The sequence below is a fragment of the Sarcophilus harrisii genome, chromosome 2 (assembly GCF_902635505.1).
Source record: "Sarcophilus harrisii chromosome 2, mSarHar1.11, whole genome shotgun sequence".
NCBI lineage: Eukaryota > Metazoa > Chordata > Mammalia > Dasyuromorphia > Dasyuridae > Sarcophilus > Sarcophilus harrisii.
Window position 1 is genome coordinate 531,226,349 of NC_045427.1, and position 121,896 is coordinate 531,348,244.

Sequence of the window (121,896 nt, forward strand, 5' to 3'; positions counted from 1 at the left end):
AAACTGAGTATTCTTTAAGCTGGGCATATTAGAAGTTTTTTGCAAAAGTTTCCTTGAGGTATTGGTACACCAAACCCAGAATATCCCATGATATGCCAGATAACCAACTCAAACTGACTTACATCAATTCCTAATTTGAAAAACAAGTCAGTCCAGAGATGAATGATAAGACCACTATGTAATTACACCTCCCCCCACCTTTGTGATGTTTCTCTTTAAAATGCTTGCTTCCTATGTCTACCCTGACCTCATTTCTAACTGTATTTCCATGTAAACATGTCTGCCAACTTAGAAGGATGAAGAAAAGCAAAAACAAAGACAAGGAGAACAAGAAAAAAATAGCATTCCTTCTGCTCTAATTGGCAAGTTGAGTTCTATCAACTTTTTTCTCCAGAGCTGGTCTAAGAAAGAAAAGAATTATTGTATCAAAAAGGTTGTATCAAAATTCTGAAGTTTCTATTTAATTTTTTTCTTTTTCAAAAAGCTAAAACAATTTATTTTTTGTTCCATACAGTTTTCAGTTATGATTTCTTGAAATAAAATTCTGGAAAAACAGGCTTTAAAATACCCATAGTGTTACAAATGCTGCTACTTGACCACACCTTTAAACCTGAATCACTCTGGCTTGTGGTGAATGGGCAACAATAGCCTCCAATGCAAGACTTTGTGGCTCATTGTTTACGTTTTGATGGTTTAGAATGAGTGTAAAAAGCACTTGTTTTCTGTGTTGGCCAAAACCACTAAGGTTTTGTGAAGGTAAGTTAGGCATTTTTTTTTTCTCAATTCTTAGTCATTGAATGAGCAAACTGAGACCTGAGAAGGACCTTAATTTAGAAAGGCCTGCTTACCCTCTGTATCCTGGATCATTTCCAGTTGTTTTGGCTTTTATTTTTACCACTTCATTTCAATAATTCTGGAGGGGAGAGTGAAGCTGATGACTTTGTGTAGCTCTGCCTCACTTAAATTCAATTTATACATGTTAGTACATCACCCTCATAATATTATTCCTCTTCAAGAACATAGAGTGAATGGCAATGACAACTATGTGTCAGACACTTGGTGAGGTTTAGATTTAGGGAACCAAAATGAAATTAGGGTTTCTGGTGGTCAGGGAGTTAAATAAGGTCTAGTGGCAGGTTCGGGGTTCAGGGTACCAAATGGAGAGGTTTGGCTCCCCTACAACTCCTTGGGATTTGGCGTAAGGGTAGGGAGTTTTAGGGACTCCCTTCTGGCTGTGCAGAGGTTCTCTGTAAAGGAATTTACAGACCCAAACACCTAGATTGATAAAAGTGGTTTATTATGAGGTTTGGAAGTAAGGTTAAAATCTGATTAGGGAAATAGGTGAGAGTAAAGAGAGGATGGCACTGGAAAAGAATATTATTCCAGTGGTCTGGAAAATGGAGTTTTGCACTGGGAATGCAGTTCTCAGTGGACAGAAGGTCCTGGCAGTAAAGGGAACTGCCAAGGTCCATCTGCAAAGGCCTTAGTTGATGGAAATTCATTATATTGCCTGTCTTGGTGGGGGTTGGGAAACTCGAACAGATCATCAGAATGGGGGCTGGGACAACTGGAGCAGATCAGAACCAGTGGGGGCTGGGAGAGCCCAAGTTGGCTCAGATCCAGTGGAGGCTGGGACAAGCCTGAATCTCCTATTGGAATTCAAAGGGGTACTTTTGCTCAGGATTTGTGAATCAAAGGCCCTGAAGTCCTGAACTGAAATGCCTCAGCCAGGAGGGGGCTGTGAATCTGAAAGGAATCACAGATCAATAGGAAATACAGTTTTTTAAAGGGACCACAACCTGCTTCAACACCATTATTTGTTTTGGGGATTTAAAGACTAGGAACAAGAATCTCTGCTCTTAATTAGAAAAAAGGGTACATATGTAGATAAGTAAATCTAAAATATATACAAAATTAAATGTTAAGTTTGGAAAACCGGAGAAAATTAAAAAAAAAATCTTCCTTAAATAAATGCCACTTAGCTTTGAAAAACATAGTCCCAAAAAACATATGTGAAGAGGAAGAGTCATTTTGGGGGACAGCCTGTGCAAAAGTATGAGGATGGAATATGTTACACATGGGAAGCAACAAATAAGCTAGTTTGATAAGAACTTTAGATTTTTAGGGGAATAATGTGTAATCATCTTAGAAAGATAAATTAGAGCCAGATTATAGACCTTAATCGCCAGAGGAGTTTGTACTTTGGCCAAGAGGCAATAAAGAGTCACAGAGTCTCCTTGAGCAAGGGTGTAGAATACCAATTTGTCAGTTTTTAGAATACTGGAAGACTAATGAGAAATATATTGTAAGTGCTCAGAAGAGAGATGGTAAAGCCTGAAAACAGGGCAATTAGAGTGTGAGGAGAGATAAGTACTTGGATTTGAGAAAGATAGAATCAACAAGACTTAGCAACTTATTACATATGTGGAGGTAGTGCAAGGAAAAGACAGGATGGTTCTTACATAGATTGGAAACCTAGGTGTCTAGAAGAGTGATGGTGTTCTCCACATAAATAAGGAAGTTAAAAAGGATGGTTTGGTTCAGGTGGAAAAATAATAAATTCTGTTTTGGACCTATTATATTTGAGATTAATGAGGACCTGAGTAACTAGTTGGGATTGGCAGAGAAAGACTGAAGTATTGCTGGAATTACTCCCTCAGGCAAGCAGGGAAGGGCACTGATGGAAATCAGTTTAACCTTATAGTCCCCCCCTCTGTGAAAGTTGTCCAGTTAGAAATCCAAGTTATGTCAAACTCCTTAGGTTAAATTTCCCCCTAAATCTGTCCATGGCTCACGCCATCTTTGATGTGGTGTCTCCCCTCTCATCCTTCCCTCAACCGTGTTTCATGGTGTCTTTCTCCTTCTTATAGCTAAGTAACTTTTTCAGAGTGCTAAACTACTCTATAGATCTAGCCTGTCAGCTAAGGGCATACTCCAAACTCTTGGTTGTGAGTTCCATTATGGAACTTGTCTTTTCTATCATTAATTGTTCAAATCCTTTCCTGGGTAACTATATGCTCTCCCAACTCTATTTCTCTTCATTCCTGGTGTCCATTATATCTCTTCATTTTTTCTGGAAGCTTTTCCCCTAAATAAACTTATCTTTTACCAAAGAGAATGACCATTGTGAATTCTTCACATAACTGAATCCCAGTATTTGGTGCCTCAACATTTGGTGCCTGAACCTCAATCTTATCATTTTGTTCTCCTAAATTACATCATTTGGTGCCTATGTCAACCACAGCAAGATGACCACGGGATATGGGACCAGATTTCAAGAAAAAAGATGAAGATGGATAAGAATTAATAATTCCTGTGACTTCCCTTTTAGCTGCCATGGAGTTTTGAGGTATTATCTAACTCCCTTTCTACTCTTCATGCCAATATTTTCTCTACCCCATATTAGTATTTTGAAAGATACAGTATCTGATGGCTAAATAACTTTCATTTGTGCTATGATGACAGCACCCTAATAGGCAGCCAAGGCACATGCTGTTTTGCGCAAACAGAACTATCTGCCTTCCACCCTAAACAGACTAGTACTGTCACTATGAATAATTAACAGGCATATTATTATTATTTATGGGCTGCTAAACTAGAAAAGGGAGCAATAACAGCAGGGTAACAGAACTACAGACAACTGGTTTTGACTATGGCCATTTTAAATTAAATACTCATGATAGTTAATTAAAGATGGATATACTTAGGAACAAAAACTGCTTATAATCTGAAGATAGATCTATATTTCTTTTAATATGTCATATTCAGCATTATATGAGATGATTACTTATGATACAATAATAGTTATAGCTTATATTTATATAGTACTTTGAGTTTTACAAAATGCTTAATATACATATCTCATTTAATCCTCACAACAATCCTGAGAAATGGGTACAATAATTATCTCCACTTTATAGATAAGAAAAATGGAAGAAAAAATTATTTTTTCCTGGTTTCACTTTTATGTAGACAAAATATTCCTTTTATCATGGAGCCTGAGAACTGGAAAGAATCCTTGAGACAGTCATCTAGTCAAACTATCTGAAGCATTATTCTCCTCTATTATATGTTTCATGATTGTCCAGTCTTTTTGTTTGAATGTCTCTAATGACAAGGAAATCATTACCTTCCACATTAACCCAATGCATTTTTTAGGAGTTTCTTCTTTATACTGAGTATAAATATATGTTCTTCTTGTAACTATTTCTCATAGGTCTCAGTTCTGTTCTCTGGCACAATTAAATGATATAGTGAATAGAAATCTGGGTCTGATATCCAGAAGACTTGACTTCAAGTCTAGCCTCAGATGCTTATTGGCTATATGAACTTGGCCAAGTCACTTACCTTCTTTCTGTTTCAGTTTCCTCAACTATAAAATAAATATCATAATAGTACCTGTTTCTCAGGGTTGTTGTGAGGGTCAAATGAGAAATTTATAAAGCATTTAGCACAGTGCAATGAGGTAGATGTTTATTAAATGGTTTTTGCTTTCCTTTTTTTCTTTTCCTTTGGAGTCAAGTAAAAGAAGCAAAATTTCCCTTGAACATGATATTCCTTCAAATACTTGAAGATTACAACTAAATTTTCAAAAACTTTCTCTTGTCTCAGTTAAACATTCCCAGACCTGACACAAAATTCCTCATATGACAAAGTTTTGAGAACCCTATCATTTTATTGATAAACTTACTTTGATGATATTTTAGAATGTCAATGTCTCTCTTAAAATGTGGTACCCACAATAGATCTACCAAGAATTGAACTTTTGCTTCTATTATTTTGGGTTCTGTGCTGTTATTTATGTATCCTAACTATTACTCATCTTGTCAATTAAAAGCCCATATTTTAGTCATACTAATAAACTACTTGTGGATCTATAAACTAACTATTCCAAAAAAAAAATTTAGAATTATGTGAAAAAAATGTTCATATTAACCCAGAAGTACCACCATTTAATGCATACTTCCAGAAAGTCAAAGACAAGAAAGGTAGAAAGATCCCATGGATACCAAAATATTCAGTTCAGCACTCTTTATGCTAACAAAGAATTGGAAACAGAGTGTCTATCATTTAATGAATGACCAAGCAAATTATGGCACATTAATGTAGCAGAGTATTCTTGAGATATGTCATTTCTTAGATATGACTAGATATGAACAATTCATAGAAATAACAATATGAACTGATGCAGAATGATGTAAATAGAATTAAAAAAATAACAAAGTAAATAGAAAGAACAATTAAATAAAATTAAATATATGCATTTATAATAACTAAACTTAGCTCAGAGGACAGAAGATAAAAGTATCCTTCATTCCTTTCATTATGAAGTGGAGGATTATGGATATTGATTATTGAATGCGATATTGTTAGACAAAGTTGATGTTAGTTGTTTTTTCTGAATTTATTATTTTTTTTTACAGAAGGGTAAAGGGATACATTAGGAAATAAACCTGGTGCCAAAAAGGTATCAATAGAACTAATAAGTAAATTAATAAATAAATGAAATCCTCTACCGTTTTTACAGGAATTGTGCTTAAGCTAGATCTCCCCTTTACTTATACAATTGATTTTCTGAACTAACTAATTTTAGGACTTCACATTCATTCCTATTGAATTTAAATTGGTAGATTTGCTTTATTTTTATGGTCCAAACTCTTTCAACATCTTGATCCATTCACCCCAGCCAGTATTAGTGATCTTGATTAACTAAATTCCCTCATTTTCAGTCTATTAGTCATGTAATCAATAGTTCCATTTAAGTCACAGATAAAAATTTTGAACCAAATAGGGTTGAGGACAAAGTCCTACAGCACAAGCCTCTGTTTAGATTGAAATCAACCTATTTAATTAACATTCTTTAGATGTAGTAGTCCAGTTCAACTAGTTTTCAATACTTTTTTTTATCATCTGGCTGAAAAAAATTGTTTTAGGTTTATTCTCTTCCATACATATATATTTCCCTTCTACTTTCCCTTTCACTCTCCCAAACACCAGAAATGATCCCTGTCCCTATGCCCAATACATATGCAAAGCATATAGCATGATAATTCAAACTTTTAGGGACCCAGTGTGTAGATTTCAGATTTTGTAGTCAGAGTGACTTTTTCATTGTTTTTTTCCTATATTTATTTTTCCTATGACTATCTACTGCCATTATCTATGGATCTTCCTGTCTTATTCATATTAGCTATTCATATTCACTACTTTTTAAATTTTCTCACAACAGTTTAATTTTTGGAAATCATTTTATATAGATTTGAACCATTTGCTAAATTCAAATCATTTACTGTACCTGCTGACTGGCTGCTGGCTTTTAGTTTGTAAGATTGGCTGTTTAAAAAAGAAAGACTGCAATTGATCCAAGCTTTTTTGAAAATCAAACAGATTTCAATTTAATATAAATATTTATTGAAGGAATTGAGTAGATGAATGAAGAATGAAAAGAATCAAGATTTGGTGCTAATATAGAAAGAGTAAACAAAAATGTTTTTAAGATTTCTATGTTTTGCCTTACTCTTTGGAAATTTTCTCAGATATTTATGAGTCAAATTGTTGTAGAGTTCCCTTTAGCACTTCTGCATACTTAGACTATAAACTTGCCTTACTGAAGTTTGAACATATCTGAGAATTTGGAAGTATAGTATCCAGTCCTATTAGTTTAATGTAATTCTGATGTAATCTCCCTAATGTTAACTGTTAGTAATTAGAACCTCAACTTTCATTTAATCAATTAGTTATTACAAAAAAAAAAGATGTTTTCTGAGAGGATATAAAAAGAACAGACATATAAATATTCTCTCCATACGTAAAGGCATATTCTTCTCTCTATTTTTCTTTATGTTACTTTGGTTTTATAGAGAATGGACTGGAACATAAAGCAGTTTCCTCACAGGATTCACTCCACCAAATTTACTTCCAAATATAGCATCACTGGATAGATGGATGGATGGACCTTTGCTGCCACTACTCTGGGTTAAATAGCTTGACTTCAGGTCTTCAGGTGCTGTTTTGTCAATCTGCTTTCTTTACATTTGGATATGAACTCCAGCTCTTGGATTTCTTGCTTTTCTAACCTTTTGAGTCACATGGTGGCTACTGGGATCCTTGCCTTTTCTCTTGAACACAACTGGAATAAGAGTAAGAGATAGTGGTTCACTTTTGCCAGTTAGTTCCTTTTGATACCCAATTTCAGCTCAATAGACCATCTACAATCCATGTCTTTATCACATATGTGGTGGTAAGCAGACAGGAATCAGGAATAGAATATCTGCACATGCTACAAATCAGGGAGCAATAACTTTCCTTTACTCGCCTATAGATAGTTTTTTTTTTAAATTCCTTTTAATTCTAACATCTTTCCTCTGTTTATTATTTCTTTTCTTTTTTTTTTCTTTCTTTCTTTCTTCCTTTCTTCCTTTCTTCCTTTCTTCCTTTCTTCCTTTCTTCCTTTCTTCCTTTCTTCCTTTCTTCCTTTCTTCCTTTCTTCCTTTCTTTCTTTCTTTCTTTCTTTCTTTCTTTCTTTCTTTCTTTCTTTCTTTCTTTCTTTCTTTCTTTCTTTCTTTCTTTCTTTCTTTCTTTCTTTCTTTCTTTCCTGAAGCAATTGGGGTCAAATGATTTGCCCAGGATCACACAGCTAGGAAGTGTTATGTGTCTGAGGCCAAATTTGAACTCAGGTCCTCCTGACTTCAGGGTGCTATCCACTGTGCCACGTAGCTGCCCCTGTTTATTATTTCTTTATCTTTCATATAGAGTGTACATAGTGTTTGAATGTTATTCCCGCCATCAGACTGTAAGTTCTTTGAGAACAGAGAGTCTTTTACCTTTCTTTGCATAGTTAGCAGTTAGCACAGTTCCTGACACACAATAGATGCTTTAATCAATGCTTATTGACTGATATTATCATGCTTTTTCAGAAGCAGGTTCCCAAGCCTCTTCCACATGACCTGACAGCAGGCAAAGCTTGTTGTGTATGCTTTGAGGATAGAGTTCCACAGGCCAGGCCCCATTCTTCTTTTCCCACTTTTCCACCAAATTTTTACTCCCCTCTGGCAATCATTCTCATAAAGTGAGGTTAACATTGAGTAACACAAAAAAGGAAAACAAAATAAAACTTCTCTTCTCGGAAGTTACACTAGCACAAACTCATTTGTTCTTAGACAAATTAGTCCTCAGAGAAATTATAGAGCAAATGGCATCCACCATAGAAATTTAGGACTAGTATACTTTCTAGTCTGCTTGGTTTTAGTTTCTAGATACTTTAGCTACTTCAAGGACCAAACAGCTAAATTTTAAACAGAGAACTAACTGTAGGAAGACATCCATACAAGTAAGAATCAAAGCATTTTTGGTCATCAATTTTGTAATGACTGTGTTGCTGCAGGCACATTACTGACCTCTCTGTGCTTGATCCATCCTAAGGACTCTGGAGATGGTAGCTCCTAATTTCACCTTCTTGTTCAAAGAAATAGTCTAAGGACAAATGAGCTCATACTAAAAAATGCTTTGAAAAGCTGTAGCTAATGTGTCTATTTGGTATATTATTAATAATATTTCATGCTTGAGGAGCATTAATCAGTTAGCATCTATAAAGTACCCACTATATGCAGGCAATATATTAGGCACTGGGGATTAGAAATGAAAGAATGAAAATGTTAATCTATTATGTAGAAAAATATTTTGATCTAGACTGGGGTCTAAACAATGACATAGTTCAATTACTTTACAATACTTCTATTGGAGGCACATGTCTAACATAACATCTTTTGGGTATTCAATAATAATTTCTATTTTATGTAGTCTCCAGGGAGAAATGTAGACCATGACTTCTTGAACTTTTTCCATTCATAATCTTTTTTTACCCAAGAAATTTTTATGTTACCCTTAGTATATAGATATACAAAATAGGTATACAGATGAAACATTTACTAATAAATCATAATTTTGCAACTCCACATTCAGTTATGGGAACCCATATGGGGATGAGAACCATAGTTTAAGTTGAGGTGTAGAGAATATATAATTTCACTATATCTATTTTTTATTGATTTTTAAAAGGTATTTAACTCAATCAGGTAATGGCTGAATAAGTTATAGTATATGAATAAAGTGGAATATTACTGTTCTATAAGAAATGATCAGCAGGATAATTTCAGAAAGGCTTGGAGAGACTTGTATGAATTGATACTAAGTGAAGTGATTAGAACCAAGAGAACATTGTATATAGCAGCAACAAGAGTATGTGATGATCAACTCCAATAGACATGGCTTTTTTAAAAAATGAAGTGATTCAAGCCAATTTCAATAGACTTATGCTGGAGAGAGCCATGCGCATCCAGAAAAAGGACTATAGGGACTGAATATGGATCAAAACACAGTATTTTCACCTTTTTGTTGTTTGCTTGCTTTTTTTCTTTTTCATTTGTTTTTCCTTTTTGATCTGATTGTGTAGCATGACAAATGTGGAAATATATTTAGAAGAACTGCACATTGAATTACTTGCTGTCTAAGAGAGAGGATGGGGGAAGGAAGAAATGAAAATTTGGAACATAAGGTTTTGCAAGGATGTATCTTTACATTTATTTAGAAAATAAAAAACTATTATTACATTTTAAAGGTATTTAACTCAGAAGTACAATATGTCTTAAAGAAACATTACACAAAATATTAAAACTATACAATTTCTCAACAGATGTACTTAGAGAAATGATACTAGTTACCCACTGAATGATAATAATAATACCTAACAGTTATAAAACACCTTAAAGATTGCAAAAGACTTTGTATGTATTTTATATCTTGAGTATAGACATTGACAAAGATCTAAAACAGAGATACACACTTACCTAAAGTGCTTGCCAGTTTGATGAAAGATGTTTTGTGGAATATCAAAAAAAAAAAAAGATTCTCAATTGATCATGTTTCCTAAATACATTTATTTACAGGTGATGTACTAACTTTCTTAGATCCTGAAACACTGAAAATTCTCTCCAGTGATAGCCATAGGAATATGAAAGACATTGGTCTAACTACTGGCTTCGGGGAGAAAAGCAGCTGAAAAATACATATTGCTCAGATATATAATTGGGTAGGCAATCTATCAAGTTATTTTATGTATGTATATAATGTTATATGTTTAATTATATATACAATTTGTAATATAATATACACACATATATGGACCTATTTAACTTTATTGGACATATAGTACATTTGCATAAACTTGACCCAGAATAGAATAAGAGTAAGAGATGGGCTGGGCTACATTTGGAAGCTTGTACTATAATGCTTTCAATGACTCAAAACTGTTCATTCCATTAAACAATATCTTTTGAAAACCAATAGCAAACAAAATGGAAAGTCACCCATAGGGCAACAAAAAGGCACATTGCAAACAGGTATATATAAATAGCATTTTATTAATGAATTAAAAGCAATATAAAAAAAAAAATTCTCACTTCTGAGATCCAAAAAGGAAGTGAGTCTGCCATCTAGAGAGAATGAGAAGCAACAAATAATCAATAGACTTCTAAAATTTTAAAAGAACTGGAAGAAAGCCTCTAGCACATTTGGGTAGATCCTCTGCAAATGATTTGTGAAAACTCAGGAACAAATACCATATGGGATGAGAAGTTGCAGAAATGATGTAACCAGTAGTGTTGATGTGAGCACTTACACCAAAGAAAGCAAGGAGGTTACAATTTGAGACATGGAAGTATATCTGAATCTATGCAATAAATAAACCTGTATTATATTGTGGTTCTACTAAATGGATGCTTTATTCATTCCCATTAAAACCTGATTTTAATAGCTTTTTCCTAAAAAAATAGAACAAGAAAATAATGGTGCTATCAATTCATCTCAAGAGTCCTAATAACTTCAAGCATCTCAGGAAGCTAACCAATGTTGTCTAATTATAGACTATTCAGCAAGTGCTTAAACTGAATCATCAAAGAAGGTATTCTATAATGCTGCCTTGTGACCAGGACCTTTTTATAACAGAAGGCTTAGATGCATTAAACAGAACCTCATATATCTAAGCAGCCTTTTATCTTAATGCAAAGAGGTGCTAAGAATGGGAGGCAAAGGAGAATTAAAAGCTTAAAGGGAGACAGCTTGGCTCAGTGGATGAGGCAACAATTCACAGAGTTACAGCATCAGAACTCTGGGGTCTAACATCAGTTGTGTTGCAGACTTGTTATGAAATCCTAAACAAATCACCACTCTTAGTTTAAATCATTATCCATTTAGACATGAAATTAGAAAAATAAGTAAATAAATATAATTATACGAAGCAATTCAATGGCTTACTTGTCATCTCTGAAAGCCTGTCAGCAACATCTTTGACTTCCATGTTATTGCTCTTCTATGACTCTCTTGCTACCCTTCTGCTTGTTCTTTCTTCTATTTTGCTAGATCTTAACTTATTAGTCCTCCTTCAGTCCTCCCACTTTTCTCTCTTCCCCTTTTCCCCCTCTCCATCCCTCTGCCACATCCCCAAAGACATTAGTATTCCCTAAGACTTTTCCTTTACTTTCTTCATTTTTTTCTCTTCCTCTCAGTGATATTTTCTATTGTCCTGGTTTCTATGATCACCTCTATGCAAATAACTTAGATTTCCAAATTTCTAATCCCAAGTTATCCCAAGAATATGATAGGATACAAGATTTCTTAAAGTTTTCCCACTTGTGACCCATTTTTGCCTAAGAAATTTTTATGTGTATATAAATCAATCATTTGATGCTAAGAAATCACAATTTCATGACCTCCACATTTAGTTACAAGACCTCAAAAGGGGTCTTGATCCATAGTTTAAGAAGCTGAAAGATACAGCATTGAGAGGGACCATAAAAATCATATAGTTTAATCTCTTTAAAGATGAGGAAAAGGAGGTTTATATAAATAAATTAGCCAAGATTACATAGGTAATGAATGGCAGCATTAAAATGTGAATTTGGGTCCTCTCATTTCAAATGTACTGTTTTGTTTACTATATCTTATTCTTTCACTTTGATTGTAGTATATCGCCACCTGAGTATTCCTCTTTTTCTGGTTTTCTTAATAGTAACTACTATCCTTCCAGTTAATGCAGCCTTAAAAAATTGCATTAACTTTTTTATTCTTTCTTGTCCTCTAATTTCTACTAATCCTATTTGAATTAGCCTTCCAAAAAAGTCCCCTCTGTAACCATTACCTCTATCTTTTAAAAATGACTTTATTAAAGCTTTCATTATTTCTAAATATATTTCATCTACCTATAAGGTATATCTAATGGATGTAATGAAGGCTCTAAGTCTTGAAATTAAAAAAAAATGTTTAGCCAAACTGATATTTTCCCCTTGTCTAACAGCACATACACCATTCCTTTTTAAATAATTTATTTACAGTCTTCTTTTTTGCAAACAAAAGAAAACTCAACCAATTGGTCATATCTGAAAAAAAAAGTATGCTTTATTTTATTGTCTACCAGCTCTGCTGAAGTTTCATACTGTGAAGTCCTCTGAAGTCATCACTGGAAATCGCATAGATCAGTCAGAGTTCTGAGTTCTTTGCTTAATTTTACTGTGCTCACTGAGCAAATTGCTATTGTGGTTTTGCTTATGTCATTCTCTTATGCAACATTCTACATGTATAGTCTCCTATATCTTAATGTATTGGCTTTTAATTTTTTTTTTTACTTGCATAGCCACTTAATTGTCCTATTCTTTCTCTGTTTTGCTGATGAAAGTTTAGAGATAGAAAATTTACCCTAAAAATTTAATGGGCTCCATCCCACAAATTTTGGTATGTTGTCACATTGTTGTCATTTTATCTGATGAAATTATCTCTTGTTTTTATGACATTTTTTCTCACTGATTCCTTAGGATTGTTAGTCTCCAATTAGTTTTTAATATTTTCCTCAATAGCATTTTTTAAAATGTAATTTTTATTGCATTGTGGTCAGTAAAAATGTGCTTAATATCACTGCTTTTCTGTATTTACTTATAAAGTTTTTATGTGCTAGGATATGTTTAACTTTTAGAAAGGCACTATTCAATGCTAAGAAATATGTGTAGTCTTTTCTCTTCCCATTTAGTAGATACCAGAGATCTGTCATGTCTAACTTTTCTAAAATTCTCTTCATGCATCTACTCCCACCCTGGGAATAGAGTCTAACTAACATAAAGTTCAAAGTCAAGGAAAAAAATGGGAAAATGAGCAGAAAAAAAGAACCTGATCATAAAATACTACCTATAGTAGCAAAAATAAAGACACAAATTCAGAGGAATACAGCAATGTCAAAAGAGCCACAAGCAAGGCCTCAAAAGAAAAAAAAACTGAACACAAACTCAACAAGAATTTCTGGAAAAGCTAAAAAAATAAAAAAGATTTTAAACTTACAGTGGTAGAGGGGAAAAATGAGGAAAGGAAAGAGCAATGCAAGAAAATTAGGAAAAAACCCAACAGATTGATAAGAGACACAAAAACACTGAAGAAAATAATACCTTAAAAATGGGCAAATAGGACAACATGGTATAAATGCTCAATGAAGAAAATAACTATTTAAAAATTAAAATTGATCAAGTAGAAGCTAATGACTCTATGAGACATTAAAAAACAAAAATAAAATTAAAAAATGAAGAGAATTAAAAGACAATTCTAAAAAGAGGATAAACAGAAGAAAATAGGATGGAGGAAAATGCACAGTTAGTAATCATAATTAAGTATGAATTGGATGAACTCACCTACAAAACAGAAGCAGATAGCAAAATGAATTAAAAATTAGAATCCAACTTTTATGTTATTTATAAGAAATTCTCTTCAAAAAGAGAGACACAACATTAAAAAAAAAGGCAGGGATAACAATCCCAAAAACAGACTTAATTAAAAGAGATAGACAGGGAAATGACATCTTGCTAAAAGGTATCATAGACAATGAAATAATTATTAATACTAAACTTATATATGTCAAATGGCATTTAATGCAAATTCTTAAAGGAAAAATTAAATAAAGGAAAGTTAAATGAATAAGAGGAAACAGATGGTAAAACTATACTATTGGGACATCAACTTTCCCCTTTTGGAACTAGATAAATCTAACCATAAAATAAACAAGAAAAAAATTAAGGAGATGAATAATAGAAAAGAACTCTAGAGAAAATTGAATGGGAATAGAAAGAAGTATACCTTTTTTCCTCAGCTGTATGTGATACCTTCACAAAAATTGACTGTGCATTAGGGCATAAAAACCTTATAACCAAATGCAGAAAAACAGAAATGCATCCTTTTAAGATCAGAAGTGGCATGGAAAAGGGCATGGAAAAATATATTAACAATAAACTAAATATTCTAATCTTAAATAATGAATGGGTTGAAAAATAAATCATGAAAACAATCAATTTTATTCAAGAGAATGATAAGATAACAGGTGATCTTGGACAAGCTAAACCAGTGCAATGGGAAAACCACAATGTAACAGAAAGCCAGTTATAGAATTCTATTCCCCTGCAAAAGTAGCTTGGGACAATCTCCCCTGTACCCTAGAAACAAAACTCAACTTTTAAAAAAATGAGCAAAAAAGCAAAAAAAGCTTCTATGGAAACAGGGAAGATCAGTACACAAACCCAGAAGACAACAGGAATGGCAAAATGCCAAGTGGCAAAAATCAGGGATTTGAAGTGGTCTCAAACTCAAAAGATTCTTTTGGAAGAGTTCAAAAAGGATTTTAAAAAGAGAGATAGAAGGAAAATGGGGAAAATAAATGAAAACAATGCAAGAGACTTGCGAAAGTTTTGGAAAAAAAGCCAAGAATTTGGAAAAGGAAGTACCAAAATTGACTGAAGAAAACAACTCCTTAAAAAATAAATTTGGTGAAATGGGAAAAAAAAAACATGCAGAAGAAAACAACTCCTTAAAAATTAAATTTATCAAAATGGGGGAGATATTTCCACTGAACAAAACAACTCTTTAAAAAGTACAATTGTTTAAATGCAAAAGAAAGTTTAAAAATATGCCCAAAGAAAATAATTCATTATAATTTAGAACTGGACAAATGGAAGTTAATGACTCAATGAGATATCAAGAATAAGTCAAAGAAAATTTAAGAAAATGAAAAAATAGAGGAAAATATAAAATATTTCTGTGGAAAAGCAATTGGCCTGGAAAATAGATCCAGGAGAGATAATCTAATAATTATTGGACTACCTGAAAGACATAAAAAAAGAAACTGAACAAGATTTTTCAAGAAATTGTTAAGGAAAACTCTACTGATATCCTAGAAACAGAGGATGAAATAGCAATTGACAGAATCCACTACTCATCTCCTGAAAAAGACCCTAAAACAAAAACTTCAAGCATACTATAGCTAAATTCCAAAATTATCAAAATAAGGGGAAAATACTGCAAACAGCCAGAATAAACAATTCAAATACTGAAGAGTCACAGTCAGGAATACCCAGAATGAAGCAACTTCCACATAAAAGATGAGAAGGCCTAGTATATGATATTCTAGATTGCAAAATAAACAAGAATCAACTATCCAGTAAAATTGAGTATTATCTTTCAGGGGAAAAGATGGACATTCAATGAAATAGGGGATTTTCAATGATTTCTGATAAAAAGACCACAGCTGAACAAAAAAACTGATCTTCAACTACAAGTCTTAAGAAAAGTATAAAAAGGAAAACAGGAAAGAATAAAAAAAAACTATTTTTTAAAGGTTAAAATATTTACATACCTACATGAGAAGATGATACTTTTAACTCTTGAGAACTGTATTTTTGGGTTTGTTTGTTTTTTTTATTAAATAACTTTTTATTGATAGAACCCATGCCAGGGTAATTTTTTACAACATTATCCCTTGCACTCACTTCTGTTCCGATTTTTCCCCTCCCTCCCTCCACCCTCTCCCCAAGATGGCAAGCAGTCCTATACATGTTAAATAGATTACAGTAGATCTTGGATACAATATATGTGTGCAGAACTGAATAGTTTTCTTGTTGCTCAGGGAGAATTGGATTTAGAAGGTATAAATAACCTGGGAGGAAGAACAAAAATGCAAGCAGTTTACATTCATTTCCCAGTGTTCTTTCTTTGGGTGTAGCTGCTTCTGTCCATCCTTGATCAATTGAAACTAAGTTAGATCTTGTCTTTGTTGAAGAAATCCACTTCCATCAGAATACATCCTCATACAGTATTGTTGTTGAGGTATATAATGATTTCCTGGTTCTGCTCATTTCGCTCAGCATCAGTTCATGTAGGTCTCGCCAATCCTCTCTGTATTCGTCCTGTTGGTCATTTCTTACAGAACGATAATATTCCATAACATTCATATACCACAATTTACTCAACCATTCTCCAGTTGATGGGCATCCATTCATTTTCCAGCTTCTGGCCACTACAAACAGGGCTGCCACAAACATTTTGGCACATACAGGTCCCTTTCCCTTTTTTAGTATCTCTTTGGGGTATAAGCCCAGTAGAGACACTGCTGGATCAAAGGGTATGCACAGTTTGATAACTTTTTGGGCATAGCTCCAAATTGCTCTCCAGAATGGCTGGATGTGTTCACAATTCCACCAACAATGTATCAGTGTCCCTGTTTTCCCACATCCCCTCCAACATTCTGCATTATCTTTCCCTGTCATTCTGGCCAATCTGACAGGTATATAGTGGTATCTCAGAGTTGTCTTAATTTGCATTTCTCTGATCAATAGTGATTTGGAACACTCTTTCATATGAGTAGTAATAGTTTAATGAGAACTGTATTTTTGTCAGGGCAGTTAGAAGTGGTATATATAGACAGAGAGGTGTGGGTGTAAATTGACTTTAATGTGATGATATAAAAAATAAACTAAGTAGTGGAAAAAGTATTGTACTGGGAGAAAGAAAAAAGGGAATTTAAAATAGGGTAAAATATATCACATAAAAGATACAAAAGACCTATTCCAGTAGAGGGAAAGAAGGAAAGGGAATGATCATTGTTTGCACATTAATCTCATCAGATTTGGCTCAAAGAGGGAACAATATATATCTTTAGTTTGGTATAGAAATTTGTCTCACCATGTTGGGAAGTAGGAAGGGAAAGGGGAAGGTAATAGAAGGAAGGGCAGAAATAGAAGGGGAAAAGAATAAGAAAGGAGATGGGATATAAGGAAGGTAGGGTCAGAAGCAAAATGCTCATGAGGAGGGAAAGGGTGAAAAGAGAGAGAAAAGTATAAATGGGGAGAAATAGGATGGTGGGGAATACAGATTTAGTAACATAATTGTGAATGTGAATGGGATGAACTCTCCATAAAACAGAAGCAGATAGCAGAGTGGATTAAAAGCCCAAAACCTATAATATGTTGCTTACAATAAAAACACATTTGAAGCAGAGAGATACATGAAGAATAAAGTAAAAACCTGGAGAAAAATATATTAAACTTCAGATTAAGTAAAAAAAATAAAAAAAAAAGCAGGGGTAGCAATCTTGATCTCAGATCAAGCAAAATCAAAAATAGATCTAATCAAAAGAGATAAGGAAAGAAAGTCCATGTTGCTAAAGGAATTAAGTAATATTAATACTAAATGTCTAAGCTCCAAGGAGTATAGAATTTTCTAAATTCTTAGAGAAATTAAATAAGTTGCAAAAAGAAAGAAACAGCAAAGGATCTCAACTTCCCTCTTTCAGAATTAGATAAATCTAACCAAAAATAAACCAAGAAAGAAATTAAAAAGGTGAATAGGATTTTTTTTTAAGTTAGATGTGATAGACGTTTGGAGAAAAGTGAATGGGGATAGGAATATACTTCTTTTTAAATGGTACATGACATCTACACAAAAAATGACCATACATTAGAGCATTAAAAACCTCAAAATCAAATGCAGAAAGGAAGAAATATTAAATCCACCATTTTCTGATTATGATGCCATAAAAACTTTTTGTAATAAACGGCCATGGAAAAATAGACCAAAAATTAATTGAAAACAAAATAATCTAATCCTAAAAAATGAATGAGTCAAGCACCAAATCATAGAAACAATCAATAATTTCATCTAAGAGAATGACAATAATGAGACAACATATCAAAACACTAGAGAACAAAGGAATAAATGGAATTTCCCTTCAAATGATAAGTAGCATTTATCTAAAACCATCAGCAAACATTTTTTTTTGTAATGAGGACAAGCTAGAAGCATTCCCAATAAAATCATGGGTGAAAAAATATTTCCTATTATTACTACTATTATTCAACATTGTACTAGAAACATTAGCTTAGCAAAAAAGAAAAGAAAATGATATTTTTTTTATTAAAGATTTTTATTTACAAAAACAAGCACATTTTTCAGCATTGGCCCTTGCAAAGCCTTCTATTCCAAATTATCCCCTCCTTCCACCCACCCCCTCCCCAGATGACAGGTAGTCCAATACATGTTAAATATGTTAATATATGTTAAATCCAATATATGTATCCAATATAGTTATCTTGCTGCACAAGAAAAATTGGATCAAGAAGGAAAAAAAAACTGGGAAAGAAAACAAATAAAGACAGAAAGAGAATGCTATGCTGTGGTCCACACTAAGCTCCCATGGGGTGTGTAGATGGCTCTCTTCATCACTGAACAATTGGAATTGGTTTGAATCATTTCATTGTTGGCGAGAGTCATGGCCATCAGAATTCATCATTGTATAGTCTTACTGTTGCTGTGAATAATAATCTCCTGGTTCTGCTTATTTCACTTAGCATCAGTTCATGTAAGTCTCTCCAGGCCTCTCAGAAATCCTGGTGGTCATTTCTTATAGAACAATAATATTCCATAACATTCATATACCACAATTTATTCAGTCATTCTCCAATTGATGGCCATCTAGTTTCTTGCCACTACAAAAAGGGCCATCACAAACATTTTTGCACATGTGGGTCCCTTTCCCTCCTTTAAGATCTCTTTGAGATATAAGCCCAGGAAATATTTCTGGGTCAAAGGGCATGCACAGGTTGATAATTTTTTGAGCATAGTACTAAATTGCTCTCCGGAATGATTGGATCCATTCACAATTACACCAACAATGTATCAGTGTCCCAGTTTTCCTGTATCTCCTCCAACATTCATCATTATCTTTTCTTGTCATTTTAGCCAATCTGAGAGGCATGTAGTGGTATCTCAGAATTGTCTTAATTTGCATTTCTCTGATCAATAGTGATTTGGAGCACCTTTTCATATGACTACAAATAGTAAGAAAATGATATTGAAGGAATTAGAGTAGATAATGAGGAAACAAAACAATCACTCTCTGCATATGATATGATGGTATATTTAGAGAATCCTAGAGCACTAACTAAAAATTACTAAGAACAATTAACAACTTTAGCAAAGTTGCAGGATATAAAATAAACCCACATATAAATCATCAGCATTTCTATATATTTTACCAACAAAACTTAGCATCAAGAGATAGAAAGAGAGATCTCATTTTAAAATAACTAGACAATATAATATATTTAGGAGTCTACTTGTCAAGACAAACCAGGAATTATAACAACACAATAACAGAATACTTTTTACACAAATAAAGTTAGATCTAAAAAACTGGAAAAATATCAGTTATTCATGTGCAGGCCAAGCTAATAAAATAAAAATGACAATTCCTCCTAAATTAATCTACTTATTCAATGCCAAATCAATCAAACTGCCAAGAAATTACTTTGTAGAGCTAGGAAAAAATGACAAAATTCACCTTAAAGATCAAAAGGTTAAGAATTTCAAGGGTATTAATAAAAAATATACAGAGAAAGGTGGCCTAGCCATACCAGATCTAAAATTATATTACAAAGTGGTAAATAGTAGGGATAGTCTACTTGTCATATCTGTGGTGAAGGAAAGAATTTATGGACAATACTAATAGATTGTTGATGAAGTTCTGAAATGAACCAAACTGCTCTTCAGAGCAATTTGGAACTATTCCAAAAGGGCTGTAAGATGTGTATGTATACCTGTAATATTCTTCTCTAAAATATAATCTTCTCTGGGGCAGGTTTCTTGGTGGGCTTCTGGGAGCAGCCTTAGTTTTAGTTTAAAGTAATAATCACTTCAAATGCAGCCATGAGTTAAAGTCCAAATCCTTTATTGTCTTCTTCAAAATCTTATCTCCTTCACTTGGGGTTTCTGAAAACTATGAGTCCATTCTCTACATATTTTAGAAGAAGAACTAGAAAACATTATGAAATGCAAAATGATGAATATTTTAAAAATATACAAATTGACCATATTAACAAATAATGAAATGGAATAAATAATCCTATCTCAGGCAAGAAAATTGAACAAGCCTTTAATGAAATCCTTAGAAAAAAAAATTTCCAGGATCAGATGGATTTACAGTTGAATTCAGGAAACAATCCTAATACTATTCTTTGAAAAAACTAGGTAAAAGAGAGAGAGGACCATGGGAACTGAGTGTGGACCACAACATAGCATTCTTACTCTTTCTGTTGTTATTTACTTGCATTGTGTTTTCTTTCTCAGTTTTTTTTCTTCCTTCTTGATCTGATTTTTCTTGTGTAACAAGATAAGTGTATAAATATATATACCTATATTGGATTTAACATATATTTGAGCATTTAACATGTATTGAACTACCTGCCTTCTAGGGGAGGAGGTGGGGGAAAAGGAGGGGATAATTTGGAACAGAAGGCTTTGCAAAGGTCAATGTTGAAAAATCACCCATGCATATGTTTTGTACATAAAAGGCTTTAATGAAAAAAGAAAGAAAGAAAAGACTAGGTAAAGAATGAGTCCTACTAAAATCGTTTTATGACAAAAAGGTGAGTAAAAACAGAGAAAGAAAAGCATAGGTCAATTTACCTAATGAATATCAATGCAAAAATTTTAAATAAAATATTATCAAAGAAGTTTTTGGCAAAATACAGCACCCATTCCTATTAAAAAACACTAAAGAACATAAGAGTAAAGGGAGCATTCCTTAAAATGATAAACAGTATCTATTTAAAACCACCAACAAGCATTATGTATAATGGGAATAAGTTTAGAATCCTTCCCAATAAGATCAGGGGTGAAGCAAGGATGCACATTATCACCACTGTACACTGTTATACACTCTAATATACTGTGTTAGAAGTAATAGTTTTAGCAAAAAGACAAGAAAAAATGAAGGAATAAAAAAAGCAACAAAGAAATAAAACTATCATTCTTTGATGATAATATGATGTTATAAGAGAGAAGCCTAGAGTATCAACTTAAAAACTACTTAAAACAATAATTTCAGCAAAGTTGTAGGATATAAAATATAGGCAGACAAATCATCAATGTTCCTGTATATTACCAACAAAAATCAAGCACCAAGAGGTAGAAAGAGAAATTTCACTTAAAATCACTGCAGAAAATATAAATACTTTGGTATTTACTTGCTAAAATAAACTCAGGGACTATATAAAAATAATTACAGAACACTTTTCACACAAATAAAGACAGATCTAAACAACTGGAGCAATATTAATGTCTCATGGGTAGGCCAAGCCAATATATTTTCAAAGATAATTTTATTTAAATTGATGTACTTTCCAATCAAGCTACCAAATAATTGTTTTACAGAGCTAGAAAATATATAACAAAATTTATCTACAAGATCAAAAGGCCAAGAACATCAAGGGAAATGAAAAAAAAATGTGAAGGAAATGACCATAGTAATCTAATATTTGATAAACCATTTTGAAACAAGGACTCACCATTTGATAAACATTACTGGGAAAGCTGGAAAGCAGTTTGGCAGAAACTAGACATAGATTAATATTTCATAACTTATGCCAAAATAAATTCAAAATGTTTGCAGGATTTAGACATAAAGAGTTATGTCATTAGTAAAATAGAGGAGCATGGAAATTTTTAACTTTCAGGTCTATAGATAAGGGAATAATTTATGATCAAACAAGAGATAGAGAGGATAACAGGAAGTAAAATGGATAATTTTGACTACATGAATTAAAAAAGTCCTTGTACAAACAAAACCTATGCAGCCAAAATTAGAAGAAAAGCAGGAAACTGGGTGAAAGTTTTTACAGAAAATTTCTCTGATAAAAGCCTCATTTTTTAAATACATAGGCAGCTGGATCAAATTTACAAAATTGAGAGCCATTCTCAATTGATAAATGTTTAAAAGATATGAACAGGTAGTTTTCAGCAGAAGAAATAAAAACTATCAATACGCATATGAAAAAAATGCTCTTAAAAACTATTGCTTAAAGAAATGCAAATTAAAGCAAATGAGGTACTAATTCCCTAGTATGGCTAATATGATGGAAAAGGGAAATGATAAATGCTGGAGGGGATGTGGAAAAAACAGGTACATTAATATACTGCTAGTGGAACTGTGTACTAGTCCTTTTAGAGAACTATTATGGAACTATGCCCAAAGGGCTCTAAAACTGTGCATATCATTTGGTCCATCAATACCACTACAAAGAAAAAAGGATCTACATGCACAAAAGTATTTACAACAGATCTTTTTTGTGTGGCAAAGAATTTTAAATTGAGGGGAGGCCCAGTATTTGAGTTATGGCTGAACAAACCATATTGTATAACTGGTGGAATACTACTATGCTATAAGAAATTACAGCAGGATAGTTTCAGAAAAACCTAGGAATTTTTTTGAACTGCTACAAAATGAATTGAGGAGTACCAAGAGAAAGTTGTACATAGTAATAGCAGTATTGTGATGATCACCTTAGAAGACTTAGCTACTCTAATGAAAACAATTATCCAAGGTAATTCCAAAGGATATATGATTAAAAAAAATTCACCTCCAGAGAGAAATTCAAGAACTCTGGATATAAATCAAAGCATATTCCCCCACTCTATATTTCTTGCTTTTTTGTTTATTTATTTATTTATACAACATGACTAATAAAGAAATTTGCAGATTTTCACATGTATAATTGATATCTTATGCTTGCTTTCTCAATGAGTAAGAGGGAAGGAGAAAATTTAAAACGCAAAAAGTATTAAAATCATCTAGATCTGAAAAGGGTATCCAAGTACTATAGTTTTGCTGCCTTATTTGTCCTATCTTCCTTCGAATATTTAAATTTAGTGAATATATATTAAGTATTCACGTTAAGTCATTGTCTATGGTACTTTTCAAAATGACATAGTTTCCTTGCTACCTTTTTTAGCTAATTCGCACTAGTTTCTCCTTAATAGATATTGAGATCATTCTTGAGATTTCATTGTCATAGGGGATTCGAAGATTAGGCTTTTGACATCAGTTCCTGGTCTCCTGAATACAAAATGCCCAAGGAGTTCTAGATGCTCGCTAATGTTTTCCTAGTGGATCATGAAAGGCTATTCAGATAGGGAAATCTTCAGTTAAAATAATGCAAGTGTTTCTTTATGCCTCTTTTTGTTGAATTAACTTTCCCTTGCTTATTGTTCAATCATTCAGTCATGGCTGACTGTGAATCCATGGACCACAGTACACCATTCCCTTACGTCCTCTATTATTTCCTGAAGTTTGCTTAAGTTGATGTCCATGTCTCTATGATTCTATCTATCCACCTCATCCTCTGCTATCCTCTTTTCCTTTTGTCTTCAATCTTTCCCAGCATCAGAGGTTATTTTTTTTTTTTAATGAATCCTGTCTTCTTATTATGTGGCCAAAATATTTAAGCTTCATCTTCAGTATTTGGCCTTCCAATGAAAAGATCTGAAGTAATTTCATTATGTATTGACTGATTTGATCTCCTTGCTATCCAAGAGACTCTCAAAAGTTTTCTCCAGCACTACCATAAGAAAACATCAATAGTTCAACTCTCAGTCATACACTCTGATTGGAAAAATCTTGATTTTAACATATAGACCTTTGTTAGCAAAGTGATGTCTCTGTTTTTTAATGTGTTGTCCAGATTTGCCATAGCTTTCTCTCTAAGGGCTTACCTGTTATTGTTTTTATAATTCAGGTTAAGTAGAATAGGTTTTGCTTCAGCTCATTATTTTATTCTTGGGCTCAAAAAACACTGCAAATTGTGACTACAGTCATGAAATTAAAAGATGGTAATCTCAATATCTATTAAGGAGAAACTAGCTTAATATAATTGAGGATAGGAATTACTGCCACATGAAACAATAAGGAAAATAAACCTAGCTAAAAAAAGTAATCAAGGAAATACTTAATATATATTCATTAAATTAAATACTCAAAGGAAGATAGGACAAATAAGGCAGCAAAACTATAGTAGTGGATACCCTTTTCAAATCTAGATGATTTTAATATTTTATTTTATTTTTGCTGAGGCAATTGGGGTTAAGTGACATATTCAGAGTCACACAGCTAGGAAGTATTAAGTGTCAGAGACCAGATTTGAACTCAGGTCCTCCTGACTTCAGGGCTGATGCTCTATCCATTGCACCACCTAGCTGCCCCTCATTATTTTAATTCTATATGAATCTTGATCTTTCAAGTGATTAGTGTAGTATCCATTTTTGTTTTATTGGCAAGTTAATTCCATTTATATTCATAGTTATATTTGTTAATTCTGCATTTTTCTCCCATTTTGCTCTTTCCTATTGTGGCCTCTTTGGGCAATTCCTACCTTTCTTTACTAAGAAGATGGTAGTGAGAAAAGAATATGCTCAGAACCAGTATGTTATGCTTAATACTATCTGCTCTCCCTCACCCCAATCCTTTTTCTCTTTATCACTCTGAAACTAATCATTAGTTTTTATCCTGATAGGCCACACAATACCTTTCTTTCTTGCCTTCATTTTTTCTTTCCTTCCCTCCTCTCCTAATTACAAAGGGTATTACCATATATAATGTCTAGGCTAGCTCTCTGAAGGGCTTCATGATCAGTCAGAGTCAGGATCACTCAAAGTCCTTGGTCTTTAGAGGGAGAAGTAAAGGAGGCAGGCAAGTTGCCATGTGGCTTGCCAAAGATGTATCCTGGACTCTGGAGTCCAGAGCCAGAAGCCTCTCACCTCCTCATCCTGCGGCAGAGTGACTCTGACCTCTCTCCCTCAGCCCTCCAATCCTTGTCTATGATTATCTCGCCACCACCCACACATTCAGCAAGCACCAATGGTGGGGAAAATCATCATATCACCATCTTATCTAAATATGTGTATATAGAGCCATTATCTCACATCAATTTAGTAATTAGTCTTGTGCTCTGTGGTCTCAGATTCAAGGATACCTTTTCAGAGTTTCAGCCCTCTACATCTCCCACTTTCTTTCGTTTTAGAACACAGGTGGTCATGCTCTCCCTGACTTCTCAGGGAGGTGAGAATTCCAAAAAGGAGGTGTTCATGCCCTTCCTGACTTCTCAGGAAGATGAAAAACACCAAAGGGAAGTGGGGAGTCAAACCAGATATTGTTAATGGGTTTCTGGTCTTACTAGAAACAAGTATACATATATCCATCAGCATGGGAAGTATTACACAAGCACATAGTAATATAACACAAGCTAGCAGTGATGACTCTCCCCACAGCTGGTGCAGGCTCAATGTATTGTAACAAACATGAATTATACATTCAAATAGTGATATAAAAAAACAAAATGAATCAATATGGTATTGTAAAATGTTTCCAGAAGTCCTAGAAGGAGGGCATGTAAATAACAATCATTCACATGCCTCCTTCAGCAGCCAAGAGATGGTCTAAAATCAATCTATTGTCCATTACTTCGTGTGTCAAGGAATCCAATGATCCCTGCAAATTTTTGAAGTCCTGTAACAGTCTTTTTATGTGTTAGGGAATCCAATGATTCCTACAGATTTTGAAGTCCTGCAATAGTCTTATTATGTCTCAGGGATTCCAATGATTCCTGAGGGTTTTGAAGTCCTGCATCAGTCTCATTAACAATTTTTGATATCCATGAGTCAATTGCCATAACCACCATGCTCTTTCAGTGGTGAGCACAGTCAGCAATGGAACCACCTGATGTTTCCTGGGTCTTTTCCCTTGTTTCAAGGGTCTGCTCTTTCTCTCTCCAATGGACAAGGCCAATATGGCTTATTGGCACCCATCTGATTTCTTCTCCATCTGTAGAGATACAAGCAAACCCTCTTCCCCAAGCAGCTAACCCTTCCATTTACCACTTTCTGGATCTCTCCACCTCACCTGGAGATTATCTAAAGATAGTAGAGCTGCTTGCACTGGACACTGCCCTTCTGGTGGGTTATAAAACCTGGAGCCTGCTGGAGCCAGTGCATCTTTATCAAAAATCAAGAAGTTAATTGTATAAAGAGCTAAATTTAGAAGTTCTCTAGGGTTACCTGTGACTCCCCCTTTCTTTTGTTTTTGGAGGAGCGTCTTGATGTCTCTGTTTCTCCTCAATATGAATGCCTGTCCTTGAGGATTGAAAGGTATGTGAGTGGTGTGTAAAATCTTATACTGTGCACAAAAGTGTGCAAAATGTTTAGAAGTATATGCAGGTCCATTATCTGTTTTTATTGCTTATGGCACACCCAAAATTGCAAATGATTGTATAAGGAATTCAGTGACCACTCGGGCTGTCTCTTTTGCTGCTGGTATTGCAAAAGTGAATCCTGAAAAGACATCTGAAAAGGTGTCTACCACAACATGGATAAAAGACAGATGACCAAAAGATTTATAATGGATCACATCCATTTGCCAAATTTCACTGGGTCTCAAACCAGTTCTTTCCTGGAGGGAGTGTAGGAGCGTGGAAAGGAAGGCAAGATGTATAGGCTTTTACTATGCTCCTAGCTACTACTTTTATTATTCCAAATTGCAAACATAAAGCTCAAGCTTGTGATATTTAGAATGAGATTCTTAGGCTGCCTGAAATAAAGGCATATTGGTTAACATGGTTAGAAGGCAATCTGCCTTCAAATTTCCATTAAAAAAAAAAAAAACAAGACCTGGAAGTCCACTATGAGAGTGGACATGCAAGATATAAATCTTACCTGGATGCTTTCTCATTTGCTCTTGAAGTTCCTTAAAGAGCTGATGTATATTAGAAGCTACACATTTTATTTGGGCTGTGGCAATTCTTTGTACCACATCTACTGAATAGGCCAAATCAGATATTATATTTATATCTCCTGAATAATAAGTAAGAGCTAGTATGACTATATACAATTCATTTGGCAGAGTGGGCTGAAAAGGAGTTCTGACTACTCTCTTTATAGTTAAGTCACGAGAGCATATAGCATAAATATTATGTTTGGATGCATCTGTAAAGATGGTCCTTTAAGAGGAACTTTAGAAACCTTTTCTTCAAGAATCCATCTCTAGTAAATTGTCTTATACTTCCTGTTGAGGCATTTTCACCAATAATTTGTATGACACCTGTAGACAGATGTCCCACGAAATTAGCCAAGGATTCACTTGGACCTTGTGCTATTTTTGTGAAGGCTTCCCCTCTATTTTGCCTTTCTGGAAGGATGCCCCATAGTAACAGCAGCGATTTGCTCTTATGCTACTATAGGCTAATTAATCTGTGCTAACGCATCTGCATAAGAACTTACACCAGTTAGTCACAGGTGACTGGTATATTAACTCCAGGTTGCTATCTAGTTGGGCTTGTATCCTACAGAGTTCACTATACTCAGAAAGTCACAATAAGTTTTGTCCAGGTTCTAAACATGTCCTTGCTATAGATTTCCAATCACTAGGGGTTAAAATTTCCAAATTTTAGCCAAAATTCATCTTAACATAAGATGATACAGACCCATAAAGAGTGCAAGCCTTTTTCCAATCTTTGATAATTTCTAGATTAAAAGAAATGTATCTTCTTTTTTCTTGACCTGAAGAGTTAAACTGTTCAATCAATTATCTCACCACCACACATTCAGCAAGCATCAATGATGAGGAGAATCATCACATTACTATCTCATTTAAACATATGTATATAGAACCATTATCTCACATCAAATAGGTAATCAGCCTTAAGTGCTCTGTGGTCTCAGATTCAAGTACACCTTTTCAAAGTTTCAGCCCTCTACAATCATATCCTTACCTGCAGGTGCTCTGCCCAAAGGAATGTAAATTTTGATTGTTGAAACTTCACAAAATATTTTGTGGTTCATGGGCTAGATTTCTTAAGGACCATGCCCTAAACTCAAATTACGCTGGCTCTCATAGATTGTCCAAAAACAGGTCCTAGCCCAAGCCTCACTTGGTCATTGTGTGGGCTTGATAATCAAGGGGCTGGAGATCATGACACATGAGTTCATTGTTATATAGTGTATAACTGAGGCAATTCTACCTGGGCCATTTAAACAATTTCTTTCTGCTAACACATGAACAAAAGAACAGACATCAACCTAGACTATCATTATTTCCTCCTAAACCAATGAGAAGGCAATAAGGAGAAAAGAAAGGCCTAAAAAAGTCATTTCAGGAAGAAAACAAGTGTTTCCCTTCCCATTTAGAGAGATATGGCAGTTAGACACCATCAATTCAGAGGAAAAGTTAATTTGTAAAATCTTATAGAGAAGGAAGATACAAGCTCAAGCAATATGAACTCAGAAAATAAGAAACAATGGAGGGAAAACACATTTATAGAATGTTTGGCAAGAGACTACAAGATCCTTAAAGGACTATTTCATTTTTGTTTCTACATCCCCAATTCCTCCCACAATTCTTTGCAATACTCAAATCTGTGATCTCATCAACTTTCAAGTTTCCTCTAATGATGCAGTTTAATATCTGTTTAATATTTGTTGATGCCTTATCATAAATTTGCCATAAAAGATCCAACACAACATACTGGAAGTCAATCTTGATATGTCCTGATATTACAAAGATGCCATTGAAATATCCTGACTGTTGTCACTTACACTTAATATGTGACCAGCCCATCTTTTCTATCATAGAAGTCTTTTAAGATTCCTCACAAGTTATTGGTCACAGTTGCAGCCTTATTACACCCATTGTATACCTTTCATTTGACAGGTGTGATATTGATTTTAAAATGCTTTATTGGTATCTTTTGCTTTTATATTGCATACAGTTTCTTCTGTATCCCTCCTTTTTCCCCCTGTTAGGCAGTCATCCCAGATAACAAAAAATAAAGAGAAAACATATCAAAACTGATCAATATAGTAAAAATTTCTGAAAATTTATGTAATTTCATAGTTGTGTACCTCCCACATATACAAAGAAATGGGAAAAAATGTAGAGGGCTGGAACTCTGAAAAGGTGTACTTGAATCTAGATCAGCAGGGTATATAGTTAAGTTCATACTTAGGGTAATGTAATGACTACAGTTGGTGTATGCTCAGTGTGCTGTAGTAACGTAATTATACTGAAGTATTTAAGGGCTGGTAGGACTGGGAATGAGTTTCTCAGCAACAAACACAAGAGAAGACGCCAGACTCGATTCCAGACTCTGGACTCCATATTTGACCAGCCTCATGGTGACCCTCCTGCCTTCATCACTTCTCTACTACAACCAATGACTCAGGCTGATCCCGAGGTCCTCCAGAGAACTAATCCGGATATTACAGAAACTATCTCCTTATATCTTTTCTTTGGGGACATGTTTGTTATTTCACAGCATTCAATTATGATTGTTTTGTGTTAGCTATTTTTTGACATTGTTGTAATCATTGTATATATTATTTTCTTGGATGTTTACTTCAATTGGCATCAATTCATGTAAGTTCTCCTATCCATCAAATTCATTGTTTCTTAGAGCATAATAATCATCTGTTACATTCATACACAAGTCATTCTTCAATTCTGTCACAAAAAGTGATGCTATTTTGGTGTACCTGGAGACTTTCTATCAATGACTTCTTTAGGGGATATGCCTAGTAATGACATCTCTGTATAAAATGGTATGGAAAATTTAGTTATCCTTTGTCATAATTTCACATTCCTATATCAAATGATCAATTCATAGCTCCACCAATGATACAATAATGTGCTTACCCTCCCTGAAGTCCTCCAACTCTGACTATTCCCATTGTTTTTTTTTTTTTTTTATCTTGTTGAGTGTGAGATGAAACTCAGGCTTACTTTGATCTTAATTTCTTTTATTATTAGTGATTTGCAGTATTCTTTCACATAGCTGCTAGTTTATAATACCTCTTTTTGGAATATTTGTTGGTAGTTTTTAATACTTATCTATTAAGGAATTGCTTTGGGAACATTGATTTTCAGTGTAACTGGGATAACAACTTTCTGAGAAAGTTGATGTGATTTTCTCCCTATCTGACCTAACTCCCTTCTTAAACATAAATGAACTAATTCTGTTTATGAAGGAACTTTTCAATTTTCTAAAATCAAAATTATCTTTTTTTGTGAAGGATATTGTCTTTTTTGAATTTATGGCCCAAAATATAGCTGGCTTTTTAAAAGATTCACATGATGAATAAAACATATATACATATGTAAATATACATGTATATATACTTTAATAGTTTCATTTAGAAGACACTAATTCTTCTAATCCTTGCTTTTTTTTTTTTTTAAGATTGCATATGTTTTGTTTTGTTTTTTTAATAGCCTTTTATTTACAGGATATATACATGGGTAACTTTACAGCATTAACAATTGCCAAACCTCTTGTTCCAATTTTTCACCTCTTACCCCCCCACCCCCTCCCCTAGATGGCAGGATGACCAGTAGATGTTAAATATATTAAAATATTAATTATAATCCTTGTTTTCTCTAGAAATTTTCAATTGCTTCTTCCTGTGCTAATCTTTGTTATATCTAAATCTTAAGAAAGGGATGTTAGAGTCTTCTAGTATTATGTTATGGTCTAAATCTTGTGAGTTAATTTTTCCTTTATAGATTTGATGCTATTGCATTTGGAGAATATAAATTTTAAAATTTCCAATTGTCAAACATCTTTCATTTTTGCTCTTTTCCCCACCCCAATGGAGAATAATAGAGAAAACTTTTATCACATACATAATCAAGTGAAACAAATTTCCACATTGGTCACATCTTTCCTTTTGAAAAAATTCTCAATTTTGAATTTTGAGTTCACCACTTTCTAATTAAGTGGGTAACATGTTCCATCAAAAATTCTTTAGAATCATGATTGCTTTGATCAGTCTTCTATCCCATTACCATATTTATAAAGATGGTGAGAAAAGAATGTTCATCACTGCTATTCTAAATTTGTACAATCTGCTTTTGTTCCTCTGACCATCTTTTTTTCCCTAGTCCTAAATCTAATCACAAATTCTTATTTCTTTGAAACTCCTCTTCCTCTTGCTCCCTCTTTGAATAGAAATTATTTCATTTAAGACTAATCTTTCCTTTCACCTTCCTTTTCTCTTCTCATTTTTCTGTTTTTCCTGTTGAGTGAAATGTCTATCTGCACTCAATTATGCATATATGTATGCTTTCCTTCTTTACCCAGTTTAGATGAAAGTGAAGTTCAAATGCCACCCAATCCCTAATGATTCCTCTTTTGTCTGTATTATAATCTCCCTGTATACCAATTATGTGAGATGAGCCTCCTTATCCTCCTCTTCTTTGCCTCAGTGTACTTCTTTCCTCACTTAAGATAATCAAAATATTACAAAAAATATGCAGGCCTTTTGTCTTATACTCTCTCAGACCTTGGATGGTAAGGTTCTTTGGGAACACATATATCTTCATCCTGCATTAGAATATAAAATCTTTAGCTTATCTTTAATTCCTATGATTGCTTCATTTCCCTTTTTAATATTTCTTTTAGAGGTTGTGCTTGTATTTCAGAGTTTTTACAGCGTTCCAATCTTTTCATCAGGAATACTTGGAAGTCCTCTATTTTGTTAAAAGTTAATTTTTTCCCCTGATGAATTATAGTCATTTTCCTAGTTTGTTATTTTTGAGTACAAATCTGTATCTTTTGCTTTTATTTTGGAACATCACATTCCAAATTGTCCGTTTGTTTTAGTAGTAGCTACAAAGTCGTGTGTGATTCTGACTCTGGTTCCTTGGAATTTTTCTGACTGCTTACTGTATTTTTTTCCCCTTTGACATGGAAGGTCTGAATTTTGTCTTTTTTTTTGGGGGGGGGGTTTCAAGAGAACTAGTGGATTATGTTTTCATTCTTCCCTCTCACTGTAAAAGAGCTACACAGTTTTAAATTTCTTAAAATCTGCTATCTAGGTTTTTCCCTTCATTTTTCAGTCATACCTTGCAGGCTGTCCAGTAGTTCATAATTTATTTCTTCATGATTTGTTTTTGCCAAGAGATACTTTACCCTCTCTTCAGATTTTGTTTTGATGTCTTGCTATCTCTTTGGAGTCATGAACTTTCATTTGGTCCATTCTAGTCTTTAAGAATCTGTTGCTTGGTATAGATTTTGTACCTTTTGTGACAGTCTGCTCTTTCCAATTTATTGCCTGTATGATTATATTTATTTTTAATTTTAATTTTAAAAATTTTAGGTTATATATGTACATTCATTTTTAATGTATTTCCATATGAGTTATGTTGGGAGAGAAAAATCAGAAAAAAAGGGAAAAAACCATGAGAAAGGGGGGAAAAAGGTAAAAAATGGTATGATGATCCATATTCAGTCTTGATGTGAATGGTGGAATTTTAAACATTTTTCAATATTCATATTGTGCAAGAAAAATCAGAACAAATAGGAAAAAAATCTTAAAATTGAAAATACTATGCTTTGAGTAATATTCAGTTTCCAGAATTCTCTTTCTGGATGCAATTGGCATTTTTCATCCCAAGTCTGTTGAAATTATCTTGAATCACCATTGTTGAGAAGAGCCAAGTACAACACTGTTGATCATCACATAATCTTTTTACTGTGTACAATGTTCTTTTAGTCCTGCTTGTTTCACTCAGCATCAGTTCATTTAAGTCTTTCTAGATTTTTCTGAAATCATTTTACCATTTCTTATAGAATATTTCATTACTCACATACTATAACTTATTCACCCATTCCCCAATTGATAGACATCCATTCAATTTCTAGTTCCTTGCTATTATAAAAAGGGCTGCTATATTTTTGCACAAGTAGGTCCTTTTCCCTCTTTTACCTAGCATCCATTCATTTCATTTATAAATTCATCTTACTCCATTAAAAAATTTTTTTTTTAAAAAACAAAAACAACAAACCCAATCTCTTGGTTCATTTCTTCTAGCAATTCTAGTTGAACTTCTGCCCAAGCTGTTTTTTGCTGAAGTCTTCCTTATAGATGTTTTGGAAATAATTTTCTTTTATTTGTACATTGAATATCCCTACCACCACCATAGCTCTTATGGTAGTTTTTTTTTTTTTTTTTTTTTTGCTCATTCTTTGAAATATTACTTTTTTACTTTGGATTTTGGACTAGGGTCATACTCTTCATTTCTGGAGATAAAGGCTGGGCCCTGCTTGGTCCTGTTTTGTATCCTCTCGGGTCTTGATGATGCTTTTGGGAAGCATTGAGTGTTGTATTATTTCAGGAACTCAGGTTTACAAGTTTTCCTAAAGTGGTCTAATATAGTATAAAATTTGCATACCATTCTCCTGGTCTAAGCACTAGACTTTTGTTTTCTTTCCTGAGTTTTCTTTGTTTTCTTACTTGAGTTGGTCTCAGAACACAGCTATGGCAGCAACTCAGCTAAATGCTCCCAACATTTTCTTCCAAACAACTAAAAAAATTACATTTCAAATAAAATTCTGGAGCAGCAAATCCAACAAAAGATTAGAGTGAAATATATATTTTTTCCAGGCTAACACAACTTAGATCAGTAGGAGAGATTTAACAATGAGGAGGGAGCAGTTTGGAGTAAACATGTTGGCAACACATGGTAGGCTTTGGAGGTGGTAATGATAGTGGCAGTAGTTTTGGAAGCTGTCAGCCCAGAAACAATAGACTGGAAAACTGGTCAGAAAGAGATTACAGGGCTCTCTTTTCTGGCATTGAGTGTAAAACTTGGTATTGTCTGCCAACTTATAGTTCCAAGGATATAGTTCTGGGCTATAGTTTCAAGATGAAGAAGAGCACTTGTGGTTGATCTGAGGGGAGCAAAGAACCCTTGGTTACAGTTCCAAGGCAATAAGAAAAACTACTAATGACTGCAAGAGATCAGGGGCTCCAATAAAAGGCAAAATACAGACCAGAAGAGGAGTTGATGAGGTGCAAATGATGAGGTTGGAGAATTGAGGGAATGAGATCCCCTAACAACAATGGCTGTTCTGTGGCAGGCTTTGCAAAAGAATTCACAAACCCCAATGAATATAGGCACAAGGTTTGTGGCAGAAAATAGGGTTTATTTGCACTAAGAAGCCAGCGTGCTAGAAAGACAGACTTCTTAGTGGACAAAGAATATAGCAAAGGTGGGTTACACTGAGAAGAAATTATCTTCAGCAGTGGACATGAGCCTGTTTGGACTTCTAGGAAGAGAGAGTTGACCAAACCTTGGTTATATTGGGTACATCTTGGGCTGGGGGCTGGGAAGTAGTATGAACCACTCAGAAGAGGACTATTGACTATGAGATCTCTAATTGAATGGGATCACTTAACTGGGAGTTTGAGCCAGGCAATGTTGACTATGCTTCAGGCCTAGATTTCCAATTGAAAAGAGATTACTTATCTTGGGAGTTTTCCTTATGGACAGAAAGGTGTAGCCCCTCCCAAGTGGCTGGAAAAGTTTGAGACTCAGGAATTCCCCCCCCCCCCCCCCCCCGCAAAAGGAGGACGAAGTTTCAGGCACCCCCCAAAGATGAAAGGGGACACAATTTACATCAGGTTACAGTGGACACAATTTACATCATAGTGACCGTATCTCTGCCTGGATCACATTACCTTAGAAGCATTGAAAATTTGCAGAACCCCAGAACTAGTTCTAAAAATGGGATAACAACAACAAAAAAGCCTGAACATTGAGATGGTGCCTCCCCACCTGCAGGTGAGCAGAGCCCATCTTTACCATATAGTTCAAAGTTAAAAATAGGCTGGAAAAATGAGAAAACAACAATAAAATAATGACCATAAAAAAATCTACTTCAGAGGCAGGGAAGACCAAGACACAAACTTAGAAGACAACAATGTGAAAAGAGGTATAAAGCCTCAAGTAGCACAAAACCTCAACAAAAATTCCTGAAAATGTAAGAGTTGAGTCGTAGAGGGCAAAAATGAGAAAAGAAATGAGTGATAAAAGTAAATTATGAAAAGAGAATGACTAGCTTAATAAAGGATACCCAAAAAATGTTAAAGAAAATACCTTAAAAACAGAACTGGCCAAATGGAAAAAAGGTACGAATTGGGCAAGTGAAAGATAATGCAAAATGTCAAGAAATAAAGTCAAAAGACAAAAAAAAAAAAAAAAAAAAAAAAAAAAAAAAAAAAAAAAAAAAAAAAAAAGTGAAATGTCTAAATAAAAAAAAAAACCAATCTGGAAACAGATTTAAGATCATTTTAAGAATTATTGGACTACCTTAAAGCTATGCTCAGAAAGAGCTTAGACATCATGTTTCAAGAAATTATACAAGTGCCCTGATACTTTGATCCAGAGGGCAAAAAAGAAATAATAATAATAAAAGAAAAAAAAAATCAATGGACTATCTGAATAAAATCCCCAAATGAAAACTCTCAGGAATATTATAGCCAAATTTCATAACTTGTGGATAAGGAGAAAATATTGCCCAGCAGTCAATCATGGAGCCAGTAAGAAATTAAAGAAATAAATGGCCTGGAATATGGTATACAAAAAACAAAGAAGCTAGGATTATAACTAATAAAAAACCATCTAGCTTTAAAATGAGTATAAACCATCAAGAGAAAAATCAGAGAACTTCCAAGCATTCCTGATGAAAAGTGCAGAGAAATAGAAAATCTGACATTCAAACACAGAACTCAATAGAAATAAAAAGCTAAATATGAAAAAAAAAGTCACAAGGGACTCAACTGTTAAAATTCATATATGGGATGTTATGTAACTCCTCCTCAGAACTTTATCATTATTAGGGCAATTAAAAGGAGTTCGAATAGAAGCAGATTTTGTTAGGATCTCAAAAAAATTAAATTTGGAGGAAGAGGAAGAAAGGAAGAATGGGGAAAATCATCTCTTCTAAAAGAATCACGCAAGGGAGTTTTTACAATAGAAGGAAAAATGGGGGAGGGGTGAGTAACACTTGAACCTTTCATAAATTCCTCAAGAGGGAAATGTGTGTGTGTGTATCTGTGTGTGTGTGTGTGTCTGAATGTATATGCATACACATTCAGTTGGGCATAGAAAATTTTTTTTAACTTATTAGGAAAATAGTATGGGAAAGGGATAAGAAAAATAGATGAGGTGATAAATAGGAAGAAAAAATAAGGGAAGCAATGGTCAGGAGCAAAATAGACTGGGGAGGGACAAAGTAAAAAAAGAGAAAGAGAAGAAAATAGGATGAAGCGACATACATAGTAAAGAGGGGACCCCAAAACTTAATCCTTAAAGGAGAAAAATCTCCTCCAACTCTTCCCCAAGGACAAACAGTTTCATCTTTATTATTTGGGTGGGGTTGGCTCAGTCCTGAAACTCATTGAATTCAATTCAAATTCTAACCCTAGCTGAAAATCCAGTGTAATTCTTTTAAATCTCTCATTACAAAATGAACCAAACTAAAATCCTCTCTTTGCAGAGGTTCCAAACACGCTAGCTATACCATGCTTGGCATCCCAAGGAAGCTCTGTCCACTGGAATACTTTTTCCAGTGCTATCCTCTTTGCCCTTACCCATTTCCCAAACCAGACTTTAATCTTACTTCCAATTCTCCCATAATAAACCTCTTTTATTAATCTAGGTTTTTGGATCTGTAAATTCTTTTACAGGGAGCCTCTGAACCACAAGAAGGGAGTCCCCAGAACTCCCTACCCTTGCGCCGAATCCTAAGGGGTTGCAGGGGAGACAAACCTCTCCATTTGATTCCCTGAACCCCAAACCTGCCACTAGATCTCATTTAACTCCCTGACCACCAGAAACCCTAATTTTATTTGGGTTCCCCAAATCTAAACCTCATCAATAGCATTCATAACTGTGAATGTGAATGGAATGGACTCACCCATAAAAAAGAAGTGGAGAGCAGAATAGATAAGAAATAAGAATCCAATAATAGATTCTTTACAGAATTATAGAATACAATAATACATTGAAAAAGTGTTACAAGGTTAAAATAAGTAGCAGGAGCAGAATCTATTCTGCTTTGATTGAAGTAGTAAAAGGCAGAGATAACAATCATGATCTCAGAGCAAAAAAAAAAACCCAAAACAGATCTAATTAAAAAAGAGAATCAGGGAAGTTACATTTTCTTAAAACATACCACAATGAATATAAAAATTTTTACATTGAGTTTCATCTCATTTCTTAGATATGTAGGGAACAGAGTGAAATGTATTTAAAAAAAAAAGGCATTTTCCAATTATTAAGTAGTCCAATTATTACAAACAAGTTTTCAGAAAAAAATCAAAGCTATTTATAGTCATATGAAAAATGATCTAATGAACTTTAATTAAAGAAATGTAAGGGGAAAAAACCCTGCATGTACAAAAATATTTGTGTAGCTCTTCGTGTTTGCAAAGAATTTGAAATCAAAGGAATGTTCATCAAATGGGGAATGGTTGAACAACTAGGATACTACTACACTATAAAAGATGATGGGGGTATAATCTAAGAAAAACAAGAGAAGATATGTATGCACTGATATGAAGTAAGCAGAACCAGGACTTAACTGTACACAGTAAAAATACTGTAATGTTATTTAGCTACTCTGATCAATGATTCAAGACAATTCTGAAATACTCATGATAAAAAGTGCATCTACGGCCAAAGAGAACTAATGAACATAGTGCAAATTGAAGCAAAAATTTCTCACTTTTCTGGCTTTTTTGTGACATAATATAAAAATGTTTTGCATGTATTGCCGATATATTGTTTGCCTTCTCAGTGGGCAGGACACAACATGGAACCTGACATTTTAAAAAAATGTTATGAAATTCAAAAATAATTACAAAGTAAAAAGAATTTGGAGGGTCTTGAGTTTTTAATATTTCTTTGAAAGATGTCAGCATCTTTCATAGTTTTTACTCGTAGTTAGCTTGATTGCATTTTGCATGATTAGCAACCCCTCATTTCTCCAGGCAGACTTCTACTTTTCCATAGTCTGTTGTAACCTAACTAGAAAGAGAATATTAATATAGGAGGCTATCTCTTCTTCGTATACAAAGAGAAGCCTTTGAGGTAATTTATCTTTTTAGAAGTTACCAAGTTCTGTAGCTGGTGGTCTGTGTCAGAGACAGCTAGGTGAGTGTAATTAACTGTTAATATTGGACTAGAGTTAAAAACAAACAAACTAAAAACAACCTAAATTTAAATTCAGTCTCAGACACTTATAACCTGTGTGATTCTGGGCATGTTACTTAAGTTTTGTCTGCCTCAATTTCCTCATTTAGAAAATAGGGTTTAAAGGTAAAACATACTACACAGGGTTGCTGAGAATCAAAATGACATCACATTTGTAAAGCACTTAGCATAGTGTCTAACATACAGTAGGTGCTTAAAGTTTCTTCCCTTCCCTTAGAGCATTTTAATTTGTATTAGAGACACACTTGAGATACCCAGAACTGATTGCCTCAGGAAGAGATGTGACTATATCCTTCCACTCTAATCCAATACTTCTGGAGTCATGCCACAGTCCTCTCACTGGATTAGGATTTTGGGAGATATCTTTTGGGGAAAAAAACCCCTGCTAACAAGTTTAGTTATATGTCTATTTAGTCACGAGATCAAGATTTTCTCAACTCCTTTTCTGCTTAGATTATCACCATCTTTCCACTATTATAATGGCTCACCACTTATGACATCATCTGTTTTTATTTGCCCCCCATAACCCAAGTAATTGTCAAAACTTGTCATTTCTAGCTCCACATCCCTCATGTTTATCCTTTTCTCTCCACTATGTCTCAGTCTGGAGGAAGCCTCTGCCATTGAGGACCACTGTGTCTATTGGCTCTTAAACTACTCTTCAAAAGGTCTTTTTCTGAACCTATTAAGTAAGTCCAATCCCAAACTATAGGTCTCTTTCTCTTCCCTTCCTCCATTTTCCTCCTCCCATTCCCATCCCAATTGATTATTTTCTATACCTTTATTAAGGGACTGTGATCTGATGAAAAGAGAAAAGTATATTCTTTTCTACTAGTGATCTGAGATCACGTCAGGTCATCCACACAATCACATTGTTGATTTTTTTTTTCTTTAAATCATGACCAATAAAACACAAGATAGCCAATTATCCCTTGCCATGTTGCTTTTGAAACCAAATCTACCAATTCCTTTACATGATTTAAAATCTTTTAAAAATATATTTTAGGGACAACTAGGTGGCGCAGTAGATAGAGCACCAGCCCTAAAATCAGGAGGATCCGAGTTCAAATTTGACCTCAGGCACTTAATACTTCCTAGCTGTGTGACTCTGGGCAAGTCACCTAACCCCAATTGCCTTAGTGGAGGGGAGTGGGGGGAATTTAGGAAAAAATTTATTTCAATTAATAAGCATTTCCCTCTTTTCTTCTCCCATTAAAAACAAACAAATCCCTTTATAAAAATGACTCATTTTGGTACTTTCCTTTTGTCTTCTGGTTTCATTTATAATGAGACTGATATACATATTAATTTTGTATTACTTACTTTACTCACCAGAGAGGATTTCAACAAAACTTCAAAAACAAATTGTAAACTTATTGAAGATCTAAAAACTGTGATTCTTGGCATCCTTTCTTATTCTGCCACCAGTATGGCAGACATGAAAGGAACTATATAGGATTAAAGGCTATTTTAGATTTTTGTTTTTCACGGGTTGCAACAGTCAAATAAATTTATCACCCAATCAAGCCCACTGGTGATAAATCATTCTATACTTAGATAGCTTTCAAAAGGCTTGTGTTGCTTATTTGTAGCCCTTCAAGAATTGTATCACCTGTTAAAACTTGTACCTATGTTCATTTCAACAACATGATGAAACCACTGGAAAAGGATTTTGTGGAGGAATCCAAGTGTCAAATTTTGTAATGAACTTGGTAAACTTTCTCAATATAATAAAGGTCACTGTTAAAACATTTCAAAGTCTGATTGAATATAATAGAGAAGCAGCAAATTACCATAACAAAAGTCCACACAAAATTATTCTTCACTCAACAATAGTCAGAAATTCAATATTCACTCAATAGTAGCTAGAAGGTATAACACTGTCTTTAAAAAAAAAAAAAAAAAATTCCTCCTAGTAGGAATGGATATAATTAGGAATAATGCACAGGATATTATGCCCACTAAAAATAAAAGTGTACATAAAGGCATTTTATGTTTGTCCCCTGGAATGCTTTCCCTTTGTTAAGTCCCAACTAAAATTCCATGTATAGGAAACCATTCTAGACCCTTTAATACTACTGCCCCTCTCACTTGACTATTTCCTTTTTATCCTGTAAATACATTGTTTGTTCCTGTTTGCTTGTTGTCTCCATTAGACTGAGCTTGAGGACTAGGACTTTGTCTCTTTTTCTGTCCTTAGCACTTAGCACAATATCTGGCATATAAGAGGTGTTTAATGAATGTAAATATTTAATGGCCGATTCTCTAATTCAATGTAACTGATGGAAAATAAAGGGAATAAAAACTAAGGATGCAATATAGAATCCAGACTTCTTTCTGAGGTAAAAATGACTGAGCCCTTATAAAAAGCTAAGTGATCAGCAAACTAAAGGAGTAAAATGTTTTTGAAACTAGTTTTATGCAAGATCATTTCTAATAAACCATTTTTCTATAATTTTGTTTTTGGAGAGAAAGGAGGTGACATAGATGGGAAGAAATCACTGAATACCGACCTAATTTGAAACGAATGGGAAGGAAGAAAATAGCTATCAGGCCCAAAACTAGCAACAAGAAAGATCTGCCTCTATTTGCCAGTTAATATATAGGAAGTATCTACAGGCTGGATTACAATGTTTCACTACCAACATATTCATCAGATAATAGTTATTTCTTAGTTTCAATTGATAATCATTGTCTCAGCTCAATTATTATTCTGCTGAATTTTAAACATTGTTGTTTCAAAAACAAAATGTCACTACCTTACTTATGTCTATTAAAAGTGTTCACACTTGAAATGCATTTGCATTTGTATTAATTTCAAACCAATTTTCTAATTAAAATTATACCTGTAAGCCAAATAAGTCAAAGGAATGTTACTTTTAAGATGCACAAATAACAAAATGTCAAACATGATATATTTTTTTCATTAGAAAGAAATATTATTTTACAATTTTAAGGTACCAGGAAAACAGAACAAAAAATTTGTCTCAAACATTTGTTTATTTGAAATATATTACCAATATCCTATACTTATTAATAACTTACCTCTTTGGTACTGAATTGAAATGTAGCACAGATAAGTGAGCGGGGCACATTCACAATTATTCTAATAAAAATTATTTATTGAGCACCTACCATGTGCAAGGCACCATTTTCAGAGAATACCAAGTCAAGAAAGAAAACCAAGGACTGCAGAAAAAGTAATCTAACTTAATAATTTTAGGCCACCACTTTCCTACCTTGCCATTCATTCAATGGATTTCTCAAAAATTGCCTCAAGTAAAAACAGTAAAAATACTCAAGTACCAACAAGATGGTAAAAGATTCTATAAAATATATTAAGATCTTCATCTCAAGCTATCTTTAACATAAAATTAGTTGAGTGATAAAGGAAAAGTAATCATCATTTTTTAAATCTTCATACCCACCACTTAAGTCTCAAAATTCAATATTTCTGAATGAGTTTTAAATTTTTTACTAATACTTAGATCGACGACAATCATATTTCAAAACTACATAACTCCTTTTCTTGTACTCAAGTAACCCAAGAATATATCTTCTATATATTGATTTTAACTAAATAAGATAAGAGTTGCATTTAATTTTATCTTCAACATCCAAATTGCATGCGATTTGCAAATGTTTTTATCAGATATTCTCTAAAATCAATAGCCATCAAACCAATTTGTATAAACTATCTTTCAGTTGAAAAGATAAATAGTATGAATTACATAACACATGAACAGAACTGAAATTACAACTTCCAAACATCTTAGTATTTTTCCAAATTTGATCCACCAGTTGATCGCTCTTCAGACTTAATTTCAAATACATATTCATGGCCTTCAATAAGTCAGGTATTGAATCAGTTTACATGCTCTTTAAAACATTTTTTAGCTGATATACCATATAGAAATTGCTTTTCATTAATGTGGCCATACTATGTGGTACATAAAATTCAAAGAACCAATTTGCTTCCTTCTTTTTGAATCCTACCTCAAACTTAATAACTTGTCTTGATATACCTTTTTATTATATTAAGCAATGTGTGAGCCACACCTCATCCCCTTTCTATAGGACACACACAAAAGTAGTGGTTGTTGAATTTCCCCCCAAAAGTCTGGTGCTGAGTCAGGTCTTGGTTAACTATATGAATATGTTTTGACTTTTGGAAATTGCATATTTTTGGTTTTGAGTGTCATGGCTAGATGATGAAAATTCACTTTAACAAGACTTTAATATCTGATAACTTTGTCTATATTAGCATATCTATATATCTATTTTTTATGGTCTTACATAATTCTTGGTTAGTCAAAATGCTGATACATGAAAAGTAGTTCACTTTTTTCTTCATAAAACAGCTGGAAATAAAAAAAAAATTAGAACAAACTAGAAATAAACAGGACAAGGCTCCAATATTTTTTAAACCAGGTTTAAGATTTTTTTTTTTAAATTCAAATTGACCCAAACAAAACTTACATTACAAAGGAAGAACAAAATACATTATGATATAACACACAAGGAGTTACATGGAAGCTAAATTTGTGGGCAAATTGGAAGTTGTTCTTATCCCAATCACATTTTGGGCTAGTGAGCAACTTTGCAGAAAAGTTAGGATTTCAGTTTCCTCATGGTCCACTCTGGCAATCAATCTACACATTCTCTTCTCTTTCAGGGTGTGTATGAGAAATGAATCATGCTCCTCTTTGTCCAGATGTGCACTTCTGCTACTGCCAACTCTAGCCAGAACATTAAATTCTTTAGCTGAAGTGCTGTTCCAAGCATGAGTGATAATGAATTAAAAACCAAAAGAGTCAAAAAGCCTTTCAAACTAACGAGTATGGACTATAACGTAGTAAATAGTTTAGAAATATGGGAATTAAATAATCTAAAAAACACTCTTACTCTGCTGTACATTTATAAACACAAATATTTACAAAACACTCTGCTTAGTTTTAAAGGATGAGGTTTGCAGTTCATTAATGATCATAATCTTTTACTCGCCTGCGTCTTTGGTGTATTTGCCAAATATATTTTTTAAAAGATTTAGTAATAAGTTAAATAAAGTAGTTTAGAAGAAAACTATGAGGATCAGTGAAAATTGTAATATGGTCTCATCTTTTTGCAGTCAAGATTTTCTGGTATAATCAAATCAGTTTGTTTTCTAAAAATCCTTGTTCTTTCTATCCAAATTGTGACAACAGAATGGCTCCATGTAAATCTAATTCAAATACAGACTAGCATTTTAATCAATAAATTTGACCAATTACCTAGATAAATTTTAGATACTGTAAAATGTGATATATGATTGGGATTTTATTAACAACAACAAAATAAAGTGTTCTTTTTTAAGTTACCAGTATAATCAAACTTCAAACAATAAATAATGGAATTATACAATTCTTCATTAAATAGAAATTTCATTTCCAGGAAGATCTTTCATAATTTTTCTGAAGTCACAGCAGCAACACAGAACAAAGAATTTACCTTAATCTGATTTGTTTATCTGGAACTCCCTGACTAAAACTCAGTGGCTAAATCAGCTTAGAAAATACTGATGTAACTTTTGGATGAAAATGGGGAAGAAAAGTTTTAAAGTAAATTAATAAATTAACAATTATGGGGGGAAATTCTTATGTTTATGATAACTAATATTACTGCTCTGGAATGCCAAGAAATTAAAGAGTGCAAGGCTCCCATACCATCCTACTCTCACCTCATCATACCTAGGTGCTGCAATTTCCTCAGATTACAGGACTGTGACATACATGGAGAGGAACCAGGTAGACTCAAACAATGCAAGTGTCTCTATTTGACCTTTATTAATCCACCCTGATCTGGGAATATGAGAAGGTATGAATGAAATGAGAAGGTAGTTAAATTCAGACTCCCCCTTTATTTAGTAAATGGCCTATCTCTGGAAACCATGTTTGGGAGGCATACAATTTTTTTCATTACGAAAAACACAGAACAACTCAAATCCCACTCTACCCAAGTGATAATAACTCTTCAATCATTACTGAATTAGGCCACTTTTTAACTGGTGTCCTGAAATTGAAAAACTTTATGTATATTATCAATCTCTTCTTTCTGTAGGTCTCCATTCTTGAAAACCTGCTCACTGCCTAGGCACAACAGAGTAAGATAATCCTCACTCCCAATGGATATTGTGCATTCACACTAACATTAAGCTTTGTGCTTAAGCTACTACTTCTGGCTCTAGAGAGATAAAGCCAAAGTGGAGACCTAATTCTGAATTGAGCTACATTTTTTCAGTTAAACCACTTCCCTCATATTTTCTGATCTGAAACTAGTAATACAGAAAATAATAACTGCTTCAGCACCTAAGTTTCTGATAATAAACTCATTATCAGTACCTAAAACTGTGAAACGTCTACAAAAACATTAAGAACAATGACATTCTGAAGCTAATATGATGCCAAAATATGTGCAGAAAACATTTCCAAGGGCATCATCTCAGGTCTTTATGGGTCCCAGAAATCTTGTCAATTGTTAAGACACTTCATGTCTTATCATGTTTACAGTGCAAATATGTGCCCGGTCAACTTAGAAAATAAAATCATTCAGTATAACAATTTTCAAAATATAGTGGAAATTTTGTTCCTGCATTATGAATTATGTGGATTTACAAACTATGTAGCCCAAAGACATTCTATTATACTTTAATTGGAAAAAAAATTGAAACCACACCAAATTATTTAACTGCATTAAAGCAAAATGTTTTTTCATCAAATTCTGGACCGTATTTTTTTTTTTTTTTTTAAAGAGACCTACATATGTATGCTTGGAGTGAAATAAAAGTATGTATCCAGGAAAAATACTAAAATCAAAACTTCAACCAATGTGTTATGGTATGGCAATGCAAAATTAAAGTGGCAGTCAGTTACTACTTTCATGGACATAAGCTGGCTATGGAATGATGAACATTAAATAAAACAATGTATAAAATACACCAGAAAAGTTATTGCACCGGAGGCACTGTTTTAGAAACAGAATAGATTAGCTTTATAAAGTTATTTTCTTTCCCATTAACTTTTTTTAAAGAACATACTCAACTAGAGACAAAAAGTGAGACACAATGTCTCTGTGTAGTGTACTACTGTTATTAAAAAACAAAGTTAAAACACGAGCACACTAACAGAAAAGCCGAGGTACTAGATTTATATCTTAGCTATAGCGATTAGGAAAAGAACTGTATAAAACAGCCAATTCGTATTCATTAAAATGGAATGGGATGTCTGTATTTATTTTAAAATTTCTTATGGCATTTTCCAGCATATCCCTGGACCCCCCTAGATAAAACTATTATCTCCAAACCTCACTCAGCTTAACAACTTTGCTCAGCTGGTTTACAATACCATGCGTGCCAATGGAAACCATAAACATTCTGAAAAGGGTAAATTCTCCATTCCAAACCTGCACGCTTCATTAAAAAAAAAAAAAAAAAAAAAAACAATAACAACAAACACAACAATTTTCTAAATGCAATATTGTATAGAAAGCTTGGACCTTTTAAACTTGGACCAAGAAACCAAAATTAAGACTTTCTAGCATGTGGTATAAAAAAAAAAGTCCCTCCCCTACAGTGAAAAACAAACAAACAAAAAAAAACCCGAAAGTGTATACCTGCTTTCTGACTTCACAGCAAATCAGAAATTGCATAGGATATACTTTGTGCAAGGCAACAAGCCTTTTAAGTATCTGGTATATATCTCCTAATCTTGCTCATGATGTCCCATTGATATCAGATATCATCAAATTTGTGTTTTAAGTAGTCTTTCATGACCTTGGCAATTGGTAGTTCATCAAGTAGTTTTAGGTTTTGAAGGCCTATACATTGGCGAATTTTAATTCGGCACAGGTCCTGCAAGTTTCTGGGCTGCCCTAAAAAGAAAATTAGAAAAAAAAAAAGTTATAAAGCTAAAATGGCAAGATTTAAGGTAGCTTTTTAGCTTATCTAGTGAGGAACTGTTTTTTAAATGACCTATTTTTCTATTATTGGTCAACTAACCATACATTGGCAAAAACATAGCTGCCTAGTAATTACTAAAAATCCTATGATAACCAATTTCTTTCCATTTTCAAAATTACCCCCCAATTAATCTCTCTCCTTCTTCTTCCTCTCTTTTACACACACACACACACACACACACACACACACACACACACACACATATACACTCTCTCTCTCTTCCTTTCTCCCCTTCCCACAGAGTCAAGAAATATATATATATATATATATATATATTTTTTTTTTTTTTTCTACTGGAACTCTACAAGGAACTCAAGTTCCTTGAACTTCAGTGTTGGGGCTGTGCTGTTCTTAACTGTTGTCTAACTGGCTCTAGTTCTCCCAATCATGCTTCAAACTGGCTATCCTCTGGTGATGTCACTATTTTTACAACTAAGAACAACCTTCCTCCCATCACCTATGTTTTTAAATTTAGGCTTCAGTAATGGTAATCAAAGCACCATTAACAGTTTCTGGAACCGTGAGTAAACTCAGGATCTTATAACTCTACTCACCATCCCTTTAACTTCCAGACCAAAACACCCTTCCTTAGCTAATATTTCCTAATATATGCTTAGTTCCTCCAGTAGAATGTAATCTTAAGAGAAGAAACTTTTATATCTGTATCCTCAGCATTTAGCTTAATGCCCTAGCACCTAGTAAAAGCTTAAAGTGTTTTCATTTTCAGCAACTTAAGTGGAATGCAGAAGAAGTTTTATTTATTGTAAAGTAATATTGTAAAGTCAATATATATTGACAAAGTAAAAATCTTCCTTGGAGATATTTCCTGAACTACTTGGACATTTTATTAAAGTCATCTTATGTTCTGATAAAAAGTTTTTAATGATTTTTAAAATTATGCTAGTTTGGATGAAACTGCATTTGTTTACAACATTAATCTAAAATACAGATTTGGGAAATGAACAATCTCCTCAGAGAAAGGCCTTTGCTTTTTAACTAATTTATGTAAAAATTGATCTTTATAGTTCTATCAGAATAATGGGTTACCTATTCCTGAAAAGGATTTGCTACACTGTTGTTATTATTCTTAATAAAAATGTGTCAACATAATGATGTAATATAATAAATATGTGTCTATATGTGTTTGTATGTGGGCCTGAGCTTGTGCATATGTATACCACATACATTGACATGCACTTACAATGACAAGTCATGGCAAAGGTTTGAAATAGAGATTAATAAGAGGTAAATTTGTTAGCAATAGTGTATATATTTTTATTATAAAAATTGGTTAAGGTAGATCTCAACTTATGCATGTTTAGCTTATATATGAATGGCTATACAAGCAAGGCTGAGTTAGCTAGGAAGATAGATGAATTGCAGGACCTTTTCCCTCTTTTCATACTTGCCAACATTTGGAGTTTTATGGTTCTCATCCTCAACAATGCAGAACCCTTTGTTGTCTGGGTTCTAGATCTACCCTCAGGGAAATCTAAGGTTGTGTCTGTGATGGAAAGGGAAAAAGCCCTGTTTATTACTATTATCTCTCCTTAACAGGGATAATTTATATAGCCCAAATACTTGGTCTTGTAGTGTAGTATACTTCTTCCCTCTCTCACTCCAATTCCCAGTAGTGACCAGTTGTGTGGTCACATGAACTATATAAACTCCATATGTTTATCTCCAATTATCATTACATATCACATTTATTAGGAGAATAATCTATCACTGTCATTTTCAATAAATGCTTACATAATTTTTTCCTTATCCAGCTAAAAGGATTCTTAAAATCTTCAATTCAAGGTTTACTGCTATATACAGATTATCTGCAATACCTGAAATAAATTGTAAACAGTAATAGAGTAGAAATTAATCCACAAAAGGGAGATTAAATACTCCCATTTTTAAAAAATGCAATTTTAGAACCTAAACTTTGATATTTCCTCTCGCAATATGAATCACCTCATAAGGTAAATGACTGAAGAGTATATTCAAGATTAGTTTACAGAAACCACTACAATAATATATTCAAAGAAGAAAAGGTGAGCCAGTCAAAAACATGATATATTACTGCTATGTGTTCTATAAACATCTTTCTTAACTCTCTCTATGAACATGTACCTTCTAGGACTAAATCTCAATGGCAAAATGATTTAATTTGCTCTTGGTCTCTTTGCCCTTAAAAACTGAGTTAAGTCCTTTCTTACTGTTAATACTTAAAACTTTTTTTTTTTTTTTTAATTTTGAATGTTTCTTAATGAAGCACTGGGCTGTTTTTGATTTGTGTTTTTTGGTTTTTTTTGCCATTTGTAAAAAAAAAAAATTTTTTTTTTCTTAAACTTCCTTTAAATTAAAGGATGGACCAAAGCTGAAGAAATTACCCCAGATATTCAGACAACTCTTAAGTGTAATTTGAGCCTCTTTAACGACGAAAGATACTTTGATCAAAATAGATCAAACTCCTTGCTAGGTAAAAATAAGTATCCCCTCCTTGGAATGTATAAGTATAATCTTGGTTCATTTCGTATATAGTATTTAACAATAAAATTTTGAATTTTTTTTTTTTAGATCTCTGAGATTTAAAAGTCCTTTAAATTAGGGCATTTCATATCTCCTTCGTTCAATTTTTTTATAGAGATAAGGAAACAAAAAGTTTACATGATATATCTGAGGTCACATAAAGTCATGGGCATGTAGGAATGAAAAATGAATGCCACTGAGTTGAATTCACTTGGCAAAACAATTTTCCCTTTTTATCCAATATTGTTTAATTTATTTCCTCACAGCACTCTAAAACAAAAGAAACACTTATATTCACAAGATTATAAGCCTCATAGGACCAGATTTAGAGCTTGAAGATACCTTGAAGATATAGTCTAACCTCTCTCATTTAATCAAAACACAATAAAATGTATAAACAAAATAATTGCTCTGTAAAAAAAAAAAAAAACACACTTTCCTCACTGTTGTTACAGTTATTAGTATACAAAGGAAATCATATACTACATTAACTTCCAATAATTTAAGACAATGGTGTCAAACTCAAATAGAAATGGCTTATTTGGGTGAGTATATTGACTTAGAAAAGCACGAATTAACATTATTTATGTTGTATTGTATTTTTATTTTATTAAACTCTGTCCAATTACATTTTAATCTGGTTAGTACTACACTCAAGAATTTTTCTGATTTCATAGAGTGCAACCCCCTGTCCCCCCCCCAAAAAAAAATTGACAGCTCTACTCTGACAAATTATTACAAATTTGTAACAAAACTTTTAAAACATTTTCACATCTTTCATCTCATTAAATCTTCTAAGAACTCTATGGGGTCAAAATGGGTAGATTCTCGTCTCTTCTCAAGATGAAGAAACCGAGGTTCAGAAATGAAAGGATCTCTCTAATGTCACAGAGTTAATTAATAGCTTAATATTAGAATTACTGAAGAATAAGAACATTCTTAAAAATATTCTTGGACCTGTTAGGACAAACTGCACAGTTTTGTTACATTACTAAATAAAATTAGGAAGGATGTGAGTAAAAACATAGAAGAAAATTATTGGGAGGAAAACTGGCAATAGTTCAATCAGCACATGTCTGAATAAAAGAAGACTTAAAAATGCTATACCAACACTTACACTTCAGAAACTTCTGTATTTGAACTGTGATATTATTTAAAGAGATAAAAGATAATTCACATAATATATTGAAATATACTGAGAAAATCCCAGGAATTTCTGGAAACACTGTATACCAATATCAAAGTTAACAAGGCCTGTTTAATAAACACATAGTAGGTATTTAATAAATGTTTGCTGAATGAACTTATTATATATAAGTTTGTATTATATATAATACACACACACACACACACACACACACACACACACACTAAATTTTGATCCAGGACTGTGGTGAGTAAAAACTGAGATAATATATGTAAAAAGCTTTACAAATCTTAAAATGATTTTATGTTAGCTCTTATTATAGCATCATTATTTACAAATGTTTGAATCTAGAGCTGAACCAAACTATAAAAAGAGTGGGGTTAGGGACAGGGGAGATTGAAGAAGTAAAAAAAGTAAAAGAAAATAAGGAAAGGGAAAAGCACAAATATAATTAGGTAAAAGGCTTATTTGCTATCCTAGAATTTCATTCTTATGCTAGTTTGTAAGAGCTCAATGCCTATAAGACTTTAAAGGCAAAAATGATCATGAAGAATGATTGCAAACAGTGTAATTTAAGGTTCACATCAATTATTGGATATACACAAAAACTGTAAGGTAATCATACTGAATAATTTAAATATATTCTGTAACAATTCAAAAGATTGTTAGCATTTTGATTTTATAAGAAAACTATCATAATGGGTGGGTATAAAATAGAAGTAAATCAACACTTATAGGTCCATTACAAACCTTGAACTATTATCCTAATTTCTGAAATTAGAAATTCAAGTCCACCCATTTTTGAGATCCAAATCACAATATTTATAATTGGTCAAAGTTCTTAATTTAGATAAGAAACAATCTCAAAAATATAGATAAGGGCAAAACATCTGTGATCTATAACATTTAAAAAAATCAACCAAGAAAGGTTATGATAGTTTTTATAATATAAATATGACAGAGTTGAACCTTTTTTTCCAGATTACTTCATACAATCTCACTATTGTTAATACTAGGGCCTTCACAACAGAACATCTGGAATAGCCTTTCTGTACCTCCTTGTTTTATCTCACCATCTCATTTAAAAAACCCACCACAAACACATATTTTCTCCCTTGCCTGTGCCTTGGAATTCCTTTCTCATTCTGCTATTTTAAAAGATTATAATTTCACTGTAACATAAAACAGTAAAACATTAAACATAGTATAAAACAAATTAAACAAAATCATAACTATGCACAAAAAATAGTTTTTATTGATCTTTTTTTACTCACAAGGGAATGCAGTGAAAAACAAAAACAAGAAAACAAATAAAAAAACACCGATTATCTAAAAATCAAAGCCTAACTTTAATTTAATTAATCCATAACTAATACTGGCTATGAGACTTTTGTCTATAAATCACATTTTCCTTAGGTAAACTGTCGTCTCATCTTATATTTTCAAGTTGCATTGAAAGAAAAAAAATCCCAATATGATACACTAAGAATTAAGTCTTTGAGTAAATATAAAAAGTCACACAAAATAATACAAAAATTTAAGGAGAAAGCATTTTTTCAATTTAAAATATTCCAAAATCTTCTGCAATTACATCTGTGATTTTATATTTTATTCCTTCTAAAAAGTGTTTTTAAGACTCAATACTGAAAAACATAATAAGGGTTCTGTCTTGAATATTAGGAGTTATCTTTAATTTATATAGTAAATCAAAAATTCATCAGGTAATTTTTAGTCATCATGTAATGTTGTTTTGATAATTCCCTTTGGTTCTTTTAGTTGATTTATCAAAGAAGAGTACTTAAAAAAATGCATGAGTTAACATATTTAACAGTACTTGGTATAATGGAGTTTTTGTGCAGTCTTTTAGTTCACATACCTGGCATTTTACTGTATTTGACAATACACACCACAGATTAAGTTTCACTATCTTAAGTTTAAAAACAGGAGTGTTGTAATTTTTTATTGTCACTTTATGTTTGGTAAAAGGGAAGCTTGAAACGGTTACGCTTCTTCAATTTAAAAGAAGATATAGCTGTAATTAAACAAAATTAGAAGTTTAGAGTCACTGCTATTATTGTGAAATAGTATTTTTAAGCATCTGTGAACGATGTTATATTTTGTGCTTTTCAGAACAAACTAGATAGATATTAGTCCCTATCAGATAATTCTGCAAAGAAAATATCCTGAGATTTGTAACCCACTGAGTGTATCTGGGATTTTAAAAAGTTCTATGAAATGAGTGTTAATTTCTCTTCTACCACGAACTTTAGTTTTAGGAAAAATATGAGCCTCAATCATTTATACAGAAGAGAAAAATATAAGCAGGATGGAATGCTATTTATCTTTCATAAATTATGGAAAATCATAGGAAAGTACTACAACAATTAAGTTTCATTAAAATGAATAAGGCAACCAATCAGCACAAAATGCCCAATTGAAGAATATTTATTATAGATTGGCTGTACACAGTGTTCAGATAATCAACAGAAAACTATTTTCAGTACATTAAATGATAGAATAATGAAAACAGCAGGGAAAAAAAAATAAGCAATAAAGTGAAATACTAGATCTGGCACATAGTAGCCTCTTAATAAATGCCTGTCAAAGGGACATACTTTGAAGCTTGACAGATGTAAGTAAAAATTAAAGGAAGTGCTATCTTACATAGCAGGCCATAGATTTATAGGCTTAGTACCCCAGAAATCAGTAAAGGCAGTAAATAGAAATGGAGTCATAGAATCTTCGAAATGAAAGATAACATCTACTCTTACCTCCTCATTTTACAGATGAGAAAACTGAGGTCTATTGAGGTAAAGTAACTTGCCTAAATTCACACACCAAGGCAGTATAAAGGTAAAAACTGGAAATCTGGTCTGAAGTCAGAGTTCAGTGTCCTTTCCAATTCATCAAACTGCCTTTGGTCAAATTTATGAATGACAGAGGCACAAAGAGCTACAGAGAAAAGATGAGACATTTAAAGGGTATCTATGTAGGCTTCTCTTGAAAATCTCTGGGGGTTACCATAAATAAACTGATGGACTATGATTTTGCCTTTATGGTCACTCCTATATTTTTTGTAGTTATAAAATGAAATCAGGAGAGTGCTTTGCTAAAGACTTATTTTTCCTATATCAAAACAAAGCTCATCTCAAAGACAATGTTGCATAACTGAAATTTCACTATAACTTTTTTTTTTTTAAACTTCAACATGCTATAATCATACTTTTCCTCTATCATCAAGAGATTCATAGGGACAGAAAATAGACCTGTGACTTCACTGTAATAGAAACTATCAGGTAAGGAAATTTCCTCTACCAATGCAGAGATCAGCATTTCTTCTGCAGCTTAAAATCTTAGAAAACTGCTTCTAGTTAAGAGTAAGATGTTAAAAGATTTTCCCCAGATTAAAAAGCCAGCTATGTATCATGTAGGCTGGCTCTCTATCCCATTATACCACAATGCTTCTTCAAGAAGAGATTAATAGACATTAAATCATTAAAGGCATAGTCATAAAATTGTAAAGCAAGAAGAAATCTTTGTCCAAGACTCTTATTTTACAGTTGAGGAAATTGAAACCAATTTATTGAAAACTAAGTCCCAGGTAAGAAGAAAGTTCCCACATACAACAAAATCTTTATGGTGGCACTTTCTGAGATAAGCAAGGTCACTAACTTTAGAAAAGCTAAATAAATTATGATTCATGAAGGTGATGGAATATTATTATACCATCAAAAATGACAAATATGATGAATATAGAAAAGCATGGAAAGATCTTGATGAACTGATAAAGTAAGCAGAGCCAAGAAAACAATACTCACAATGACAACAATATAAAGAGAACCACAAAAAAGTCAAAAGTGAACATTTCCAAAATAACAAAAAGCAAGCATAACTCCAAAGAAGAGTTATGGAAAAATAACTATAACTTACTCTTTTGCCAAGGTAGGAGATCTAAGAGTGGTATGCTGCACATACTTTCAGACCTTTTTTGACATATTGATCAATTTTGCCAATTTTTTCCCTTCTATGTCTTATCTTTAAAAATATTTATTATATAGGATGGCTCTCTGCAAGGGGAAAGGCTGCTGGGGAAAACTTGATGACTAAAAAAACCAAAAGATATGAATAAAAACTTGATTTAAAAAATGAATTTTAATAAGTCCAAAGGTTTTTTTTAACAATCTTAGGGCAACTGTGTTTTTCTTTCCTCCTTAGGATCAAATGATATTTCCAATCAAAATTCATACCTTGTTATATTTGAAGATCTGACTATCTAATAAATTTTATGTTTTTACATAATAGTCACTGAGACAATTTTGCTTTCCTAATATGTCGGGGGTGGGGGGGAGTGTCTAAGCTCATAGAATCTAGCTAAATATCAAAAGTGTTACAAGTTGCAGTTCTCTTCCAGTTCCTAGTTCTTACTACTGCTTGAACTTCTTGGGAGTGAGCACTTCCCTTCACTTTGATTTTCTACACTATAAGTGAGAAGTCTAGTGAAGAACAGCTAGTTTTTCATATAGCTATCGAGTGAAGAATATGTCTAAACTAATACCCAGATCAGACAGAGATATTCCATTTATTTTTAGCAATAAACTATCTGAAGAGTACTGAAGCTTAAGGTAAATGGAATTTTATTTTTGAACTTATACAAGGAGTCAGAAATCACTTTTGAAAATTATATTGAGATGCCTATTTTCCTCATTCAGTTATTCACTAAATAGACATTTACTGAAATCTACTATTTGTAAAGTACTATGTCTTGGGATTACAGATTCCACCCCAAAACCTTATTCATCAGTTTGATGAATAAATATGATTTCCTCTTTGACATATTCTTCTAGAGCATTAGTTTAACTGATGCTAGTCATAATAGAACAAACCTATTTGCTGAAAATTCAAAAAAAAAAAATGTTTAAATAAGTTTTCACTTCTTCTAACCAAAATTTATCTTTGAGATCAGGAATCCTTAAGAAGGTCCAAAGACTCTCAAGGGGCCCATGGATAGATCTTACAGGACCCATGAACATAGGGGGCAAAAAGAATATTTTAATTAATCTCTAATTGAAATTTGAAATTTTTTCCAATTATTAATTTCAAACACAACAACATTCTGACAAATAATGATTAACTACAGATTGCTAAATGGGTCCATCACACACACACACACACACACACCCCCGCCAAAGTTTCTGGATAAACATGGTCAGAATCAATTCACTTTCCTATCTCTCATGATTGAAAAATATTAATAAATGGCAGTGTGTCTTCCTGGATTTGGTTTGCAAAGATTAATTCAATTGAGTCCGAAGAAAATGTGACATATGAAGGGAAAAAATCAAATATTTAAAAAAACAGTCCAAAAAAAAGAATAAAATAAAAACTCTCCAGGAGATACAGTATGACATAATTCTAAGCCTCACATTCAGGTTTAGTTTTATCTGTGATGATACCAAAGTCCTTATCAGTGTTATAAATTAAGACTGCTAGGAAAAATTGCTGAGAGATACAGGGTTTGAAATTTCATTCAATATCTTTTTTTAAAAAATCATAACACTAAGAGATGAAATGGTCAGGATTAGAGAGTGACAAAGAAGAAGCAATATCACTGCAAGCATAGTATTGCAATCCTCCTCAAATTCTAGTTGAACTTAAAATTATTTTATCCAAATAGGGTCAATGAAGCATGTCATGAAATCCTTTCCTATATATAGCTAGACTAATTTTATTTAATGTTTTTGATATGTAATGACAATAACTTTAACAAGGGAGATTGAAACATCTGAAACTCTAACATTTTAAGTAGATAAAGATAATATTACATTATATAATATAATATAATATAAATTATAATAATTATAATAATATAATAATTATAATATAATAATATAATAATAATATAATAATATAATATAATAATGTAATAATATAATAATAATAAAATAATATAATAATTATAATAATATAATATAATATATAATATAATATAATATTACATTATATAATAATGACCAAACACAACATTTAATAGTTATGGAAAAGGGGTAAGGGAGGAGTCACATTGACATTAAAGTCATTAATGACATTAATGACATTAAAGTTTACTATTAAAACTCAAGGCAAAAATGATAACACATCTAAGCTACCTAGGCATAATGGGAGTAGAGTATGACAGGCATTAAATACTGGTTTTGCTACTTAATAGCTGTATGACTTAGGACAAATCACAACTTTTCTATGCTTGAGTGTCTTCCTCTGGAAAATGGGGATAATATACTATTTAATTCACAAAACTGCTGTGAGGAAGATTATTTGTAAATTTTAAAATGCTGTATGAATGTGAGCTGAAAGCTCAATTAGTAATAAAGGGGCTAGATGAGACAAAATGGATGGACAAACACCAAAGTCAACATTCCTATTAGGAAAAACAAGACTATGATATAATACATAAAACATTTATAAATCACATGAATCTTCCTATAGAAAAGTAAGCACATAACTAAGCATCATAAGTATTAATTCTTTACTAGTATCATAAAACATTCAAAGGTGATTGGCAAAGCATGGGTCTTTTTTTAATAGAAAAAGAAGAAAGCCAAGAGATACCACTTGCCTGAAATCAGTAGTAGAAGCAAGATTAAAATTCTGAATTTGATTTTATGTCTTATTTCTAAGTCAGATATGTTATCTTTTCTGACAAAGATAGCTCTAAATGATTAAGGAGTACAAGTGAATTTACTTATGAAGAAAACATCTAATTTTTGCTGAAAAAGAAGCAACCATGAAATTGAAGAAACTATGAAAACTGAAAATATTTATACATTAAAAATACTAAATAAGATAAAGGAAAGAGCAACAGCAAGAAATAAAGTGTATTTAGTTTGACAGTGCATAGGGTTAAAATGTGATCCATAATACTGTTGATTCAAAGATTCAACTTCATATGATTTTTTTCACTGCACTAATCAAATGTTTCAATAAACCAAAGAATTGATTTGCTATCATTTAAGCCTGACTTTATTTTTTCCATCTCCATAAAAAGCAAGCATAATATTCTTCAAGAAACTAAAAAACAAACAAACAAAAAGAATAGTGTGAATAGTACATTTCAGTGACAAAATAACAAAAACAAATTTTTTTCAATCGGTAATTGCTAGTATGCACATATTCATAAAGTAACTAAATATGAACTTATATCCTTTTAAATATAAGTTCTTTTAAATATAAATTCACAATACACATAACACTACAAACAAGCTTAAAAGCTATCCTAATTACACATCACAAATGGCAATATTACTCTATATCTAGAAAAAAGACAATAAAACTTGTGTTTAACCTAATCTCAATCTCAAATCTGTGGAGCTTGAAACCTTATGGTCAATAAAGATTGTTTTCTATCGTTCTAATATGAACCTTTTATAATTTTCTTGATTCTCCTTCATCCTTCTCTTCTCTTTTATATTGTTTAACTATAGCTATTTCCAATACCAGAAGTAGCATCTGTTCCTTTTTAATTTGTCATAGGATGTTTGATGTGATGTAAGGGTAACTTCCTTTTTATTTTGAATGAATAAAGCATTACTTACCAGTCAGAGCTGTTGTAAATAACTGATGCCTGATACTACATGACGTTTATAAATGCTTCAAATTCTTCAAAAGAAACATGCAAAAGTAAAAACAACCACTGCAACAATATCAATGACAATTATAATAAAATATATTACATACTTGTTACTTCTTGTAAGAAATCCAAACAGGGTCGACTATTTCCAGAAATACTTATTGAAACAGCCAATGGGGTCTGTCCTTCATAGTTCCTTGTATTAGTGTCCGCTCCATAATTATATAACATTCGGGCACAAAGCACATCATCCCTAAGGGCAGACAAGTGTAATGGTGTTTGTCCATCTTCTAAACGACCCAAGTTTGTGTCTGCCCCTCTCTGAAGGAACATTCGGCAATATGAGTGATTGCTTTTGATCACAGCATATCGTAACAGGAACCCATTCTGAATGTCGATATTGGCATTGTGATCCAGAAGGATTTTCACACAGCTTGACCTCTCCCGGATAATGGCTAGCTGAAGCGGTGTTGTACCTTTATCACTCAGTGGATCGACCTCAGCCTTGAACTCTAGCAGGAGTCTGACAAATGAGTCCCTACCATAGTGAGCAGCTACATGAAGGGGAGTCCAACCATCATTGCTTTTTGCATTGATAATGTCACTTCTGTATTCAGATTCTAACATCAAGCGTGCAATCCGGGCTCGACCATGCATAGCTGCATAATGAAGAGCAGTGAAGCCTCCAATTAAGTCCTTAACTGTGGGATCAGCTAAAGTCAAAATCAAAACAAAAAATGTTAGAAAACATTGGGAGAAGAAATTACCCTAACATACATTTTAGAACAAAAATTTAAACCAAACTTTTTAAATAAATATATAATAATCTTTTCATTAAAGACATTAAAATCGATTTTAATGGAAAGTTAGCAAGCCTAACTTAATGGAATGAGGATGGCAGATCACAGAAGTGTTTAAAAAGGCATCCACAAAACATATAGCTCCCTGACAGCCACATCCTTTTCTTCTGGTTATTTGAAACCAATTGCTTACATCTCTTTTCTGGCTATTGAAAAACCTTTATTTCTATCATGTTTTTCCCCACCACTTTTAAACTTTTATTTTCTCTTGTGTTGCTTCTTAGTCTTAAAAAGAAGCATGTGTAGCAACATCTGCTATTCTAAATTGCGGATGTGCTGTGGTCTGGCAGATTGTGTTATTTTAGGGTGTATTAGGTAAAAGTTTCTCTGTGGTCTGTAGGATTTCCAAAGCATGTAAGATATATGTTCTTTAAGTGATCTTGATAAAGCATGTTTTCATAAGATGAAAAGTCTGTTTTGAATTATTATTTTTACAAGAACTTTGGAATTTACAAGAATGTAAGCAGCACATTGTGTGAAAAATTAGAAGAAACCTCAGTAGTGTAAGTATTCTCATTTTTGAAAATCTTACAAAACTCTTCCTAAGTTGACTAACTTAATAAAACTATGATGATTTATAATCTTGTGCACTCTTCACTTACTGCTATAGATTAACACTTTCCTCACCTGCTCTAGAAATTTTCCTTAGGCCAAAAGACTGGATCAGCAGCTGTTTGTGGCTCTGATTTCACCAAAACTTCCCAACCAGTTGGCCAAGCGAGGGCAAAAGTTTCTAAGACTAAATAACTCACTTTGCTGAGCTCATACTTCTTATCAGGCTAGCATTTAAATGCAAAAAGTTAAATTTCTCAGTTCAAATGACTTATTAAAAGTCATTTTATTCATGTAAAAGAATTTTTAGTTTACCTTGTTTCATGGATACACAAGGGTTGAAAAAAGCATGAAACCTTTCCAAAAAGCATCAACCTTCAAAATTGTGGAATTACATAATTATGTATGGCTCAATAAATGGTTAAAATAAAAAATAATATGAATAATGGATTCAGTAAATGAATAAAGCAAGTAATGATAAATAAGATATTGATACTATTTGGGAAAAGCAAAAATTTCAATCAAATACATAGCTGTTAATGAAAACTATAAAAACACAAAGATTTCAAGACAGATTTATAAAAACATACATTGAGTTCATTGGTGTGAGTATTCCCTTCACTGGCACAGGATGCACAAGTAAATTGTTCATGAGCTGTGGAAGCCAAAAAACTTAATCATGTGGTGGTCAACTTTCTGGTGAATAGTCTCTCTGAACTTAGCCAGTCTAGTCCTCTGACAACAAATATATAGTTTGTCATCAGGCTTGTATTCAAAGCCTTTCTAAGTTTTGAAGACCTGTACTGCAGTAGCATAACTTTTGAGAAGCCAGGATTATTTCCATGCCATGAAGAAGCATCAGACTAAGTCATCAGGGGAAGGTAAAACATACAAAGACCAGAACCAAAGCATATGGCTTTATTTTCATACAGAGTGATAGTGAAAATATCATGGTTTTCCTTAGAGGAAAGTGACAAAACTGAGAAACTATGTGATTTTAAAAAATGAAGTTAGCCAGAAATTTTTAAAAAAGTATTCTACTGCCACCTCCTGGAGCAAATAATCATGAGCTGAGCTACCAATGTTCAATTTTTTTTTTTTTTTGGCTTATTTTACCCAGAAGAAATACTTATACTCAGTCAAATCTGTTTGTTTGATATAAATAAGTATAGCAGTGAAGAAATGCTATTTTTCCTCTAAAACAGATAAGCCACAAGTTGTAAACTCCAAAAAATATCTCCTTCTATTCCTTTGAAAAGAAAGGATCCTGTCAAGAAACTGTCTATTTCTAACCTGTATCCAGACAGGCCCTATGTAATCCTATTAATGAAATTGTTGAACCTTTCCCTCTTCTCCATTTGTTAATATGGATGACTTTTAGTTTGATAGTAAAGTATCCTTTAGTATCCCTTGCTTCTACTAGATTTGTCCTATTAATAAAATTAGAGTAAAGATTCTACAACTTAAAACTTTTTCCTTGTGTGGTTTGTTACCTTCCTCCCCATCATGGGTCTTTTTTTTTTTTTCCCCCTAAAAGTTGCTAACAGCTTGCTGCTGAACTAACTTAGGTCAAATTCTAGATTTTAAACATATCAAAGAATCAAGAATTAATCAATAGTCAATCAAATAATAATCAAAGAATTAACAACCATCTGGTCTAGTTTCCTTATTTTATAGATAAAAAAAGTAAACACAAACTGTGACTAGGCCAAGAACATACAGCAAAGCTAGATTCACTATCAAGGCTACAACTGATGCCATAATCTCCATTATTTCTATCCCAGGACTTTGTCCCATTATGTCAAGCTCATAATATAAAAAAAAAGAATGGCTTCCTAAGAAATGCTGGGGTTTTTAAAAAATAGAAGGTATACAATTTGGTGGTTGTGTTTAACTAGCATGACTGAAACTAACAGACTATTACAAGCCCTTCTCTACGTTTTTACATAGGATATGTAACCTTTTTTTTTAAACCTGTTCATAACTACTCCAAAATTTGTCATGCATACTAAATGATATACTTTGAATTTTTGCCTTTCCTCAACATTACAGTACGTAATGGTAACTCAAACTAATCAATAAGTTACAGTGCTATGTCTAAGTGGTTAGTAAAGAAACTCGGTGGTGACAGTATTTATAACCAAATAATAGGTCACAGAGGTCTACAGATTATATAGCTATGTTTATATACTCAAGGTAAAAATATGAGTACTTTACTTATAGATATTTATAAGTGAAGATATTAGCAAACTTCTTAAAACTTGAATGTCAGTAGTAAGATTAATGTCCGCTAGTATCAATAGTACTCAGACTTAGAATTCCTATAGTGTATGTGCATATGGGTGTGTGTGTGGGGGGGGAAGAGGATATCTGTGCAGAGAGCTAGAAGGAGTTTTTATTTTTGTTCTTCACTTCTTTTATCTACAATTTAAAGGTTTCCCCAGGAAAACTCTAACTCTGATGAATTAACCAAATGAGGATATATTTCCAAAATCCATTATATGATTTGCTTAGTACATTCCCCCCCCCATCTTTAATAGTTGTACTAAATTTTCATCCCTTCCCCATTCTACAGACAACATAAAAATTATATACATTTCTACCTCTGAAAATCACTATTAGCTCCAAGCTACACTCCCAAAATGTTAATCTCTCAAAATATCTAATGGGTTCCTGCAAATTGCTGTTGTTTGGTCATTCAATCTTGTCTAACTCTTCATGACCTCATGAATCACAGTATGCTAGGTCTTTCTATACTTCACTATCTCCTGAAATCTGTCCAAGTTCATGCTCCTTGCTTCCATGACACTATCCAGCTCATTCCTCTGCCATCCCCTTCTCTTTGTGCCTCAATTTTTCCCAACATCAGGGTCTTTTCCAGTGAACTCTGGTTTCTCATTATGTGGCCAAAGTATTTAAGCTTCAGTTTCATTATCTGTTCTTCCAAAAAATATTCTGAATTAACTTAAGTATTGAGAGCTTTTATTTCCTTGATATCCAAGGAATTCTCAAAAATCTTTTCCAGAACCACAGTACAAAACGATTGATTTTGCAGTTCTCATCTTTCCATGTAGTCCAACTCTCACAGCATACATTACAATTGGAAAAAACAGAGCTTTGATTATCTGGGCCTTTGTTGACAAAGTGATGTTTCTGCTTTATAGTATGACATCACAGTTGCTACACTTTTCTGTTCAAGAGCAAGCACCTTTTAATTTTATGGCTGCAATCACCATCTGCAGTGATCTCCAGGTCCAAGAATAGAAAAATCTGACAATGCTGCCATTTTTTTCTCCCTCTATTTGCCAGGATGATGAACAGTTGCCATGCCTTAGTTTTTTTTTGTTTTTTTTTTGATGTTAAGCTTCGAATCAACTTTTATACTCTTGTCCTTCACCCTCAAGAGGCGTCTACATTATTCTTCATTTTTTGCCTTTGAAATGGTATCATCTATATATTTGAAGTTCATATTTCTCCTAACAATCTTAAATCCAACTTTTAATTCATTCAGTCTTCTATTTCATAGAAGGCACTCTATATACAAGTTAAATAAACAACATGACAATATGCAATCTTGCTTTCCTTTCCTAATCTTAAACCAACCAGTTATGCCATCTTTGGGTCTAATTGTTGCTTCTTGGCCTTCATTTAGGCTCCTCAAAGACAAGATGACCTAGCACTCCCATGTCCTTGAGGACTAGCCACTTTTGTTGTGATTTACATAGTCAAAGATTTTAGTGTAGTAAATGAAGAAGTGGTAGATGTTTTGGGTTTTTTTTTTTAACTCCCTTGCCTTTTCCATAATCCAGTAAATGGTGGCAATTTGGCCTCTAGTTTCTCTGCCTCTTTGAAAAGCAGCATGCATTTCTGGTAATTCTTGGTCCATATATTATTGAAGCCTAGCTTGCAGAATTTTAAACATAACCTTGCTGGCAAAGGAGAGAAGAATGCATTGTTCAGAAATTTGAATATTCTTTGATATTCTTCTTCAGAACTGGGATATAAATTGATCTTTTTAATCTGGTAGCTACTTTTGTGTTTTTCCAATTTGCAGACATACTGAGTGCAGCACTTTAACAGCTGCTTAAAGGATTTTAAATAGTAAAAGTGAAGTTTTATCACCTCCATACTGACAGTAATGCTTCCCAAGGTTTCTTGATTTAATTCTCCAGTATGTTTGTCTCAAAATTAATAACTACATCATGTAGGATATTGATGATGTTAAGATTTATCTTGTATAATTCTTCTATATATTCTTGCCACTTTTTCTTAATCTCTTTTACTTGTTGTCTCTACCATTTTGTTTTTAATCATGCACATTTTTGCACAAAGCATTCTCCTGACATCTCTAATTTTCTTGAAGAAATCTTTTCTCTTTCTTATTCTATGTTTTTCTTCCATTTCTTTGCATTGTTACTTTAAGAAAACTTTAACTCTCCTTGCTGTTTTCTGGAATTGTGCATTCAGTTGAATATATCTTTCCCTTTCCATTTTTCCTCAATTATTTGTAAAGTTTCATCAAAGAGCCATTTTGCTTTTGTGCTCTTCTTTTTCTTTGGGATGTTTTTTGTCTATTCATAATTCACTTTTTTGTCAGAGTTCTCTGCTACGACCTGTCTGTCCTGAGTAACTCTATATGGCATAGTTCAGCTATTATACAAGCCACTATACCACAAAAAAGCAATGATCCAAAAGAGCCATGCAATTTTTACCACATTTAAATTTTTTATGTGTTTGTTGCCGTTCAATGATAGCAATATTAAGTAAGGTTAATATGAATTATTTTGCTAAAAATCTTATGTTTCAATGTGTTTGAGTATTAAGCAACCATTTTAGAATAAAACCCACAGAGCTTTAGCACTAGAAACAACTACAGCAGTTATTTATTCTAATACCTCAAATTTAAAGATAAGGAAATTGAGGCCAAAAAGGGTTAAATGATTTGCCCAAAGTCTTTTATCTGCTTGTTACTTGTTAAATCTAAGGATCTTTTTTCCCCAACTTTTTGTCTTCTGCATAATTTTTGATGATGTTGATATAATACTCCTTTTTGACATTTATTGTTTTCTTGGCTTTTATCTATCCTACCTAGTTTCCTCCTGACTGTTCTTTCTCCGTATACTTTGCTGGGTCATCATTAGGGTCGCACTCCCTTAATTGTGGCTGTCCCTGAAGGTGGTTTTGGCCCCTGTCCTCTTTATTCTCTTTTGATGATCGTATCAATTCCCATATGTTCAGTTATCAGCTTTGTGCAGGTTATTCCCAAAATCTATATCCAATCTCTTATCACTAACTTCTTTATAGCTGCTTTTCATAAGCATCATAAATTTAACATCAATTATATGTATCTCCATTGTCTTGCAAAATAGCAAAAAGTAAAAAGAAATTTCATGCACCCACCCTATCTCTACCATTCACAAAAAAACTTACCAAACCAAAAGTTCAAAACTACCTAATCCTTTTTCCAAACTTCTGTTACTGAGGCTACCACCATTCTTAGCACAATGCCTGGCACATAGAAGACACTTAATAAATATTTAATGAGTGAGGGATCAATTTTTTAAGTCATTCAGATTTATAAGGAAATTATCCTCAAATCTTCCTTCTTTCTCACTCACTACATATCACATTACTTGCTGTCAAAAATCTTGACTTTATCCACATAGTATCTCTCCCCTCTGCTTCCTTCTCTCACGGTCACAAATTGAGAGCTAAATTAAAATAATCTTTCCAAAGTCCAGGTCTCACTGCATCATCCCTGGCTCAAAATATTTCAATGGCTTTTTACCGTCTCAAGGATAAAATATATACACCTTTGCTTGACAGTTAAAACCCTTAACAGTTTGGTTCCAGCTTATCTTTCCCGAACTTATTCCTATTACTTCCCTTCATTAATTTTATGTTCTTGCCAAACTAGACTGTTTACCATTTCCTGAACTTGGCATTCCATCTCTCACCTGTCATGCCTTTGTATATGCTGTCTCATGTACCTGTAACACTCTTACTTCATCTGTCTCCTATAATCCTAACCATCCTTCAAGGCTCATTGAAGGTATTATACCTCTCACAAGAAGCCTGTCCTGCTCTTTCTGGTTATTAACACTCTAGCCCTTCTCAAATGACCTTGTGTTTTACCTGTGTAAATATTATATTCCCTAACAGTTAAGATGAATATAATTCCTTGAAGGCCATTTCCATTTGATCATCATATAGCCCAGTACTTCATAAATAACTGATGGTTAATTTTTGTTGAAATGAGAATAGAATCCAGAACTGCTGATCTCAGTTCAGTATTGTGTAAATTATATAACAGTGCTTTTCATCTCATCTTATTTACAAATCTCAATGCTACTACTTAAAATGAATTTAGCTAAATAAATAAAAAAAAATGGGGAAGCAGCTAACATGTGGTGTAGAGGGCTGAAACTATTGAATTCAATGCACTGAGGTCAGGACTGATGAGCGCTTGAGGCTAACTACTGATTGGACAATACTCTATGGGCATATGCTTGGAAAATGGTCCTTTCCACTATCCATACTGGCTCAATGATTGGTGGTATAGAGGATTGTAGGAGGGACTAGGGGGTGGAGGAAGGCTAGCCAGGGACACACTCTCAGCAGTAGACAGGGGGAAGGCGGGTTGAGGAGATTCTGCTTCCATTCTGTTCAATCCTGCATCTAATACCAAGAATAAAGACGGACTTTTGCTTCTTCTGACTCCGGCTGATTCTGGGGTGTCCTGGGTGCTAGCGTGGTCATTACAATATGGCAACATGAATTTTACATTTTAGAGAAGCTTAATTAGCTATCTTATTTATATATTAGGAAAATGAAAGCATCTTGCTGAGATAGTATTTTTCTTTATACTTAAAATCTTGCTCATTTATTTTACTTACATTTTTATTCATTTTAGCCCAACAATCAACTGAGAAGTGGTGGCAAATATTAATTTGCAGAGCCAGAAACTCTTAAATAACTAATATGTAGTTCCTAGCGGTTTTAAATTCAGATACTTTCTTAAAGCCCACCAAGAGGTTGTTTATACAAACAGATTGGCATGGTTTACAATCACTTTAAAGAAGAGATGAGTCCTTTTCTTGTAAGGGGAACACAAAGAAGGTCTCTTAGTGTCTGAAATTGTTTGTCTATTCTAATTGCTCTTAAATCAATTTGCTCTAGATCCAGAACAGTGCTGAAGAAGAGTTTGTGTCCAATCTCTTTCCAGGCTCAGATCTAGCTACTTTTCCATGTATCTAGAAAGCTATTACCAAGAAGTTCTGGATTCCAGTGATGGTGATCAAACAGTACCATAATAACACTAATTTCAGCACTGACAAAATACTTTTTCTGGGAGAAGACTGTTAACAGGAAGAAAAGGGCATATTTATAGTACAAAACAACTAACAGTAAAGAATAGACTGGGGAAGCATAGTTTCTACCTAGAATATATGTCTAAGGCATATGTATTTCTTGAGTATAATCTGATTTAGTAGGTAGCAGAAGAGATAAAACAGTAGGACATAAGAGCATTGTCTCAGAAGGTAAAATGTATAGGGAATTTTTATATAGGACCTTAAGATGCTAGATTCTAAGACATAAGAGAATTTAGCATTGCCAACATATTCTAAAGGAAACAAAACAACTCTGAACTACAAAGAGGACAAGTTATAGGAAAATATGATGAAGGAATTATTAAATCAAGTATTAGTAATAATTAGTATGAAAAGACCATGACTAATACAGAAAGGACACATAAGTTTATATTCTATAAAATTAATTTCATATGCATGTATGCAAAAGAGGAGGAGGAGAAGGAGAGAAAATGAGAAGAAAGATTAATAATAACAGTTACAAAATCAGAATAGGAACCAATAGACTATGGTTTTAGTAAAAGAAAAGTGAGTTGTAAGCAAGAGAGATAGAGGAAATAGAAAGACAATAAAAATGCACATGCAAAAATTGTACTGACTATATACAAATTCTTGTTTTGTTGAAAGACTAAGTCAATGAGTCTATCATTCCTGACCCTTAACCTTCATACCAAAATCCAGAGATATTTTAAGAATGAAACAATAAGGAGTTCAGATAAACTAGTTTCATATATTTTCTATGCTTCAGTTTTTTCATCTCTAAAATCAGGTGACCGAATTAAATGATATCTTTTGAGGCTCTTTTTAAAGGTCTCCACTCCCAGAATTAACACTAATAACTTAATAACTTTTATTTCATTAATGAGCACAGTCACATGAACAATAAGGTCTAGGGCAGCTAGGTGGCTCAGTGGATAGAGAACCAGCCCTGAAGTCAGGACCCGAGTTCAAATCCGACCTTAGACACTTAACACTTCCTAGCTCTGTGACCCCTGGGCAAGTCATTTAACCCCAATTGTCTCAGGGGAGAAAAACAGTAAGGTTTTCAAAGTTTTAAAAATAACTGCAAATATCAAAATCAAAAATGGCTACGCCATTATAAAATATACTCTTTTAAAAAAAAGTGGGTTATTGTTAAAATGCATCTGGAATACTGAAGAAGAAAAATTTCTGGGAGAAAGACTGTTAGCCCAACAATCAACTGAGAAGTGGTGGCAAATATTAATTTGCAGAGCCAGAAACTCTTAAATAACTAACATGTAGCTCCTAGCGGTTTTGAATTCAGATACTTTCTTAAAGCCCACTAAGAGGTTGTTTATACAAACAGATTGGCATGGTTTACAATCACTTTAAGTTTGACATTTTTGCACACAGCAAAAAGAGACCTGGATTTACAATCAAAAGACCTGGGTTCAAATGCCTATTATGTAACTGCATAACTTTGAACTTAACCTCCCAAGGTCTTTGTATGTGAAATGAGTATGGAAGCATATAGCAACAAAGCGTTTTTATACACTATTAAATATTAAGAAAATAATATTTTGACAGTGACCTAGTCTGAATAGAAAACCTGTTCAATACTTATACAAAATTCCAAGAAAGTAACACTCTACTCTGAAGCTTTTACTTCTTGTTCATAACTAAGGACAATCAAATTCAAGGAGGGATCTTCTTAAAATTAAGAAACTTTTATCTTGACTATGGTGAACAAATAAGGAGTAGAAATGTCTTTAAATCAACTAAAAAAAATGATGTCTTTAGAATACTGTGGAGGTCAATGAACAGATAAATCCTAAGAGCAAGGGGACACAGAAGGGATATTCTCTTGTTCTTAGTTTTGACCTGTACTAAATCAAGACAGTTGAGGGAACTCTTATGTTACACTCTAGACCTTATTTCTCCCTCTCCCTCTTACATTTAGCTTAGATAGATAATTAACAAATTTGTTTCTGAAAGGCGTATTAATGTTCAAAATATTGAATTTTTCTAGACTAGAAGACCTCTAAGGTTCTTTTTAGCTCTCTTTTAACTTATTTCCCACTATCTACTTTATGTGTTATAACCAAGATGGCTTTAATTTATAATTTACAAAGAAAATTCAGATATGTAGATGGGTACAATAGATACCATTGGATAAATGACAAAAGTATGAAGAAACTTTATTGTATGGAAATTAATTTTAGATAGATGAGTCAAAAATTGGACATTTAATATAACTAACAAGTTTTTTTTTTTTGTACAAAAAAAAAAGCTGGGATACAAAATATCTAATGGCTTATAAGTATACTAAATTAGAATCAGATTCTTCCAATGCCTACAAACTAACGACAATTCTAGAAAAAGAAAATAGGGAAATTACACCAATATCATTATAGAACTAAATTCAAAGAATAATTTATATTAATATTTGGGAATATAAATTGTAGGGGAAGCTCAGTTAAGTGGCTAAATCTGAGCTATTACTTGTGAAGAAAAAATCTTCTAAATGTCTAACTATGGGAGTATGGGGCTATACTTCAGCTTCTGAAATAAAATAATCTAGGCAACTGAAAAAAAGGAGTTTAGGAAAAACTCAAAGAGAATTGGCAGTATTATCAAGTGAAATAACAAAAGAGCATATTAACACTGTGAATACCTTTTAAAAATTTTGGTGCTAAACAAGGCTTAGTGGAATTAGAAAGTAATTGGAAAAAAAAAAAAAAACACCACTAAAGTAGAACATTAAAATATTTTCTAATGACTAAAGGCTAAAACTATCTTACAATAAATTTCAAGCTTATTTTGAGAGTAAAATTTTGGGGAAAGAAAAGGTCACTTACCTCCATGTTCAAGAAATACTCGTACACATCTTTCCTTTCCTCTTGCTGCAGAGAAATGAAGTAGGGTCCACCCATTAGCATCTCTGCCATTTGGAGAATAGCCCTGTTCTAACATCTTTCGTACTGTGTGAACATCCCCAGCAGCCACTGCTGCCTGAATCTGTAATTCTTCCTGTAGTTCAGGATTCCTTCGACAGTGGTGGTGTAACATCCTAGCTGAGTCGACTTTTTACAAAAGATTCATTGGGTCATAGGGATTCACCTTCAAATGGAGAACACACAACTCAAAATACTTGGTTCTTTTGATGCTACATTTATAAAATAAGATTAAAGATTGCAAATTGTTAAAACTCAAAATCCTTTCTCAATATAGATGATTCAATAAATGAGCATATAAATTTAAAAAAGAAAATTTAAGAAATTTCCCAAAGATTGCACAATGAATGCTAAAAAGGACTGGATTTGAAACCTAGAACTCTTTAAAATGCAAAGTTCTATCTCGACTTACTGAAATCTGGCCTTCTGAAACACAAAACAAAATGACCATCATGTTCAAGAATTTTATTGCAGAATATGCCCAGAAAAGAGACAGGATAAGATAATCTTTGTATCAGGTGGTAATAAATAGTTTTCAACAGAAAATGATCTATCTGGCATGAGGGAACATTAATGAATCACAGGACAAATGCCATTCAAATATTCTATACCAACAATGATTTGCTAAATTCTACTCTTATAACACAAAATAAAACATTAACTAGAAAGATAAAACTTAAAATCTATAGCAGAAAAAAGCCTAGAATAGTATACAGAAAAGAATGATCTCTTTAGAAAATGAAATCATTGATAAAGCATTTAATAAACCCTTATTGGAAAAGAAAAAGATCAGTGACAACTTTTATGAGAACTGGAATAACATTAGAAAACCAAACAGTCTGTTCATAGGCCAAAACTGTATTTTTATCTGTATATCATTCTTAACCAAAACCCAGTTATTATTATGTCCATGCAAAAGTTTGCTATCCTGTTTTAATGAATAAACCACTGTTTCCCAAATGAATTTGAAACAGTATAATTAGAAAACAAATGTGAAAGGAGTAAAGTATATTATAAAAATGGGTTAAAGATATTTATATCTAATGAGTATTATTTCAGAAATAATTTATTTCCTTCAAGAAAATCGGAGCACATATACTTCACAAGTTTTTGGTATGTATTTTTCTTTTCTGTTTATTCTTTTTTACATCTCAATGTAAACATGACATGAACATTTCATGTCAATCCAATACATGATTTATTATCCCACTCTAGTTGTCGGTAACCTCTTCTTACATTTTTTTTTTTTTTTTACAAATTCATCTTTTAAAATGATTTTAAGACTACAAATACATCAACGTGTGTAAGAAAAAAACTTGAGAAAGTCTAGCAAAAGGATAATCATAGGCATACAGTTTGAAACAGTCAATAGAACACATTAGAATCAAACAGAAAGTAGCTAAGTAACTATATAAAAATAATTTAAAAATCGCTAATACAAACCAATGTGAGAGAAAAGTAAAAATGAATTAATGAATGTGCTGAACTTATTTTAAAAAGAAATTCATTTTATCCTTTGTTAACAAATACACAAATTAATGATACCTATAATTATCGCTAATTTGCTCAAGAAACTTTTTCTTTATTCTCAGTGGAAAGATCACATTTCAAATATTTAAATTAAACTTATGTTGGTTTATGTATTTAAAAAAAACATCACTGACTATAATCACAATATTGGAAAATAAAGGATGTAGTTCAGATTAACTAGTCTTCTAATGACATAGAAATTAGTAACTTTCTGATCTCTGTTCACTTTTAAGATGCCTGCTTTTCCACTGACCCATAACCTATATAAATTCAATAATTAAAAGTATAAAAATTGACTTAGAAAGACATGGCATATCATTTTGGAAATAATACAGAATAATAAAAGAAAAATTAAAGCACATCAGCTGGATTTAATGGAAATATTGACTAGTAAGATAACAACCTTAACAAATACAAGCTCTACTATTTTCTTAAACCCTGTATGATTTATAACTAAGGTTCTTCATACAAGAAAAGAAATTAAAAAATACCAAAATGTTTACCTGGGGTATGGAAAGTTATATTTAGTATAAATTAGCTATAGTGAAAGTAAATAAAAAATTTAGCTAAAGTCAAGCTTGGATTCAAAGAAGAGATGAGAAACTATCTTCCTTTCTTCTTTGTATAGATGGAAGACTATATTGTCTATGCACTTATAGAGATAATCTTCAACATTCATGCATTTAACTTTTGTGACTTTAAGCATTGCGTGGTTTTATTAATAGCTTCATTTTTACTTTCACATTGGCAAGTGCATGTCTGTGACAATGGGCAATAGAAAAAAAAAATAAATGAGAGGCATAATGTGTGCAAGTTTGTGTAGCAAATAGTATCTGGCTAGGATATATTATTTCAAGCAGGCATATCCTTCATGATCACATGACTTCATGTCACCAGGCATGAAGTAAGTGTCAGGGATAATGTTGAGACTTAACCTATCTTGGCAGCTTTAACAACAGCAACCAAAATCCAACTATCTCTCCCTTGGTTTTCAGAAGGCAGCCAAGATAGAGAGGTGTTTAGAATGGTATAGTATACAGTATAATACTCTTACACTATCATCTGACACAGTGGAAGGTTAAAATTCAGGTTGAAAAATGTTTTTGTTTTAAGAATTTTATTTGCTGTGCAGTATTTGTGTCATTGTGATTTCATGTGTTAAAAAACTAAATATTGTCTGAAACCATGTTTTTAATTTATTGAGATGTTAGCACAAAATTTTGGTCACAGAATTCAAGGAAATTATTAGCAAGAATAAAACATTTTGAGTGTTACCAATTTTATTTTATGTACTGCATTTTAAAAGTTTATTTCATGGTTATAGTGTTAGGAGAAGTGCATATCAGAATTAATGTTTTGTTATAAGGAAATGTAGGCAGAAAAATATATTTTCAAAAATATCTAGTAAAAGATTAGATTGGCAGTTGCAGAAAGCTAATGCCCTATTTCACATAAGTTCAATGTAACAACACTTTCTGCTCTTTACTTTCATGCTGTTTTCTAGGAAATGTTATTCCTGTAAAAGTTGAGGACTGACTACGTATACATTACTTAAACAATGTGTCGGTCACAGTTTTGCTGAAGTGTTATTTTTCTTTCTATTTTTATTTATTGTTAAAACAAATGGTTTTCTGGAGAGGTATATGTTTGGCCACAGAGGTAACATGAAACCAAATAATATCAATAATTTTGTAAAAATATTTTTCCACAAATGTAGCTCAGCAAAGACAAAATTGAACCAATAATCAAAAGATTACCTTATTGAAGAATTTCACTTCTCTTGCTATGAGTGCCAGTGATCATTGTGCTTATAAGGCACAATGTGAAGAATTCTGCTAAATCTATTTGTCCACAACACATAGCAAACAAGTTTCATTTACCTTAAAGAAACCAAAAATAATTGTTATATGAAAATCTCTTCAAAAAACTATACAAAAGCACCTAACATGCAAATTATACTTTTTACTAAAATCAAATTTCATCACAATTTTCCTGTCTACCTAGAGAAAAAAGAATTAAGGCCAATTTTTATTGAAAATCTTCTCATTATAGACTAGAATCTCCAAGTTGTTAAATGTGATATTTTTTCCAGGGCATTTTCCCTGAAAGGCAGTTTCAATGAATAAATAAATAAAGTGAGATATTTCTGGAAAATGGATATAAGTAGAAATACTCTTTTTGCTCTATGTTCAGAATATATTGCTTTTTTTTTTCTTCATAAGAGCTACTTTTTAACTTCCAGTTGGTCATTTGCTCATTCCAAATAAAACTAAAGTGAATATGTACACATTCAATAAGTAGATGACTACGTAAAAATAAAAGCACTGCTGAGACTGTTGCTGGTTTTTCAAAAGAAATTTTAACTCAACTTTGGTTCTTGAAATTTCTAAGATCTTCATTGGCATTTTTCACAACTTTGAATACTAAATTGTATACTAAAGCATGTGCAGCAAAGAAAGCAACTGTGTTAAGCTTCTACCTTAAACTATTTCATAATTACTTTCCATGAAGAGTGAAATAAGAATTTTTTTCTATATAGGTTAAACCATAGCTATTTAGCAAAATAAAAGATAAAATATATTAACTTTTATTATACAAAATTATAACAAAGAAATTATCTTTGTCTAAAGATTTAAAATTTTTGCAAATTTTATCTATATCACATCAGAGCCTATTAACAGTCATCTTTAAATATATATATATATGCATGTATGTAGTTATCTTTACACTGCTTAGTATAGTTGTCAATATCTATTCAGGTCAGAGGGTCACAGAGGTGGAAGGAAATTCAGAGGAAAAGACCCAAAAAATAGCCACTCTATCAATGAAATTAATGGGCAAAGTTGGGCTAGAAAAACAGCTTTCTGATGGTAAGGGAAAAAGGCTATTTCTCTAAGCTTTGAGCTCTATCTGGAAATCTTGAATTTTAATTATAAGACAGAGGAAACTCTTGCACAAGTGTCCATTAGTTAAGCCATAAGGTCCCTTCTAATTTTAAAACTGCTCCTTCTTTCCATATAAGTATTTTAACATGTCTCCTTTATATAAAGCATCCCAAAGCAGGGATTATTTAAAAAGTATATAAAAATATTTTTAGATTAATAATAATGAAAATTATTATAATAATAATAGCCAGAATTTACATTAGGATTTAAGGTTGATAAAATGCTTTTACATAAAATATTTTGACTGGTCCTCATAATAACAGACGAGGCAAGTTATATTATTAATCTCCATTTAATGGACAAGGATACCAAGTATGAGTAAGGTTAAGTGACTTGCCCATGGTCACAAAGCTATGAAGAAAATAAGATAACCCAGGTCTTCTTGACTCTAAGTCCAGCATTCTTCAATCTATTTCACCATAATGCCTCTTACAAATGTACTGATGTAACGTCAGTATACTTAATGAAATGTCAGATGCAAAAACGTGCTTGGTAAACACTTTTAGTGATTTTTGTACAATACTTGAATCTGTAGGTTTTAACAATCTTTATGTTAAACTGTGTCTACTTTTTCAAAGAAAATGACAATGAACATCTTTTTTTTCATAATGCCTTTGGCTACTTCTGGTACCTACTAGGAGCAGAAATGTTCAAGTATAATTCCAATTCTTATTTCTCCTGACTTGGTTTCTTCAAAAGGAGAAAACAAGGAAGATTTGGGAAGGGTTGTGTGTGTGAAATATATTTTATTTGTACACAAAGACACAGCCATTGTTAATACTGAAGTTCTATTAAGTTATTTCCTCCATATCTTGGGGGAAAAAAAAGGCATAAATAACACTGACCAGTGAAATAGTTGGGATTTTAGGGGCCTTTTGCCCTGAATACAGACAGTATAGATAGCTCAATTAACCAATTTACTAAGCATTTAACATTTTCCAAGTACTGTGGAAGATATTGGATAGTTACAATCATTTTCTTTAGGTTATATTTTAATAAAAATTAGGGAAACTGAAACAAATAAAATACTGGTTATTTCCAATATTACTAATCCCCTTTTAATACCCTTTTTCTGACTGTGACAAGACCTATATATATTGGCTGCATCCTCAATGATAAAAATACAACATTCACTGCCTATGCACAGTAAATCAGTCTTTTCAATTTATCTTTACATAAAAGTGGTGATCACTACCACTTAAACCATAGTCAATTGTAAAGGACAGTGACATATAACTAGATAAATTTTAATTACCAGAACTGTAAGTCTGATAGTAAATTATTTTTCATTATTTTATCAAGGATCTTCTTCATTTAATTATCTACCTATGCAAATAAAGTAAGGAGTAGGGGAGAGAGAATGAACATGTTGAGGCACTATTAAAATAACAAATCAATTCTAAAAATAAGATCAAGGAATAGGTTTGCTTTCTTCCATGAAATCCAAGCTTAAGATCTAATAGCACACACTCCATATAAGTTACTTGTCATCATAAAGCCAAAAGTGATGATTTTTCTAAATAACAAACTATGTTTCATTTAGCTTTGATAAATATATTTGATGAAACTCATTTTAAGGGAAATTTCTAAGTAATGACAATTTGTCTTTACTGTCATTTAGTGTCACAGAACTTTGAAACTCATAGCTTAAGTTTAATAACCCCACATACCATTTTATATTTCAAAGTCCAGAAAGAACACTTGTACTTCCAGTAGTAAGAAAGGAAAAAAAAGAACACTAGATGTTTAGGTACTATAGGAGGAAGTATGATGAAAAGTTAAGGACTCAGAGCTAGCAGACAACGGGTTTGAATGCTAGCTTTGATATTTATCTCTGTATGCTTAAATTAATTCATCCATAAAATGAAGAGTTTGGGCTAAACAACCTTTAGGGTTCCTTCCAACTCGGAGAGGCTGTGCGTCTAAATACCAAATATGAATTAAATTTCAAACTGTGCAAATTACTGGTATTATACAACTAAAATAAGTTTTTTTCCAGGCTATCTTAAATTGGAAATAATTGTTTACCTTATTTCAAAAGAATGTTTAAATGTTTTAAACTCATTCTAAAGATTCATTTGTTTCAGCTGACATTGAGTCAAAAGAAAACCTCATTTTTCATATTGACGATTACATTATAAACCTTGTGAATTAAAAAGTTTGAGAAATACATACCCATTTCCATATAGATAGCAAGTAAACATTTGGTTATAATAAAAATGCCTCATTTCTAATGTTCACAAAATATGCATATTCTTAAAATAAGAAGCACAAAAGTACCACCCAAACAAAATACAAGAATTTACAGAAAATAATCTTCACATAATTATATTCTTTTACAAAATTTGATCTTACAAAAGTAATTAGTCCTTAATAATGTTTTGCATATAATTTTTACTAAAAAAAAAAAATCCACACATTTTTGATTAGATGATGCAAATGAGAATTGTGCTGATTTCACACAAACTAGAAACAAGATAACAGCTTGCTCCACAAAAAAAGAAACAAGCATTTCTTTCCCAAGTAAAGAGATACAGGGAGAGAGTAGAGAAACAAAATCAGTAACTCCAATGACTTTCTGAGCAAACATCTCAGATATAAAGAATAGTATGTCTAAATATTTAATATTCAAATCTAGTATGGAAATTATTTGTTGAGATGTAAAATGACTTGTTACTTTTATATAACCAATAAATTGCATGCAAAATTAAACATTAACATTTTAATATGAGGAAGACAGCATGCTACAATGATTAGAGAGCTGGCCTTGCAGTCAGGAACATCTAAGTTCAAATATGGCCTTGGTCATATTCTAATGGTAGGAGCCTGGGCAAATCACTTAACCTCTCAATGTCCCAGATAATTCTCTATCATTAAATGTTACAGAGCAAGTGCTGATCTGCAGCGGTAGAATGAGTTCCTCACTAGGCACTTTCTAAAATGTATGAAATCACAGATACAATAAAAAAAAAAAAAAAAAACAACAACAATTACCTCCCAATTTTCATTCTAAGGAGATAAATTTATCTATTCAAATATCTATCATTTCACAACCCCCAAGTTTTTATGCTTCTTTGCCAAATAGGAATAATTAACACATTATCATTTACCCAGAAATTTTGAAAAATCCAAATTCTAATTTTCCTGACTTAAAAAAACAGAAATTAAGGACAAACAACAACAACAATTACTAACTTCAATTTAGAATAAATTCAATCGATATTATTCATATCACAAATAGACTGATATGGATCACAACTGAACATATCTGTCTAAAATAGAAATAACTAGGATAAAGCTTATTTTGGCAGTCTTACATGTCAATGTTTGAAGATCTCTTAAGGGGGAAAATGCCATGATCGCTCCATTCTGGGGACAATTTTAATTTAGAATTAAAGAGTTACAAGACTTAGTTTTGCTTACATAAGCCATATTTGGCTTTGGAATTTTCTATGTTTATAAACTTCCATAATCACACAAGATTTAAATAAAATAAAAATTAAAAGATGACAATCATAAACATTATTATGTTTTTCAGGTGTAGTAAAAAAAATTTGTATAACATTGCAAAAATGCATTGTAATATATCATTCATTAATGAGGATGCCAAATACTTACTACAAAATTATAACCATCTCATTATGATTACCAAGGGAATTAGATAATTCGTTCAAAAAATGTATTTTTCAAAAAAATTTTAAATGTAGCTTTCAATAGAATTAATGAATTAAAAAATCCTAACAGGGTTAAGATCTGAACAATAAAAGACATGTCAGTGAATTGGCTAAAATAGTATCTTACACAACTTTTTCAATTATTGAAACAAAAGATGTTTAGAACCTTTATTAGATAATCAATTCATTAGAGATGAACCGCAATATTTTTTAATCAATGAAATAAAATTGAACAGATATAATATAAACAATAAAAAAAGATGATGGATTTGTTAAGTTGTAGGTTAAGAAAGCAAACTTCCTTTACCTTATAGTTTCACTTTAGTTAGAGACAATTTTAGAACCGTCATTTAAAAACTATATATATCTTCACTATGTTAAATGACCCTGATTTCACTGGTATAGATATTCTTAACAATGTGGATCACAATCTTTCCACATTTTAATATATGGTCTTCATGTGTTGCTGTGAGCAAATATACTTGGTACTCAACCTTCTGGTGATAAACCTTTCCAAATTTAACTAGGCCTATCTCTGAATAAGATATACACACAACACTAGAAGAACCCCATGCATGTTCTTTCACCTTGATAGCTCCCTCCAGAGCTTTACTCATATCATCCCTTCCAAAAACCATGATTGTTTGCCTACCCTAATGAGACTTTAATAGTACTTTAGCAAAGAAATATAAAAAGAACCTTCAGAAAGGAATGTTCTATTAAATTTAATCTTGAAACAGGTTTAAGTGAGAAAGAAAGCTTGCATAACCAAAAACATTTTACTTTCATACCCAAAACTGAAGTGTTTAGAGAGAAAACTCCTGATACATACATACATATATATATATATATATATATATATATATATACACTATTTATATTTATATTTAAATGGAGAAACTTATTTCCTAACTGCTTGGTTTGATGAAATGTAGCAATTGTCTTTGATTCTATATATGTTTGTGCCCCTCCCCCTCCCAATACATGCAAAAGCCTGTGAGTGGGTGAAAGACACTGCATTAAAATTTCACCATTACTATCTACTTTCACTAGTAAATAGTAAATGTTAAATTGTTCAGTACAGTACACTCAAGTCCCTGTAAGGTTCATAGTAGTTATAAATGCAACACACAAGAAGGGAAGTTATCTCAGAATCTATCCTAAGATATGCCATGAGAATGGAATGAACATTAATGACACAATTTTTTTGTTTTACACATGGAACGCATAAGGCCACACGGTAGTTAAAGAAGCAAAGACATACTACTAACTCCCTTTGCTATTAAGTGATGTTTTGTAACTGTAACTAAAAAGGAAACATCCTAAATAATTTGAAATATTGAAAAGATTATGAAAGAAGTTAGAAGTCATTTTATATCCTTAAATGTCACTGTAACACGGAAACATATTGTTCATTTGGCCAACTCCTACATAAAATTTTCCCTGGCCAATTTTCCTGTTTCTTTCTAATGCCTGAATTTACCACTCAATCATTTTCAATAATATAATCCAAACGTGGCAAAAGGGAAAATTTTAAAATTCCTTTACTAGGGTTTTAAAATAGTAACACCACATTTTCTGCAAGATTTTTACATTTAAAAAGCAGGCCAACTGTGAAGACTTCCAAAATAAAGTCTCATATTTCTAATCAGACCATGGCCTAAGATAAATCTGACCAACCTTAATGCTAACCATCTCTTTCTTAAAAAGGAAAAAAAAAACCCCACAGAGAATCAATTATTGCTAAAATATTGTGAGATATAACAATTTTTTGTGAAATTATGAAATGCAATACATTTTGCTTTGATAATAATTTCAGTGTCCATTATCTACATCTCAAATTTGAAATCATCAAAAAATAGTGAAAACAATTTTTTCACTATGTACTCTGCTCACAAAATTAATGTTGGCAAATAATTCAAAGCAGTATAAAGATAAATATTACATATAACAATTATTGATATATTTTCAAGGACATAAATTATTCTATCTCAATTTTCAAACAATTTCTTTTTTAGTGTCCTCCAAATTTCATGGGCTGATAACTCTTTAGATAGGAAAAGAAGAAAATGTCTAGAAATCACGGTTTAATTAAAAACTATAGTTACTCAGAACTAACAAGCAAAGCAATTTGCTTGTGAAATTCCTATGGGTATAGCAATAAAATGGCATAGAGAAGGTCTCAAAGCTGCAGGGCAAGGTAGAAGTAAGGTATAAGAAATGATGACATAAACCATAGAAAAATACCATATAGAGTAGGGAAAACACAGTCCCTGGGGCAAGGAAGTTATTGAATGTACAGGGTTAGGAAACAGTCAGTGTTTCTGTTTTGCTGGGGTAGGGGAGCAGGACTGTGAATATTCCCTGGGTTCTACCCTAAAAATAAAGCTCTGACTACAGAGATAGAGAGGAGGGGGGAAGGCAATAACTCAGTGGGGGAGGGGAAATTATTATGATTACCTTTGTACTGGATGATGATCCCACTTTGACTGGCTCTCCGTGGGCAAATGGCAGTAGAAATCTTCCTGGTTTTAGATCTCCAGTCAACCTGGCAAAAATCAGGCAGGCAAACAAACAAACAAACAAACACACAAGCATAACTCAGTCAGTGCAATGTCTGGGTGAAAAGGGTATGAAGAGGAAAGAAAACTGAGGTGAGGTAAAAAGGGCAAAGGACTGAAGAGTGAGAGAGAGGGAGAAATGATTCCTTCCCCTCCCCGCCACCCCCAGGAGATAACTGACTTTTTTACCTTTTTTTCTCTCAGCTGTTTCTCCTCCTCCTTTCAGCCGCTACCACAGTCACCAACTTCTCCATTTAAAAAAAAATCACCTCAGGGCCAAATCACTTGGTGTTTCCAATTCTCCTCAGCGCCTCCGTCTCAGCCCGGCGAGCATCAAGACAGCAGAAGGGGTGGAGGGAATCCTAATTTAGGGGAACCTTAAGGCAGGGGGTCAGGGGGGAGGAAGTCCCGGACAGGAAAAAGGGGGGAGATCTAGTCAGGGTGCTCAGGGCAGGGGGTTGCCGATGTCAGGGGCAGGAGCGCCGCAGTTGTGGGGGGACCGGGAAGGTCTCGGGGCAGGAAGAGATCACCTCATGCAGGGTCTGAGGGTGCCGGAGGCGGGAAGGTGCTGGCCAGGGGGCTCAAGGCTGGGGGCTTTCTGGGTGCACTTTGCACAGGGCCACCCCCGCCCCCCTTCAGCACTTTGGGGTCACAGGGAAGGGACCAACCCCCCACCAACCAATCAGCTGCCTCACAGGGGACTGAGCCTGGAGCCGTAAACCAGGTCTGAGGTGGGTGGGGGTGGGGGTGGCTTGGTTGGTTGGTTGGTTTCTTCTCTCCGCCTTCTCCCCGCTCCCCCACCCCCCCTCCTCTGCCGTAAAGCCACATGCGCGTTCGCGACAGTTGGAAGAGGCGTGCCGTTCTGCGCCAGGACTCTTCTCCGATTGGTTCCGCTCCCCGCTTCCCTCACCGCTTCTCCACTCCCTTCCAGACTCCGCCCCTAGTGAGAGGACTCGGGGAAGTTGCTAAGCGACGACAGCTCGAGGGAGGGGTCTCTGCGCATGCGGTGGGCGGAGACTAGGTGAGTATACGAAGCTCTTCGAACTACCGTGCCCCGGAAGTAGCGACGGGGTAGCGTCCGTGGGATCTATGGTCCACTTGAATCCAGAGCGTGAAGGCGGGGCGACTTCTACGGGACTCCAGGGCTGATTAAAACGGTGACGTGATAGAAGGAGGGGTGGACGCCGGTGTGTGGGGGGAATCTCCTCCGAGGAGTTTTTGAGACAACTGAAGGGGAAGAAGTTGACTGGGGAGAGGAAAAATGGGAGTAGGCCTGGGAAACTGAGGGTGGGGACAGGTGACGGCGGCTGCCCCTCCCCAGAGGTCTGGGAGCCCCGCAGCCCCTCCCGACTCTCCTGCTGGGCGGCTCTCCCAGACTGGGCTGCTTCCCTGTGACGCTGAGGGCGATGGGAGGAGCGGTCCGACCCTTCTCAACCCCAACTCTGCACGTGCGTTTTGAGAAATATAAGAGTTTAAAATGTGAGTTCTCCATTGGTTAAGGGGCCAGGTCAAAGTCCGGCACCTGTCAACTTCTCTGTCCTTGCCCTTCCCCTTAAATGCGGCTGAAAAGTTGGTGATTGTTTAAAAAAAATCATGCCCCGGAAGTTTGTAAAATAGAGATGTTATTTGGTTCGTTTAATTCCCTGTTTTTGTGGGGAAGACACTTTGTGAATGATAGAACCAAGTCCACCTAAACTAGCGTTGCTGTTATGTGGGGATTTTTTTTGTTTTTTGTTTTTTTACTTTACCGTCAGGGGGAAGTGGGACTGACTAATGGATCATTATATTAAAACTAATTTTAAGGAATAAATAATATCTAATTTAAAGGAATAAATGTTACATATACTTAGCAAATATATTTACCTTTACCAGATTCACTAAATTACCAACATGTTTATGTTATTGTTTTGCTTAGTTGAATATTCTTAAATGGAGAAAGTTTAAAAAAGTAAACCTTGGTGTGGCGTAAGGTTTTTTAAAAGCGGGGTCAATAACCCAGAAGCACACAGAAGCTGATCACAAATTTGTGAGGTCCAAATTAATGAAATTTTACTTCTTTTAAAATAACTTATAATGTATTCCACAATGCGGTTGTCATGTAAACAATACAGTCATGTATACGGATTAGTGGATTTTCTTCTCTTCTCCCCCACTCTTATTTTGTCAGACCACTAGTTATTTTACTTTCGGTAGAATGAAGGAGTTGGATTAGATAACTTCTATGGATTCTTTCAAGGCTCTCAATTTTATGATCTTAGGACTGCAGAGAGAGCCTTAAGACAAATTTCTTTAATGTAAAGGTAGGAAAGAAAACGAAGTTTGTTTATTTTTGGTCTCAGAATTTCATTGAACCACCTCTGCATAATGCCTGGTTGTGATCTACATTGCTGCAGGGTGCCTACTTGAAATGGGTTTTGGAAGAGTATTCATGAGAGAGGGAGAGGGAGAGGGAGAAGGAGAGAAAATAGGATATCAAAAGCACAGTATAGAGTTCTAGATTGTAGTGTAAAGAAAATGTTAGGATAAAAATATAAACCTGTTTCAGAGAGAAACTTAAAACATTATGCTACTTTCCAAAGTCAGTCCAACTTACTGTCCTGTTCTCAATAAGTTCTGGGACTAGATGAAGTGACGATAGATATTCACTTCAGCCCAGGTGAAATGGCTGTTTAAGATAATGGGTACGGATACTTTATATAGCTGAATTATAGCCTGCTCAATAGACATTCTTCATCTACCTGATTTTTTCTCCTTGTGGATCAGTAGACCTAACATATGATAATAAATATCACTTATGAAGTTATGCATTGTGCCTGGGCTTGATGTAAAGTCATACACAAAAGAACCTCTAGAGAACCCGAATATCTGTCTTAAGTTGTTTTAACTGTGTCTGAGTCTGCAACTTCATTTGTTTGTTGGTTTGTTTGTTTTTTACAAAGGTAATAGAGTGGTTTGCATTTCCTTCTCTAGCTTATTTCAGTGGTGAGAAAACTGAAGCAAATAGGTTTAAGTGACTTGCTCAGCCTCACAGCTAATAAACATCTAAGGCCGGTTTTGAACTTAAGTTTATCTCCAGACTTGCAATTTCATCCACTGTGCCACCTAGCTACCTTTCATTATCTGTAGAGATTGCCCACATCAGTTTTACTTTACTCCTTTTTCCATAATATCGGTAAATATCTTTATGTGTATATCTATGTTTTATGCCTCACTTGATGTTTATGATCATTTTTTCAAGAAATTCTTCGGTTGACCAATTTCCATTCTTTGACTATGAAACAAGAAATATAGGTTAGCTAAAACATTTTTTTTTAAAAACAAACTAAAACAAGTATTTTCCCTTGAATCAACTGATGACACTCTCATTCCACAGTTGTCACAAATTTTCAGTGGTTGTTTTGTAATTATCTTAAGAGCTATACAAGTTTGCAGGTCTCATAAGAAAAATTCTCATCACTACTCATTTTTTGACTAAAAATGATATTACCTTTGTTGATGAATATATTCAGCAGATTTCATAGCTTGCAAAAGTTAGAGCAGCAAGGACCTTATCCAACTCAATGTTCTCATTCTATATAGGAAGAAGTGGATTTGGAGAGATATGTGCACTGGTATTTTAGGTAGAAAGAACAGGGCTAGAATTTGAAGGTCTGAATTCTCAGATGTGGTGCTTATTCCATTTTACCATGCTGCCTCCAAATTATTTTTGGCTTCTTGCAAAAATATCAAATTTGCTTTTAAAATTCAAAGATTTTCTGAAGCTGTTTAAAACAATGCTTTTGGCAAATGACAGCATTTTAAAAAAATAATTCTCCTCAATGTGAAACAAGGGGATGATTCTTTCAAACATATTAAAATAATAAGATAATTTGTAGTCATAATCTATATGTCAATCATGTTCAATATTGATGTAATAAATGTTTAGTTTAAAGCAAAAAATTTACCACTTTCAACTCAAAGTAGAGTAAAAATGAATAGTAAAGCCACCAAATAGTATTTTATTTACAAATAACTTGTATACTTTTTGTTTCCCTTTATACCTAACCTTTAAAATAAAGTCTGTTGAATTAATAAACCCATAAAGCTTGTACCTTTAAGTGACTCATAATTTCTCAATAGTCTTAGTAATTTTTTTCCTTATGATGCTATTTACTTTCAGAGGCAGAATTATTTCAAAATTAATGGTTCCATTTTAGGAAACTACAATGATAATAAAACTGATTGATTGTTTTACTACTGGAATAGAGAACTTGAGAGATGATCTATTACAATCATTTATATTAGAAGTGAGATTATTTTGACCCAGAAAAGGTAAGTGACTTGTCCAAAGTCACTGAGCTAGTTGTTGATACCCTGTTTTTCTGATTCTGTCTAGTTCCTTTTTTGCTTTTTACTGCTTCTCCTCATTGCATTGAAGTTAAAATGGTCTTGAGAATAATCAGATTGTTGACTTTAACATAACTGCAGAGCACACCATCGATACAGAATTAAAATTTATAAGTACAGATCATCAAAATATAATTTTCTTTATTACTTAAGAACTGTATATTTAAATGCTTGCTAGGTGATGCATTGGGGTAGCTACATGGCACAGTAGACAAAGTGCTGGGTCAGGAGTCAGGAAGACTAATTACTTCACCCTTTTTGCTTCAGTTTCTTATCTGCAAAATGAACTGGAAAAGGAAATAGCAAACCATTCCAGTATCTTTGTCAAGAAAACCCCAAATGGAGGCATAAAGAGTTAGACATGATTGAAACTACTGAATAATATGCAAAGTACTGTGGAGCGTTACCCACCCCCCCATCCCTTTTTTAAAATTCATTCTAAATTTGATAACTTCTCCTTGCTTTGGAATTTTTAAAGAAATATTTCTGACTGTGGAATGATTTTTAACCAATGATCATTTGTTCTTAACATATTTTATCTCCCATTCATCTAGACATATATAAAATTATAATTGAACATGTCCATAAGTTGGGAATATATTTTTTAAGACCCTAGGTCATAAAATTGTACCTCAATTTTTAGTTTAATTCTTGCATAAAAAAAGGTTTTATAGAATAATTTAGTTTTGTTATTTGTGCTAATAATTAAAAAAAAATCACAACCTCAAACAGAAGAAGGCAGAGTAAGTTGTCAAATTCTGATAGCCTAGATCTCTTATTTCATCAAAAATGCTGTATGAAATAAATGAAATCCATTTTTGTAGTTAGCTGAGGTAGAATAATGTAATGACTACATTACATTGTCCCAAACTATTTACTGTTTATTTTTTTGTTCAATCTTTCAGTTGTGTCTGATTCTTCATGATCCTGTATGCAGTTTTCCCTGGCGGACATATAAGAGTGGTTTGCCATTTCCTTTTCCAGTGAATTTAAGCAATCGAAATCAAGTGATTTGCTCAATAGTATTATGTGAGTATTTCAGGTCAAATTTGAACTCCAATCTTCCTGACTCCAGGCCCAGTGCTCTATCCACTGAGCTATCTAGCTGCCTTCCTTATATTGTTTCAGACTATTTACTGTGTCTATATGTCTATTTTAAATAATATGTATTCTACATTTTTCCCCCTATCTCAGTGTTTCTGTTATAATTTTCGAGGTGGGAAAAGAGATTTTAAATTATCAGGTCTTCCATTTAATATTTTATTGTAAACTAGAATTTAACATTTTTAATTGAGACTTTTTCTTAACACGGATTAATATAATTTTGCCTTTAAGAAATCATTTAACAAAGTGAAATTTCTCAAAATGCATTTACATTTTAAAATTTATCTAGAAGTATTATGTCTTGTTTATAGAAGTGGGTAATTTCTACTGCTCTGGCTTAAAGTGACATCCAAGAAAATGCTAGGATATAGGAACAAAATAATTTTATACTTTGTTAAAAATAAGAAAAATTTATAAATCATATTGATGTTAGGTATGGTTTCCAGAGGAATTGAAAAAAATTAATACCTGAGGCAGGCAGGGAGAAGGCTCTGATAGAGATCAATTTAGCTCCATGGTCCCACTTCTGGGAAGGTCATCCAGTCTGAAATCCAAGTTATGCCAAACCCCAGAGATTCACCTTCTCAGTCTTTGTCATGTTCTCTCAGAAATCTTAGTCATGTCCATGAGGTTAAATTTTCCCTATTTACTTATAGGCCATCTTATGATTGCTTTCTTCTTTGGGGTCAGTCTACTATGACATTCTGCCCCATGATAATCTTTTCTCTTTCCATTTTTCCCCATGCTATGTGGTATCTACCCTAACTTCACTATACTTCCTAACCCCATTTCTCCTCCTTATAGCTAACTAACTCTTTTGTGGCGCTAAGTCCCTTTCAGGATTTAGCCCGCCAGCTAAAGGCATCCTCTAACTTAATGGGGTGTTCCCTTTCTCCTGAGTAATTGTGAGTTCCACTGAGGAAGTTGCCTTTCATATGCTTTACCACTCTTACGTCTATTGCATGTCTTCATTTTGTCAGTAAACTCTTCTGTAAATAAATCTAGCTTTTGTCAAAGAGAATGGCCATTGTGAATTCTTCATATGACTGAAGCTCAACTTTTAGTTTTTATCATTATTTGTTGTCTACTTCAACTACATCATTTTGGTGCATTTACCACATCAATATGATACAGTCACATATGTTCAGGACTATATTGGGAGAGAATATCTTTCTGTATATGTTCCCTTTTTTTGCAGCCATAGCCTAGAGGCTATATTTTAGAAATTTTTCTTCTGTGTCCAACATCTTATGTTTTTTTACCTTCCATATTGACAATTTCTTTATCTTCTTGCATATCTTAGGCACACCTGTCTTCTCATTCATATTACTTCTGTATTGAAAAAAGACCACTAGCTCAAATAAATAAATTAAGGTGATTTCTCAAGTAAAAGCAGAAAGGAATTTTATTACAGTCTTGTGAGAATGGGCATCTCCCTTCCAACCAGCAGTTAGGCAAGGAGAGGCAAGGCCCAATTAACAGATAAGAATTATATAGGGGCTTGAGGTAACACTCCTTATAGGCTGGATCTTTGCCCCAATTAGTCAGGACAAATGACCTTACATTGTAAGTCATAAATGAGGAAAAACTTCTAACCCAACCACATCTTTAGGATTGCTAAATTACCTTATATGGGAGTTTCAGTGCCAAGGTGGCTCCAACTTAGTCTCACAAAGATAAGGGCTATGTGGTCTTACTCCTTATAAACCACATGATTTCTGGAGAAAGAAACCTGGTCCTGGGACACAGCTAACCTCCACTCAATTTTTAGAACACTGTCTCTATCTTGTGAGATGGGTTTCACAGTTCACTAATTTCCATCAAATCCATGAAGCCAGGTTGTTTTGTTTTCTTTTGTTTTTAGCCTAAAAGAAATCCTTCAGCACATAACTGCATAGTTCTGCATTGATCATTTTATCATTTCTTATTGCATGTTAATGTCCCATCACTTTTATGTACCATAATTTGTTTAACTATTCCCCCCAAAGCAGAATAGTTCCTTAATTTCCAATTTTGGGCTACACAAAGAAAGTTACTATAAGTATTTTTGTATATTTAGATAAGATCCCTTTCTTATTTCTTTGGGAGTATATGCTTAGAAGCCATTTGGCTAGGTTAAAGGTATGAACAGTTTGGAACTTTAGAGCTCTAGTTTCAAATTACTTTCCAATTCTGGACCAAGTCACAGATTGACCAACAATGTACCAATTGTAATTATTTTCCCACAGCCCCTCCATTACCTGTTTTTTTTTTTTTGTTTTTCCTGTTGTTTTGTTGTCATCTTTAACAATCTGGTATAAGGTAGAATTTCAAAATTGCTTTAATACAGATTTCTCTAATTATTAGAGATTAATAGTATTTTTATATGATTATTGATAACTTGGGTTTCTTCCTTTAAAAACTTTGACATTTCCTTTAAAAACATTTGACATTTATATGTTGGGGAATGCCTCTTATTTTTATTAATTTGAAGTTGAATTATTTTTCATTTTTTATGTTCAACTGGGATTAACACTTTATTTTATTTTTTAAAAATAATTATTACTTTTTATTGACAGAACCCATGCCTAGGTAATTTTTTTACTTTATCCCTTGCACTCACTTCTGTTTCGATTTTTCCCCTCCCTCCCTCCATCCCCTCCCCCAGATGGCAAGCAGTCCTATACATGTTAAATATGGTCACAGTATATCCTAGATACAATATATGTGTGCAGAACCGAACAGTTCTCTTGTTGCACAGGAAGAATTGGATTCAGAAGGTAAAAATAATCTGGGAAGAAAAATAAAAATTCAAACAATTTACATTCATTTCCCGGTGTTTGGGTGTAGCTGCTTCTGTCCATCATTGATCAGTTGAAACTGAATTAGATCTTCTCTTTGTCAAAGAAATCCATTTCCATCAGAATACATCCTCATACAATATCGTTGCTGAAGTATATAATGATCTCCTGGTTCTGCTCATTTCACTTACCATCAGTTCATGTAAGTCTCTCCAAGCCTCTCTGTATTCATCCTGCTGATCATTTCTTAAGAACAATAATATTCCGTAACATTCATATGCCATGAATGTTATGGAATATTACTGTTCTGTAAGAAATGACCAACAGGATGATTTCAGAAAGGCCTGGAGAGACTTACACGAACTGATGCTGAGTGAAATGAGCAGGACCAGGAGATCATTATATACTTCAACAACAATACTATATGATGACCAGTTCTGATGGACCTGGCCATCCTCAGCAACGAGATCAACCAAATCATTTCTAATGGAGCAGTAATGAACTGAACTAGCTATACCCAGAAAAAGAACTCTGGGAGATGACTAAAAACCATTACATTGAATTCCCAATCCCTATATTTATGCCCACCTGCATTTTTGATTTCCTTCACAAGCTAATTGTACAATATTTCAAAGTCTGATTCTTTTTTGTACAGCAAAATAACGTTTTGGTCATGTATACTTATTGTGTATCTAATTTATATTTTAATGTATTTAACATCTACTGGTCATCCTGCCATCTAGGGGAGGGCGTGGGGGGTAAGAGGTGAAAAATTGGAACAAGAGGTTTGGCAATTGTTAATGCTGTAAAGTTACCCATGCATATAACCTGTAAATAAAAGGCTATTAAATAAATAAATTAATTAAAAAAAAAAAAGAAAAAATAAACATTCATATACCACAATTTACCCAACCATTCTCCAATTGATGGGCATCCATTCATTTTCCAGTTTCTATCCACTGCAAACAGGGCTGCCACAAACATTTTGGCACATACAGGTCCCTTTCCCTTCTTTAGTATCTCTTTGGGGTATAAGCCCAGTAGTAACACTGCTGGGTCAAAGGGTATGCACAGTTTGATAACTTTTTGGGCATAATTCCAGATTGCTCTCCAGAATGGTTGGATTCGTTCACAACTCCGCCAACAATGCATCAGTGACCCAGTTTTCCCGCATCTCCTCCAACATTCATCATTATTTTTTCCTGTCATCTTAGCCAATCTGACAGGTGTAACACTTTATTTTTTGACATTTCACAGTGAAGCAATTAAACATTTATATTTCAAAGCTTCTGGTTGTGAAATAAAAGCTTTATGTCTGATACTTAAAGGATTTTCAATCTTCTGAAGCCAGTTATGCTCACAAATCCTTTTGGATATAGGGTACATTTACTTGAACGTACCTCTGAATTAATCTTTTTAAACTTACTTGGAGTTCTAGTTTGATGTAATATGATTTTGTGATCCCCTGATTTTAGGGGGTGGAGGCAATAAGTCAGTGATTCTAGATTTTCTGCCTGAGGAAACTCCTACGGTCAGAAGCTACCTGACTGAGGACTTCTGAAACTATCAGTAAACCAAAAAATTATTAGGCAGATCAGAAGAGAACCAGCTCATTTATTTGGCTGAATGTAAAAGATAGACTACTTACAACCCATCATTTGATACTTTTGGAATTACAATGATGTGACAATGTTGTCTTCCCAGTGAACAAATTGTACTTTTAAGAGATCTGTCATCTTCAGATATATTTTCTGTTTTATCTTTTTTCTCTAAAGAAAACACTTTCATACCTATTAGAAATTTCTATTTTGATTCATTTAAGGTTTGGAAATTTTGTTAAATAAAAAAAAAAACTTAATTAGCTTGAATTTTTATTGAAATGCAGACACAAAATAACATGGTGTTCTAGATCAGTGGACTTTGTATAGTTGAAGGTATCACACTTAAGGATAAAATTTAAGTTTTTGATCACATACTTCCATTTAAAACCACTGTTGTAGTTTGAGTTTTGTAAAGAACTTGTGAAGTAAATCCTCTTCATATAGATGGCTCTGCTTTATAAATTGAAAAGCCTCTTAAACAAATGATATTTAAAACATAATAGAGGGAGGAAGAACCAAGATGGCTGAATAAAGGCAGGAACTTGATCAGCCTCGCCCCCAAACTGTTCCAGATTTCTTTAAACAATGACTCTAAACAAATTTCAGAGTAGCACAACACTCAGAGACAAGAGTAGAAAATTTTCCTGATGAAGGCAACGTAGAAGGACAGTAGAAAAGGTCTGTGACATCAGGGTGGATATTCAAAGCACAGTTTTTGGTGCAGGATGCACCAGTGCATCTCCAGCCCTGGCCCCAGCCTGACCTCTGAATCGGCAGCAGCACTGGTGGTTTCCAGACCTCTCAGCCTAGAGGTACCAAAGAGAACTTAAAAGTATTTTTTTAAAATAACTTTTTATTGACAGAACCCATGCCAGGGTAATTTTTTACAACATTATCCCTTGCACTCACTTGTGTTCTGATTTTTCCCCTCCCTCCCTCCACCCCCTCCCCCAGATGGCAAGCAGTCCTATACATGTTAAATAGGTTGCAGTAGATCTTGGATACAATATATGTGTGCAGAACCGAACAGTTCTCTTGTTGCTCAGGGAGAATTGGATTTAGAAGGTATAAATAACCCGGGAAGAAGAAAAAAATTGCAAGCAGTTTACATTCATTTCCTAGTGTTCTTCCTTTGGGTGTAGCTGCTTCTGTCCATTCTTGATCAATTGAAACTAAGTTAGATCTTCTCTTTGTCGGAGAAATCCACTTCCATCAGAATACATCCTCATACAGTATCGTTGTTGAGGTATATAATGATCTCCTGGTTCTGCTCATTTCACTCAGCATCAGTTCATGCAAGTCTCGCCAATCCTCTCTGTATTCATCCTGCTGGTCGTTTCTTACAAAACAATAATATTCCATAACATTCACATACCACAATTTACCCAACCATTCTCCAATTGATCGGCATCCATTCATTTTCCAGCTTCTAGCCACTACAACAGGGCTGCCACAAACATTTTCACACATACAGGTCCTTTTCCCTTCTTTAGTATCTCTTTGGGGTATAAGCCCAGTAGAAACACTGCTGGATCAAAGGGTATGCACAGTTTGATAACTTTTTGAGCATAGGAGAACTTAAAAGTTCACCAGAAAAGGTCTGTGGTACCAGGGTGGGAACCCAGCACACAATCCCAGCACAGGCTACTAGCGCGGCCCCAGACTCAACCCAGGCCCCAGTATCAGCAAAGGTAGAGGGACCTCTGAATTAGCATCAGTATTACAGGTTTCTTGACCTGTTAGTCCAGGGGACACCAGGGAGGACCTGGAAAGTCAGTGGAGAGGGTCTGGGCGCCAAGGTGGGACTCCTGCATGTAATCTCAGTGCAGGCCCTTACAGTACTGGCCCCGACCCCAGCAAAACAGGATTCCTTGACTGCTTGACAGTTAATTTAGCACACAAGATATTACAGCTACAGTGGGGCAGGAACACTCTTTTAACAGCTTCATGGCAGAAAAGAGTGCTTATGGTCAATTTCCTAGAAGGATCTCTGAAAACAGCTGCAAAAACACTACCAAAGCTTGGCACCCTCCATCCTGGGACCAGAGCTCTACTTGGATAAAAAGTTAAAAACCAAGTAATAGGTTGGGAAAATGAGCAGACAGCAGAAGTTTCTGACCATTGAAAGTTATTATGGTAACAAGGAAGATGATAACAGTCAAAGATCCTGCATCCAAAGCCTCTGGGAACAATAAGAATTGGCCTCCGAGGCCCATAGAAGAGCTCAAAAGAAATTTTGAAAATCAAGTAAGAGAGATAGAAGAAAAATTAGGAAAAGAATTGAGAGTGGTACAAAAGGAAATGTCAAAAAAAGCTAATGAGAAGAAGAATGCTATTAAAAACAAAATTGGTCAAGTAGAAAAAGAGACTCAAAAGGTCACTGAAGAAAATAATTCCTTAAAAAACAGAAATGAGCAAATGGAAGCTAACAAAGTTATGAGAAATCAAGTTATAATAAAGCAAAACCAAAAAAAAATTTTAAAAATTGAAAAAAAAAAGTAAAATATATCATTGAAAAAGCAACTGACCTGGAAAGTAGATCCAGGAGAAATAATTTTAAAATTATTGGTCTATCTGAAAGTTGTGATAAAAAAAAAAAGCCTGGTTATCATCTTTTAAGAAATTATGAAGGGAAACTGTCCTATATTTTAGGACTAGAGGATAAAATAGAAATTGAAATAATCCACCAATTATTTCCTAAGAGAGATCCCAAAATGAAAACTCTCAGAAATATTATAGCCAAATTCCAGAACTCCCAGGTCAAGGAGAAAATATTGCAAGCATCCAGAAAGAAACAATTCAAATATAATGGAGCCACAGTCAGGGTAACACAAGATTTAGCAGATTCTCTATTAAAGGACCAGAGGAATATGATATTCTGGAGAATAGTAGAGCTAGGACTACAACTAAGAATTACTATCCAGCAAAACTGAGTATAATCCTTAAGAGGAAAAGGTGATAATTTAATGAAATAGAGGATTTTCAAGCATAAGTGAAAAGACCAGAGCTGAATGGAAAATTTGATTTTTCAAATACAAGACTCTGCAGAAGCATAAGAAGGTAAGTCAGGAAAGTGATAAGAGACTTAGTAAGCTTTATCTGTTTATTCCTACATAGGAAAATGATACTTGTAACTCATTAAAAACTTTCTCATCTCATTATTATGGTAGTTAGAAGTATATATAAACTGAGGTCACAGGTGTGAATTGAATATGAAGGGATATCTTTTTAAAAAATGATGAAATTAAGGGGTGAGAAGAATGTACTGGGAAAAAGGGAAAGTGAAAAGTGAAATGGAAATTATCTGCTAAAAAAAGGCAAGAAAAAGCTTTTACCATGGAGGGAAAGAAGAGGAAAAGAGGATGAGAGAGTGAACCTTAACTCTCATCAGAATTGGCTCAAAGAGGAATTAATATACATTCTCAATATAGGTACAGAAATCTATCTTACCCTGAAGGAAAATAGTAGGGGAATGAGATATGGGAAAAGGGGAAGGGTGATGAAAAAGAGAGTATATTTGGGGAGGGAGTGGAGTAGTACCAAAACTTTTGAGGAGAGCAGGGTGAAAGGTGAAAGAATTAATGGGAGGTGGGGGATATAGTTAGCAATAATAATTATAAAAAGAATTTTGAAACAAGTATTTCTTATAAGGCTTCATTTCTCAGACATAGAGGGAACTGAAGTCAAATTTATGAAAAATAAGAGCCATCCCTCAATTAATAAATGATCAAAAGATATGATCTGTGCCCAAAGGGCTATAAATTAATTCATATCCTTTAACTTAAAAACACCACTACTAGGCATGAATATCAAAAAAGATTTTTTAAAAAGGAAAATATGTACAAAAAATACAGAATTTTCTTCTCAGGGCAAAAATATTAGAAATTGAGGAGATGTCCATCAATTGGGAAATAGCTTAATAACTTGTGGCATGTTTTTTTTTGCTTGTTTGTTTTTTGTTTTTTCATTAAAGCTTTTTATTTACAGAGCATATGCATGGGTAATTTTTTCAACATTGACCCTTGCATAATCTTTTGTTGCAAATTTTCCCTTTCTTTCCCCAACCCCCTTCCCTATCTGGCAGGTAGTCCAGTACACGTTGAATATGTTGAAATACATGTTAGATCCAATATATGTATACATATTTATACAGTTATTTGGTTGTGCAAGAAAAAATCAGATTTAGGAAGGAAAAAAAAACAGAAAAAACAAAACAAAACAAAAGCAAGCAAATAACAACAGAGTTAGAATGCTGTGTTGTGTTCCACCCTCTGTTCCCATGATTCTCTCGATATAGATGGCTCTTTTCATCACTGCACAAGTGGAACTGGTTTAAATCATCTCAATGTTGAAGAGAGCCATATCTGTCAGAATTGATCATCATATATTATTGTTGCCACATATAATGATCTCCTGGTTCTGCTCACTTCACTTTGCATCAGTTCATGAAGGTCTCTCCAAGCCTCTCTGAAATCATCCTACTGGTTGTTTCTTAGAACAATAATATTCCATAGCATTTGTATACTACAACTTATTCATCCATTCTCCAATTAATGGGCACTGTGGCATGTTTTTGTGATGGAATATTATTGTTCTAGGGGAAAAGTGAGCAGGAGGCTCTCAGGGGGAAAAAAAAAAAAAAAAAACTTGGAAAGTCCTCCATGAACTGAAGCTAAGTGAAATGTATTCTATACAAAGCAATTGCAATGTTCTGGGATGACCAACTCCAAATAATTTTGCTATTCTCAATGGTACAATCATCCATGACTACTGTGAAGGACTTATGATGAAAAATCCTATCCATACTCACAGAAGGAACTGATTGTGTCAGAATACAGGTTGACACATTCTTCCTTTCTCTTTCTCTCTTTTTTTAAATTTATTTTTTCTTAAGGGTTTTTAGTTTTTTTAGGGTGTCATTACAAACTTGACTTTTATGAAAATATTTTGCCTAACTTCACATGTGGTTTCTTAATTGTGGGTAAGGATAAGAGACAATCTCGAACTCAAAAATTTTAGAGACAAATGTAAAAAAAATTTGTTTTGAATGTAACTGGGGAAAAAATTAAAGTTTTTTTTTTAAAAAGTAAAAGAAAATAAAAGGAGAATAGAACTTCAATTAATGGACTTAAAGAGTCTAAGGGGTTTAAGGTCTATATAGTCATTGTCCCATCCATCCTTTATTTTACAGGTAAAGAAATCATGATGTATTGAAGGGAAGTGATTTTCTCAGGATTCCCTGATTGGTTAGTGACAAAGCTAGCATGATGATGATGAAGATAAATTCTACAGTCTTTCTATCACACAGGTAAGAGATGTATTTGGTTCTTGACCCTGCTGCTTACAAAACTATATAACTGGAGAAGAGTCTTATCCTATCTGAACTTCAGTTTTCTTTTCTAGAAAACAGAGATAATCATGGAGAATCTGGCTTGACCTGGATTATTAGTGCCTAGCAATATGTATTTGCATCGCTTTTGTGGAAGTGATCTAGCATGAAGAATCTAAGTCAGAGGGACAGACATTTTGTATAGTGAGGGTTTCCGCAACTTTTGCTCCCAGGTAATAGATTGTATCAAGTCCAAGAATATTGCCTCCTAAACAAGATCCAGAAAAGTTTGGCCTAACTATAAAAGTGGATAAAGAATACCTCCTGAATAGAGTTAATGCAATTAAATAGACAAAATATGTATTTTGGACAATCCCTGGTCCCCAAATTTGATCAGAATTAGGTGAGTAAAGTTCTTATAATATTCCCAAACTTCTTTTTGAAACAAAGGCTCAGTCAACTTTTTTCTGATTGGTAGCAGCCATTAGGTAGGCTAAGTGGGAGCCAGCATGGGGACCTCCAGGTACATCCAGGAATTCTGGAGAAAAAAGCACAGCACTTGGATGTCCTGTGGTTCCTGCTGCTTAAGTGCTGCTGGCAATATCTCTAGTTGTCTGCCCTGCACTGAGCCCCCTGGCTCATGAGACTTGATAAGATCCAGCAGCTGGGCTACAAGGCCAAGCAGGGTTATGTCATCTGCCTTATTTGTGATGGGCACAAATGTCTGGTTGCCAAGAGTGCAACCTGTGGCAAACCTGTGCATTATGGTATCATTTGGCTGAAATTTGCCAGGATCCTTTGATCTGTAGTAGAAGAGGCCACCACTCTGGGGCCCCAGAAGTGTTGAACTACTGGGTAGTTGAAGATTCGACAAATTCTCTGAGATTGTTCTTATTGACTCATTCTGTAAAGGTATCAGATGAAACCTTGACACTCAATGTATCACTAAGCCAATGCACAAACACTGGATGTACCTCAGCTGGCCAGAGGAGCTGAGGTCTTAGAAAGGGTCACAAATTCTATCATACCATTGAAGGATCTTATGCTGCTTGGAGAAGGTGCAACACTTTCCAACTACAGATATCAGTACATTGTACATTAATTTATAAACTTAAATGTTTAATAAACAAAATTCAAAATGGTGAAACAAAGGCCAATCTTTTTATGCCAATATTTAAGGTAATAACATATGATTTCAAGTCATATAACAGTATAGTTTCTAAAGAAATGGAGTTGAAAACCACCCAGAGGTCAGTGGAAAGGTGTGCAGTGAATTTGGACAGTCTGAAAAATGTTTTGAGTAAAGAATTAGTGTAAAGGAAGGAATAGGAATTTTTAATTGGAAAAAACAAATGGACTGGTCATGTGATAAGAATAATGAATAGTTACTGAACCTATGTGCTTTATTGTCTGGTGAATTCAAGAAAAGCCATCATCAAATTGGGGAGACCCCTTGATGGTAAATATATGGGTGGACATGAACACTCAAGATGAGCAAAAATGGATGGATTGTAATTTGCATTATTGGAGGAAATAACCCATATCAGTGAGAATACAGATCTCTTAGAATACCTAACTTAGAGAATTAAGAATCTAATGCATGTAAAGTATTTTGTAAACTTTAAAATGCTATAGAAATATGTTATAGTTCAGGATTTTATAGTAAATATGCTTTTTAATATCAGTTGTTTTATAGTACTATAAGTATAGGTATAGATATAGGAAATTAGTCTAAAATTGTGTCATTAACATATCTTAGATTTGGAAATAGATTTAGTTGTCATCTAATCATACTTCCTCTGTGCCCTTCCATTTACAATCTTGCCTCTTTCCCCCTTTCTCCTTCACTCAGCTTCCTAATACTCCTAAGAAGTTAACTATCACCTGTGCTTGAACACCTTTAGTGCTGGGAAGCTTCAACCTTAGAAGTCAGACTATTCACAACAGTGAAATCCAAGGTGCAGATTTGATACTTTCTGCCACAATGTCTACTTTGTAATGAAAAAAATTCTGTTTTCAATGGCATATGAGTATTTTGTATTAAGTAATGGCTTAGGTCTTTTTCACTAAAGTCTTAAAACCTTCAATAGAGAACAATACAACAATCGCTATTTTCAAAGGCTTGAGAGTATGTTAACTTAACCCTGCTTAAGGATAGATGTTTTGTCCCAGCTCTGCCAAGGACATGCTGTATATTACACCATTTATTAGAATTCTAGACTAGAATGTATTAGAATTCTAGAATCAAAATTCTTTGGCTTTGGTTGTCCAACCACTTATGAATTCGTTTAACTGTATTGCAATTAATAAGCCACATTTCTTTTATGCATAAAGAAATAAATGTTTATCAAATGTCTTGCTGAAATTGTTACCCTGTATTCATCCTCAATTACTTACCATCTCTTTTTCTACTTATCCAGTCAATTTTCAAGTCTTATTTCAAACTCCTTAATAATTCATTCTACTCAAAACCATCATCTTATTTTAGAATCTCATTATCTCTTAGTTATTGTAATGGCCTCATCATTGGGCCATTGGGATTGTTCTTATTGACTCATTCTGTACAGGTATCAAACAAAACCTTGACACTCAATGTATCACCAAGCTAATGCACAAACGTTGGATGTACCTCAGCTGGCCAGAAGAGCCAAGGTCTTGGAAAGGGTCACAAGTTCTATCATACCATTGGAGGATCTTATCATGATGCTAGAGAAGCTGCAACACTCTCTAACTATAGATACCACTAGTTGGGTGTACATTAATTTATAAACATATGTCAATCCCTACTCCTTTCCATCCTACATATTGTCACATAAGTGTTTTTTCCTTAAGTACAGATCTGGCTATGTTGCTTCCTGTGCAGTAAGTTTCAGTGGCTCCCTAAAGTTCTTCACAATCCAACTTATCTTTCTTTCTTTATGCATTATTCCCTCTGATATGTTTTTCAGACGAGCCTACCAGGCTTTTTCTGTTACTGACACCATTCCCTACTTAGTTCCAGTCTGTATGTCTTTTCATTGGCTATTTATTATCTGCCTGGAACATACCTACACCTTATGGTGAATCATGCTAAAGTAAATCTGGAAAGGGATGCTGGAGCCAAATAGAGAATTTTACCAAATGCAAGATCAAGTAATGTTTTATTTTGTTGTGCATCCCCTATTTAAGGAGCTATAAAAAGTTTTTATAGCAGGGATATAAATGATGTGGTCAACGCTCCCTTACGAAGATACCTTTTGCACCTGTGTATAGGTTGGAGAAGCCAGGGATAACAATTTGAAGACTGTTAAGATAGTGGAAGTGAGAGACAATGATAAATCTGAAACCTGAGGTGGTTAAGGGAAGAGAGAAAAGGGAGCAGATATAAGAGGTGGTGTAGAAGTAGAATCAAGACAGGACTTGTTTAGAGATTCAGTTGAATGGTGACATGAGGATGGGAGGTGAGGGAGAGAGAAGAGTGAACAACTCCCTGGTTGAGAACTTGTGTAACTAAGAAATGATTTAGTTCTTTTGGAACTCTACTACATAATTTGTCTAGGTCACAAATTTGAAATTAATTTAAAATGGCTTCATGTTTCTCTTAGGCTTTAGTTAATGCTGTGTGCTTTATCCTTTTTAAAGTGAAATTTCTCCTTGATAGAAAAAATAAGTGGAAATAAGAATAGAATAATCCATCTTATCTCTTAACATTGTCATTTTCCCTAAACAAATCTTAGATTTGGAGCATTTGGGTTCAATTGAGTCCTATAGTTGAAGAGCCTCATTTCCACTACCTGCTTTCTTAGTGACCTTAAACAACTAATATCCTATTTGAGTCTTAGTTTTCTCATCTGTAAAATGAGGAGTTAGACTAAATGGAATCTAAAGACACTTCCAGTTCTAAATCTGATCCTATTCTATACAAAACTTTAAGAAAGAATTATTTTTTTGCCTTTAGCTTTGTTTGCAAGCCCATTCTAAACATTATCAGGTGTTCCTTATAGATTTATATCACATTTTTGTAATCATTCTTAGTTTGTATTCTTGTACACTTTGTGCATGGTCTTTTGAAACAGGATTTTAAACTTTATAAAAACCGGATTTTTTTTCTTTTTAAAAATGGATTGTGTATTTCCAGAAGAGATAAAATCAAAGGTTCTTCATGAATATTCTTTTTTCTATTTGAATTTTCATTATTTTATTGGTTCTTTCCTCAAAACATATTCTGTCTCTTTTGCTCTCTTTTTTTAAATATGTAAAATAGATTTTGTTATTCATTCTTTTTGCACTATCTCAGCAGTTCCATTCATTTCTAGTACTTTAATTGTCACATATGCACATAATTCCCAAATTTCCATCTCTATTCCCTGATTTATTTTTCTAAGTTCAAAAACTCATATCCTTCCTTACAGAACATATTTGTCTAGAAGAACCAGTTCCTCAGTTTACCACTCCCAAACCAAAGGCCTCCTTCCTATTTTACTTTTCCTATCAGTGGGGTTACCATTCACTTAGGTTCCCATGTTTAAACCTTGCTATTATCTTTTATCCTTCCCTCACCCTTTTCTCTTATATCCAATTCGTTATCCAAATCCAAACCTTTATTATAAAAGCACCTACTGTGGTAAGAGCGTTGTTTCTTGTCTTACAGAGACAACTTTGGCAGTATCTCTTTCATTTACCCCCTCTGTTCCTATAGCCACCACTTTGTCCAAGGACTTTATTTCACCATACTGGGACCATATAGCTTCCATTTTGCCTTCTATAATCCATCTTTTAGATCTTATTACTCCTTTTGATTAAAACCTTCCCTTTTGGCATAAAAATTCAATCTTTTCTGCCTGACATTGAAGATATTCTATAATCTGACCACCTCTTTATCTTTCTAGTCGTTTTATGGTACTGAGGCAGCTCAGGAATGCAGTGAATAGAGCACTTGATCTAGAGTTACTATGTCCTGAGTTCAAATGTGACCTTAGCTACTTACTAGCTGTATGGCAAATTACTATAACCTGTGTGCCTCAGTTTTACTTTTGTAAAATGTAGATAATAATAATAGCTATCACTTTCAGGTGATTATGAGGATCCAATGAAGTAATATTTCTAAAAGCTGTTGGCATAGTGCCCAGTACATAATAGACACAATATAAACTCTAATGCCTTCCCTACTTTCCTCCAATTACCCTATACTGTAGATAGATCATACTTTTTTGCTATTATTGCTATGCTGAAAACTACCTTCTACCTTTTCATGCTTGCCTTGTCTATTGCATCCTTTAAAGCAGTAGAATTTCATTGAAGTAGAAATGAGGGCCACTAATCAATACATGAGGATCCCTGTAAACCACATATTGCCTCAATTTAAAAATGTAATACTATCTATATTTTAATGTGCTTTTATGTATTTTGTTAAATATTTTCTGGTTACATTTTAATTTAATTTCTGCAGCAGGTGAGTATTGCAGGCTGTATATCTGACACCTCTACTTTAAAACATTTATATTCTTAGACCTCCTTTTAAGGCCAGTGGAAATGCTGCCTCAAATTTTACAAGAAAAAAATCACAATTTGGGAGCTGAAAGCTCATACTCCAAATTCCCACTATAATTTATCTGACAAATGGTTATTTAGCATCTTGAAGATCTCCAGTAAAGGGAATATAACTAAATGTTCAGTCTGAATTTTTGCCTAGGTAGAAGTGACCTTTGTCTACAGGGACATTGTGTAGTATTTGACTTGGACTTTACTTTTGCATTTAGATGATTTGATTTACCCATGTGTCATCTCTTTATTGGACTGTGAGTTCCTTTAATTTAAGAACTGTGTTTTAGCTAAACCCCTTTGTATCTTCTGGTGCTAACAGAGTATAATGCTTTATAGTAGACAATCAATATTTGCTGAATCAAATTGATTTTAATTGTAGTTTTTCTTTCTTTCTTTCTTTCTTTTTTTTTTTTTGTTGTTGTTGAGACAATTGGGATTAAGTGACTTGCCCAGGGTCACACAACTAAGACGGGTTATGTGCCTGAGGCCATATTTGAACTCAGGTCCTCCTGACTTCAGGGCTGGTGCTCTGTTTGCTGCGCCACTTAGCTGTCCCTGTAGTTTTTTGTTTTTTGTTTTTTTTGTTTTTTTTTTTTTAGAAATGTTAATCATAGTTAATTATAAATTTATTTGAATTCCTCTCAAAAAGTATCTTTAGTAATACTATGGTCTATGTTTTGTCCCATGTTGCTATTAAAAAGTTTTTATATTTTTTTATTGCATGTCAAGTTTTAAAAGTAAATTAAATGATTGAATAGAAAATATTGAGTTTATAATACTAGAAGTGAAGTTGGTAATGCTGTTTTATTTATTTTTTTTTATTTTAGGCATCATCATTGAAGGAATATTTAATTTAGATTGAAGAGACTACAGTTGCTTCAAAAAAATTGTGATCAAACAAATAACCTCTCGGGAAAAAAATGGAAACTTTCTACCACGTTTTAGAACAGTTATATAAGAAGATACTTCTTGGAGCTCCACTTGAAAACGACACCCAAGAATATGCACTTTATCTCAATCTGCCATTTTCAATCCAAGATTTATCCACATCAAATTTCTTGAGGTGGCCATGTGTTCATCATGGAAACCAACCTGGTTCTGTCAACATTGGTGCCACTCCCATTCCTGTAGAATTAATAAATTTTAAAATTAATTTTCAAGTTAGTAATCCCAGAGATATAATGCTGCTTCAGTTAACAGTCATCAAGATGATGATAACCAAAATATTATCTAAAAAAATGGAATTTACTATAAAAGAGAAGTATAATGCTATAATTGAAATTCTTTTAAAGTCACATGAATTGGAATCTAAATTAGTAAGTTTTTTTTTTTTAATTTAAAAATATCAATGTCAAAGTTTAGTATTTAAAATAATAGATTTTTAAAATATTTATTAATATTTGTTTTCATATAGATCAGCACATTCCATGGATCTGATAAATTATTGTCTCATATGGCTGCAAAATGTCTTGCCTCACTGTTACATTTACAACTAAGAGAAAAGGTGAGTGTAGAAAATTGTTGTCAAATGATGTATTTCTTTATAAGTAAACTTTTGGGTTTTATTTTTTATAATAAAAGCTTTATATTTTTCAAAATACAGGCAAAGATAGTTTCTAACAGTTACCCTTTCAAAATCTTGTATTCAAAAAATTTCTCCCTCCTTCTTTCATCCCATCCCCTAGACAGCAAGTAATCCAATATAGTGTAAACATGTGCAGTTCTTCTAAACATATTCCCACATTTATCCTGCTGCACAAAAAAAATCAGAATAAAAAGAAAACAAATGTGAAAAAAACAAGCAAGCAAATGACAGAAAGGGTGATGTTCTCTTGGTTCTTTTCACTTCACTTAGCATCAGTTCATGTAAGTCTCTTCAGGCATAAGTAAACTTTATTAAAAGTCATTCAAGTGATTATTTTGAGATTCTTTTTCATTTAAAATTTTATTCTTCAAGCTCTTTGACTAGTACTGTATTGTGCTAAATAATATTCTAATGATCTATATGTGAGAATAAAGAATTAAGAGTCTAAGAATTCTTGAATTGATAATATTATAAAGTTTAGCATAAATATATAAATTAGTACACATTTTTAAGAATAGCCTTTAACATAGTTCCATATGTATATATGCCATATATATATCTATATACATGCATACACATATACGCTATACATAAAGAAGTTCAGCTTCATTTCCTTTTATATATTGTAGCTTCTACTTTACAAATAAACAAAGAGCAATTAATATCATTTATTGGCTTGAATGATATTAGGATAGATCATTTAAGATAGCTCTTAGTCTTCTTTTTTTTCCACAGAATTCTAGACTGGGCATAAATATCATTTGTTATAAATATTTCATAGGAAAATTTTGATTATGTAAAAGTAACATTTTTTTTCCTCCACAAATAAAGTCAATTTAGCTAAAATAAGAATGGTTATTGATAAGTTGGGGGGGAAGAATATTTGAAGAAGAAATTAGAGATGTTTAACAAGGAAAAAAGTTTCTCTGATAAGAGTAACCATGCCAACATACATTAAAAATTGAATTGTTAAATAGTCAAATGATGCGTACAGGCAGTTTTCTACGATAGAAATAAAATCAGTCATTAGCCATATTTAAAAATGCTAATAATTAGAAAAATTCAAATTGGAACAACTGAATTTAACTTGCAGTCATCTCACTAGCACAGATGACAAAAGTGGAAAATGAAAAATGGAGCAATTCTAGTAGAACAGCCAAATTAATATTGTCTTGGTAAAAGAGTGAATTAATTTAGACATTCTGAAAAGCAATTTGGGACTATTCTCAAAAAATAGTCATACCTTTTGATGTATTTAAACCACTATTGGGCCTAAATTCTAGAGGAATCAGAAAAAGAAAAGGGATCTATACATACAAAAATTCATAGCAGCCATTTGTGGCAGCAAAGAACTAAAAACTAAGGTCATACCTATCAAAATGTCTCACCTCTTTGACAGACAGTAGGTAGCACATTTTAAAATATATTATTGTGGTACCTCTGGAATTGCACTTCATTATGTTGTTTGTCTTTAAAATGTCATTGTTATTGTATAAATTGTTCTAATTCTGCATATGTTTCTCTGAAACCATCCTTTAATCAGTTTTTTTTTTTTTTTAAATAGCACAGTGTTATTCTATTACATTATACATTTGTGTCCTGGCCAGTGAGAAAATTCATTTTTCCCTGACTATATTTTCAAATATTACTATCCATTGGCAAGGAAAGGAAGGAGAGAGAATAAATTTTTGTTGATGAACAAAATGTTAAATTTTAAAATGTTTATATAGAATTAAATTTGTATCATGAAAAATAATTGATTTTTGATTGAATTTAAAACACCTTATTCCTTTATTTCTTTTCTCTTATAGGATATTATAAATAAAACATGGACAGATTTTTGTTTAAAAAGTTTTTCCGACTACCCTGAAAGTAATACAATCTCTTATTGTCTCTGGACTCTTACAGCTGTAATAAAAGAAATATTGAAGGCTACATGTTTACGAAAAGCAGGTACCAATTCTTTTACATAATTATGCATCATTACTCCTAGAAGAAGTTTTATGTTTATAATAAAGAATGGGTTCTATTTCACAGCTGCCTATCTTTAAAATAGGAAGCCTTCCCCACAATACTTCCAAAAGTCCTAGATTAATAGGTTAACAAATAAGTTTGTATTTTTGAAGAAGAAATTGGAAGTTTTTGATTATTATGTTACTCTACCTTTAGATTTATCTGTTTAGATTATCTAGACCTTTAGATTATCTGTTATAAATTTAGAGGTAGAAGAGACATTTTTTCAACTGCTTCATTCTACACTAGGGAAAACTGAGACCCAGAGAGAATAGAAAACTTGTCCAAGTCACACAGGTAATAATAGTTAGAAGCAGGATTTGAATCTAAAATCTAAGTCCCATGACAACCAGGCCAGTGTTTTTTTTCTGCTATACCACAAGACCTTCAAGTTCAAATTTTCCCTTTCCCTCCTTTTAAAATTCTAATCTTAAGAATACTTTATATTCATATTTTTATGTTATTCTAGTTTATATTCTATTGCTCTGTTAATGGCTTAAACAGAAGAGTTTAAGGTCCTCAAAGATGTTTTTATCATAAATATTGTTGGGGGGTTTTCCTTTATGATTTAAGATAAATTCAAAACCAGTTTTTAAATTTTGTTAAAAATATTAACACGTATGTTTAATTGTGACTTAATCACTTACATAATCATTTATGTCCTATTTATAATTTTTTTTTATCATTTCAGGATTATTGAAGCAGTTTTTGGCATCTTTTGATTTTCATTTTGAAGTTTTTTACTGTTCAGTTTTTTCTCAGAATTTTGAAAACAACCATGATACCAAGATACTAAATCCTAAAATTACAAATTTTTTGATTTGCTTTTTGGAATTGCTTGAAATTCTTATAGCCTCCAGAATTCACTTGAAGTTATATCTCACTTGCCAGAGGGTTTTTTATTTGAAAATATTTTGTGCTTTGGACATTATTAGCTGGCCTATTCACTCTTTAGTCAAAAAGAAGTTCATCATCCTTATTAAAAGATGTCTGCTGCATAAAGTGGGTGAAGATGTCCTAAATACTTCACTTCCTACTTTAACTGAACAGGATCCTTATTTAGATATGGACATGTTAGCTTTGGGTAATGCTTTTCTGCAAGCTGTGAATTTGGGGTGGTTGAAACAATTATCTGTTAGTGAAAAACCCAGCCACTTTGGAGGCAGTGAAGTTCAATCTGAAAATAAAAGTCTTCTTGTCCCTGATCTCATTATCCTCAGAGCATCAAGTTTAGTTTTACTGAAATCCTTAGAAATCAAGGTGCATGATTGTATGTCTGCAAGTGAAATAAAAGGTAATTTGCCAATTTGCTCCTCTCCCCCACCCTTCAAGAAGAATGATGCATGATAAATTTTTTCAAAGTTTAAAACTAGCAAATCTGCCTAATTTGAACCAATGAGATTTTCTTTGAACTTATATGAAATGATAAGTTTTTATAATTTTTTCATATATAAATTAATACATTTATATAGAAATAAACTTGTAGAATTGGTTTTCATTAAGTGGCTAGTTATGACAAAATGACCACCAAAAGTAATGCACTGTCACACAATCATATTTTTATAATAATCCTGTATGAAAGAATGAATCATGCCAACATAATGTGTTGATAAAAATTAGAACTTGACTGGTGAGATATTTTATAAACTGCATGAAATCTTCAGTTATTCAGGATTTGTTGGGGAATAATTATGAGGATCCTTTGTTGCAGATAGAGAAATTTTTGTTGAGTTGACTAGTCAGAAGGTTTATTTTTTATATTGCATTTCGCTACCTATCAAATGAAGCCCATTTAATTCTGACATTTCAGTTTAGGTGTGAAAACGGTTCCTTGACATTACTTGAAAGGAACCACAGGATATAAGCCTTATATGAATAGAATATTAATTCTATGGTAAAGTTTTGTACCAGGATATATATATATATATATATAATATATATTTTTTTTTTTTTACAACAAATCAAAAGCTTGACAAATTTGAAGTTTCCATTCTTTCATTCCAGAAGTATATTTCTATTTCATGTGCAGGTCCAAATTAGAACACTAGGTGGCATATGCTATGTAATTTTAGAGTTTGTAATAGTTAAAAAAAAATCTTTACAGTATTATGTTTCACGATTTAGTGATATTAGCACTTTTGGTGGTAAACTTTCAAAAAAGATTTTTTAAAAAGATACTTTTTTCTATAAAATAAGGCTTCACATATTTGTAACATCTTTAATTGGTCAGTAGTAATATTTTTCAATTTACATAATTCATATTTCTACTATAGAATTTGTTATAATTATCTTTTATATGTATTCTACTCAGGTATTTAACAAAATCTCACTTGAAAAAAATTATACTTGTTAATAATCACTTCCTATATTAAATTATTGCTTTGCAACAATTATTTTTGTGAGTTAATTGTTTAAATGAATGACTTTATTTTGTACTGGCCATTTAAAAATTTGTTTTGTCTTTTTGAGATACCACGAAAAATATATTTTTTAAGAATTTCAATTATTGACACGATTTTGTTTTTGTAATAATTTTTTTATTAAGAAACAATGTTTTGGTATTGCTTGTATTTTAATTATTTTATTTTTGGAATTTTTTAAAAAGCTGAATTACAGAAATTCATGTCTGAGTTATTGACCTTCTTAAAACATCACCTTCATTCCTCCCTGAAATTGCATCATCACTGTGAATGGCTTTCTAAAATCTTCATAGAACAAGACGATGACATGCTGGAGGCTGCAAAAGCGTCATTAAGCATTTATCTAAAGCTTACTAGGTTTGTATGGAGTTTATTAGTTAACCCAATAAAAATATTTAAAGGTAATTATTATACTAGTAAGTCCCAGGAAAATGAGAATACTTTTAACAGTTGCTTTTAAAAGTATTTATTACTTTTTTTTTTTAAACTGGAACAAACTCTAAAACTGTGGTTTCCCTAGTAAGCGTTTATTTCTGCTTTCTTATGGGACCCAGTTTTTTTTACATGCAAATTGACAGGATGCATTTCAGTCCTCATAATGAAAACTTGTCTAACTGAGGCAGCTTTATTAGTGGCAAAGTGAAAGTAGACCCAGGTTGTAGTCCTGGTTCTTTTGCTATGTAACTGTGTAACCTAAGTCAAATAATTTATCTTGTTTCACCTTTAATATTTCATTTGTAATGTGGAGAAATTGCACTAAATGCAATTGAGGATTTCTTGTAGTTCTTAAATTCTATAATTTTTTTTCATTAGAAATACTCCTTGATTGAAAAGTGATCTTCATCTTTATATTTGTAGTTGTGAGTATATACATGCAAGTAATCAAATCATCCCTTTTGAATTTTTTTGTTTTGCAAATTAATTTGGGATGATGTCTTCATAAAATGAATGTCTATAATTGATTATGAGTTTACAGATGACCTTTTATACTGGTTCTCCTACTACTTTATTTGAAACCAAAAAGTATTTTCTTTATATCCATTTCTCTTAGCTAATTAGAAAAATTACTTATTAATGATCTTAAGTAAAGTTTTTTGCCACTATTCTTTGTATTATGACATTGCTGGGAGCATCTTTTAGAATAGTGAATGTTTAGTGCCAAATCTTCAGAGGATTTTAATAAAGAATATAAATTCCTCTGTGATTTGAGTTAGGCTTTAAAAAGGTCAAATGTAAATCCAGTATGAAAATATATACGACTTTTTTGGAACTTATCTTAGTTATACTAAAATTAGTTTGTTATTTCCTTCCAAGGGAATATTTCTAAATTAGACTTGATTTTGCATAAATTCGAATTTTTCATATGAAATAGCTGTCCTATGAACTTTAGATGTTCAGTTTGCCATGAAGTCACACTGAATATATTAAATATCTTGCTTTTTTTCGTTCTGGTTGTCCTTTTGGATCAGATTATTAAGTATATTTGAAAAGAATGGTTTTTTTCGAAGTCTATATGCTTTGAAAGTAATTGATAGTTGAACTGATACTTAATCTGGATTGTATAATTACATTTATTTACAGAACTTGGAATGAAGCTGCTAAAGACATGACCCAAGAAAAAGAAACTTGGGACCATCAGACACATGAAAATGGCTTTAATCCTCATTGTATTTTCTTATTTCTCTTAAAAAATATTGGATTTGATGCAACAGTTCTCCTTGACTTTTTGATTTCTTCAGAAACCTGCTTTCTTGAATACTTTGTTAGGTATTTAAAACTACTCCAAGGAGAGAAGAATAATTTTTCAGATGTTTGTAAGTTATTCGATGAAGCAGAATTAAAAGATGGTATGCCTATTTCTAGGATTGTCACTTCACATGTTGAAGAAAGATACAGCAACCAAGCTACTCATCAGCATCTTTTTTGTGGTACAAACCACTGTGCCCTATTACCCGTGGCTTCTGACCCTACTACTTCTGGAACAAATAATAAACAGAAAGACAATCAGACTATGAAGTTGAAGCAACCCAACTTATTGATGTGCATTGATAATATATCTTCCCCAAGAGCCTCTCAAAGCCTGGTTGATTATTCAGGCAGCTCAGAAGATTCTGAAGAGGAATCAGTGGAAGAAGAATATTTATCAACTGTTAAACAGACTCCTTTAAACAATCAAGTCAATACAAAGATAAGGGAAATTGTCAGTGTGACTGGAGAAAAGAACCAGAATTACCTAGAATCTACTGCCATACTTCTAGATCCAAAAGAGGCTTCTACTTTGTCATCTGTTAATTCTGAAGCTGCCCCAAATAGTATTGCCTCTGAAACTGTAATAATTTGTAAAACGTTTAAATGCTTGAAAGAACTAGAAAAGGCAATTTCCCGTTTGCACAGGAGACATCTCTTTCCATATAATCCCTCTGCATTATTGAAATTGCTAAAACATATTGATACAATAAATAAAAATATGAATGTATTATAAAGAATGCATTTCTATCTAACCTTTCCTTTTTAATCTATTGATTTTTTTTACTCTTTGAGAAGTTTAGTTCTTTTGATTCCCCTTGGTGTCACCACTCCCTTACTTAAATTTATTTCAGTTGCTTTTACTAATACCTTGGATTCTTTATCAGCTTCTCTTGCCCTTCTGCCAGTATTTGATTGCCTTGTTCATCTGCTTTAGGCTGGTGAGCACTGCTGAAGAAAGTTTCAAAATAGTGTTGATTTATTTTAGAACAAATTAATGCTGTCTAATTAATTGGAAACCCTCAATTTGGTTTAAAAATCATTTTATTCATCTTTAGTTGGCTTTTATCATTTTCCTTACAGCATTTGTTACAGATTTATTAGACTTTTATCTAACCCCCTTTAAACTCACTGCAAATGACTTTGATTTTTACTTAGTTTGACAACAGAGACCATTTCTCATGAGTGCTCTAATTTCCATTCTGTCTTTTCCTCCTTTTTTTTTCTTTTCAAAAGAAAGAAAGAAAGCTAACTGGCCCATGATATCTTTTATCTCATTCTTTCTCATCTTTCCCAGATGTTTGCTTCATTGATTTATTTTTTCTCATTTTTAAACTTTAAATCTTTAACAATTTGCCATACCTTGATGTAGAGAGTCTGGCAGGTACTAATCTCCTAATTCATAACTGTACCCTCTGTGTCTTTAGCCTTTTAACCCATCCTGAACATTGTTGCTGATGAACTGTCTTTAAAGCAAGCTCTGCTAATGTCATATACAACCTCTTCACCAAAAATCTCACCTTTGGTTTCCTGCTACTAACTGAATCAGGTACAGATTCCTTGGCCTCACATTCAAGTGCTACGTAATTTGATTCCCCCTTTCTTTCTGCTCCTATCTCTTACTATACCTCATTCCATATCCTATATCCTGAGACTAGAAATTACTCCTTTCCATTCCCCTAAATATTAAAGATTTTCCCTTTTTGCCTAAAAATGCCCCTCTCCCCTTTGTTCTTTCCCCACAGCTTTACTAGCCTAATTTTAGGTAAGACCAAACTTGGTTGCCATCTCCATGAAGCATTCCTTTAGCTCTCCAACTTTGAAATAATTTTCCTCTATCATACTTGTTATTATACTTTTGCAGTTTGTGCTGTATAAAAGTACAGCACAGTACAGTAAAATATAAGTTCAAGATTGGTTACTCATTTCATTTTCCCTTTACATACTGAGTGCCTAGGAGAGTACCATGTACACATTGGTATTTAATACATGTATATAGAATTAAGTTGAGATATTTACATCTCTCATTAAAATGTAGGTTCTATTAAGACCGGGACCTCCTTCATAGGATCAAGCACTGTACTTTGCCTACATATATATATATATTCAGTAAGTGTTGAAATAAGGAATCTGACCTCTAAATAGAATTTTATTTTCAAGAGATCTTAATCTTATTAGAGAATTAGCTTTTTAAAGATTTTTTTTAAAAAAAGTTTAAATCAGAACTTTATACTATTTGAGCCAACTTAACTAACAAATAGCTTGATAACTATAATAAAGCTCATAATTCTTATAAGCAGATAGGATTTTTGCTTGTGAGATTAATCTTGATAATCCTAAAGAAAGGTAGTTGGACTTTTAATATTTTTATTTTTTTCCTTTCAATATTTTCTCTCATTTCCTGCCAGTGAAGTAGGATGCAAAACCATTATTAAAGTTTTATATATATAGCCAAGCAAAACAAATTTTCCCATTAGCCATGTCCAAAATCAAATGTCTCAATCTGCATCTTGAATCCATTACTTATCTGTAAGGAGGTGGATAGCAGAACCATAAGCAGTCAAGGATTTTTTTGCCTACTATATAGTAGGTGCTATATTTTGCTATGTTTTTGAGATACAAAAGAAAACATTTTTGTTCTCAAGGAACATTTTGTTCTCATGGTCTAATGGAAGAGACAATGTGAAAACAACTATGTACTGCTGATGTACAGGATAAATTTAGAGGTAGCCAAAAGAGGAAAGATACTAATAATAAAGGAGATTGGGAAAGGATTTTTTTCTTTTTTTTTTTTCTTATAGCTTTTTATTTATAAGATATATGCATGGGTAATTTTTCAGCATTGACCTTTGCAAAACCTGTTTCAACTTTTCCCCTCTTTTCCCCCACCCCCTTCCCTAGATAGCAGATAGACCAATACATGTTAAATATGTTAAAGTATATGTTAAATACAATATATATATGCATATCCATACAGTTATTTTGCTGCACAAGAGAGGTTAAGTAACATATTTTCTTCTAATTTTTTTATAATCTCATTCTTTATGCCTAGATCATGAACCCATTTTGACCTTGTCTTGGTATACAGTATTAAGTGTGGGGCCATGCCTAGTTTCTGCCATACTAATTTCCAATTTTCCCAACAGTTTTTTGTCAAATAGTGAATTCTTATCCCAAAAGCTGGGGTCTTTGGGTTTGTCAAACACTAGATTATTAAAGTTATTGACCGTTTTGTCCTTTGAACTTAACCTATTCCACTGATTAACTAGTCTATTTCTTAGCCAATACTAAATGGTTTTGGTGACTGCTGCTTTATAAAATAGTTTTAGATCTGGTACAGCTAGGCCACCTTCATTTGATTTTTTTTTTTCATTAGTTCCCTTGAAAGTCTTGACCTTTTGTTCTTCCAGATGAATTTTGTTGTTATTTTTTCTAGGTCATTTAAAATACTTTTTTGGGAGTCTGATTGGTATAGCACTAAATAAATAGATTCGTTTAAGTAGTATTGTCATCTTTATTTTATTTGCTCGGCCTATCGAAGAGCACTTAATATTTTTCCAATTGGTTAGATCTGACTTTATTTGTGTGGAGTGTTTTATAGTTTTGTTCATATAGTTCATGACTTTTCCTTGGCAGATAGATTCCCAAATATTTTATACTATCGACAATTACTGTAAATGGAATTTCTCTTTGTATTTTTAACTGTTGGATTTTATTAGTGATATATAAGAATGCTGATGATTTATGTGGGTTTATTTTGTATCCTGCAGCTTTGCTAAAGTTGTGAATTATTTCTTATAGCTTTTTAGTAGAATCTCTGGGATTCTCTTAAATATACCATCATATCATCTGCAAAAAGTGATAATTTGGTTTCCTCATTACCTACTCTAATTCCTTTAATCTCTTTCTCTTATTGCCAAAGCTAGCATTTCTAATACAATATTGAATAGTAATGGTGATAGTGGACAACCTAGTTTCTCTCCTGATTTTATTGGGAATAGTTCCAGTTTATCCCCATTACATATGATGCTTATTAATGGTTTTAAATAGATGTTATTGACTATTTTAAGGAAAAGTCCATTTATTCCTATACACTCAAGTGTTTTTAGTAGGAATGGATGTTGGATTTTTATCAAATGCTTTTTCTGCATCTGTTGAGGTGATCATATGGTTTTTGTTGATTTGGTTATTGATATAGTCAATTATGCTAATAGTTTTTCTACTATTGAACCAGCCCTGCATTCCTGGTATAAATCCTACTTGGTCATGGTGTATTATCCTAGGGATGATTTTCTGTAATCTTTTTGCTAATATTTTATTTAAGATTTTTGCATCAATATTCATTAGGGAGATTGGTCTATCATTTTCTTTCTCTGTTTTTGTCCTACCTGGTTTAGGTACCAGTACCATGTCTGAGTCATAAAAGAAATTTGGTAGGAGTTCTTCATTCCCTATTTTTTTCAAATAGTTTATATAACAATGGAGTTAATTATTCTTTAAATATTTGGTAGAATTCACATGTAAATCCATCTGGTCCTGAGGATTTTTTCTTAGGGAGTTGATTAATAGCTTGTTCTATTTCTTTTTCTAAAATGGAACTATTTAAGCAATTTATTCTTCCTCTGTTAATCTGGGCATCCTTTATTTTTGAAGGTAGTCATCCATTTCACTTAGGTTATCCAATTTATTGGCATAAAGTTGGGCAAAGTAACTCCTAATTATTGTTCTTACTTCCTATTCATTGGTGGAAAGTTCTCCCTTTTCATTTTTAAGACTAACAATTTGATTTTCCTCTTTCCTTTTTCTAATCAAATTTACCAAAGGTTTGTCTATTTTGTTGTTTTTTTTTCATAAAACCAACTCTTAATTTTATTTGTAAATTTAAAATAGTTTTTTATTAATTTTATTAATTTCTCCTTTTAATTTTAGAATTTTAAGTTTAGTATTTGGGGATTTTTAATTTTCTCTTTTTTTTTAGCTTTTTAAGGTATAAGCCCAATTCATTGATCTTCTCTTTCTCTAGTTTATTCAAGTAAACCTCTAGAGATATAAAATTTTCCCTTATTACTGCTTTGGCTGCATCCCACAAATTTTGGCATGTTGTCTCATTGTTGTTATTGTCTTGGGTGAAATTATTGTCTCTATGATTTGCTGTTTCACCTGTTCATTCTTTAGGATGAGATTATTTAGTTTCCAATTATTTTTTGGTCTATTTACCCCTAGCTTTTTATTGAATGTCGTTTTTATTGCATCATGATCTGAAAAGAATGCATTTACTATTTCTGCCTTTCTGCATTTAATTTTGGGATCTTTATGTCCTAATATAGGGTCAATTTTTGTATAGATTCAATGAACTGCTGAGAATAAAGTGTACTCCTTTCTGTCTCCATTCAGTTTTCTCCAATGATCTATCATACCTAACTTTTCTAATATTCTATTTACCTCTTTAACTTCTTTCTTATTTGTTTTATGGTTTGATTTATCTAATTCTGAAAATGCAACATTGAGATCTCCCACTATTATAGTTTTACTCTTTATTTCTTCTTGCAACTCTCTTATCTTCTCCTTTAGGAATTTAGATGCTGTATCACTTGGTGCATATATGTTTAGGATTGATATTGCTTCATTGTCTATGCTACCCTTTAGCAAGATATAGTTTCCTTCCTTATCTTTTTAGATTAATTTTTGCTTTTGCTTGATCTGAGATAAGGATGGCTACCCCTGCTTTTTTGACTTCACCTGAAGCATAATAGATTCCACTCCAGCCTTATACCTTTACTCTGTATGTACCTTCCTGCTTTAAATGTGTTTCCTGTAAATAACATATTGTTGGATTCTGGCTTTTGATCCAATTTCCTATCCATCCTCCTTTATGGGAAGAGTTCATCCCATTCACATTTATGGTTAAAACTACTAATTCTGTATTTCCTGCCATCTTATTATCCCCAGATTATGCTTTTCTTTTTCTTTCCCCCCTAACCTCCTCCCCAGTATTAAACTTATGGGCACCACTTGCCTCTTGCAGCTCTCCCTTTTTAGAATCCCTCCTACCCCCTTGGAGTTCCTTCCCCTTTCTTATACCTTTCCCTTATTTTTTCTATATTACCTTTTATGTAACCTTCTCTTTTTCTGGGAAAGGATTTTCATAGAAAGTGGTGTTTAAACTAGAATTTAAAGGAAGCCATAAGACCCATGAGATAAAAGATGGAGAGAAGAATTCCAGGCATGGGAGATAGCCAGAGAAAATGACTGATGCCAAGATGGGAATGCCTTAAGAGAAACCAGACCAAATGGGGTCCATTAGAAAAATAGGGGTCCAGATTAAGATGGGTTTTTAAACTCCAGATTTTTTATTTGATTCTGTAGGTGATAGGGAGCCATGGTCATTTGAATAAGGAAGTCATGTGTTCACATTTGTGCTTTTAAGAAGCACATATGTGCTTTAACAGCTGACTAAAAAATTGCATTGGAATGGGTAGAAAACTGGCAGGAGACCAGTCAGCAGGCTTTTGCAAGAGTCTGGGTGTGAGGTGATGAGGGCCCGAACCAGGATGGCAGTGTGAGAAGACACAGAGGCTCATATAAGATGTTTTAAAGGTAAAATTACAGAAGTAAAGCAGCAGATTGAATTTGAGAGAGGAAAGTAGAAAGTGAAGATAACAGAGTGAGATATTAGATAACTGAGAGAATGATGATAGCTTAAATGATAAGAAATTTGAGAGACAATTCAGTTTTGAACAAGTTGAATTTAAGATAGGTACTATATATTTGGAGATAGGAAATCAGGGCCAGTAAGTTGATCTGAGAATTATTAGCATTGCAATGATTAAATCCATTGGAATTGATGAGACCATCAGAGGAAAAAAAGAAAATGGCTTAGTATAGAACCTCATGGGATATCCTTTATTAGTGGGTGTGATTTTGACAAAGACACAGCAAGAGAGATAGCAATAGTTATATGTAAGGTAAATCGGGATATAATAGTCACAAAAACCTAGAGAAAAACGAAAAAAGATGATCAACATTGAAACTCTAGAGAACTTAAGAAGGATGAATGTTGAGAAAAGATCATTAAATTTGGCAATTATGTGATCATTTGTAAACTCAGAGCCCATTTAAAGGATTTTCTAGTAAATGTTTAACAACTATTTCTCAGACTACACTTTTTAAAAAGTTTTTTTAATGTTTTATTTTTCTTAGTTACATGTAAAACAATTTTTTTTACATTTGATTTTAAAATTTTGAGTTTCAGATTCTCTCCCATCCCATCCCCTCATTGAGAAGGCAAATGTGAAGTTATGCAAAATATTTCCACAAAAGTCATGTTATGAAAGAAAACATAGATCTTCTTAAGATTAGAATCTTAAAATAAATAAATTTAAAAAATAAAACCCTCAAAAAAAAAGTATAAAAATGCTTCAGTCTGTATTCAGACACAATCTTTTTCTGGATATAGATAGCATTTTTCATATGTCCTTCAGAGAAGTCTTGGATCATTCTATTGCTAAGAATAGCAAAGTCATTCACAGCTGATCATCTTAGAACATTGCTATTACTTTGTACACAGTACATTTCACTTTGCTTGAGTTAATGGTGGATTTTCCAGGTTTTTTTTTTTTCTGAAAGCATCCTGCTCATTTCTTATAAAACAATAATATTCCATTATAATCACATAGGACAATTCAGTCATTCTCCAATTGATGGACATTCCCTCAGTTTCCAATTTTTTGCCCTAAGAAGATAGCTGCAATAAATATTTTTGTGTACATAGGTCCTTTTCCTTTTTTTTATCTTTTGGAATTCATGCCTAGAAGTGGTATTGTTAATTCAAAAGATATGTATGATTTTAGAGGGCATAATTCATATTTTTGATAACTTATCAGTTGGGGAATTAGTTTTTTTTTGTACATTTGAGAAAAGAGACCTTCAGAGAAACTTGCTTCAAAATTCTTTTCACAATTTCTATTGCTATTTCCCTCCATTAGTTCTATTCTGTCTCTCTCTTCACCTCATCTCTCCTGAAAAGTGTTTTGCTTTAGAATACACTTTTAAGTTTCATTTGCATTAACATTTTCTCTATCATCTTTTAAATATAAGTAATTAGCATAACTAAATCAAGCTGTGATTTGTAGTTAATTTGCTGATTTCTGAAGTAACAATGTTCACGTGAAGTTTTAATCGGCAAGCTGATAATGAGCTGCTTGTGCCCACTCCTAGCCATTTGGGTTGAGTGTTGAAGTTGGAAACCAAACTAGAAAGGGTTAAGAGAAAAAGAAAGGAGGAGGAACTGATTGAGGATAACCTACTCAAGGAATTTAGCCAAAAAATGGAAGAGAAATGTGAGAAGATATTTTGTGTATGGATGGACCAAGTGAAGGTTTTTTGAGATGATGGAGATTATTTATAGATACCAGGAAGATACTGAACATGAATACAAGAATGCGGATGCTAGAGGGAGCAGTCTGCTCCAGAAGACAATATGATGTTTTTTCTTTCTCCTTACCAATGGGCCAGGCCAAGAGACTGCTGAAGGATGGAATACTGTTTCCTTCCCAGGCTGTTAGGAATAGGGCAGGATAGCTGAGAGGCCAAAGAAGCACTAAGTAAGGATACTAGCCTGATGGAATGACATTTCTGCCCATTTCTTTCTGACAGGAAGAAATTGGGCAAATATCCTGAACCTGGGAAGAGGCCCAGCAGGGGGACTAGAATGGTGATTGTTTCTCTCCATATCCTGCAGTTTGAAAGAGGGCAAGAAAGGGAACTGGCTTTCAAGAGAATGGGTGGTCCTCAATGCTAATGTCCTCTTGGGAATCATTATTGATTCAATACTTAATATCAAATATCAGACTTCTTAATTTTGAAATGTTTGCTTTTATGTTATTGTTGTTATTCTATAAATTAGTCTCCAGATCTTATTCACTTCGCTTTGCATCATTTCAAACAACTAGGTTTCTCTGAACTTATCCTTAACTATTTTCTTTTTCAAATTTTCCCACTTGATGGGCATCTGTTTGGTTTCCAGTTTTTTGCTACCATAAAAAATGCTGTTAAAATATTTTTGTACATATGGGTCCTTTTCTTCTTCTTCTTCTTCTTCTTTTTTTTTTTTTTGCATCTCTTCGGGTTATAGAATTGTGGAAAAGCTGGGTCAAATGGTATGCCACAGTTTATTGTCTTTTGGGGTCTTTGGGGGTTCTAAATTGCTTTTCGGAATTGCTGGAGTAGTTCACAGCTTCACCAATAGTGTATTAATATATTTGTTATGGAAACCTTCCAACATTTGTCATTTTCCTTTTTTTGTCATCTAGGTGGGTAAAATCTTAAGAATTGGGAAGCTAGATGTAATAATTAGATATGATAGAAAATCATTCTTACATTTTATGTCACAGATAATTCATTGAAAGTTAGAAACTCAGGAATTCTCAGTAATTGACTCTAGTTACTTATTTGTAATTTTACCTTTATTATTTGCAAAAGGAATTGTTTTAACTGCACCAAATGCTAAAAAATATAAAGTCACATTATACTGAGGATTGGATTGTGTACTGATAAAAAATGGAATCATAATATTGGTGGTTTGTTGCCTTTATACATTTAGTGCTCATATTTTGCGCCCTCCCATGTTTTGCAATAAACTTTTGTCATTACTAATAATATTTATAATTTCATATAATTTTTTCACTTCTGTTGATAAAATTCTATTTCTTCTGAAAACAGCTGAACACAAAATTATCTAGATTTAAAATGAATTTTATCTCATGTGCATGAGAATGATCCTGGATCAAAAACTTTTTTCCTTTTTATAATAAATATATAATTTTGCTTTTCTCCCCCTTCAAATGGAGTATCCTAATATTTGGGAAGAATACAGAATAAAACCATTAAGAGGAATGCCAAGTTAATGCATATCATTCTTTTTCCTGTGTTATTTCATGGAAAAGTTTAGGCATTCATACAACTAAGTTTGAGAGAACAGTCTGACTAATGATTGAAGGCTGTGGAATTTTAAAACACGAGTCTACATTAAAAATGAAAATAGCCCAATTTATAGAAGTGGTGATACAGAACAGATTGTTAGGATAATTCTAACATTTGTGCTTCTTTAGGTGCTTGAGGTTCTCGGCTTTCATTCTCATTTTTCATTTGAGACATATAACACTAATACTATACAACCTTATTGCATATTCACATGCTTTTAAAATTATGCAATAAATTATAAAGGCAGAAATATTTTTCTAAGCCTATTTTTTATTTGATTGATAGGAGCAATTAAAAAATCCTAAAATTTCTCTAATCATGTATTTTAATGTTTTCCTTCTTATTTAAGAAAATGGTCTACTAGTGTAAACTTGTGTTCTGATTTTGATTTTTCCAGTAAATTGTGAGTCTTAGGTGTTATTTCCCTCTGTGCATTTGAGAATAAAATGCTTCCTTTTTAATAGAAATTTAAAAAGATACATCATGTTTTACTAGTTTTTTTTAGTAGAATAGTCTTTTATTAGATAAATGAATTACAACCTTGAAATACTCACAACTTTTTAATATATAAATGTATACATAGAAGGAACAATGGCTTGTGAATTTTTTTTTTAATTTGGCAATAGAACATTCCCTCACTTTGTGGGTAGTTTTTATTATAAATTAATAGTGTATGGAATCCTTGCAACAGAAACAGCATTTGGGAGTAATCAAGTTTTATAAATTTAGCCTGATTGTCTAGAAGTTTTTGTCAGTATTTTAAGACATTTGAAGGTCTTAGTGTTAGTATTTGCGTAATGTAGTGTTTGATAAAAGGCTAAATTGGTAAAATGCTAGCCTTGGAGCCAGGCAGACATGGTTTTAGGGCTCCTCTCTAACATACTATGTGACCCAGCAAGTTATTTAACTCTCAGTCTTCTCCAGTCAATAAGTTATAGAAAAGGTGCTTAGAAGCATTGGTAGAAGTTTCCTCTTGTTGGAGTTCTTTAGACAAATAAAATCATAGCTTCTAACCCCTTCTTTATACCTGACATATACCACAGATTTCGTAAAAGGACCATTCACTTGTGACTCTTGCTGCATTCCTGTTTGCATGGTGATATTTCTTTTAAAAATGTAGTAAAAAAGAAGTGAACATTATTATATATTGCACATTAATAGTAAAAGGATGGCAGGGATATACATCCCAGAGATTTGTCATTCCATTAATTTCAGGTCACTGGTGACACATATGCATTGTAGGAGGTTAAATACACAAACACAGTATATACTATTTACAACATTGATATGCAAAGCAGATGGTGGTAGAATTCTTTTGTGTTGGATGAATCTGTCTCATTGTTTTTATTGGATGTGAACAAGTTAGGTAAAAAATATCAAGGGAAAAGGATGTGAATCAATCAACAAGTGTATTTCTTATCCTGTGCTAAATGGCACTGTGCTAAGGGCTGGGGAAAGAAAAAGGGGAAAAGGTCCATTCTCTTAAGGGAATTACACTTTAATAGAGGAGGCAGCATATATAGAGAGAAGTGTGTATATAAACTACACAGAATGATTACAAGGTCATTTTAGAAGGTCAAGCAAAACTTTAAAAAGAATATGTTTAAAGCCAAGAGGGACTAAGAACATAAAACATTGCATGGCAGAGTCAGAATGGGCTTTAAAACATAGTACATGAAATATTAGAGCTGAAAGGAAGTGTGGCATTGGCGTTCTTACCATCCAATAACAGTACTGAAATCCTAATTTTAGATATGAGAACAATGAGACCCAAACAAAGAAAATGACATAGTAAGTGGTAGAGTCATAATTCAAACCCACATCTGACATCACATTTAAGATTCCTTCCACTGCACTATGCTTCATTCTGTATTGGCTCAGGAGTCAAAGAAAATTAACATTCTAGTACTTAATTCTTGCCACTGATAACATGTAATTTTAGATAAATCATTTCATTTGTTTCTGTTTTGACTTATTGAAAAGGGAGATAGTGTTTGTCTTACTTATTCTTAAAGAATATTTTTTAAAATGAGCTATATTTTTCCTACTGCCCAAGTTATTCCCTGGTAGTAAGCAAAAGATGACCACTTGAGCATATTAATTTATTAAGGATATTAGAAAATATCCTTAATGCATTATAGATAATTTGAGAAGTAATTTAGGCATCAAAATCTACGCAGTTTTGGGAGAACTGTTGAAACTTGTAAAAAGTTAATTTAATTAGATTATTGTAGAGTATTTTGTGCTGTGACCATTTAATAAATTTTCAGTAGAATAGAAAAGTGTCTATTGGAAAAAAACAATCTATGTTAAATATTTTTTGGAAAGTACATGGTATTTGTAGGGCAGAAAAGTATCTTTTTCCTAGTTCATTTAGTATTTTGCATTTTTTAAACATATTGATATGTGCTTAGGTGTCTGTTTCTCCATGTTAAATCTACATCTTTATTAATATAAAACGAAGGGAATGGCAGAATCATTCCAAGATGTAAAATCAAATCACTGCAGTATTTGCAGATTATGGAAGCAATGGGCCACAGCTTTTATCCTGCAAGTGTGATTTATGGGTGATTTTTACTACTGCCATGTGTGACCATATTAGGATTTTTGCATGAGCAAAATTAGAAGTTTCACAATAGAGTTTCACCATCAAGAAGTATAAGTACAACTTCTATCAATAATTTTATGTTGCTTTTTTAGGAAGCATAACAATCTCACTGTGTGACTTCAAAGACCAAAATATTTTTCTTTTTTTTTATTATTAAAGCTTTTTGTTTTCAAAGCATATGCACAGATAATTTTTCAGCATTGATCCTTACATAGCCTTGTGTTCCAAATTTTTCCTTCTTTCCCCCTTCCCTCTCCCCTAAATGGCAAGTAATCCAATATGTTATACATGTCAAAATATGTTAAATCCAATATATGTAAACATATTTGTACAATTAAAAGATTTTTTTTCTAAATCCTTTAGCACTTACTGTTTTTACTGCTCTATTAGTACATTACATACCATGTTATTCTCTCCTTGTATTATCCAACTGAAAATAAAATATCATTGTAAAATATTAATACAATTCTGTCTTTCCTGATTAATACATGTTGATCCTTTTCTCCTCAACTATTCTATGAATTTCTTGTGAAACTTTGCTTCCTAGCAAAGATTTAGAAGGAGAAATATAGTCATTCAAAAATCTTTTCCAATATTGATAAGTAGAAAGATGATAGAAAGTATTTGTTGTCAAAGACTCTTTGCTTATTGCTTCTTATCTATCTGTACACATTTCTATTTTGTATATATGTCTCTTTCTAAACTTTTATGTATTTATCAAGTTTGTGTATCTTCTTCTTTATTTAGTTTAATTTAAGAAAAAAAAATTGTAGTATTATAACTTTAGAGTTATAAGAGCCTAAGAGATCTTGTGGTCCAATATCTCTTGTTTATGGTTACTTTATAGAATCATATAATTTTAGATGGAGAAGAGATTTCAGTGACCCAAAAGGAGA

At 33.0% G+C, this 121,896-nt stretch overlaps 2 protein-coding genes across 12 annotated transcripts; one reads left to right on the forward strand and one right to left on the reverse strand.

The window, feature by feature from the left end:
* Window positions 1-41,197: 41,197 nt before the first annotated feature.
* ASB7 (ankyrin repeat and SOCS box containing 7) lies at window positions 41,198-80,735 on the reverse strand. Of its 7 annotated transcripts, none has more exons than XR_004232412.1 (7): window positions 80,114-80,727; window positions 79,824-79,911; window positions 72,502-72,624; window positions 69,119-69,380; window positions 57,625-58,230; window positions 45,881-46,138; window positions 41,198-43,005 (listed from the first exon to the last, which is right to left on the reverse strand). XR_004232412.1 is itself a non-coding variant. In XM_031955488.1 (7 exons), exons 5-7 carry the CDS (start codon window positions 69,327-69,329, stop codon window positions 45,999-46,001), a joined length of 957 nt encoding a protein of 318 aa, XP_031811348.1. In that variant the 5' UTR covers window positions 69,330-69,380; window positions 72,502-72,624; window positions 79,824-79,911; window positions 80,114-80,301; window positions 80,620-80,728; the 3' UTR covers window positions 42,949-45,998. The 7 variants fall into 7 exon arrangements, 6 of the variants coding, with proteins under 6 accessions (XP_031811348.1, XP_023353253.1, XP_023353246.1 ...); XM_031955488.1 differs by having other exon boundaries at window positions 42,949-46,138; window positions 80,114-80,301; window positions 80,620-80,728; XM_031955489.1 differs by lacking the exon at window positions 41,198-43,005 and adding an exon at window positions 47,979-48,061 and having other exon boundaries at window positions 46,054-46,138; window positions 80,114-80,735.
* Window positions 80,736-80,984: 249 nt separating this feature from the next.
* LINS1 (lines homolog 1) lies at window positions 80,985-109,687 on the forward strand. 5 transcript variants are annotated; one of them, XM_031955486.1, is made up of 10 exons: window positions 80,985-81,081; window positions 85,216-85,339; window positions 94,987-95,103; window positions 95,199-95,357; window positions 101,475-101,963; window positions 102,062-102,151; window positions 104,044-104,185; window positions 104,937-105,539; window positions 106,851-107,022; window positions 108,247-109,147. In XM_031955486.1, exons 5-10 carry the CDS (start codon window positions 101,568-101,570, stop codon window positions 109,145-109,147), a joined length of 2,304 nt encoding a protein of 767 aa, XP_031811346.1. In that variant the 5' UTR covers window positions 80,985-81,081; window positions 85,216-85,339; window positions 94,987-95,103; window positions 95,199-95,357; window positions 101,475-101,567. The 5 variants fall into 5 exon arrangements, with proteins under 5 accessions (XP_031811346.1, XP_023353220.1, XP_031811347.1 ...); XM_023497452.2 differs by lacking the exon at window positions 95,199-95,357 and having other exon boundaries at window positions 108,247-109,687; XM_003755586.4 differs by lacking the exons at window positions 80,985-81,081; window positions 95,199-95,357 and adding an exon at window positions 81,088-81,403.
* Window positions 109,688-121,896: the final 12,209 nt, after the last annotated feature.

Bases quoted from the DNA above. Each gene is read 5' to 3' on its own strand.
- ASB7 (XM_031955488.1), bottom strand. From the start codon at position 69,329: ATGTTACACCACCACTGTCGAAGGAATCCTGAACTACAGGAAGAATTA. The intron at 58,231-69,118 runs GTAAGTGACCTT...TTTTGACTTTAG, and splicing joins AGTATTTCTTGAACATGGAG to CTGATCCCACAGTTAAGGAC. The intron at 46,139-57,624 runs GTATGTAATATA...TTTTCTTTTTAG, and splicing joins TTTCTTACAAGAAGTAACAA to GGCAGCCCAGAAACTTGCAG.
- LINS1 (XM_023497452.2), top strand. From the start codon at position 101,568: ATGGAAACTTTCTACCACGTTTTAGAACAGTTATATAAGAAGATACTT. The intron at 101,964-102,061 runs GTAAGTTTTTTT...GTTTTCATATAG, and splicing joins ATGAATTGGAATCTAAATTA to ATCAGCACATTCCATGGATC. The intron at 107,023-108,246 runs GTTTGTATGGAG...ATTTATTTACAG, and splicing joins ATTTATCTAAAGCTTACTAG to AACTTGGAATGAAGCTGCTA.